Source organism: Sinohyriopsis cumingii, chromosome 15 (assembly GCF_028554795.1).
Source record: "Sinohyriopsis cumingii isolate HCF-2022 chromosome 15, ASM2855479v2, whole genome shotgun sequence".
In the NCBI taxonomy this organism is placed as follows: Eukaryota; Metazoa; Mollusca; class Bivalvia; order Unionida; family Unionidae; genus Sinohyriopsis; species Sinohyriopsis cumingii.
The window spans coordinates 103316224-103444861 of NC_142975.1; the positions used below are offsets into that span (position 1 = coordinate 103316224).

The 128638-nt window shown below is 36.4% G+C and overlaps 1 protein-coding gene and 1 long non-coding RNA gene across 2 annotated transcripts; both read right to left on the reverse strand.

Moving 5' to 3' along the window:
- Positions 1 to 54777: 54777 nt before the first annotated feature.
- On the reverse strand, positions 54778 to 69398 carry LOC149782400 (uncharacterized). The gene is made up of 6 exons (XR_016414588.1): positions 69269 to 69398; positions 61711 to 61741; positions 59844 to 59950; positions 58327 to 58363; positions 57885 to 57979; positions 54778 to 55455 (listed from the first exon to the last, which is right to left on the reverse strand). It is a non-coding gene; the product is annotated as an uncharacterized LOC149782400 (long non-coding RNA).
- Positions 69399 to 73678: 4280 nt separating this feature from the next.
- LOC149782401 (protein turtle homolog B-like) lies at positions 73679 to 115931 on the reverse strand. The gene is made up of 10 exons (XM_089935130.1): positions 115650 to 115931; positions 110369 to 110518; positions 109912 to 109982; positions 103180 to 103485; positions 94699 to 95073; positions 90948 to 91223; positions 89323 to 89598; positions 80443 to 80742; positions 78781 to 79071; positions 73679 to 73872 (listed from the first exon to the last, which is right to left on the reverse strand). Exons 3-10 carry the CDS (start codon positions 109961 to 109963, stop codon positions 73679 to 73681), a joined length of 2070 nt encoding a protein of 689 aa, XP_089791256.1. The 5' UTR covers positions 109964 to 109982; positions 110369 to 110518; positions 115650 to 115931.
- Positions 115932 to 128638: the final 12707 nt, after the last annotated feature.

The following is a 128638-nucleotide window of genomic DNA, read 5'->3' on the forward strand; positions in this document are numbered from 1 at the left end:
TCCTGCCGCGAATTCAAATGATACTATGCGAGCGAATCCGGTTAAATCAAAATCAGGCAGTGGTCCATTAATAGCAACACGAGTCATTTCATGTCTGGGGTGTCCAAATCGTTTGAAATACTCAGCGGCGGATCCATACCCGAGAAAACTCGCTGGATAACAGGCAACCATATCAACCGAGATCATAGCGTCGCGGTTGTATTCAGTGTTCCATAGTCCACCGTGATAGTATTCCAAACAACTGGATTGTACATCTGGTAAAAATTCCTTGCGCGTTGGTCTCCACGCATTTTTCCTTGCTGCAACATGAGCTACAACCGATGGAATCGTAAAACAATTTGTTAGCAGTTGTTCATCATGCTCCTCAAATTCTATGGCAGTTTTTTTCATCTTGTCGTGAAACGCTTCAGTGCGGTATAATTCACCGTTTGGTCTTACAAACTGATCAAAGGTATCCGCATCGTTTTCAGCGCTGCGAAGTAACCACACTGATACAGGGTCGTTTTTACACAAGTAGGCAATAGCATCAAATAGTTTCCTCTCCGCGAGAAAACCATCCCTGGAGAATTGTTCTCCCAGGAATTCTTCGGGTATATACTTTACTGTTCTATCCCGTGGAAACATTGTGATCGCGGGCGTCCATGCGTGTTCGTTATGATCAATAATTTTGATTGGGGCTCCCTTCGATTTATACTTCGATTCGTATAATACTTCACCGGTTATCGTTGTAACGGTTATTGGAAATCTCAGCGACGTTTCTAATCTCGCTATGTCGCTGATGGTTGCTCCACGCTCTTTTACGGTTAGTTCCCACTGGTTGATTTTGCTACGTCGTAAATCAGTCAATTTGTTTCCTCGACACGCATTTGTAAAATGCTCTATTATTCGTTCTGCTACACAATTTATCCCGGTTGACTGTTTCATCGGTTTCAGTTTTCCGATATCAGGTTTCTTATTTAACGGGTATATTCCATAAACAACTGCTGTTTCAGGATACGCTCGTTCATAGTATGGTCTGTCAATTCCGGTTAACAACCCCGGCTTGGAGTCGCGGCTGACAATGACTGTTTTCTTGTCGCTGAGAACTGGTTCAAATTTATCACGTATGATCCAATCGCCTGATTCCACCCGGACAATGAATTTTACTCTGAAGAAATACCTTTTACCGTCAAGTTGTGATATTATCGTTGCTGCGCGGTTGTCGTTCATGGTAGCATCAACAATGCCATCAATTCGAAATGTTGACCAACTGTGAGATGCGCCATCACGCTTGAATTCATTGATACAATCGCGTATTTTATTCAACAGGGTTTTATCGTTTATTAACGCTTTTGGTGTGTCCTTGAGGACTCTATCGAGATTGAACTTAATATTTTTCCAGGGCTTAATTACTGCTAATCTCTCAAACTCATCCATATAATTAAAACAAGTATTTAAATGAAAGAATATAGTATAATGAATCACTGCAAATGGTTGATGATTGGGTCGACAACCCCGTGCAATAAATCATGTAGAGGTGAATTCTGCGGGTATCATTTACAAAGCGTTCGTAATGGTTCTCTTGGCCCCCTACCGTGCTTGGTTTGCCACGTCGGTGTAAGAGGAAAATCGCAGTTGTGTATCAATTGTGGCGGAAAGCGATACAGGGAACTAAAACGCTATTATGACAAGCGAATTAAAAACGCCGTCATTGACCCTACCGCAGACTTCGTCATCAAAACTCCTCAGGACTACATTGCAAGGTTTATAATTAAACCAAATAATAAATTAGACAAGTAGTATTATTATACAAATGGACCAAGAGTTCAGACCTCACCCTGTGCTCGTTAATTACGAGGCATCTCGCGACGGTATTGTTAGAAACCGCAGACTGAAGAAGCCGGTTGGATGGAAAAATAATCAGGGGTATTTGATGTTTGGTGCCGGAAAGAAGAAGTATCATGTTCATAGGGCGGTATTTGAAGCATTTAACGGATTAATCGAGAATGGGCTTGTGATTGATCATATTAATAATAATAAGACTGATAATTCTCTTATAAACTTGCAAGCTATCTCGCAAAGTCAGAATACCAAAAAAGGCGAAACTGGTAAATACTCAAAGAAAGCAAAACCCGTAAAGTCATTTGATACAACAACTCACGAAGAAAAAACTTTTCAGTCGATGAATGAAGCCAGTAGATATTTTGATATTTGTATGCCCGCAGTACGATTTGTTGCAGAAAATATAACTAAAACAGCGATCTCAAAAAAGACGGGTCACAGAATTCGATTTTCATATATAACAGAAATCAGCGAGTGATGAAGTCACCGGCGCCTATGGCGCTGACGAGGTCACGTCTAACGAATTATTAAACACCTTCGGAATTGATACACGGGGTTTTCATTTTTTTTTATTAATATTTTTGATATTAGAAACAAGATGTTTTATAAGAATAATGAATATCGAAGACATCAATAATATATTAACTGAGATTTCAAAATTAAAAAATCAAGGAATTGAATTATCTGATGGTCTCGACAGTGAAAAAATATTATCCGATTATGAGATTATTAACGAACAGTCGAAACGGGGGCGTTTTACCCTGGCCCGCGAGTACTTTTTTATAAAACGATTACAACATACGATTAATGAAAACTTGTACCACAATGACGCAAATGCATTCATTGGACTATTTACTGCCGTTGAAATAATACGAAAAAAACTCGGACGTGTTTATGAACGACGCCGGGAGATTTCTAGTAAGATCAAAAACATTAGAAGGATTATAGACGAAAACTCCGGCGAGAAATTAGAAATTGCTTCGCAATTGCAATAATGGTAGGCGAATCACTTACTACTCGGCTAGCCAGAGAGCGGCTAGCAGCGCTTAAAAAGTTTATACCGTTACGAGACAGGGTCCGAGAACAACTTCAAACGCGGCAGCAACTACAAACCGATTTTACTGTTGGAAGCGAACAACTCTTTGCCCCGGTAACTAAAGCGACCAAAGATGTTACGGCGGCAACTGTACCCGTTCTTGGTGCGCTTGAAAAGATAGCGGCTCAGACCGAACAAACAAAAAGGTCTTTAGAAACACTTCCTGCAAAAATAGCGGCTGCTACAACACGGAGGCTGCCACCACTCGCTATAACCGAACCACAAGAACCCTATGTTACAATGGCCGATGAAGAAGAACTAGGTGCTACTGCGAAAGAACCGGAAGAAGAAATACCAGAAGAAACACCAGAAGAAGAAATACCGGAAGAAAAAGAGGGGAATATACCCCGTATTGTACTCAAGAAGAGCACAATAGATGAAATTAGAGGCTTCAGCAACAGGGAAGAATTAATTAATTTTGCTGCCAACAATTTTGCTAAGAGCATACGAGATAAGAAGCATATCAATAGCGGTTACGAGAAAAATATAAAGTCGTTAAAGGACTGGGCAAGAATAGTGTATTTAGCGAGTAAACATAAAGATGCATTACCACATCGTAGTAAATCCGATTACGACGCATTCCACAAGGAAGTTAAGAGTATAACACCAAAAAAAGGAAAAGGATACTCTGTTGGTAAAGAATCCTACGGCGTTACCTGTCCTAATAGTGTTCTCAGTGATATATCACGGCTGGAAGTACTAATCGGAGGAAAACGAGCCGGAAATAACTCTACGGAAATAATCAATGAGGCCGCTGATATCTGCAAGCGGTTATTTGCAGGCGGTATTATGGACATTAATGCATATCGAACGCTCATAGACGAGCTCGTGGATGATTAATTGGAAAACTGGTGTTTTTAATAAGGATGATCATACACTACAACCATGATAAACCAGTACTCGTCTACGTGGTAAACTCGCGATTGCCTATTTACCGCGCGTACTATGGAGATGGTCTCGGTAGCACCATTGCGGGGTTATTTACAAGAATGGCTCCAAAAGTAGCGCCGTTAGCCAAACAATTAGGAATGAAGGCTATTGATGTTATTCGTGATAAGGGAATTAGTGCTATTGGAGATGTTGCCGGAAAGGCGCTTTCAGCCGCGCGGGACAAACTAATGTCGTTGGTGAAATCCAAGAGAAAAAAACAGAAACCACCGGTAATGCCATCAACGACAGTGATGCCTGCAAATGTCAGTAAAGTAATAAATAACGCCGTGGAAGAAAAACTAGAGTCGTTGGCGGCGACTCAGTCGTTGGCGACGACTCCGTCGTTGGCGACTTCGCCATCCGCCGATGCGGCAACCAACGCACTCATGAACGCGATAGCGGGGAGTGGTTTAAATTCAAAGAATTTACGACAAAAAAATCGCAATTGAAAACATCAACATGATAAATAATAAAATGTTTGCGCGTACCGCTGATCCCGCGTTTGATATGGACGCCCCAGTGCACAGGGATGATTCTGTTCGTGATTATCAATATTATTCTTATTATGCAGCGCAACCTGACCTACGATCGCGAATTGAACTTCAAGTCCAAGATACCAGTAAATATTTTTTGCCGTGTGAAGCGTTTATCGAAATCGAGGGAGAACTCGTGACAAATGCCGCCGATAATGCACCATACGCAGATGACCATCGTGTTCGAGTTGGCTTCGTCAACAACGGTATCATGGCGTTATTTGAGAGCGCCAGATATCTTATTGACGGGCGAGAAATTGAATCAATAGAACGCGAGGTTGATGTTGCAACGACGATAATTGGGTTGGCGAGATACTCGGATGATTATACAAGATCGGCGGGGCCATCTATGATGTTTTCGAAGGACACCACCAATAACGCTGACCATATTCAGTACGTTAACGTGCTGGCGGAAAGAGATACCGCAGTTGACCCACAGGCTGAAGCAGCCAATCCAGACCGCAGAGCAAGACCAGGCGCTAATTTCAATATTATAAAAAGCACCAACAATGATTACAATCTAGGATTCGCAGCACGAGTAGGAATGTTGCAAGGACCACGCCGACAGTTTTCATGCGCGATTCCACTCCATCACATATTTGGATTCTGCAGAAATGTCAGAAAAGTTGTCTATGGGGCTAAGCATACAATCGCGCTGACGCGAAGGGGCGATGATAACAATGCAATATGGCGTGCTGCTGGCGTCACTGCCGGTAAAGTCGTTTTAACTAAAATGGCATTGTGGATGCCGGTGCTGACTCCATCAGTTACCACGGAAGCACGATTGTTAGCATTTATGGAACAGGGAGGGAAATCGTTGTTGAGTTGGCTAGCGGTAACAACTGATGCTAAAGAGGATAACGTCGCCGATACGTTTACATGGCACCTGGCGTCAAAACAGGGTGTTTCAGCCCCGCGTCATATATTCATAGCGCTGCAGAATAGGGAACGATTGGGTAGTCAAGAACGCAGCCATATGATATTTGATCAATTAGGAGTCAGGGATGTTTCGCTGAGAATAAACGGACAACAGGAACCATCCGAGGATATACAGCTTAATTACGGCGACAACCATATCGCACGTGTGTATCATCGATTGCTGTCGTATATGGGTCGTGATCAAAACGTCGACACTGGTTTGCAAATATCACAACTTGATTTTAAAAACCTGTATCCGATTTATTACTTTTCGTTGGAACATCTTGATTTAACGAGACAATCCGTCGTTGATATACACTTCAGAGCTCGTATAGCCCCGGGTGGTGTTAATTATAGAGCGGTTGCTGTCATTCTCAGCGATAAATCAATGCTGTTGGAAGGTGTTGGTGGACGAATGAGAATCGTTGATGCACCAGTGGAAAACATGTAATTGAAAGCACAAAACGCGTTTACAATAAAATGTCGTATAGTGTCGTCAGTGTAGAGTTGACTGATGGTCAAGTCAAGAAATTACGATCAAAGTCGGCTAAGCAATGCGGAACCACAATAACGCTGAAGCCGTCACAGATGGCGGGTGGTAATCATAAGATATCGTTGACGGCGCGTCAAATAAAACATTTCAATAATGCGATGAAGAATAAAAAGGGTGTTCAAATAGATTTTTCAGCCGCAGCGATTAAAAACATGGAAAAGACCGGTGGGATATTTCCGCTGTTAGCTGCGATTCCGGCATTGATTGCCGCGGCCGCACCAGCAGTGGCTAAGGCGGCGGCGTTAGGAGCCGTTGGTACCGCGGCGGGGATGGCATTAAAGAAGGCAACCGGGAAAGGCTACAAAAAAAAACGACCCGTGGCCGGAAAGGGTCTAAGACTACCGGGAACCCCGTATTCATGGTACTCGGGAAAGGGTCTAAGACTACCGGGAACCGTTTATTGACTCGGGAGTCAATGACTCCTGAGTCAATGACTCCAATGTCTAATTTTGATTTAATAGACGCCGCAAACGCGTTAGCGATAAAAAACTTCAGAGGTGTTTTTATGAGGGATCAATTACCGGCGGCACCAAGGAATATTGAAACCGGTATAATTAACCTCGATGGGTCCTCCGGAGCGGGAACTCATTGGGTTGCGTACGCGATTGATCCGCGTGCGATCGTCTATTTTGATTCATACGGGTTAGCCCCGCCGAAAGAGTTCATGCGGTATATCCGGGCGTGTTCAGCCCGGGCGTGTTCAGCCCGGGTTTTTTATTCCACGCTGCCAACACAGCGATTAAGTGACCCACCGATATGTGGCCGCGAGGTATTGAACGTACTTGCGGCGATTTCATCATCGCGGAAACCACCTCATATGGTTGTAAACGAATATACTAGTGGGGTCGTAGAAGCTCAACGGATTTTAGAGAATAACATTTACAATAACGATGATTGATATCTGGGGGCGACCGGTTTCGGCGCTAAAAGAATCCACGGAAACGGCCGCCGCCGACATAAAAAAACTAATTGAGGATGAAATCGCTGATATGTTGAATCTAACAAGTGTTGACCCGGGCGAAATAGTTGTATTTCAAGACCGCCAGGGTAAATTGAAATCCAGTAATGTGTCGCTGAATGACGTTTTAATACGACAGCGTGATGCCGCCGATGGCACCATAGCGTTGTATACCGGCGACGGACTACTCAAACCGGGTAGACATATATTTCAGATAGAGAATACGATAGAATTAATCCAAGACGGTGTTATAAGGTTGAATAGATCAATAATCGAACTCGAAGGGCATGTGAAAACAACTATCGATAGATTTTTTGGGTACCCGATAGTATTCGAACCAAATCTTGCAACAATAAAAAATACTATTTTGGAGTTTACGACGCTGTCGGGCCAATTTTACACGTTACGAAAAAATGTTAACAGGATCGATGACAACTTTGATAAATTCCTTGGTAAAAAAAATACCAAGCCGGATGAAATCACAATAACTATAAATGATATCACTGCGTATGGACAGGAAATAGAAACAATCAAAACTGATGTTGCAACAAACAAAAAGGGTGTAGACGCGCATGAACGGGAAATAGAAATAATCGGCGCTAATGTTGCAACGATCATAAATAATGTAGACTCGCATGGACGGAAAATAGAAACAATCAAAACTGATGTTACAACGATCATAAATAATATGGACACGCATACACAGGAAATAGGAACAATCAAAACTGATGTTGAAGCGAACAAAAAAAATGTAGACGCGTATTGGCGGGGAATAGGATTAATCAAAACTGATGTTGCAGCGAACAAAAAAGGTATAGACGTGCATACATATGAAATAGGAACAATCAAACTTGATGTTGCAGCGAACAAAAAAAGTATAACCGAGAATACACGGGAAATAGAAACAATCAAAACTAATGTTGCAGCGAACAAAAAAGATGTGGACACGCATATACAGGAAATAGGAACGATTAAAGACGGACTACCGAGAGTAGCAGAGCAATTCGAAAAAATAAAAATCCCTCATGAGAACATCATCAACACAGTATACACAATTCGGCATGGATCATTCGATTGGACTCCTACACAGAATACAGTAAATATCACCGCAACTGTTAAGGGTATTTATCGACTGACACTGGTTTCAATGATGCAGTTTAATATATTATCGTCGAGTTCATCCGGGTTTAACAATACAATATCAACAATTATAGACAAGAACGCAACTGAACAGTTTACAATTTATGCCGTTGATAGAAATCTAGCCCGGGCAAACATTACATGGTATGTGGAATTTGCAGCGAATCTAAGTAATTAAAAACACTAGCTCTTTTAAAATAAAAATGACCACCAAGGAAGTTGAATCAGAGGTATCACCGACGTCACATCAATATCGATTCGATACCGCAAAAGAATTTTCCGCGAACTTGAAAACGCTTTCCGAACAATACCGTGTAAAAATAAAAAAATACCGTCGTAAAATAACCGCCATCGACGCGGTCGTGTACTCGGTGTCGGGTATAGTAGCTGGCGCCGGTGTTATTTTATCCACGGTGACCACGATAACCCCGATCGCTGTTCCAATCGCTGTCTCCGCAATGACAACAGTTGCTGGAGTTGCCAACGCAATCACTAGGAAGATATCATCGTGTTTTCAGAAAAAACTCAACGAGTATACAGTAAAACATCAAATAGTATCCGACGCATACTCGAAATTATCCGGGTTGATCTCGTTATCGATTGATAATTTGTTCGTATCCGATGTTGAATTCTCCACGATGGTCCAGTTGTATAGCTCCGCGATGTCAAAAATCGAGGATTTTCAACTGGAAGCCGGAACCACCTGGTTGCTGAAATTAGACACTAAAAACAACGAATAATAATAATGTCGCTGAACCCCGAAGGGTTTCAATTACTTCAGCGGATCGCGGAGAACACCACTCCGGTACAAACAAGTATGATATCGATAACGTCAACGAAACCCGAATTCAGTGTGAACTTCCCATCGCCGGTTCCAGTGAAGGAAATAGCGCTGGCAAAATTGCGAATATATCACAGTTGGCCTAATATCCGAGCGGACGCATTTAACGGACAACAACCTAATAACTCGCTGGTTTTTGCACGGACAAATAAACCCGATGGGACCCCAAACTGGGAGGAGGTTACAATACCAACTGGGTCATACCAAATAGAGCAAATCAATAAAGAATTTCAACGCAGGATAAAATCGATCACAGGAAAGGAATCAAAAATCGCTATTACGGTTCATGAACCGACGTTATCGTCGACGATTGAAATAAGCACACCGGGGTATATGGTTGATATTTATAACAGTTCAATAAGAACCATACTAGGATGGCCTGAGAATCCACCCGCGGACACCCCCCCATCAACTATCCTCAGACACGATAACGGAGATGGTGGTAGGCATATTGCTCCATACAACGTAAATATTGCATCGGTGATAGCAATCAATCTAGTGTGTGATGCTATCGAAGGGAGTTATCAGGTGGATACCAAGCAATCAAATCAAGCTCAACAGGGGTATATCCTTTATTCGTTTTCACCAACAGCCCCTCCGGGATTTTTGATCATTGAGAGTCCGATTAATCCGGTCTATATGCGATGCCATGATCGGTTTTTAACGAGAATTAATTTTAGAATTACCGATCAGTCAAATAACCTAATTGATCTGCAAGAGGAGGAGTTAGTGATCACTCTGTTTGTAAGATCATAGCAGCAGAGGGGGCGATGACATCGACGCGGTCGTCGATGTGCTTACCGGACGCTGACGACACTGGGGATCGACGCGCAGAAGGTGTTAATTAAACCAAATGACGTCACCATCGTGTAGGATGGACCGACGTCGTCGTTTTTTTTTTACCAGGCGCTGACGACACTAGATCGTTGAGTGCAGAAAGTAATAATTAAGCAAAATAACGATTGGACAAAATGTCCGATTCGCCCCCTCTGCTGCTATTCCAGCCTTATATGCTAGTATGGACACGAAACGTCCATAGGATATTTCACTTTTGAGATTTTTCAAGCATGAGCCAGATGGTATAAGGGAAAATTGTGATGGTTCTTGCAGGATGGATGACATTGGGTGATATTTAGAAACGACTGTTTTGTGTTGAAATGGTTCGTCGTTATAACGTAATAAGTTTCTGGAGAAATAGTCACTAATGCTATTGAAACTGTGTGTTGGTACATGCGGTGCACAAAGATAAAGATATTATCCGCAGACGGATTGGGGGGGGGGGGGTGCGTAATATCTTTATTATTTAGTATGATGTTATAATGTTTTAACAACAATTTTCAATGTACATGGCACATACGTATGGATGATGTATGATTGATTGGTTATATTTAAACGACATATTTAACATGCCAATAGCTAATCACTATATTATGCTAATGATACCTGGATGCAGCCTTCTCAATATTGCACTGGCTGTTATCCAACCTGCAACTTTTGAAAGGCGAATACGATTATATACTAAACGAGCTAATGCTGATCACTTGGAAATCAGGCGTAGAAAGGGAAAGTCTGTTAGTTACTTGAGTGAAAATTGTTAAGAGATGTAGCAAGGGCATATGTAGTCTGTTTCAATGTATTCATTATTATTAGACTTTTCATATATTTTCAGAGTAATAGATTAATTAAAGAAAGGCATTGGCGAAAGATATTGCTTATTAATCATGTGACACGAGTAATGCAGCAGCATCGCATATGAGACTATAAATATGCAAATTCTGTATATCACTTTCTGGTTGGCTTTAGAACAATGGAAATGTTTTCTAAAGGCTTTTTATTATATGTTATCACTCTCTGATCCCCACTACCTCATTGTTTTCAAGCACTGTATTTCGTACAATTCAAATGTATTCTTGTCATTGACATTCCATATTTACATTGCCCACGTTTGTTTTTTCTTTCCTATTTAAAACGTAAGTGAAGGTTGTTAGTTATGTTGGCAAGCATAATTTAGCTTATTTTTCTTCAATTCAGATTCCATTGCCAGAAATCTTTTTCTAGTCTCGTGTTTTCGTTGCTTTTCTTGTAAAGATATAAATTGTATCATGTTTTCTTCCATTTATGGTCAAAGTGTGTTTATCAGGTTATTACTTTACATCAATCTTTCAAAATAAAGTTATATGTCTTCTTTACCATATTTTCCTATGCAGTCGACTTTATAAATATTGTTCATAATTGTGTCAATACCTTTTCTATTATACTGTTTTCCATTTTGTACCCCTTAATATAACCTGTATTTGTTTGTAAATTATACGACCTTTATCAGTAGCATAGTCTTTAAAATGTGCGACCTGGTCCAAAACACTTGGCCGTTGATCTGTAGAGAACTTCAGCCCTAGCCGGTGACTTCCCTGTATAAGTTCATACGCATAGTGATGCAGTGCTAACATCACCCCCACAACGTCGTTTGGCCCGCCAGCTGAAGTGGTGTACCGGGGCATGCCAGGAATAATTCCTTCTTGGGAGCAGACGTGAGAGATTTGGGAGGTGGATGAGGACCAGTGCGTCCGACCACTCAGAGAATGCAGCTGCCGCACAACACAAGGTACTACCTCTATCTAGAGCCCCCTATACCCAAGAGCCCCCATACCGCTATATGTATTAGTGATTGCGACTGTGGCCGACCAGCTATGGTTCGAAATAGCAGGGAAGGCAGATCTCTTCAGTCATGGATGGCCAGCTGCCTAGGAGAGCGAAACTCCGATATGAAATCTACGGCCTGCGGACCGCGCTGTCACCGTCCTGGCTTGCTGGGCCATGGCATCGGAACCCAAGGTTTACAGGGTGGGGCCACTTTGCGCAGACTGCACTCCACCATAAAGCCCCATTGCGCAGGCATGAAAGAACTGTCTACTGTTTACGTTCGACTCTATCAAGCCCTGAAGCGATGCGAAAGGGGCAAAAACGTCAGGTGAAAGAAGCCACTGAAAGCCGCAGTCCAAATCCTGCACGCAAGCAAATCAGGCCTTTGGCCGTCTGGTGTTGACCCGGAGACGACACCATCACCTGAGTGACCAAGCAGCATTTTCTAGGGACAGCACTGCTTGATCCGCATGGAGAGGGGCTTATAAAAGGTGGCCTAACCAAAGCTCGTCTCCTTACCCACCTCCCAGTTGGCCTTCCGCAGCCAACGGGCTTGTTTCAACGCGGTCGAAACTTAACAGAAAAAAACAATGCATGCCCCACCTGATTCTCATCGTCGCAAAAGATTAAAACTGGCTTGTTGGAACATCAGAACAATGCTAGACTTAACAGACAGCAACCGACTAGAACGACGCTCTGTCTTAATCGCACACGAACTCTCTCGCCTTGCTGTTGCCATTGCTCCATTTAGCGAAGTCCGTCTTTCAGAAGATTGAAGTTTGAAAGAACACAGCGCTTGATACACCCTGTACTGGTCAGGAAAACCAAAAACTGAAAAACGACTTTCAGGAGTTGGCTTCATGGTCAAGGACTCAATCGCCACCAAGTTAACAAACCTTCCCACTGGTCACAACGGCTGCATCATGTCCATACGTCTCCCGTTAGGGAACCAACAACAAGCCACACTCTTCAGTGTATATGCTCCAACACGCCAAGCAGATCCTTCTGAAAAAGACAAATGCTACGCTAACCTGTGCAGACATATCAAGAGCGTTCCAGAGAGGGACAAAAAATAATAATCCTCGGAGATTTCAATGCCAGAGTGGGCTGAGACTCAGAAGCCTGGAAAGTCGTCCTTGGGAAACATGTCCTGGGTGGCTGCAATGAAAATGGGTGCCTGCTTCTTGCATTTTGCGCAGAATTACAGATCACAATCACAAACACCTATTTCAGCAGAAAGACAGCCTGAAAACTACCTGGATGCATCCAAGATCAAAACACTGGCACCTAATCATTACATCATAGTACGCCAGAGGGACTTAAAATAAGTCCTCCACACCAGAGTGATGCCCAGTGCAGAGTGCCACACAGACCATCGTATTGTAAGATGCAAACCCGACTTCCACTTTAAGCCCAGGCCCAGACATCAAGGAAAGGAAATTCCAGATCAAAAAAAGTTTGTCTGAAGACGTCAATGCAGATTTTCAAGACAGCCTGCAGTCTAGGCTTGAAGAACTTAATTTTCCGCCAGATCTACCTCCGGAAGAGATGTGGAATCACGTCAAGGCTGCCATTTTGCAAACCTCAGAAGAAATCCTTGGATTCACCACTAAGAAAAACACAAAGACTGGTTTGATTAAAACAACCAAGAAATCCAAGATCTGCTTGCCAAAAAGAGATCAGCTTACCAAGCCCATCTTGTACAGGCATCCTGTCCACAGAAGAAAGTAACCTTCCACCTTATCTGCAGCTCCCTCCAGCGCAGTCTCCGAGACATACAAAATCAATGGTGGACAAAACTTGCAGAAAGAACCCATCCGTACGCTGACACTGGTGACTACAAGGGGTTCTATGAAGCGCTGAAATCAATGTATGGTCCTTCCTTCCAAATACAGAGCCCCTTATGGAGTGCAGATGGCCGAGAGCTACTCACTGACAGGGTATATATCCTGAACACTTCAGAGCAATTCCACACCCTCTGCAGCACTAGCCGTACAGTACAGGAGGCAGCTATTGTTCGCATCCCACAACAGCCATCAAAGATGGAACTTGATGAGGCACCCCCACTGCAATAGACTGTAAAAGCCATATAACAGCTGAATACAGGAAAGGCTGCAGGAAAATATGGTATCCCACCAGATATATGGAAGAGAGGAGGCCTAGAATTGCACACCAAACTCCATGAGTTCTTCGTTTGCTGCTGGGAGCGAGGGAAACTTACAAGACCTCCAAGATACAGTCATCATCACCTTGTACAAAACAAGGGGGAATGTCTGACTGCTCAAACTACCGTGGGATAACTCTGCTCTCCATTGTAGGCAAATTCCTTGCTAGAGTGTTCTAAACAGACTGGTGCCCACCATTGCAGAAGAACATGCTCCAGAGAGTCAATGTGGCCTTAGTGCCAATATGGGCACAACTGACATGGTGTTTGTCCTGAGACAGATCCAGAAAAAATTCCGAGAACAAAACAAAGGATTGTGCATCACATTGTAGATCTAGCGAAGACATTTGATACGGTGAGCAGAGCTGGACTGTGGAAAATCCTTGAAATGCTCGGCTGTCCTCCTAAATTCCTTGCCATATTCAACCAACTACATGAAGACCAGCTTGGTCAGGTCAGAAACAATAACGACCTGTCACAGACCTTCCCCATTGCAAATGGTGTGAAACAGGGCTGCATTTTAGACCCCCACACAGTTCTCAATCTTCTTCAGCATGATGCATCAAAATGCAACAGAAGACCTTGATGACGAAGATGGCATCTATATCCGATTTCGGACTGATGGCAACCACTTCAACTTAAGGCGACTTCATGTCCACGCCAAGACATTGGAAAAAGTGATTAGAAAACTTCTTTTTTCAGACGAAGCCCTTGCTGCCCACACATAATCTGCCTTACAGCGGGTAACATCCTGCTTTGCAGAAGCTTGCCAGCTCTTTGGTCTTGAGATCAACTTAAAGAAAACTGAGGTACTTCACCAGCCTGTTCCCAAGGAAGAATACAGACTACCAATCATCTTCACTGACCAGACAGAGCTGAAGGTATTCCACCAGTTCACCTACCTGGGCTGTGTGATATCCTCTGATGCCAAGATCGACACAGAAATATACAACAGACTGGCCAAGGCATAAAGCGCCTTCGGCAGACTCTATAAACGAGTCTGGCACAACACCAGTCTCAAGAGGGATACAAAGATTAGCTTTCATAGAACTGTTGTACTGACCACCGTTCTATATGGCGCCGAAACCTGGGTCACCTACAGCCGCCACCTCCGCCTCCTTGAGCACTTCCATCAGCACTGCCTCAGCACCATACTCAACATCTACTGGAGTGACTTCGTCACCAACACTGAAGTCCTCAAACAAGCATCGATCGCCAGTGTTGATGCCACGCTCATGAAGATACAGCTTTGCTGGGCATGGCACGTGTCAAGGATGTGGGATCATCGCGTGCCAAAGATCGCATTCTATGGTGAGCTGTCAACTGTCCACCGTGATAGAGGGGCATTTCGAAAGAGATATAAAGACACCTTGAAAAGACCCTCACCACCTAGGGCATCGATCACCGCAAATGGACATCAGAAGCTGCTGACCGTGAATGCTGGCGTCGTATAGTTCACCGGGCTGCTAACACTTTTGAACAAAACAGACGGGCCATCTTGGAGGAAAGACAATGGCGGAGAAAAAAACCGAAAACCATCGGCAGCACCCACCACAACCCAGACATCCTCTGCAGCCTCTGTGGACGGATGTGCCTGTAACGTATAGGGCTCCTCAACCACCAGTGCGCGTGTAATAGACATGGACATACCCCTTCCTAATCTTCGCAAGCGAAGTCAAGCCAAAAGCCTTTTAAAAAATAATTGTGCAAATTATTCATTCTAAAATGAAGTTGTTTTCCTTTGAAATATGTCGCTGGTTATAGTAATCTAGTTCATTGTTTCATTATTCTTATTAGCGAGCACATATTAGCTTACTGTCGATACCTCGGTAATTACCAGGTAGAACGTGGATTGAATTGAAAAGTAATTTCAAACCCCATTTTTCCATGTTCAATTATTTTAGTACAACTATATAGATACATGTATTTGTTGATGTGTGTCCATTCTATTTTGAAGAGCTGGAAGGTCTATGTGGTTGTTGGGATAGTTCAGCTGTGGCCCAGTAAGGCGGTATACCACATAGTAATTTTATTTTTATTTTAGTGAATTAGCTAACTGTTGCATTTGTGGAAAGATATTCTAGTAATTAAAGTGTTTGTTATGAAAAGAATATAATTTAATCAAACATTCAGGCAAAGCATAATATTGCAAGGAATAGGGCAGATTAAGTCCAAAATTATTGCTAAGAAAAATGACCAGATTTCCAAAAAGTAGCCTAATGTTGATGCAACTTCCGTTGTGCACTTTCATCAACAATCACTTGTTCACATAGCCGATACAGGTAACCGTGCTCCACGGTAATCATATATTATATGTCCTATGTATGCAACATCCTTTAGTGCGACTCGAACTTTGAAAATGCACGTAGTCGTGAACTTTGAGTATTTGATTTTTATAACAGATCCGGGCTATATACTAATATCCCCATGACTTTGACCTAGCATTATATACAAGTGCAACTCAGATGTTTGCGGACCACACTCATATACACGTGGTTTTGAAAACATTAACCCGCACGTGACAAAGCCAAAGCCAAATGCAACCAGCAACGATAATGGTATGCGCGTTCTATTTCAGTAGCCAACAAAGCATTTTATATGAATAAGATTAGCGGATCCCAATTTGTGGATGTTCAACTATGTCGCCAAGTGTTGTTTTTTATATATTCTGTCTGTAGCTTTAAATTTTAGAACAGCATTGTGTTGTGTGATAATCATCTCAACTAAATACCAATCCCAACGGAAATTGGTTACTATTATTAGCGGATACATTTTCAATAATGAAAACACTTCCGTTGGATGTTGTGTAAAAATTTGAGCCTATGGCTGATGCATAAAAGAAATTGCAGTGATGTGCATTTAAAAGATAATGTAAAATCGATGCTTAACCTTAAGACATCATATCGGTTTATCGATGGGGCTTGAAAAGAGATTTATATTCTTGCAAAATCTTATCTGAAGCATATTGTATAATTAGCCAAATTAGGAATTGCGTTAGAACTTGCACGTTAAAAAGTCAGTGAAGACAAGAAAGTGTCAAAAGTTATTTTATGATAGCGTGCAAGGAGAAAGTCCTTGACGTTGACCAAATCACCGGGAACCTATCATACTCAAAATTATTTTGCAGATATCTATGACAACAAAGATAAAACAGAAGACAATGATGATAGCAATGATAGTAACAACATAAATATTACACAAGCAGATGAATTAGCAACATGTCTTGAACATAATAATGCAACAATGACATCAACACAAGAGTTTTATAAGGCATAGGGCATAGGAATTGATGTGAAAAGCCACAGAAGACGAGTAGCACTGACAATGGGAGAACATTTTCAATGCCATGTCAACGTTCTATGAAGCGAAAGCTATAACTGAGACACAACTGTACTCCTAGATGTTTCATATTGCTGGGTCCTTTATGAGCATATGCTCATGTGGGACATGGCTGCCTCGAGCACAATTGTATCCAGGTTTGTAAATCAGTTTTATGATGAATCAGGCAATAACAAACCTGCTTATTTACAAAATTCTGATCTACAATTTCAGAGTTTTACAACGCAAAGTTTATCAAAATAAATTTAGGAGAATCCTCATATACATAGAAACTTCAATGGCACAGTAAGGTAACAAAACGCAAAGGTGTAAGTATTGGAAAAATTGAACTTTGTGGTAGACCATGCCCCTTTGAATATTGTAAATCGTAATCGCTCTCATTACGCGCTGATACCGGTACTCAACCATATCTCAAATGCGCTATTGTAGATTAGTCGCATAATCATCTGAGCCGACCATGTGAATTTGCACGGAAGCATTTTCGCGAGCGCAGCAAAGACTTGCCAAACCGAATGTGGAAACATTGTCGCAGTCAAGGAAAAAGCTAATAGTACTGTCGAGGAAAACGTCATTGATACAGTCGAAAAGTACAGAGAAATCGTTGAAATAGTATCATGATTGAGGTGATTGCTGTTTCCAATCTTTGGAAAGTAAACATATTAATATTGCATTAACGTACAGACCGAATAAACAATAAAGGTTTTATTAGTAGAATATACATATTGTGAATGAACTCCAAAACGTACGCGAGACCCGGAGTAAATTTGCCGAGAGGAGAAGCGAAAACACATATACTTCCATTATTAGGTCTTTACCAGGACGAGCCGGGTCCGACGGTAAAACAGCTTCGTACAAGGGTAACGCAAATTCCTTCACGAACCAGGCGAAGTGAAATTGCTCATGCGGTCACACGAAGGAGTACAAGTCCCAGAGTTTTAGTTGTACAAAACTTCGGAGATTTCGAAGATTGCCGGACAATCATACAACATGCATACAAACCAGATAATAACGCTAAGAAACTCCTCCTGAAGATACGTCGTGGAATCATATCAACGTTGTAGCGTGCGGAGATAACCCCACACACGTCCGGGGAACAAGTTTAATATTGGTTTTATTGTTGACATTTGCATGCCGATTTTCATCGCGAAAGGACACAGAGGGACTGACTCTCACTTTGGTTTTTTTCAGTAAGGAGCTCGAGTGATCTTGAATCCTAAAGACAATGAGGAAATTGATCATGATATTGAAGAAGGTTTAAAATACTCCTTGAAAGGATTGGTTATTACACACGAGTGAGTTCAGGATGGGCTATTTCCAGATGCTTGAAAGCTCAAAGTTTTCGCGTACGAGCGTTTATGCGATCCTAGTTATTTTCCGGCTCCGGTGTACAATACGCGGAGAGCATTGATAACATGTGAAAAACGAGAATAAACGGCATTTTGAACAGGCGATTTTGTCAGCGTTACATCCCAAACGCAGTAATATAGATCAGGCTCAAAAATGATAACAACAGCTGGTTGAACTCGAGTTTGGTAACATATAATTCAATGTACGTATTACAGACATCTGTAAATTTGAACGACTTAACAATGACATCTCTGCTAATGCATTTGCATGGGACAGCTGCCTTTAATCGAGTAGGCCAACTACACACACACACACACACACACACACACACACACACACACACACACAAAACAAAGCAAAGCAAAGATTCCAACACGCAGTTCAGTGTTGATATAGTATTGTTATATGGAGCAGAGCCCTTGTGGGCAAGGCTTTACTTGTCAACGTGTCTGGCACCAGTGATTATCCGAGGGATCATCTGCTGTACAGAAACGGCAACAATTAAGTCGTAGGGATATTCAAAGCTGAATTAGCTGGCGATTTAATTGAGGAATTCGTGGGACGTCAGATCCCAGTTAGATCTTGGTGGCATTTCTGTATTCGCAGGAATTAATCGTACTTCTTCTGGTCCAAATGCCCTTCTAGTTAGATCTGTCTCCCGTAGATTAGGTGATCGTTGGCACCAAATTATGGAGCATCGATTGTCCCGGAGTATCAATCAGGTCCGAGATCGTGAATGCATTAATGGACATAACAGTGGTAGTAGCAATAGTGTATCCATCTTCTAAATACACCAATGCATAACGACAATGATATAAGTTCTACTTGTCAAGTCTAACGCGAGTGCCGGTGGCGACAAGCCACCTCATATACGATGTGATTAGAGAAGCAGAATTATCAACATTTGATATACCAGGATTTGACATGAAATAACCTCCAAGGATGAGTACTACTCCAAAATCGTCGAGACGTGGAAAAACATATCACCTCTTCCAAATATTTTTAAACATAACAACCATCCAGACGTTGGTAGTCTTCACGTATCACCAGGTATGATCAATATCACATCAAGGATATCGGTAAACTTCTTATGTGGTGATGTTAATGGCAGATATCAAGTAGATCTTGAAAGATCCTGGCAGGCACAGCATCTACCCTTGAAGCCCCTTTGGACATTTGATTGTGTCAGTACCTGCGGTTTTAGTCGTCAGTGCTTGATTTCACCAGCACACGAAGCCTCCTAATTATCAAACATGGGATGCATTTCAAATGTATCGACGTTATTTCCTTGCTCCATTTGTATGGTATAACTCTTTTGTCTCAGTTATGTGTGGATCAAACCGACTGCTCAGACAATCTAGCGAGATAGTTCTTGGCGTCTTTTAATGGAGATTCATGGCCATCCTATTTTTGTATCACAATAACGTTTTAAAGCTCTGTATTTTCTACCTCCACAGTCAACGCACAACTGTTTTTCCCACCTAACCCAAATGTTGCATTTCAAACGGGGTTTGCTCATAGTTTATCTCGTCCAGCACGCCCATCAATCTCTGCCGCGAGTGTTGGAATTGATTCCTCCGAGTTTTAATTTTCCTGTTTTTAGCAAACACCACTAAGTTATCTTCTGTCGCACCTGGAACCCACATAATAATATCTGTCAAAAGGATATTGCTCGTCTTTAACGGTCCTTGCTGATTCTAAACAACACTTCATTTTGGTCTACATCCACGAGACACAAAATACTAACGGGCTCATCCTTGACCTTTTCATGGGTTGCATATTTGGATAAGTCACCTTGGGGCTTGTCACGAGGAAGATTCCGAGCAGATCTTCCATAAATATCTACCAGTGTATATTCATTAAGACCTGTTTAAAACGATGGATGACGTCGTTTACTCGTGTATGATTTTACGAGGCGGTGACAGCGACGTGGACACAGCGTCGAGCACAGCGAGTATTTCACGGCCACATATTGGTGGATCAGTTATTGTCTGTGTTGGTAATGTTGAATACCAGATGGGAGTGTTTTAAAGTCCACCGACATATTTTAATTTTTTTTGGATGGCGCCGAAACAAATGAAATCAAAATAAGCAACTCTACATGGGTGAACCTCCTATGCAACAGAGTGAATTACTTGACCAGAATTTCTATCGAGATTAATGATACCAGTTTCAACACAATTTGGTTGTTTTTTGGTAATTGATTACGCAAAAAAGGTTTTAATATTTACTACTTTATCAGCATCAAGTAAAACAAAATTAGACATGGAAGCATGTTTAGCGAAGTGTCCCAGGCAGTCTCAAACCCGATCTGTGAGCGGATCGACCGTACGACGAATATGAGGTTCATGGTAGTCTTAGACCAAGTTCTTTCTGAAAGATTTAGTCTGTGCTTTATTTAATGGCTTCCTAGCAATAGTCTCAACAGCATCAACTGCAGCTGCTTTTGCTGCAGATGGAACTTCAGCGGCTATCAACGCTGATATAGCTAAAAGAAATGGAAATACACCACCTGTCTTGGCAATGTCTTTAATGGCACAAGCAGAAAGATCAAGTCTAGCACCAGTCGCTGATCGTTTGGCGTCACTAAAGTGCCTGAGTTGACGTTATGTCAGTGACAATTTATTAGAACCATCTGCGATATGTGCTGATTTCAGTAATATCTTTATTTTAAAATTCTTTTTTTTTAATACTTTTAGCTTTTTGATCCGACCGAGAGTTAGACTAACATTAACATGATGATATGACCTTATAATATCATGAGCTATTTAATTACTGATCAAGAGTGATCCAGTTACATGTCTTCTACTGGTACATTAATAACTCATTTGTCCACCAACACCTTCTATTGGACTAGATATGGCAGCAGGAGATTGGGCTACACCAGCTCGGAAAGTATAGGTCAATGACTGACTATCCAAACAAATTTAGGTGCTCTAGCGAGAAATAATATAATCGATATAATGTTATGAAATCCCGCTGAGACATCTGCACACCTGAATTTACATTCTGATTACACCCCATGAAAGTCAACCGATTATAAAGTACGCGCAACATGATTGCGTTCAAAATTCAGTAATATAATTTCAGAAGCTTCTTGATGTCGATTTATCCTCAAAGAAACCTCACTAATCCCGAGCGTGTCGAACACCATTGGATTTTGTTCCTGTGAACCTACTCGGGAATTTTCCTGAAACGCGATGATTATATGTCGTGGTGCTGACACCCCTGTTGTGATGCTATATGCCATAAGAAAACCCCAACAACAATGATTTGAATACTGTCTCTGTTCATCGTCAACCATGACAACATTAATTGACTACCTTGATCCACGAAGGAGAGTAACCGTTGCTCTTCATTCAGTGATGGAGTCATTGTTGACATCCACAATGAAAGTTTTGTTAGTATTACTTTACCTGTATTAATGGTATCAGCACGCCATATTGTATCATTGTCGGTGGCTTTTCGTACAATTATAACTGTATGCTTAGCACCAAAATATAACTTTTCTAACATGTCTGTGCAGAATCCAAATATATGTGATAGTGGAATCACACATGAAAATTCTTCATTACCAATTAACATTGATCGACGTGATGCGAATCCCAAGCTGAAAATTTTAATTTATCTATGTGACTAGTTCCAGCTGCATTCATTGTTACATATCTGCTTTCTCGCTGATCAGTGGTATCCTTCGCAAGCATCATTCATGGACCAGACCAGCTGTGCTGGGTAATCATCGCTGTATCAGGCAAAACCAAGTATATTCATGGTAGCGTCGTCGTTTTCTAGGCATGATTCAATATTTCTTCCGTCGATGCTATTTGTGATACTGTTAAATAACGACATAACTCCGTTGTTGACAAAACCGACTTGATCACCAATTTCGTACACTGTATCGTCTACTTCGATCTCAATGAATGCCTCAGCGGGTAGGAAATGTCAACTTGTATCCTGAACTTGGAGTTGAATTCTTCCCCGTCCATTGGGTAAACGTGAGTCATAAGAATAATATTGATAATCATGCACCGATTCATGCTTCAGAACTGTTGCGTACATGCCAAATGCTGGATCAGACACACTTTTAAACATTATTTATATTTGTTATCGTCTAACACGAAGTCCGATTCCTGTTATCAAACATGCGGTTATGCTTTTTCTTTTCTCTGACAGGGGTACACGAGCCAACTCTATTTGTTTTTGGGGTTTGTTTTTAATTTTTTTTTGCAGCTTGACTTATTATTTTGCTAACAATTACATGCATAACTTCGGTGCTAGGTAATTTTACAGGCTGAGGTCGGACCGCTGGCGGTCTGCGTATTAATCGTGCTAGTATATCCTTGATTGCCGAAAATGCTTTACTAGCAACATCACCAACAACACCAATACCTTTATCACGAACGTCAATAACTTTGATTAATAATTGTTTTGCAATCGGTATTGCTTTTGGGGCTTTCCTCCTGAATAGACCATGGACAGCATAGTAATAAAGGAAGCAAAAACTAATTCATGGTGAGCATATTGCTCCACACTCAACCATCATGCCAACTCTAAAGAAGTCTGGGCAAAAGTCAAAGCCATGAAAAGGAAGGTCCTGGCAACATCACCATAAATATTAGGAACCGACACCAACCAGAACAAAGCAGAACAGCTGGCATGACATTTCGCTAATTTCAGCAGTAATAACAATCATACCCAAAAATGTATGGAGCAAAGACGGGCAATCGAAGAAGAATTCCCTCACATATTCATGGACCAAACCAACAATAACTAACCATTACATGACCCATTGAACCTCGATGAATGGAGAAAAGCACTACTTAACAAACAAAAAAAAAACAAAAAAAAAACACATACCCAGGTGAAGAGAACCTCTGCTACAACATATATTAACATCTCTAGATAAATATGCAAACAATTATACTTCACAAGATAAACCTAACATGGCACACTGGAAACATACCCACATTAAGGAAACAAGCAGTGGTTATAGCCATACCTAAACCAGGAAAAGACCCCAAAAACATAACATCATATAGACCCATCTCCTTGACTAACGCCTCTGCAAAGTCATGGAAACAACCGGCTAAGGCACCGCCTGGAACAAAACCACCTACTTACTGAAAATCAAAGTGGATTTAGAATCAAACGCTCCACCATTGGTCAGCTAATTCGATAAGAAGCCGGCATTAAACTTGCATTCAATGCCAAATGGAAAAAAGATAGGCACTTAATTGCCTAGACCTCGATAAAGCGTTTGATATGGTCTGGCCTCATTTCCAAACTCAATCAATTTGGCATAACAGGAAGAATGCACCGTTGGATCTCAAACTTCCTAACGTGGAGGCAAATCAAAACCAGAGTAGGCGATGCACTATCCGCTACTTACACTCTGGACAATGGAACTCCCCAGGGAAGCGTAATAAGCCCAACACTGTTCAACCTCATGATCAACAACCTCTGCAACAATATTACCAACAAACTAGTCGAACTGTCCCAATGATGATAGTGGAATATGGAAGGCAGGTAACCCCAACAGCAAAAACAACATCAAGCAACTACAGCAAAGCCTAGATGCCATCGGCAAATGGGCAGGCAACTATGGATTCAAAATATCTGATGCTAAAACAGTAGGAATGCCTTTCTCCCCAACAAAGAGGAAACCTACTACATACCCAAAACTCTACATCCAAAATACACCAATCCCATTCGTAAACGAAACATACTTTTGGGGAATGCTACTTAACAAAACACTTAATTGGAAAACGCACATAACAACCCTAATAAAACAAATGCCAACAAGACATCAACCTCCTAAAAACATTCAAGGGAATAACGTGGGGAGCTGACCAACAAACTATGCTCAAGCTCTACAAATCATTAATCAGGGCTAAACTGGACTACAGTTACCAGGTGTACCTCTCAGCAAACAAGGACCTGCTTAAGAAACTGGACAGCATACAATATAAAGCACTTAGACTATGTACGGGGACTCTACCTAACATCACACTCGAGGAGTTACAAATACTGATACGAGATTTACCAATGCACCTCAGACGAGAAGAGCACATACTGAGACATGCTAACAGAAACTCAATATATCAAGACCCCAACCCAACCAAAATGATGATTAAAATGTGCAACATCCCGTTCAGGCAAAAACGACCTCTAAACCACCAAGCAGGTAAGAAAATACACACACTGTGATGAAATTCAACTATCCAGAATTCAAGCAGAACAATACAAAAACAAAGATCCTACCCCTTGGAAAAACTGCACGCCCAAAATAAACCTGTCTGCCCAGAACTTAGGATCCAAAGTACAAAACCCACCAAAAATACTAACAGAAATCTAGAAAATCATCGAAGAAAAATCATCGAACAAACTTACTCTGGATTTCTTAAAATCTACACAGATGGATCTAAATCAAAAGAAATAATCAGAACTGCTGATGCAACAGTGGTGCCACAACAACAAATTGAATTTGGTGCAATACTCCTGGGTGGCTGCTCCATCTACACAGCAGAATTCTGGGCAATAAATGAAGCTCTCAAATGGATTAAGACCCAAAACCGCAGCCTGCATGTCATTATAACAGACTCTCTAAGCATACTCAAATCCTTGGAGACTGGCACGTCAAAAAGTAGACCAAATATGCTAGAATACACTATATTATCCATCAAGGAGATCGAAGATAAACAACAAACCATCGAATTCCTATGGGTACCTTCTCACATCAATCTGATTGGCAACGATAAAGCTGACCGAAGATAAGAAGCAAAATGAACAAGAAATGGCAGCAGCTCTGGGACAACACCAACAAGGGCAGACATTTATACCAACTGCAAAAGAGGCCACAAGGGTAATCAAGAGACCTAAAATCCTGGAAATCGTGGACATCCGAATTATCAATAGGATCAAAACAGGAAAAACTTTACTCCGAAACAGCTTTGGGAAACATCTCAGGAAGGAATTGAACCAAACTACTAACTGTGCACATTGCCCTGCTGCAGAAACACTGGACCACGTATTCAACACCTGTCCCAGATACCATAATCAATGAGTCGGTTTCCAAGATTACCAAAAGAAAATTAATTCCCCTACAACATACCCTGAATTTTTGGGCAAGGTACAGAACAAAAACATCGATACCACATACATGAACATAATAAGATACCCCAAACAAGTTAACAAACATGGCAGCATATAAAAACAACCACAAGTAATTATAATAACAATGAATAGAAGGGCTAAAGCAGTAGGGTAAGACTGCTAGCTGAAGCACACGCCCATGGTTGTTGTTGATGTTGTGTGTTGAGTTTTTTTTTATATGTAGACATACAGCTAAGACAATACTAATCATCATGGTCTAAGAAAAACAATACATATAATTCCCATAACTATGTATACATATTATAAAGGTGGCAACAGGCCCAGATACACACAATAAGAGTGGTAAGATATAAATAAACACAAAAAAATTCTTAGGCCCCAAACATCTTAAGACTATAAAAAGACCTAAGCCCAGTCATCAGGCCCTCCACACAAGGCAGAACTATATAAACAACAACAACACAATCCCCAATTATTAACACGACATGTAAATCCAACACTGATACTCAGACCAAACATACTAATTTATACAACAAAAAGGGGCACAATATACCTTACAAATTCAATATAGCTATTAAACAAATAATCATGCCGATAAAAGACCAGTCGCAAACATCAAGATCTAAGGCAATGGAAGTTGAGTCAAAGCAGAACAGCAAACTCTATCAAAACAGCCAAAATGCTACAACAGCACGAAGAAGAAAGAGGGTAACACATAATGAAGAAGGAATAAATAAGAAAACGGACATCTACTTTCAAACTGCCAATTTATATGAGGTTCTTCCTTTGGCTATTGAAGACCTCTTTTGATAAAAGCTCTATCCCCACAACCCTAACTCGATCCTTTGTATATCACCATCAAAAGTGAAAACTGAAAGTAAACACAGCGTGACCCAAACATGTATAGGGTGCCTGACACCCAGCTGATTAACAGCATTTTGGAAAATCAAAAGTACACAATGTACACCAAATTCCAACTTTAATTAAAAATAGTAATGAAATTACACAACTCAAAGGATTAGGAAAATTGCACGAGTGGCTTACACACCACTGGAATAGATTTATGTCCACTAGTACAACTGGACTTGATTTGATCTTACGCTCTTTGTCGTTTCTGGGCGTACAGCTTTCCTGTGGCATTTCAAGTCCTGATGGCCCCTTGCTTCCCTTCCTCAGCCGGACATGTTCATCAATTAAAAAGTGCGACATTCACACATAAAAGCGGGACTATAGTGGCTCCATTCCTACAGTCCCGATCAATTGAAAATCTCAAACTTCGAGACTTAACCAGTCGCGAAAACACTAGTTGCATAGGCGACTTAAACCCTTTCATTGATTGAGCATCAGAGTCCATCTCCTTAGATCCCTTTATATACAGGTAATCGTGAATTTATCACCCTGACCATTATAGGTCTACGCCGAGAATTATGTACAATCATATTGTTTTCTTGTCACTGATCTAACTGTATCAGCCACTGTGGTAATTTTCAACGATTACATCAATGAGGGACCGATAAACATTAATGTCCATGATACCGCCTGTAAATAATCTCTGACAAATAGCAGCTGCTTCATTAATGATTTATGGGGAATTTTTGCAGGCTCGTCTTCCACCAATAAGAATTTCTAGTTGTTCAACATCGGCAAGGATATTATTGGGACAAGGAACAATATGACTACGTCCCCTGGTCCCTGTACTAGGAGTGGCAATACCACATCCAGTGGCACTGGGAGGGGGAAGAACTTGCATCCTGCCATTCTTTTTCCTCTCATGTTGTTTTGTCTGCTTTTCTTCCTGGTTGTTGTTGATTTTGTTGTTTTGCGATTGCTGTTGTTGTAATTGTTGTGTTTGTTGTAACTGTGCAAAATATTGATATATTCCATTGATAAAATAATGGAATATATCTTGTATCTATATTTTGAGCCTGATAAGCTTTTTTGTATATTCAAAATATATGCGTACTCAGATTTCTAAACGTTTTCTCTATAATCGAAACTACGTGCGGCAAACACAGATAATTTGTCCACGCTGTCTAATTTTTTGTGAAGGAAATATTCTCTCTCTGTAAATTTCTCATTCACTTCAGTTTTGACTCTTGCTTTTTCTGTTTCTGTTTCTGGTATAAGATTCTTTATATCGCCTATTTCAGCCTGAGCTTGGTCAATACCTTTATTTTTTGCATAGTTGAGAAGCAGCTATTTCAACTGGAAATTATCTTAGAACCTTTTTTGTTTTTTAGTTCTTTTTGCTATTTTTCCAGTTGCATTAGAAGTTTGCTTCAACGTGGGAAGAAGAACGTCGGTAGCCTTTTTATCCGGTTTAAATAACTGTTCTGTACCTTCAGTAAATTCCACCTGAGACTCCAGACGATCTTTTAACGTTTTAATTTCCCCTAGTCGCTGTCGAGCTAGTTTGGTTGTGCAAGATTCAAGTTAGCTTTTGATATCATAATGATTGAATTACACCACCATCAACAGGGAGGGGATGACCAGCAACCCCGTAGAAGGCTCTGTCGGTTAGATGTCATGGTATAGAATTATTTACGTATTTTCATTTTTGCATGAAGCTTTATTTTTAAAAAGGTAAACTTGGTCTATTCCATAGAAAGCTTTATTTGCAGGAATAAACCTGGTCTGTTCACCCCATCTGCTGCTGCTTTGTGTGCGTGTGTGTGTGTGTGTGTGTGTGTCTAATTTTTAACGTAGCTTTAAAAATATTTCAGACATTCATATATCTACGATGTCTGCAGTGTGATCATTTATAGTGATGTTTAGTACTGGGGCATCATGCCACAGACATGCAGCATTATGTCCAAACCCAGCCACATTATCCTTAACAACAGACTGACCGTTCCTAATACTAATCTCTTAATGATGAGCACCAAGCGAGACAGCTGCTAGTACCATTTTTTAATAAGTCTGTGGTATGACTTGGCCATGGTTCAAACCCACAGCCTTCCGCATCCGATGCGGACTCTCGAAAAAGTCAGGTCACTGGAGCAGTCATAAAAAAAGAATTAAATAAAATTCCCTTCTTGTTTTTACTATTTTAATTATTCAAACGAATTGAACAAAATTCACTCCTAATCGTATTAATTCCTAACTACCAATTCATTGGCATTAACATAATACAAACCTAATAATAATCAATTCTCAGCATACATGATTCATATGGCATTTTAAAAAAATAAACATAAATTCAAACAATTGTCTTAAATTAAATTTGATAACCGTACCTTGCTCTTTCTAGATTCGCTTGCTTTCAGCTTTAGCAGTGCAGTCTCTTTTTTCCTTTGGTTCTGTGTCTCTCAAAAACTTAAAACTACCCGCCCCTTGGACAACAGTTGCGAGGATTTTACACCCACTACACTAGGAACTAAGAACTTTACACATTCCGCAGGAAACACTGGCTAGTTTTGCATTGCATTTATAAAAAACAAGACTTGGCCTGAAAAACCCTCTGCGATTTAATGTATCCAATCGGAATTTAAAGTTTATCCAACAGCCGTTATCAAGACACGCCCATCAAGATTTTGGAAAGTTTCACAATTTGCCCACTTCCTGTATTAAACATATCTCTGCAAACTTTCAACTTATGACATATACATGTACGAACAAAACCTTTCCTACATATCAACCCCCTTTTTACCCATTGGCACGTTTTGCTTGGCACAACATGAAACGGAATTATATTAAGCATGTATACTGTCCTTAACAGATGCATTCCAATCTTTACCTCCTTAAACATGTCACGGATTTAACCACTTCAAATTCACATACATCAACTTAAAATGGCTATATGCAAAAATTACACAATGTGAAATTCACACCGTTGCGTGATCCTAGGGCATATTCAAAATTCAAAATTAAGACTGTTATAACAACATATCTTAAATATGTTATGTTTATTTAATTAGCATTGTTTGTTAGTGTTTCTTATGCACAGTCAAGTTCCCTGTGTACCTGAGTAAGGTCATTCATTTGAAAATAAGATAATACATAGATAATATCACAATCTACTATCCACTGGTACATTAGAATATTCATGACAAAAGTCTCATCAATGCAAGTTATCTGGAATATCACTGGAATTAAGTCTCAAATTTAACCATTTGGACTTGTGACAAAACTTGTGAGACAACATGGGATTCAATTCGCATCATTGTAAATTCATTTTAAATTTTCGCTTTTTGTTCTAGGGAGATAAATTATTTGTTGAATTTTACAAAAAGTATCAGTTATCGCTCTTTACTGCTGCTCAGTTTAAGACCACATACTCGTAATAAATTACTGTTTAATCGAACAAGATGCATTGATAAAGGAACGTAGCTGAAGACACTTCAAACTAGTTATGGACAGTGTGCCATTAGTTACATAAATGGAACAAGAAGGAATAAGATTAGCAAACAACAGAGAATGTGTAGAAAAGCACTGTGTAACCTGCTGTATTTAATATAGTCTCTTGGACAGTTCTGTTCGAAAAAGGTGCCGTTGAAAAAAGTCTTAACATAAATCTGTATTCGTTCTGATTTTTGGCTGTTGTTCTTGTTGTAGGGTTTAACGCCATTTTTCAGCACACGATAGGATATACATGGCAGCCAGTATAATGGTGGAAGAATAACCTGGGGAAACCCCTGGAAGAACCACCGTCCCACAAGACGCTACTGGCAAGCCTTCTCACATACCCACATTGGCCAAATCAGAGACTCGAACCCACGCAGACAGAGGTGAGATGGCAGCGATCCATCATGGTGAGCACTTTTGACCACTCGATCAGTCGGGACCCCTTTATATTTGGTACAAGTTCGTTCTTATTATGAACAAACGACACACCTTAATATCATTTAAGAATTCAATTTTTTCTACCTAAATATTCAGATAATCTAAAATATCTAATTTTCCCACAATGCCTATAATCACCTTTCCAATACCAACTGAGACATAGTCATAGGCTATTCCAGCTGCACCCATTATGACCTTTCTAACAAGACCACATTTGCTTTCCTCCAGTTTACTTTCATTATCAAACTTTATTTTCTGTTTTTCACTTCGCTCATTTTCCAATTTTTGTTTTAATTACTTTTTCTCCTGCAACTTATTCTTCAATTTTTTAACTTAAGCTTCACTAAATTTTTCTCTCGTTGCTCTTTTCCTCGAAGTTGTTTCTCCTGCTCGAATTTCTTTGTAATTAGGCAACGATTTGTTTAAAAATCCTTATCCCTTTCCTCGAACTGTTTTACTTTTTCTTGATATTCCTCCTTTCTTGTCTTCAAACATCTTTATATTTTCTTGTTGTTTATTCCTGTTCCAGTCTGGAAAAGTTCAATGTATATTGTAAGAAACAATAGTTTGATACATTTAGATGAATAAAAAACTGTTCTAATTCCTTCGCAATACAAAATAAAGACCTTTATCTAACCCATCTAAACAAACAGTGCAATTACCATTACCACTCACAACATGAAGAAAAAATCCCAAAGAAATACAAGTATTTGCTATTTTAGTATTAATGAATAGCTACCCGATACGCTATCTTTTTACCCAACTGTACGTGTTTTGGATAATTCCCTTATAAAGTATAAGCATTGAATACTTTACAGTGTCTGCAGATTCATGAGGTCACTAACTCTCAGTCCTCACACAAAGGTCTCAGACCTACGCATCCTCTGTAACACAAATAGAAAGCTTCTCTCATTTGTGTTGTGAATACAATTGATGCAGTAAGCCAATCAGTCACCAAATATAGTAGATCACAGCTTCTAAGTGCTTACGTTGGATTGAGGGTGAAATTAGGGGAATAAAAACAGAAAAATGCCAAATATAAACAATAAGTATAGCACGTCAAATGGAGTTAAAAACAAGAGGAAAGTGTGTATCTAAAAGGGAGTGGTAGCTTATGATAAAGGAACTAAAGAAGACAAAAACAGCAATGATAAAAATGAAAAGTGAAAGTTTACCTAGGACAAATATATTGGGCAGGTCCCCATAGGTCTAAGGACAGTCCAAAGGCAACATCTCTTACAGGTACCTAAATTTCTGGTTCATTCCCATCTAATTTAAAATGGTGAATAATTTTGAATAATATAGGTACATATAATGTATATTTCTTCTACATAAGAAATTAACAATAATGGGATTAAGGTAGGCAGAAAAATACCTAGACTAAACAAAACATACTTTATCAGTTTTTAAACTTGTAAACTTTACCATGACAATTATATTGCTTCTACTTACATTTGCATCAAGGTTGAGGGCTTTTATTTCTTGAAATGTTATGTCTGGTGTAAGGGAGAAAACTGAGTGATATGCATAAGGTGTGGTATTTTTATTTCCTTCAATAAATTATCCATGTAATATAGATGAGTTTATGAACAAATGTAATAACTTCAATGCAATTAAATTATCCAAAAGTGAAACCTAGAATTCAGATTTCTATATGTAGTGGAGACCTCAAGAGTGATGTAATTTTGTTTTCTGAGATTAGGTGGTTATTTTATATTACACAGATCATGCTCTCTACAATGCCGGCATGTGGAGTGCAGCCTACCATAAACATGCAGATATGATCCCATGCCAATTTGGATTCTTGCGATGGGATGCAAAGTTTGAAGAACAGTGTGGACTTAAATGGAATGAATGGGCACTGTGTTACTAAAATGGTTATCATTCAATAATGTTGGACCTAATATGGAAATTCCACAAGAACAGCTGGATAGAAATAAACAGAATTAATCAAAAGTCAATAGTAGATTATAATTGGGTTTTCACAAGTGTCAATGGGAAATGCTGACTTAAAGAAACTGCTCTAGTCTGTAGGTATTCCTGCTACTTCAGCAAATAAAAGGAATGCAAAAGAACTTAACTAAATAAACTGCATGAACAATTTCAATGCAGGAAAGTGTACAGAAATGGAAAATTAGAGCAGGACAGTTAAAATCAATGTGGGAAGGAATACCAGATCTTTTACAAATTACCTAACATGACTCATACCAGAACATCCTACATGGTACAAGTGATCTATCTACAAGTGTACTTAGTGTGTTTTCTATCCTGGCTTATGACATCCCTTACACGAACAAGATAATTGCTTCTTTATAGAATATTCAATATTTGGTCAAAATCAAATAAATTATGTTTACATAACTTATTTTGTTGCATGCATGCTAATCTTGGAGCTGACTACATAGACATAAATACATCAGTCTATGTCTGTCATAGCTATAGTTACAAAAGCCCCCATTCAAAGCTAACTTGTGCTATTTTCATAAGTGTTATTCTTAAAAGACTGTCAATTTTTGACCAAATATGTTCAGCATTCATTCGTTTTCCTACATCAAACTAGAAAATTCATACATGCTGCCTTCATGTATGTGAGGCTGTTCTTCCCTATAGATAGCATGGCACCAACTGTTTTTTCATAGACCTCAATTCTAATGTTTTGTGTAAAAAGTATACTTTCTATCCTACCTCAGCATGCATGTCACACATTGTCATAGAGAACAATGTTAGATTGACAATTTGATAAAGACAAAACCAGGTACTCCACTGCATTTAAGAAAGATAACTCTGCTGGAACTAGCCATGAGTTAGAGTTATCTAGTCACAACATACACATTTTCAGCCAGGTGTACCAGATTTTAAAAATATCATAAAAATACATAATACAAGTACATGAGCAGCAGTAGAGAGGGTGAACAGACCATAGAATTCCGACAAAACAAATAAAACAAACAAATAAATCATCTCGTAGAAAGGTCAAGATTTTACAAATGAACTTTTCCTTGAGATGTTTATTTTTGCAATGACCGATTGTACTAATAAAACCTCAGTTTGAAATAGTAGCTGAAAAAATAAAGTACTCTACGTGTTTATTTATTTCTTGTTTATTTTTTTGACGACCAACGTTGGTAGGTACCCTCTCTGCTGCTATTAATTTACCACCATACCAAGTTTGATGAATATTTTTCAACGCGTTCTCGCTGTCCTTTCTCCTCATCTGTTTCATCTTCATCTGAATCTTCGGAATTTGTTCTATGTTTCAAGTAATATTCAAGTTCTGATGGTGGTTTTTCTATTTTTGGATTTATGTTCTTTCTTTTTCTGTAATAGTTCATCAAACTTCGATATCGATCTCCACCGCAATTTTTGCAAATCTGATATAATCCTCTAACGCCGTTGTTACATCCAACACAACCTCGTGGACCAGCATGAAGGTTTTTCTTTATAAAATAATTATGTTTCTTGCAATATTCTCCACGGCACCTTTTGTTGCATTTATCTGTTGTTCCTTGACGCAGCCACGCACAGTTGTTCATTATATTAATGATATCTGTTTAATTAAATTTAATTTTATCATCACCCCTGTTACCCAAATATTTTATCAATACCCACACGATATCTTGTTCTTGGATCATGTAAATTTATTGTTATAAATCCATGCGGGGTAGCTTGCGCTCGTGAGAAGAAATTTTTGAATTTAATTATATCCATGTCACCACCACACCAGGTTTGATGAATATTTCGCAACGTGTGTGTGTCTACGCCATTAAACACAACTAAAATGTTGCAGTTGTCTCTGATCACCTTCGGAATTTGTGTATATCGTTGAGTAACATAGATCACGTCTGTATTTTTGTGTCTACCTCGGGAAAATATTCTGGCTGGATTTGATTGTTTATCTAGCATCACATCGTCGTATACAACTAAATTATTAATAAATCCGTCTATGGAATCTACGGATGGTGCTTCATCAATATCGGTTATAAACTCTATAACATCATTATCCTCATCCAGTAATCGCGCGTTTTCATTGAAATCTTTAAGTACATCATAACATCGTTGATCATCAACGGATGGTGCTACTAAATACAACTTATCCCATTTCAACCATCTCATTATCAGATTAAGTAATAATTGCGTCTTACCCTATCCAGATGGTCCTATGATAATCATTCTGATGGAGTTCGGTAGCGCAGGATCATGCTTAACTGGCTCTCGCTGCCGAGTTGCTGAGAAATCAATTATATCCATATATATTATAACATGAATCTATATTGTTTACGCTGTTAAGTTAAAACTCCAACCACTGATTTAGCCACAGTTATAACAAAAAATAAAAAAATAGCGTACGGTGGAAAATGTTCTATATGCGGTAGAAAGAAATTTTCGTTTTTACCTAATAAGCGCGGTGGTGATATTGCTAATTTGATGTCAAAGTTTCCAGGTGCTCCATGGGCTAAATATAGTGGAGAAAAACATTTACCAGGATATAATTATTGCGGTCCTGGTACCAGACTTGATATCAGGCTCGATGATCAATATCAACCAAAACCAGGCGAGGAACCAATAAACGCTATTGATCGAGCTTGTCATGCTCATGATGTAGCTTATAAAAGTCAAAATCTACAAGATAGGCATATTGCAGATGTAAAATTAATTCATTCATTAAATTCTATAAAAAATAAAAATATTAGGGAATCATTAGCTAATTGGTTAGTAAGATCCTCGATGAAAGGTAAATTAGCGATTGGGGCTGGTAATTAATAATGGAATCAATTTATTATTCACCGAGAGGATACTGGAGAGGCAAAGCAGCAGTTGGTAAACTCGCTGATGCAGCGGCGGTTAAACATTCTACTGCTAAAACGTGGTTATCTAAACAAGCAATATGGCAAATTTATCTACCACGTCCTAAACAAATTCAGTACTCGTATTTCGATGTCAGTGTTCCTAATGAAGTTCATCAAGCTGATATTCTGTTTTTACCGCATGATACTGTGCGTGGAAAAACGTACAAGTACGCGCTAACCGTAGTTGATGTTGCAAGTAGATATAAAGAAGCAGAGCCGCTATCAGCGAAAACATCATCTGAAGTAGCCGATGCGTTTGAACGAATTTATCAGCGAGGACTCGGACCACAAGGTGGTCTACGATGGCCACAGCTACTACAGGTTGATCCTGGTAAGGAATTTCTTGGTCCAGTATCATCGCTGATGAAACAACATAATACCAAAATACGACGAGGTCATACTGCAATTCATCGTGATCAAGCAATTGTTGAGCGATTTAATCGAACACTTGCTGAACGGTTATTTGGATATCAATACGCGAGGGAATTTATTCAGGATAAAAGATCTCGCGAATGGGTGGCAAGATTACCAATCGAGATAGCTGCATTAAATAATGAGATTACACGAACAACCAACATGAAACCCATTAGCGCCGTCACAAAAAAAAATATACCAACACAACGAAAAGATGCTGGAAAACAAAAAATATTAGGTGATGTCACAGTCAGATATTTATATGAGCCTGGTGAACTTGAAGGTGGTAAAGCGAGAGCAACTGATCCTATTTGGAGTGTTACCACACACAAAATATCTACCGTGACAAGATCCACTGGAAGAAATGTAGGCGTTTCCAGACCTGCAATCTACAGATTAGATTCGGCCGCTCCTCAACGTGGATTTACACGTGAACAACTACAAATAATTCCCGCGGATACACAACTACCACCGCGATCACTCCGGTGATTTCGATCACTTAACTAGCACCCAAGGTGCCAGCACCCAAGGCGCTAGCGCCTCTACGTCGATAACACTCAAGACAGGTTAACATGGTATTTTCTCGTGTATGACCGCGACTATTATCTTTTCTATCTACGGTAAATTGTCTTGAATCATTACTCGAATATCGCCATAACATTATACAATTACAACTGGTGCAATGATTGTTCTGCTGCTGTTTTAACTCAATAATAAATTCAACATCAAGATCAAAGTCACGTTTATTTTTTTTGTCAGATTGTTTGTATCCGATTAATTTTTTTCTTATTATATCATCATCGATGATGTTAAATTTATCAACGATTTCAGGAATTATGATTCTACGTAATTGAGATATATTTCTGACCCTCGATACCGCCAAATAAACTAAATTTGACCACTCGATGCGATCGTCTACAATCCAGACTCGTGTATCAGAAATAGTTAATCCCTGCGACGAGTGGATTGTCATAGCGTATCCCAACACCCATGGAGATTTGTCAGCGCGTAATGCATCTTCGACCACACTGATATCAACGGCGACAATATCATTTAATACGAGATTCTGTTTCCTTGACTCTGTCAAGGGTCCTGGAATATCAACATTAATATTCTGTTTTCGTGTATCTGATGGTCTATAACACAACGGAACGGGTAGTTCTGAATATTGTTCTTTATGTAGTTGAAATAACTGTTGTTGTAAAGCGTCTCTGATTATTTTTCTACTTGCTACGATCAAATCGTTGGGTCTCCATGAGTTCAAAAAATCACTCATTGATGTCTCTGAGATCACTCCACGTATTATTTCACACTGAATTTTGTTTGATTGTAATCTGATTAATTTGTTAAACTCCCTCAAATTTGCATCAAGAGCTCTATGATCATCATCTATTTCTTCGTAATAATCAACGAAATTTTTTAACCAATCATGTGGAGATGGTCCAACAAAAGGCGGAGGTTGACCATGATCGCCACACATTATTATGGCGGTATTTTTCGTCAACAACCAATCAAGAAACATTTTTAATGTATCCAATGACACCGTGCATATCTCATCCCAAATAATTATTTTAGGTATATATTTTTCTCCCATCCGTTCAGGAGTCCATGTATCTCCGCGCCACCGAAAGAAACTATGATACGTACACGATTGTACTTGCCGCTGTTTCGTCTCACGTGCAAGTCTATGTGTGGGTGTCAGCACGATTATATCTGAATTTCTAAAAACATTAATCGTTCGAGTTGTTTTGCCGCATCCACCAGGTCCATTGAGATAAACTGTCTTATATCTGGTTATTGGATCACTCAACGATGGTGCTTTCGACATTTCTGATATTTTATTACCCTCACGATAAAAATCTCTCATTGGAACATCTGCTGATTCTACATAATTGTGTAATAGTTCCTTTTTTATTCTCCACGAACCCCATCGTGCATCATTACTTGTAAATTTCATAACAGGTTCTAAATATTTACTTGAAATATAAAACGAATCCGTTGCGACTCTGACTGCGGTCTCAGGAAATCTATTAATCATCGATAATAAATTTATAGAAACATAAGCCAACATGGAAGATCTTAGATGAGTATATTGCGGGGATACGTCATTTATGTAACTAACGATCGTACCCAATTTTGTTCCGTCGGATAAATAAACACTCTCTCGATTTACAAACGTATTTTTCGCTGTTGTGTCAGCGATTATAAAATCGTACTCGGCATCATCTAAAATTAATCGTGCGTGATGTCTTTTATAATCATATGCACCACCTTGAGTAAATTTACCTATAATTTTTCTACGGAGATCTTTTGCGGTTTTGAGTTTATTAGGAATATCATCTTCGGAAACATCCTTAAACTCGCTGATAACTTCAGAATCTTTCATGGGCAACCAAACTTTGGTCTGTGCATGATATGATATAATTGCCTCACTGACCACCAACGATGTCAGTATCGCACAATCTAGCATATATCGCAACAAAACTATAGGTGCCCAACGTTTTTCACAAAAATGTCTGCCAAACCAAACATAACAAATCTTGTGAAGATTTTCGTTAAACTCGAACGATTCAATACAGGCGAATCCAGTCAGATCAAAATCAGGTAATGGTCCATTAATTGCCACTCGCGTCATCTCGTTTGTAGGGTGACCAAATCTTTCAAAGTACGTAGAACAATCTCCGTATCCCAGAAAACTTCCTGGATAACATGCAACCATATCAACCGAAATAACATCATTGTAATTGTATTTGGTATTCCATAATCCGCCATGTCCATATTCGACGCAACTTGCGCGTACGTCCTCGAGTAAATCAAATCGTGTTGGTTTCCATGAATTTCGTTCTCTGGCGAAATGAGCCGCAACAGATGGAACGGTAAAACAATTAGTTAGTAATTTGTCAGTATTTTCCGCGTGTTTGCACTGTAAAAACGTCGCAAGATTTTTCATCTCGTCATGGAGGGATTCTGTGCGATATATTTCACCGTTCGGTTTGACAAACTGATCAAATTCACCCTCCTCATTACTTTTAAATAACCATACCGATACAGGATCGGTTTTACTTATTTCGTTGATAAAATCAAACATACTATATGTGTGATAAAATCTAACAGTTCGATCACGTGGAAATATTGTTACCGCGTTAGTCCATGCGTGCGCGTTATGATCGATAATATTTATTGGAGCTCCTTTCGATTTATATTTCGACTGGTACAGTACTTCTCCCGTTATTGTCGCCACAGTTATTGGAAATTTTAATATTTTTCCTAACTCAGCAACATCTTTTATTGTAGCACCGGTATCCTTAACTGAATCAGCCCACGAGTTTATTTTTTCACGCCTTAAATCAGTTAATCCATTTCCACGCATCGCGTTTGTAAAGTGTTCTATTACTCGTTCAGCTACACAATTTAACCTTGAAAATTTCATCGGCGCTAGTTTATCAACGTTAGGTTTTTTATTTATCTCATAGATTCCATAAATAACCGCCGTTACAGGATATGCTCGCTCATAATACGGTTTGTCAATACCTGTCAGTAGACCCGGTCTGGAATTTTTACTTAATATGATAGTTTTATTATTACCAAGGACAGGATCATATTTGTCACGGATAATCCAACTACCTGTTTCTGTTAATACAATAAATTTTACTCTGAAGAAATATTTTTGATTGCCCTCGTATTCAGCGATGTAGTTAATGATAGTTGCCGCTCGCTTGTCGTTCATTGTGGCGTCCGTGACAGCTTCCGTGACAAAGTCAGTGTTGCGTATAATCTTGAACGTTGACCATGTATGAGATGCACCATCCGTGTAAAATTCTTTCTTGGCGTCGTGAATTTTCGAGATCAAACTTTTATTTTTCGGATCAACCAGATCTCGTACTGGCAAGTCAGAAGATAATCTGTCAAGGTTGAATTTATACTTAACAGGCCTAGTTTGGGATAATCTCTCAAACTCGTTCATATAATTAAAACAAATATTTAAATAAAGAAAATTATATATATATATACAATGTCTCAATGTAGATGGTTGATGATCGGCTCAGTAAATCGATGCAACAAATCCTGTAGAAAGGAATTTTGTTGGATGCACTCACAAAACATACGACGAGGAAGTCTAGGACCAATACCATGTCTACGGTGTGGTATTGGAGTGCGAGGAAAGACAGAATTATGTGGGAAGTGCGGCGGAAAACGGTTCAGAGAACTTAAAAGATATTATGACAAAAAAAATAATAGCGGTGAAAACGCTATAAAATCCGTGGAGGATTATATATCAAGATTTCAGACAAACAATGATTTAAACATATAATATTATTATAATGGAGCAAAATATATTTGTCCCACATCCTGTCATAACAAACTATGAATCAAATATTAATGGTATCATCAGACACTGCAAGTTGAAGAGACAAGTTGGTTATATTAGTAATCATGGTTATCTAATGTTCACATGCGGGGGGGAAAAGAAACATTATCTGTGTCATAGATTTACGTATGAATGTTTCTTCGGAGTGATCAATGATGGTCTTGTTATTGATCATATTGACGGGGACACTCAAAACAATAATTTATCCAATTTACAAGACATCTCTCACAGCGAGAATAATACACGCGGTAATACAGGAAGATGTAAGACAATCGGAAAGAGGGCGGTAATTTCCTCAAACATAGAAACTGGCAAAGAAATTATGTTTCGTTCAATATCTTCTGCTGCGAAATATTTTGATATTCACCCGCATTCAGTACAAAAAGTAGCAGAAAATATGTATAAAACCACCTTATCGAAAAAATATAAGCAGAAAATTATCTTTAAGTATCAATAACTATCATCACCACATTATTAACTATCATCACCACATTGAATTAATTTTTTTAATTTATGTCACAGTAGGTCCTCCATACACTACTGAATTTTTGATTATATAAGGGGAGATTACTTTGTAATGTATAGTTTTCTTCGTAGATGGTTGGTTTTTTATGATCGTAATTAGTCAGTTTAACTAATTACATCGTAATTAATTACATCGTAATTAATTACTCGTAGAAGTATTATTTATGTTTTTTAAATATTTCCCCATCATACAACACATGATAATGTTATTGATCCGTAGGAAGCTGTGTGTGAAACAGAAACCGTTTGTCATTGTAATCGACCTGCAGTTGTGTGTTCATGCCACTGTTATTATTGATTCTCAGTCTGCTTAGGAAACCCGCTACAAATACAGAAACTGTTGTTATTGATTCGCAGTCTACTTGGGAAACCCGCTACAAATACAGAAACTATTATTCAGAAACTGTTATAAATACAGAAACTGTTATTATTCAGAAACCGCTACAAATACAGAAACTGTTATTATTCAGAAACCGCTACAAATACAGAAACTGTTATTATTCAGAAACTGTTATAAATACAGAAACTGTTATTATTCAGAAACCGCTACAAATACAGAAACTGTTACTATTCAGAAACCGCTACAAATACAGAAACTGTTAAATACAGAAACTGTTATTATTCAGAAACCGCTGTTTAGTGTAAATATTGGTTCCTTAGCTATATAGCTAGCTATATATTAACTTTCGAAACATATGTTCGTAACAATGTTTGATAGCTCGATCAGTATGGTATTGGACTGTGACGCTCGCGGTCCAGGATCGAATCCCCATGGCTGACAATTTGTCGGTGGTGTACGCATAATTGCGATTTTTATAATAGTGGGGGGAACCGCAAAAACCCCCCCGCTCAGCAAAATTCCCAACCACAATATTGACTTGTGGTTGATACATATTTTCGTATCACCCACTGGATTAATTATTGTGGGTGGGATTTTGCTGAGCGTACATGTTTGTACTGTCCTTAGTTAGTGCCGTTTCATTCATAATCTGAGCTCGCTAATACACTCGATAGGGGCTCTTCATTCACTGTATATAACCATTTCATTGTATATATGTTATATGTATATCCTCTAAGCTTGGTAGATTGCGGTGGCAAGCTACGAGTTTAATGAGGACTGTGCTGTCCTTGTGCTGTCCTTAGTTAGTTATATGTTATGTGTATATCCTCTAAACTTGGTAGATTGCGGTGGGAAGCTACGAGTTTAATGAGGATTGTGCTGTCCTTGTGCCGTCCTTAGTTAGTTATATGTATATCCTCTAAACTTGGTAGATTGCGGTGGCAAGCTACGAGTTTATGCCGTCCTTAGTTAGTTATATGTATATCCTCTAAACTTGGTAGATTGCGGTGGCAAGCTACGAGTTTAATGAGGACTGTGCTGTCCTTAGTTAGTTATATGTTATGTGTATATCCTCTAAACTTGGTAGATTGCGGTGGCAAGCTACGAGTTTAATGAGGATTGTGCTGTCCTTGTGCCGTCCTTAGTTAGTTATATGTATATCCTCTAAACTTGGTAGATTGCGGTGGCAAGCTACGAGTTTAATGAGGATTGTGCTGTCCTCCCTCTTGGGCCTCTAGACCGTTGTTTGGCGGGTTAGGGGCTCTCGTAGAGGGAATATTTGCCTAATGAACTTGGTAGATTGCGGTGGCAAGCTACGAGTTCTTGGTTGTGCTGTCCCCGAAACATCCCGACGAACTCGCTAATACACTCGATAGGTGTTCTAGGGATATTTTTTTTTATTTTAAAGATTTGTATATTATATAATGAACCATGAAAATATCAATGATGTAATTGTCGCTATTAAAAAATTAAAAAAAGATGGAATTAATATATCTGATGAACTTAATCCTGAAAAAATAGTTTCTGACTTTGAGATTTTACAAGAACGTAAAACCATGGGGACACACACACTATCATCTGAATACAGGCTCATGAAACGGATTCAATCGGCAATGTTTCAGTCGCTAGCTACCGTAGAAGATGATCATGTGAAGGAGTTCGTTCCTCTTTCTACCGCCGTAGAAAGAATTAAGTCGTTATTATCTCACGAGTATGAGGCAAAGAAAACGATTAGTACTCGCATAAGACTATTAAGAAAAATAATGTCAGAAGGTAACTTCGTTACTGGTGAAACGATCCAAGGTAACTTCGTTACTGGTGAAACGATCCAAGCTAACTTCGTTACTGGTGAAACGATCCAAGGTAACCTCGTTACTGGTGATAATGAAAATGAAAGTTTTGGTAACTGGGGTCCATGTCAACGCTGACCACGTGTATTGGTAGTCAAAATCAAGAAAGTTCTAACCTTGTAAAATTGTTCCTAATAAATTTTATTTATTATAAATTTTATTTATTATAAATTTTATTTATTAATAATATTATTTTTACTGAGGATTTTTTTTTACTAAAATCAAGAAAAATGCACGAATTACTTGATTCTGACGGGGTATTTGGTAGTCAAAATCAAAGAAAAATGCACGAATTACTTGATTTCTGACGGGGTAGTTGGTAGTCAAAATCAGGAAAATTGAGCAATTTCGTTGTATTTTAGTAAAAAAAAATAAAAATCTCAGTAAAAATAATATTATTAATAAATAAAATTAATTTATAATAAATAAAATTTGTTAGGAACAATTTGACAAGGTTAGAACTTTCTTGATTTTGACGGGGTAGTTGGTAGTCAAAATCAAGTAATTTGTACAATTTTATGTTTCTGAAGGGGTAGTTGGTAGTCAAAATCAAGTAATTTGTACAATTTCAGTAAAAATCAGGAAAATTAATAAATATTATTTTTTTGTGATAGAAATTTTAATTTTACTTTCATCGACTAGCTTTTTTAGTTGCCTGGGCCGATTAATTTGTACCAAACACAAATTTGTGCCAGTAATAATAAAATATTTTTTTAAGTTGATCGAATTTGATTCTGAAGATCTACGACAAAAGTCTTAGGACAGAAATCCTTACGACGGAAGTCTTTACGACAGAAATCCTTAAGACGGAAGTCTTTACGACTTTACATACAGATTTATTACAAGCTCTTCTTCACGTATGTCAATTAAGCGATTAAGGTGGTCTGTGAGTTTAAAATTGATTCGTGTTAACATATTATTGTGACACCGCAGATACACGGGATTAGTTGGTTCTTGCACGATTAAACTTCCAGGGGGAACTTGTGGTGTGAACGTGTACAGGATGTATCCTTGTTGAGCTTGATTTGATCTTCCGAGATCTATTTGATAGCTGCCATCGATTACGTCACAAACCAGATTGACCGCGACCGTCGGTGTTATATTAACGATCCCCGGGGATATGTGTCTTCCGCCGCCGTGTGGATCATTATCATGTCTAAGAACAGCTGCTGGTGGAATTAATTTTCTCCATGCATCGAGTAGTTTAGGAAAAAACTTATCAATGACATCATTGATAGATTTTCTTAACTCGGTTACACTATACCCGGGAAATTTATAATTCGGTACATCGGCTTCTGTTAATTTATATTTTTCTAACCATTTATATGCATCAGGATTTTTAGGTGATTCTAAAAGACTAAGCATCGCCTGAACTATTCGGTTATTAAAATATTCCATGTCTGATATAAGCTGATTTAATATTTCCACACGCGTGATGATTTTTTCACGCGATGACGCTGATATGTCAAAAATATGTTCGTTAAAATATTGATTTAGTTGATCTAGTTGTTTTTTACATTCTTGATTGATTTCCTGAAAATATTTAATAATCGTATCTCGATAAAAACCCCTAAAATGTCCTGTTTCTCCCGGATTTTTAAAAAAACATGCCTCAATTTCACCGAAGAAGGCAAAATTGTGAAGCATTGATTTATTTTTTATAATACGTAGTGTTTCCCCGTATGATGGATTAATTTCATGATATGATTGTCTATCCGTGACATAATCAGACTTTTTCGGTTCTGGTGGTATCGGTGTTATCGGTGGTGATATTTCAGGAAAACCTAGTACGGATCTGATTGAAGATTAATAAATATTAACGCATAATCAGGCGAGTTTATTTCAACCGTCGAGGACAGGGTGGGTTCATGAACATTAATTGATATTTTTGATTCTTTTCCTATTATTGATTTTATTCTACGCGCAAATTCCTCACTGATCTCTTCAATCTCATAACTGCCGGTTGGTATTCCAACAACAACCTAGTCAGGTGTTCCATCGGGTTTGTTCTTGTTAGTAAATACAAGCGAATTATTTGCTGGTGTACCATTAAATGATTTTGATCTGATATTTGGCCAGCTGTAATATACTCGTAATTGTGCTAGTGCTATTTCTTTTACTGGAATTGCAGTGGGAAAATTAACACTAAATTCAGGATTAGTTGAACTTACCGAGATCATCGTTATCTTTGGCGGAGTTGTGTTGGTCACGATCTGCTGGAGTAATTCTGTCATTATTGATACTTGTATCTTTAATACCTTCATCGTATATTTTGGTTATCATTGAAAATTAGAAATCAGATATAATTCCATCACTGAGACTTGCTGATAACAACGAGGATAATTTCGAGTATGCTACCGTCGCTGTATGTAATTTTATTTTGTAATCGGATAATTTTTCGTTCGTACAAGTACATATTTTTTTTGTGATGATACCAAGCACACCTGCAATAGTTGTTGCTGCTGAAATACAGATAGTTACAGCTACTGGTGCCATCGTTGTCAACGCTGATAATATTACACCGGTTTCAGCAACAACAGCGGATACTGAATAAACAATCACATCAACGATAACCAATCGTCGTCGATATTTTTTTACTTTTACTGTATATTGATCGACTTGATCTTTTAGCGCAGCCTGCCATTCACGCGCTTGATTGTATCTGTATTGTGCACGGTCCATATATATTTTATGCAGTAACCAATTGAGGTGTTTCAGCTACAAATTCCAAACACCACCAGAAGGATGTTGCGGTTAATTTCTTATCAGCTGCTTCCAGAATAAATATTTCCTCGGCTCCGATATTTAATATAACAGATACAACCCCGGAAAACCTGTCGGTGGAATGACGCCATGGAAACGTTGTAAATATTTCAAATTTTGCAGCACTAAACACAGATAGCCTGTACACGCCAGTGCTTGTTGCGGTATATTTGATGGTATTATTTTGTTTTGACCATGTTGCAAATCCCGATGATACCGTGCATACGATGTTTGTGATATGCCCGGGAGTTATTTCAGCTGGAATTTTAATCAGATTGGTTTTATTGATAATCTCAGGAATTCCCGCTACGATGTCTAGCTGTGTTCGTTTGATCGTGTCTAGGTTACTTTTGATATCAGAAAGTTTTATATCGATGACGGAAGGAGTTCCAAAGAACTTATTTATGGCATCATCGGTTTTTTGAAAATTTCTTCGAAGCCTTGTAAAACCGGTTACGTGAACGTCATATTCGGCCCGCAGCGTGGATAGTTTTCCATCCACGTCGTCGACGTATAGTTTGTTTGCGACGTCGTTGTCAGATTTTGGAGCTGTTACAGCTACTATTTTGTTCCCGTTCATGCTAAGTTCACCTGTCATTGTGTCACCGGTGTTTCTCACGCGATTAGCAACACTTTTTGCAATTTCATCTCTGATGGTTTTAAGTGACATACTTGAATCTCTGATTCTACCACCGTCAGTAAACACGGGAATATTATCCGTAACTGCACCAAGTACTCGCCGGACTATATCATTCCATCTGATATTGCTAGTTTTTAGTTTACCATATCGATCCTGAAAAATAACAACTTCATCTGGGTCAACTCCAGCCAGGTTCATGATATCAGCGAGGTCATCCTTGGTCGCATACTTTGACAGATCAACGTCGGATTTTATTTTCTTACTAGTAGAAGATCTTCCGTAGATGTCAACCATTATAATAAGATCCGTTGTTTAAAATGCTTTACGCGCAACAAATCGGTTGCTTGTATAATCGTGCACGACTTTATGTGGCGGCTTGGATGATTTTGATATAGCGTCGAGTACATTAATTACTTCACGGCCGCATATTGGCGGATCTGTCATTGTTTGTGTGGGTAGCGTTGAATACCAAACTTTGGAACCTCTAGTTGTTGCGTGGAGTGGTGCGACATACTTGATAAATTCAACAGGTGGAGCTAACCAGGACGAATCAAAATAAACAATTCCACGCGGGTCAACCGCGTATGATACCCAATGAGTACCAGGTCCAGAACGTTTGTCAAGATTAATAATACCTGTTTCAAGTTTGTTTGGTTGTTTCGGTAATTGATCTCGCATAAAAACACCTCTAAAGGCGGATATTTTTAATTTTTTAGCAGCATCAAGTAAATCAAAATTTGATGCTGGAACGTCTAACGAAATGACCCTGGAAGCCTTAGGCCTCTCCCCCAACGAGATCCCGGTAATCTTAGACCGCGTCCCTTTTTTTGTTATATCGTCCACCAGTAACTTTTTCGAAAATTTTTTTACCCGCCGCTCCAGCAACACCTCCAGCAGCACCTAACGCAACTGCTTTTGCTACGGCTGGAGCAGCCGCAGCTAGTAATGCCGGAATGGCCGCAAGAAATGGGAATATACCACCCGTTTTAACCATGTCTTTGATGGCGCTCGGGGAGAGATGGAATTGAACTCCAGTATTTGATTCTAGGGCTTTATTGAAATGTTTAATCTGATTATTTGTCAACGATAATTTGTTTGGACCACCACCAATCTGATCTCGTTTTAGTGATATTTTAGTTCCGCATTTGTTGGCGGTTTTTGATTGAAGCTTTTTTACCTGACCCGGGGTCAGAGTAACATTAACATGACCATACGACATTTTTATATAAAATATATTTTTCTAAATAACACGATTAAAGATTTTCCACCGGTGCATCAACAACTCTCATTCGACCACTACCACCTTCAAGTAACATGGCCTTGTCGCTAAGTATGACCGCGATCGCTCTGTAAAAGGCACCACCAGCTGGTGGGTTAGTAACATGAGCTCGAAAGTGTATATCAACAACAGATTGTTTGGATAAATCAAGATGTTCTAGTGAAAAATAATAAATCGGATATAGACCTGTAAAATCTAGTTGTGATATTTGCAAACCGGTATCTATATTTTGATCACGTCCCATGAATGACATTAAACGATGATATGCGCGCGCTACATGATTTTGTGCATAATTTAGTTGTATATCCTCGGATGGTTCTTGATGTCCATTTATCCGTAAGGATACTTCACTAACTCCAAGGTTATCAAATATCATATGTGATTGTTCTTGATCATTTATCCGGTTAATATTTTGCAATGCAATAAAATTATGTCGTGGTGGAGAAACACCCTGTTGTGATGCTATATGCCATGTAAATAAACCATTGATATTGCTTTGAGCAGCATCTGTGGTTACTGTTAACCATGATAGCAATGATTTACCGCCTTGATCCATAAAAGATAGTAATTTTTGTTCCTCAGTAATAGATGGAGTCATTACTGGCATCCACAATGAAAGTTTTGTTATATCTACTTTACCAGCATCAGCAACACCAGCACCTCGCCAGATTGCATCATTATCATCACCTTTTCTTACGAGCACAATTGTGTGTTTAGCTCCAAAGATGACCTTTCTAACATTTCTGCAAAATCCAAAGATGTGAGATAATGGAATTGCACACGAAAAATTTCTATTATTTCCCGACAGCGCTGATCGGCGTGCTGCAAACCCTAAGTTGTAAGTCGGGGCAATATCTTTTATGATGTCAAAATCACCTGCTGGTCTAGTTTCACGATCGGGGTTGGCAGCTTCTGCCTGATTAGCAACAGAAATATTTTGTGGTGAAAGTAACTTGATATACTGATTATGGTTGGCGTTGTCGGTGATATCCTTGGCAAACATCATTGTTGGACCAGCTGATCTTGTAAAGTCGTCAGAATATCTCGCCAGACCAATTATTGTTGTAGCAACATCAACATCTTTCTGAATTGATTCAATATTTTTTCCATCAATCATGTATGTGGCGCTATCAAACAGTGCCATAATTCCGTTGTTGACAAAACCAACACGCAGATTGGCACCATATGCCGTATTATCCCCCTTTACAAGTATACCTTCTACTTCAATAAACGCTTCAGCGGGCAAGAAATATCTACTTGTATCATGAACCTGTAATTCGATTCTCCCCCGCTGATTTGGTAGTCTTGCGTCATAAGAATAAAATTGATAATCACGTACTGACTCGTACTTAAGGACAGGTGCCTCCATATCAAATGCTGGGTCTGATTCGCGCCTGAACATTTTTATTATAGTTACCATTTTTCCAAATGATGATCATCGTCGACGAAGACCACTTCCTGCTATTAAATTTGCTGTTATATTTTTTTCTGCTTCTTCAGATATCGCCGCTAGTTTTTGATTTGCAGCCTGATTTATTATTTTACTTACGTCTGCGGGCATCACCTCAGTACTTGCCAGTTTCACCGGTGGTTGTTGTTTTCGTCGCAATAATCGTGATAATCTTTCTTTGATCGCCGAGAACGCCTTACCAGCAACATTGACAATTGCACCAGGAGCTTTATCACGAACAATATCAATAGCCTTCATCGATAATTGTTTTGCAACAGGTGCTACTTTTGGAGCTATCCTCGTGAATAATCCCCGAATGACATCACCAAGTCCATTTCTGTAAATAACACTATAGATTGGTAATCGTGAGTTTACCGCTCTGACCTGTGTGGGTTTACGATGATTATCATGCACAATCATCTTATTTTATTTACCATTTATCTAACAACTAATCATCAACGAGCTCATCAATAAGTTCTCGGTAAACGCCAATATCCATGATGCCACCTTGAAATAGTCGCCGACAAATATCAGCTGCTTCATTGGTTATTTCTGGTGAATTATTTCCAGCTCGTTTTCCTCCTATGAGAACTTCTAACCGTGATACATCATTGATGATATTATCAGGACAAATAAAATTATTTCCCAGACCACTGCCAGTAGCTCCTTCTTCTTCTGATTTCTTAAATAGTCTTAAGGGTGATCTTTTCTTAAATAGTCTTGAGGGTGATACTTCTTCTTCTTCCTCACTTATTGTTCTGAGAGATTTTGGTTCTTTTTGTGCAAGATACATCTCTATTTTTCTGCGATAATCATTATATACCTCATCACTAGAGTAAACTCTATCTTTATTGTAATATATACGATATATCCATTTATACCAGATTTCAGGATCACTAATACGAGTGGAACTATGTTCAGGTCTTAAAAGTTCTTCTTTTTTATTAAAACTTGCAACTGCAAGTTTTGATAACGTATTAATATCCTCAATTTCTTTTATGAACTTGATACCCGCACTAGTAAATTTATTGCTCAGCATAATCATTCTTCCTTCTTCTGATTTTGTTGATTCACGATCTTTCATATCACCTATCTCAGCACGAAGTTGTCCAATTTCTTCAAGTATTTCCTCACCAACAGGTGGAGGCTGAGCCGCAGCTATTTCCCCGGCTATGCCAGTTGGAAGATCTCGTAAAATCTTCTTTGCCTGTTTAGTTCTTCTTGCTATTTTTTCGGCCTGCGCCGCAGTTTGTTTTGATACCGGAAGAAGATCTTCTTTGATGACAGTTGCAACTTGTTCAGTAGCTGCAGTGACGGGTTTAAATAGTTTTTTAGTGTCTTCTTCGTACTCAACTTTTGCTTCTTGCTGCGCTTGCAGATTTTTTCTAAATGAGTCTTTGACAGGAAGAAATTTTTTAATTGCTTCTAATCGTTCTCGAGCTGTTCTTGCAGCATGAGATTCTGGATGTATCATTTATTATAACATAATAATTTAATTAATATCAGCAAATGAGGAGCAGCAGAGAGGGGTGATGATAAAATTAAATTTAATTAAACAGATATCATTAATATAATGAACAACTGTGCGTGGCTGCGTCAAGGAACAACAGATAAATGCAACAAAAGGTGCCGTGGAGAATATTGCAAGAAACATAATTATCTTATAAAGAAAACCTTCATGCTGGTCCACGAGGTTGTGTTGGATGTAACAACGGCGTTAGAGGATTATATCAGATTTGCAAAAATTGTGGTGGAGATCGATATCGAAGTTTGATGAACTATTACAGAAAAAGAAAGAACATAAATCCAAAAATAGAAAAACCACCATCAGAACTTGAATATTACTTGAAACATAGAACAAATTCCGAAGATTCAGATGAAGATGAAACAGATGAGGAGAAAGGACAGCGAGAACGCGTTGAAAAATATTCATCAAACTTGGTATGGTGGTAAATTAATAGCAGCAGAGAGGGTACCTACCAACGTTGGTCGTCAAAAAAATAAACAAGAAATAAATAAACACGTAGAGTACTTTATTTTTTCAGCTACTATTTCAAACTGAGGTTTTATTAGTACAATCGGTCATTGCAAAAATAAACATCTCAAGGAAAAGTTCATTTGTAAAATCTTGACCTTTCTACGAGATGATTTATTTGTTTGTTTTATTTGTTTTGTCGGAATTCTATGGTCTGTTCACCCTCTCTGCTGCTTGAGCAATGCCAAGAAAAATGGCACTGTGATGCATTGCAAACCACATTATAGTTTTGCAATATTAGTAGAATAGAAACAATATCCTATCCACTCACACTAAAATGGAATATATATATATATATATATATATATATATATATATATATATATATATATATATATATATCATAAGAAAATGTATAAATATTGTATTATTACAACATTATAAAATATCTCTTTCTTTTTTCTTTAAAAGAAAATATAAAAATAAAATACAAAAACTTAACATTTTTAGATATAATACAACAACAGCAATTTTTATCCTGCAAACTGTTTCAATTTATATTCACTAGGTAACACAGCTATGATTGAGTATGATATTAGTATTGAAGATCGACTGTTTAATAAATTAACTGTACTGGATTTTGTATCAGTCAGTAATACATGTAGTTTTGATAAATGATTAAAAACTGTTTAATTGTTTTATAGTTCTTTGTATTATGATTTTATCTCTAACTAAGATAGAAAGTGTATGTCAGGAGTATTTTTACATCCTTATTAGGCATTAAAGTTTGACTTAATGCATGTCCTTCCTTGATGTCCTTCCTTGATATCAGACCATGCGTGTCCTTCCTTGATGTCCTTCCTTGATACTAGACCATGCATGCCTTTTCTTGATGTCCTTCCTTGATATTTGACCATGCATGTCTTTCCTTGATGTCCTTCCTTGATATTAGACAATGCATGTCCTTCCTTGATGTCCTTCCTTGATTTTAGACCATGCATGTCTTTCCTTGATGTCCTTCCTTGATTTTAGACCATGCATGTCCTTCCTTGATATTAGATCATGCATGTCCTTTCTTGATGTCCTTCCTTGATATTAGACAATGCATGTCCTTCCTTGATGTCCTTCCTTGATATTAGACCATGCATGTCTTTCCTTGATGTTCTTCCTTGATATCAGACCATGCATGTCCTTCCTTGATGTCCTTCCTTGATATTAGACAATGCATGTCCTTCCTTGATGTCCTTCCTTGATATTAGACAATGCATGCCCTTCCTTGATGTCCTTCCTTGATATTAGACAATGCATGTCCTTCCTTGATGTCCTTCCTTGATATTAGGCAATGCATGTCCTTCCTTGATGTCCTTCCTTGATATTAGACAATGCATGTCCTTCCTTGATGTCCTTCCTTCATATTAGACAATTCATGTCCTTCCTTGATGTCCTTCCTTGATTTTAGACCATGCATGTCCTTCCTTGATATTAGATCATGCATGTCCTTCCTTGATGTCCTTCCTTGATATTAGACAATGCATGTCCATCCTTGATGTCCTTCCTTGATATTAGACAATGCATGTCCTTCCTTGATGTCCTTCCTTGATATTAGACAATGCATGTCCTTCCTTGATATTAGACCATGCATGTCCTTCCTTGATATTAGACCATGCATGTCTTTCCTTGATGTCCTTCCTTGATATCAGACCATGTATGTCCTTCCTTGATATTAGACCATGCATGTCTTTCCTTGATGTCTTCCTTGATATTGGACCCTGCATGTCTTTCCTTGATGTCCTTCCTTGATATTAGACCATGCATCTCTTTCCTTGATGTCCTTCCTTGATATCAGACCATGTATGTCCTTCCTTGATATTAGACCATGCATGTCCTTCCTTGATGTCCTTCCTTGATATTAGACCATGTATGTCCTTCCTTGATGTCTCTCCTTGATATTAGACCATGCAATCCATGTCTTTCCTTGATGTCCTTCCTTGATATTAGACCAAGCATGTCTTTCCTTGATGTCCTTCTTTGATATTAGACCAAGCATGTCTTTCCTTTATGTCCTTCCTTGATGTCATTCCTTGATACTAAACCAAGCATGTCTTTCACTGATATTAGACCATGCATGTCCTTCCTTGATATTGGACCATGCATGTCTCTCCTTGATGTTCTTCCTTGACATTGGACCATGCATGCTTTCTTGATGTCCTTCCTTGATATTGGACCATGCTTTTCTTTCCTTGATGTTCTTCCTTGATATTGGACCATGCATTTCTTTCCTTGATATCCTTCCTAAATACTGGACAAGCATTTCTTTCCTGATGTTCATCCTTGATATTGGACCATGCATTTCTTTCCTTGATGTTCTTCCTTGACATTGGACCATGCATTTCTTTCCTTGATGTTCTTCCTTCATATTTGACCATACATTTATTTCCTTGATGTCCTTCCTTGATATTAGATCATGCATTTCTTTCCTTGATGTTCTTCCTTGATATTAGACCATGCATTTCTTTCCTTGATGTTCTTCCTTGACATTGGACCATGCATTTCTTTCCTTGATGTTCTTCCTTGATATTTGACCATACATTTATTTCCTTGATGTCCTTCCTTGATATTAGACCATGCATGTCTTTCCTTGATGTTCTTCCTTGACATTGGACCATGCATTTCTTTCCTTGATGTTCTTCCTTGATATTTGACCATACATTTATTTCCTTGATGTTCTTCCTTGATATTTGATCATGCATGTCTTTCCTTGATGTTCTTCCTTGATATTGGACCATGCATTTATTTCATTGATGTTCTTCCTTGATATTGGACCATGCATTTACCAACTTGTTTGTACCTCAATGGTGTTTTATTTTGCTGCAGTAGAAAATGCATACAACTACTGATATACCCATAGAGCCATTCCTCAAAATCAATGTTGAGGCAAATAACTGCTGCTAGAAATAAATGTCTTCCTCAAAGAAGAAAAAAAAAATGATCTTGGATTTTTAAAGAATAAAAATGTAGAAACTATTTTAGATAACCATTCATGGTTGCCGTGTGCACAAATATTTGATGCTTAATATGAAATTTGTATACATAATTCTGTTCATGAATACTAAATTGGTATGAATAAAAATAATACATACTATATCTGTAAAATGAATCCTTAAACAGCAAGCCTCTATTGTAGTGTATATCTTATATGCGTAACATTTGTCCATTATTTTTTCAGTTGTATTTTAAATAATGCAAACTGTATGTTTATATAGTTCACTTTTGTCCATTATTTTTTCAGTTGTATTTTAAATAATGCAAACAGTATGTTCACTTTGTCCACGAGTGTAAGTTGTAGATCAGTCTCTTGGAATCTGTTTGTGACTAGAATTTATAGTTGTACCGTTAAAATAAAAAATAATTGGAGTGAAATTATTTATTTATTTAATTTATTCACTGAATTACTAAAGTGCTCATTGACTTTTGGATCAAAGTATTACTTTGGATTTGTTTTAGCTCAAAGACATTTTGGACTGGAAACTATTGGAATTCATTATAACATTCTATAATTAGGACTTGAGTCAGGACATCTAAGATTATTTTGGAAATTTAGTTCACAAAATTGTGTATCTTTAATTTTCTACTAGTATTTTACGGAAATATATAGCACACTGACTTTTAATTATATTGTTGGTTTTACTTCATTTCTGGTTCTAGTTATTATGTCAATGACCTGGTTATTATAACAGTGATCTGTTTATTAGGCCGATGATTTTTTCTTTGTTAGGAATGTATTGATGTGTCAGAACTATAATCAATAAATATAAGCAATCTTAATGCTACTATTTGTGAAAAATAGATTTTTAAAAAATAACAAAATTTAAAATATTTGCCTTCTGCAATAATCCATGCGAGAAAAGTTTTAACAATATATGAGCAATATGGCAAAAGCAAAACATTTAAAAGATTTCAAATATTGCAATAGCTTTGTCAATGAAAATCCATTATGTTTTTGTTTCAACATTATCTGTATACATGCAACAACAACTACATATTTTTATACAAATATATATTCCAATGATGCTGATTAGGGTATAAACTTGAGACAATAGCTTCTGAAGCTCTCCAGTGAATTTTAATGGTACTCATTAGTTGTGTCATTTCTTGAGACAATAGCTTCTGAAACTCTCCATTGAATTTTACTGGTTCTCATTAGTTGCGTCATTTCTTGAGATAATAGCTTCTGAAGCTCTCCTTTGAATTTTACTGGTACTCATTAGTTGTGTCATTTCTTGCGACAATAGCTTCTGAAGCTCTCCAGTGAATTTTACTGGTACTCATTAGTTGCATCATTTCTTGAGACAATAGCTTCTGAAACTCTCCATTGAATTTTAATGGTACTCATTAGTTGTGTCATTTCTTGAGATAATAGCTTCTGAAACTCTCCATTGAATTTTAATGGTACTCATTAGTTGTGTCATTTCTTGAGACAATAGCTTCTGAAGCTCTCCATTGAATTTTACTGGTACTCATTAGTTGTGTCATTTCTTGCGACAATAGCTTCTGAAGCTCTCCAGTGAATTTTACTGGTACTCATTAGTTGCATCATTTCTTGAGACAATAGCTTCTGAAACTCTCCATTGAATTTTAATGGTACTCATTAGTTGTGTCATTTCTTGAGATAATTGCTTCTGAAACTCTCCACTGAATTTTAATGGTACTCATTAGTTGTGTCATTTCTTGAGACAATAGCTTCTGAAGCTCTCCGTTGAATTGTAATGGTACTCATTAGTTGTGTCATTTCATTTTATCCATGTATTTTCATATTTTTCATCGGAATCTGTAAGTAATAGAAACAGTATATTAATAAATGATTATAAATGTCTTTGTATGCATCTGAATAAAAGATTTATGAAAAGATAAAATTTATATGAAACAAAAATGAATAAATACAAGGTGATACACATGAATGAAATATGCTTTGATAATATATATCATTAAGCAAAAGCAACTAGTGCTAAACATCACTATAAACTGTCACACTGCCAACATCGTAGCGATAAGACTGAAAAACCATTAAAGCTACGTTAAAAATCCAAATCACACACACACAGACACGGACTCTAAGTAAATTAATGTAATAATTTCTGTCTAGTGCTTGACCAAATCTAAATATTTATTTGATTAATGAACTTAATATGAATTTGAAGTTCATGAATACAACATAAGCTTCAGAAATATAGTTTTTGATGAATACAAAAGGTTTGAATTGTCAATTTCAGTCATCTATGCTGATATGGAATATAAGCAAATATCTCTTTGAACTCAGTAACCATGTACAACTCTACACTTACATGACTGAATACACATTAATAATAGGTATTGGAAGTATATATTCATCAGACCAATGTGGACTGTGTTGGAGTGACATCCACTGTTTACTGATATTCCAATTAAAATCATATCTACTTTAAACAGTTGCCATGCACACACTCAGTGAAAAAGATGTGTATAAATTTAGACACAGCCATGTAAGTTGATATATCAACCCAAAAACTAATGCATCGAGATCAAGTTTAGTAAACTGTTTAAGTTTTAAGGGAACAGAAAGCGTAGAGCAATGACAACTCTGCAGATTGACAAAGCATGACAAAAGTACCTCCTGCACGTGATAACTGAATACTGTAAATGAGCAAAATGATGTCGAATGCAATCAAACACTATGTATTCCAAGCCATCTGGAGACAACTATATAGGATTCCATGATCTCACCCATGTGACAGAGAAATCAATCTCGCTGTTTTGCTAACCTTACATTTCTTATCTCTGTCTGGTTGTCTCAGACAGGTCATCTCAGTCATGGTCTCCATGAGCTAGGAACTACTTTTAAAAAGAAAAAGCACTGTTCTTCTCTGTTGTCTCTGACAGAGTTATTATAAAATCAAACAACAAACAAGAGCAGATATATAACAAAAAGAAATGTAATCATAAAGCAACTTAAGGTCTCTCGACCTCTGATAACACACCGTACAAAATATTTAAAGTTTAATTAGTGGGTATTCTGCTGGAAATCACACACATCATGTTGAATTTTATTATATCTGCAACTTAGTTAATGTGCAGGTAAGCATCATTAAATGTAGCTAAAAGTATCTAATTCTTCAAACTTTGTCAAACACTCCCAACCAGTCCCAGATCAATCAAACATTGTAAACAAATGAAAATTCCTGCACTTACCAATCAGAGTGACTTATTCATCAGTCTACACACTATTCCACGTGCAGATTTCCATGTTGCGAATCACTGTACCAGTAAGAAAAACACATGCCACGTTTCCAGGACAAAATATATCCTAGAATATCATGCATTTAACTCCCCTCACAGTCGTTACAACTTCGTTAGGCTTAGGTGTGTATTTTACATTACCATTACCTACAAAATAACTTTTTTGCAAATTTGAACTGAAGAAATTAAAAAGTTATCTGTATAAAAGATAATAATTTTTTATTGTTATTTTCACATGACATTCATGAATTATATGTGATAATGCAGTATTATCAAGTGATTTTATGTTTCTATTTCCTCATGCATAAACCTTTTGTACTTAGAGTCAATGCGGCACTCCTTTGCCCGTATTAACATAATCATATTAGTGCTTGTTTACAAAATAAACACACATGGCTTGAGATGATCATGATGCTATACTTGTAACATGTAACCAGTATAAGTTGGGTTTTTTTCTTGCATCTTTTCTAAAAGCAGTATATATAGCTAGATTCTACTTGATTACTGGCATCTTTTCTAAGAGCAGTATATATAGCTAGATTCTTATTCAGACTTTGATAAGAGTGCAAAACCGGATGATCATTATACAGAGTGAGTGGCAAAAACAGTTCCTGATGAATACTGTGATTTAAACTATGTCGAAAATGTGCATGGCTGCTTTAATTTAAAAAGATAAAAAAAATGGGTATGAAATATAATCTATGTTGATGTTTGTACTGAGTCGAGAATCCCAGTCACAGGGTTATATTCCCCCCTTAGCAGAGCCTTGTGTGGAGACAAATAGTATAACCCCTTGACAGGGATTTCCTTGACTTGGTCAAAAAGCCTATAAATAATATAACCCCTCGACAGGGATTTCCTTGTCTTGGTCAAAACGTCAAGAAATAATATTAATTATCTTACTCACATGATTTGGATCTACTCATTTTAATTTCTGAGTAAGTACAGTTCAAGAAAATGAAAATAAATTTCTGATGAAGTTACCTTTGGATGTTTTGGGAATCTTCAGCGAGCTATACATCTGGATGTCATTATTTGCATAGGGTTCCAACTTTTCATAGGAATCATTATCTGGAGGCCTTAAATTAGAAATTGGAATAATTACTAGATATATTAACACTGCTGAAAATGAATGGTTAAAAAGAATTTCTCAAATGTCTATTTGTATGTAAAGTTCACTACATTTTGTTAAAAAAATGGTTTAGCAACTGATTACTTCCTAATGTCAATGATTATATTCCAGTGGCTTATGCATATGTACTGGCTTCAGGACAATATTAAATGAAATGAAACAAAACTGATTTGTTGATTTCGAATTTGAATATTTGATTTATATTGTCAGTAATACACTTAGTGGATTAAAATTAAATAATTGTAAATATCACTCTATTACATTTTATTCAATATTCTTATCTAGCACCTGTACCTTAAATTGGCATTTCTGTTCTCTTTCAATGCGATATCTGGTGAAAAATGAAAAGTGCAGGATACAGAATCATAAAATAATTTAAACACTATAAAAATCAGAATATTGATTTCTTGATTGGAAATTTGATATATTTCATTTGTAAATAATACAGGCAGAAGAAAATAAATATATACATGTAAATATCAATTAATGATGATTTATTTCATATTCGTGTGTTTCTGTACATTATATTGGGGTTTCTATTCCCTTCCAACATGATATATGGGGTTTCTATTCCATTCCAACATGATATAAGGCGTCTCTATTCCCCTCCAACATGATATACGGGGTTTATATTCCCTTATATTCCCATCCAACATGCTATCTGGGGTTTCTATTCCCTTCCAACATGATATCTGGGGTTTCTATTCCCTTAAATTCCCTTCCAATATGCTATCTGGGTTTTCTATTCCCTTGCAACATTATATCTGGGTTTTCTATTCCCTTCCAACATGATATCTGGGGTTTCTATTCCCTTCCAACATTATATCTGGGGTTTCTATTCCCTTCCAACATGATATAAGGGGTTTCTGTTCCCTTCCAACATGATATCTGGGGTTTCTATTCCCTCAAATTCCCTTCCAACATGCTATCTGGGGTTTCTATTCCCTTCCAACATGATATCTGGGGTTTCTATTCCCTTATATTCCCTTCCAACATGCTGTCTGGGGTTTCTATTCCCTTCCAACATGCTATCTGGGGTTTCTATTCCCTTCCAACATAATATATGGGGTTTCTATTCCCTTCTAAAGTGATATCTGGGGTTTCTATTGTTTTATATTCCCTTCCAACATGACATCTGGGTTTTCTATTCCCTTCCAACATGATATCTGGGGTTTCTATTCAATTCCAACATAATATATTGGGTTTCTATTCCCTTCCAACATGATATCAGGTTTGTTTTCCACCTCAAATTCCCTTCAACATGCTGCCTGGTGTTTATATTCCCTTCCAACATGCTGCCTGGGGTTTCTATTCCCTTCCAACATGCTCTCTGGGGTTTCTATTCCCTTCCAACATAATATATGTGGTTTATATTCTCTTCGAAGTGATATCTGGGGTTTCTATTCCTTTCTAAAGTGATACCTGGGGTTTCTATTCACTTCTAGATAGATAAGATGCTCCATTTTATACCTACTAATAAATTGTTAATGATCCCAAACATTACTACCAATGAAAGATTAATTTGGTCCCTGAATATTTCCTAAAATTAAAATTCTTACTGTCACAGCCTAGGCATTGGTCATGTGACATAAGAGGTGAAGAACTAGAATTCTTTGGCACAGGTTAATTTCTAGTATCTATGAGAATGAAAGCATACACACTAACATAAATTTGGTATGTACTCATTATATGGACATAACATAATCATTAACTTTATATAGCCATCTTATTAAAATATCATTCAAAACATACAAGTTAAAATGACACTGTAGACTTACAAAATATATTGCAAGAAATAAAAGTTAATTTACCATTAAGTTCTAGGTAATGGCTTGCTTCAGTTTCTCTGAAATGGAGTCCTTCATACATCTTTCCACTTGCTGCAGCTTGTTTGAGAGAACTGGCTTTTATTTGACTTCTGCTCATGATTGATATGGAATAAAAGAGTGTCTTGAGAAATAAAATGTATTTTGATGTATAAAATTAAACAGATGTTTTTAGCTTTGACTAATAACATTTCATGACACTAAGCAGTTTTTGGCGCAAGTGCATTAATACACAAGCCATCCACAAGTTATATATTTATATCAGAATTGTATGGATATGCTTTATGATGGATTTCAGATAAATAAATAAATATATCCCTTTACAGACTGTAATGTTATCACTTTCTTACTGTATTGATATTATGTCATTTCTACAACTGGTGTGTCCTGTCCCCTGTGTGGCCTAAATTTAACCATCTACATCAGAATTGTGTCTTGTCCCCTGTGTGGCCTAAATTTAACCATTTACATTAGATATTATCTTTATTTAAGATTTGAATATGTTTGTTTCACTGCAACATGTAAATATTTGTTGTGTACATGGGTAAATCCTTGTTTGTGTGCTTTATGCATGTGATATAGAGAACCCCAATGTGATTTTGAGTATCCTCTTAGTATCACTGCACAGGGAAACTATGAATTTTATCCCTTAACTTTTAAAACATTTTTGTATACTATTAATGCTGTTTTTGCATTTCTATTTATGTTGAAGTCCGGTGACTATTCAAGCTAATACAACTAAACATGCAGGTATCTTTATTCTTCCATTCCCTAATGGCAAAGGCTTAATGTTTTCATTTAAGTATACCACTAAAAAGTAGCAAAATATATATGCTCCCTAGAATTGGCTACCCATGACAAATTAACAAGGGGACTGAACCATCATTAATCATTATAATTAGTTACTAATAGCTAATCAAAAGCATTATATTTGGGTCTATGAATAACTCTTTGTATTAGGTATTTGGTCTATGAATAACTCTTTTTATTAGGTATTTTGTTGCACTTTGCATTACGTGTCACAAAGTGCTAATATCTGGCCCATGAAGTCTCAATAACATGCAATACAAATGTGAAACAAAAACCTTGTGGAAGAGTGAGAATTAATACTTTGGTGATGTGTAGTCATTAGGTGAGTTTTAAAAATTATTTAGTAAAAGTAATGCATTGAAGATCCTTTAAACTGTCAATTAGCTGCTGTCCTTGGATATGTGTTAGAATCATTCACAAAGACTACTTTTGGCTTAGGATTCTGCTTTCTGAAATTACCTGTAAGAGTGAATTGTGACATTTTAAGTTCTGATTATTTAAATACTAGTGAATGATTTTCTGTCAATGCAGCAATTTTTGTATTTTATTAGTGATGCAGATGTGATGATGCAGTGACATCTAGAATGGTCGGTCTGTGACAATATAATCTGCACCATTTAATATGGCTGTTGAGGTCTGAGTACCTTATGGTTTTGCTAGAGATGAATTGTCCAGTAGAAAGCACAATGTTTGTATACAATATTAAATGTTTAATTTGCTTACTAGGAGATCCCCTGTGAATATATAAGGCATAAATACTTACATGTGTACTTAAGATATTCAACTTTAAAGAACCAATTTTAGAGCTTTTGATTTTGGTTCAATTAGAGAAAATTATATCTGACCAGAAAATACATTTTCAGATTGTATCCACAACATTGTACCAAAAGTAATTTATATAGTTTATTGCATAAATTATAATGTAAAGGTAAAATAAAAAGTACTTATAGTAGCAGTATCTCTAAAGAAAGACAATCAGCCAATACTCTACTGCATTTGTATTTGAGGAATAAAATATTAGTAAAATTAACACCAGTCTAACCTTTCACCATGTTCCCTCTTTATGCCATTGTCTGTAATTGAAATGAATAAAACATTTAGGTATAATCGAACTAAATTAAATTATTATATCCTTTTTCTTATCTATGATAAAGTTGCAAGGTGATCCTATGTAATGAGTGAATATCTTTAGATATAGAGATCCAAGGACATAATGCTAAACTCTTTATTCTGTTGTGTATCTTATGTGTGTATTAGAATCAATGTACATTAGTTTATGAGTTGAGCTTTCACCACTCAAAAGTTAAATTAATGGTTAATATCAATTTTCTTTACAGTATTAAAATCAAACTCACTTAAATTTGACAATGGAGACTATTTTATGTAAAAAATGTTAATTTCATAGCTCCAAACACTATTACATGCAAGTTGTTACTGAAAGACAAAACAAAGAGGAGATGGACACAGTGAAATATAAACATATATACATATGAACATGTGTACCACTGGACCATTTCAAAATCAAATATAAACATATTTACACTGGAACATGTGTACCACTGGACCATTACAAAATCAAATATAAACATATTTACATAGGAACATGTGTAACACTGGACCATTACAAAATCCAATATAAACATATTTACATAGGAACATGTATACCACTGACCATTACAAAATCAAATATAAACATATTTACATAGGAACATGTGTACCACTGGACCATTACAAAATCAAATATAAACATATTTACATAGGAACATGTGTACCACTGGACCATTACAAAATCAAATATAAACATATATACACATGAACATGTGTAACACTGGACCATTACAAAATCTAATATAAACATATTTACATAGGAACATGTGTACCACTGGACCATTACAAAATCTAATATAAACATATTTACATAGGAACATGTGTACCACTGGACCATTACAAAATCAAATATAAACATATTTACATAGGAACATGTGTACAACTGGACCATTACAAAATCTAATATAAACATATTTACATAGGAACATGTGTACCACTGGACCATTACAAAATCAAATATAAACATATATACACATGAACATGTGTAACACTGGACCATTACAAAATCAAATATAAACATATTTACATAGGAACATGTGTACCACTGGACCATTACAAAATCAAATATAAACATATATACACATGAACATGTGTAACACTGGACCATTACAAAATCTAATATAAACATATTTACATAGGAACATGTGTGCCACTGGACCATTACAAAATCAAATATAAACATATTTACATAGGAACATGTGTACCACTGGACCATTACAAAATCAAATATAAACATATATGCACATGAACATGTGTAACACTGGACCATTACAAAATCTAATATAAACATATTTACATAGGAACATGTGTGCCACTGGACCATTACAAAATCAAATATAAACATATTTACATAGGAACATGTGTACCACTGGACCATTACAAAATCAAATATAAACATATATGCACATGAACATGTGTAACACTGGACCATTACAAAATCAAATATAAACATATTTACATAGGAACATGTGTAACACTGGACCATTACAAAATCTAACATAAACATATTTACATAGGAACACGTGTACCACTGGACCATAACAAAATCAAATAAAAACATATTCACATAGGAACATGTGTACCACTGGACCATTATAAAATCAAATATAAACATATTTACATAGGAACATGTGTACCACTGGACCATTTCAAAATCAAATATAAACATATTTACACTAGAACATGTGTACCACTGGACCATTACAAAATCAAATATAAACATATTTACATAGGAACATGTGTAACACTGGACCATTACAAAATCCAATATAAACATATTTACATAGGAACATGTATACCACTGACCATTACAAAATCAAATATAAACATATTTACATAGGAACATGTGTACCACTGGACCATTACAAAATCAAATATAAACATATTTACATAGGAACATGTGTACCACTGGACCATTACAAAATCAAATATAAACATATTTACATAGGAACATGTGTACCACTGGACCATTACAAAATCAAATATAAACATATATACACATGAACATGTGTAACACTGGACCATTACAAAATCAAATATAAACATATTTACATAGGAACATGTGTACAACTGGACCATTACAAAATCTAATATAAACATATTTACATAGGAACATGTGTACCACTGGACCATTACAAAATCAAATATAAACATATTTACATAGGAACATGTGTACAACTGGACCATTACAAAATCTAATATAAACATATTTACATAGGAACATGTGTACCACTGGACCATTACAAAATCAAATATAAACATATATACACATAAACATGTGTAACACTGGACCATTACAAAATCAAATATAAACATATTTACATAGGAACATGTGTACCACTGGACCATTACAAAATCAAATATAAACATATATACACATGAACATGTGTAGCACTGGACCATTACAAAATCTAATATAAACATATTTACATAGGAACACGTGTACCACTGGACCATTACAAAATCAAATATAAACATATTCACATAGGAACATGTGTACCACTGGACCATTTCAAAATCAAATATAAACATATTTACACTGGAACATGTGTACCACTGGACCATTACAAAATCAAATATAAACATATTTACACAGGAACATGTGTAACACTGGACCATTACAAAATCCAATATAAACATATTTACATAGGAACATGTCTACCACTGACCATTACAAAATCAAATATAAACATATTTACATAGGAACATGTGTACCACTGGACCATTACAAAATCAAATATAAACATATTTACATAGGAACATGTGTACCACTGGACCATTACAAAATCAAATATAAACATATATACACATGAACATGTGTAACACTGGACCATTACAAAATCTAATATAAACATATTTACATAGGAACATGTGTACCACTGGACCATTACAAAATCTAATATAAACATATTTACATAGGAACATGTGTACCACTGGACCATTACAAAATCAAATATAAACATATTTACATAGGAACATGTGTACAACTGGACCATTACAAAATCTAATATAAACATATTTACATAGGAACATGTGTACCACTGGACCATTACAAAATCAAATATAAACATATATACACATGAACATGTGTAACACTGGACCATTACAAAATCAAATATAAACATATTTACATAGGAACATGTGTACCACTGGACCATTACAAAATCAAATATAAACATATATACACATGAACATGTGTAACACTGGACCATTACAAAATCTAATATAAACATATTTACATAGGAACATGTGTGCCACTGGACCATTACAAAATCAAATATAAACATATTTACATAGGAACATGTGTACCACTGGACCATTACAAAATCAAATATAAACATATATGCACATGAACATGTGTAACACTGGACCATTACAAAATCAAATATAAACATATTTACATAGGAACATGTGTAACACTGGACCATTACAAAATCTAATATAAACATATTTACATAGGAACACGTGTACCACTGGACCATAACAAAATCAAATAAAAACATATTCACATAGGAACATGTGTACCACTGGACCATTATAAAATCAAATATAAACATATTTACATAGGAACATGTGTACCACTGGACCATTTCAAAATCAAATATAAACATATTTACACTAGAACATGTGTACCACTGGACCATTACAAAATCAAATATAAACATATTTACATAGGAACATGTGTAACACTGGACCATTACAAAATCCAATATAAACATATTTACATAGGAACATGTATACCACTGACCATTACAAAATCAAATATAAACATATTTACATAGGAACATGTGTACCACTGGACCATTACAAAATCAAATATAAACATATTTACATAGGAACATGTGTACCACTGGACCATTACAAAATCAAATATAAACATATTTACATAGGAACATGTGTACCACTGGACCATTACAAAATCAAATATAAACATATATACACATGAACATGTGTAACACTGGACCATTACAAAATCTAATATAAACATATTTACATAGGAACATGTGTACAACTGGACCATTACAAAATCTAATATAAACATATTTACATAGGAACATGTGTACCACTGGACCATTACAAAATCAAATATAAACATATTTACATAGGAACATGTGTACAACTGGACCATTACAAAATCTAATATAAACATATTTACATAGGAACATGTGTACCACTGGACCATTACAAAATCAAATATAAACATATATACACATGAACATGTGTAACACTGGACCATTACAAAATCAAATATAAACATATTTACATAGGAACATGTGTACCACTGGACCATTACAAAATCAAATATAAACATATATACACATGAACATGTGTAACACTGGACCATTACAAAATCTAATATAAACATATTTACATAGGAACATGTGTGCCACTGGACCATTACAAAATCAAATATAAACATATTTACATAGGAACATGTGTACCACTGGACCATTACAAAATCAAATATAAACATATATGCACATGAACATGTGTAACACTGGACCATTACAAAATCAAATATAAACATATTTACATAGGAACATGTGTAACACTGGACCATTACAAAATCTAATATAAACATATTTACATAGGAACACGTGTACCACTGGACCATAACAAAATCAAATAAAAACATATTCACATAGGAACATGTGTACCACTGGACCATTATAAAATCAAATATAAACATATTTACATAGGAACATGTGTACCACTGGACCATTTCAAAATCAAATATAAACATATTTACACTGGAACATGTGTACAACTGGACCATTACAAAATCAAATAAAAACATATTCACATAGGAACATGTGTACCACTGGACCATTATAAAATCAAATATAAACATATTTACATAGGAACATGTGTACCACTGGACCATTACAAATACACTAGGCCTCTTTTTGTCTGGATTTGGGACCAAACATGTTATATTTTCTAAACGTTATGAAAGGCTTGGCATTTTGTAATAGACCCTATATGCACATATTTTTGAGTGTTATGTACATTTGACTGTTATATGCATTGTATAATATGTATTTGTATTGTGTACATGACCTTTGTCCATGGCTGAGGAAAGTGCTCTAGTGTGTACACGATATTTATCAATGACTGAGTATAGAGCACTAGTGTGTACACGATATTTATCAATGACTGAGTATAGAGCACTAGTGTGTACACGATATTTATCAATGACTGAGTATAGTGCACTAGTGTGTACGTGGCGTTTGTCCATGACTGAGGATAGAGCACTAGTGTGTACATGGTATTTGTCCATGACTGAGGATAGAGCTGTAGTGTGTACATGACATTTATCCATGACTGGAGATAGAGTACTAGTGTGTACGTGGTATTTGTCCATGACTGAGGGTAGAGCACTAGTGTGTACATGGGATTTGTCCATGACCGAGGATAGAGCACTAGTGTGTACATGGCATTTGTCCATGACTGAGGATAGAGCACTAGTGTGTATGAGGTATTTGTCCATGACTGAGTATAGAGCACTAGTGTGTAGGTGGTGTTTGTCCATGACTGAGGATAGAGCACTAGTGTGCACATGGTATTTGTCCATGACTGAGGACAGAGCTCTAGTGTGTACATGGCATTTGTCCATGACTGAAGATAGAGCTCTAATGTGTACATGGCATTTGTCCATGGCTGAGGATAGAGCACTAGTGTGTATATATTTTTCCATGACTGAGGATAGAGCTCTAGTGTGTACATGATACTTGTCCATGACTGAGGATAGAGCTCTAGTGTGTACATGATATTTGTCCATGACTGAGGATAGAGCTCTAGTGTGTACATGACCTTTGTCTATGACTGAGGATAGAGCTCTAGTGTGTACATATTTGTCCATGGCTGAGGATAGAGCACTAGTGTGTACATGGCAATGGCATTTGTCCATGACTGAGGATAGAGCACTAGTGTGTACATGGCATTTGTCCATGACTGAGGATAGAGCACTAGTGTGTATGTGGTATTTGTCCATGACTGAGGATAGAGCACTAGTGTGTACGTGGTATTTGTCCATGACTGAGTATAGAGCACTAGTGTGTACGTGGCATTTGTCCATGACTGAGGATAGGGCATGTGTACATGGTATTTGTCCATGACTGAGGATAGAGCACTAGTGTGTACATGATTTTTATCAATGACTGAGGATAGAGCTCTAGTGTGTACATAATATTTGTCCATGACTGAGGATACAGCTCTAGTGTGTACATGATATTTATCCATGACTGAGGATAGAGTACTAGTGTGTACACGATATTTATCCATGACTGAGGACAGAGCTCTAGTGTGTACATGGCATTTGTCCATGGCTGCGGATAGAGCTTTATTGTGTACATGATATTTGTCCATGACTGAGGATAGAGCACTAGTGTGTACATATTTGTCCATGACTGAGGATAGAGCTCTAGTGTGTACATGATATTTGTCCATGACTGAGGATAGAACACTAGTGTGTACATGATATTTGTCCAAGGCTGAGGATAGAGCTCTAGTGTGTACATGCTATCTGTCTTGCTTGTAAGTTATCAGTAAGTTGTTAACTGATATTTGAGTTCTATGACAAGCTTTGTTTATGATGTTACATGTTCTGGAAGTAAACTTGGTTGCAGTTTAGTGTAATTTTACATTAAGACAATTGAGTTTTTTTTTTCAGAAAATGCAACTGCAACACAAGTCAAGTTGAGATATATGTAAAACAGGCTTTTGTCAAGAAAGCATTCATTCCTATTTTAATATCATTCTAGAATTATCTACTTTTGTGTTCAATTATAATTTGAAAGGAATTATTTCAATTGTTCATTGGAATTAAATGGTCACTGATATTTTGGACTAGGACACTACTTTAGCATTAATGTGAATTCATTCAAAGATATTCTGTATTATATAATTGGGATACATCAAGACTGTTATTACCTCAACACATTCAAGACTACTGGCATATAAGCACCTTCAAGACTTGGATTTCATTTAGAATATTTTATATGTTTGGTCCTGTGATAGAACTTCTAGGAATTTTTGGGATTTAATTCACAATAATGTAAGCCACATTTAAATTTTCACTTTACAATCAAGGGAAATAAAGCATTTGCTGAATTTTACAAACCTTGTTTGCACTTTTTTTTCTATTATTTAGTTATGAACATAGACTTGTAATATAGATAATGCTATGAACAGATGAAATATAATAATATAAATGAGATGTCACTCAACAAAATAATATAGGTCACCTAACATAATAATATAGGTCAAATAACATAATAATATAGGTCACCTAACATAATAATATAAGTCAATAAAAAATAAAATGCTGAACATACCCCTCAGCTAAAAAAAACTGCTAAATGTTAACAGGAATGACGATAAAAAAATGACATAACTTGTCCATGCTTATTTTCTTCCAATACTTTACATTTGAATTTAAAGTGGAGTTTAAATTTACTTTTTCTGTTGCTGACGATAACAATCCTTCTTACCATGTTCATTTTGCTTTGCATGTAGATATTTTCTCCAAAGGAATATGCCTATTACCACACAGAATATGACAACAAATCCAGCAACAATGCCTCCAGTTATTCCAGCAACTGGTATTCCAAGACGTTCACGTGTACTTGCCTCTGCGAAATATGAACAATAATCCTTTTAATAATATTTATTTATGGTGTACACTTCGTCAAACAGATGTTTTTTTACTGTAACTCAAAGTATACAAACATTCACATGTATGTATATGAAGCTGGGAGTTAGCCATGTCATATTTGTGGAGAACCAGCAGTCAGCCCTGTTGGAGTCTTTGTTTGTCTCTCTTCAGAGCCTCCCTGTCAAGGCTGGTTCAAAACAGTGGTATTACTCCATGTTGTGGATTTGCAGGAGGCAGGATTTTACAAAGCAAAACTAGTATGTGATTGTATTGGTGTTAGCAGGTGCTGCCACTGACCTTTGACACATTCAGGTACATACTGTCTTTGTAATTATTTACTTTGTTTGGAGATGGAGCTGTAAGTAGACACACTGCAAAACTAGTATGAACTGCATTTGTGTCAGCAGGTGCTGTCATACACTTATGACACATTAAGGTAATTATTTGTAGCATATGTGAACTTTATTTGGAGATGGTACTGTAAGCAACATATTGCAATTATTAACAATGCTCCAAATATGAAAGTAATCAAAGCTATTTTTATTATCAGGCTTTATGGTACTAAGGCAGTTGAGAAGTTTAGTTTAAATTTATTTAGTTTACCATGTTAGTGCTGTTTGTGATAATGTTCATACTCACTTTTATAATGAAGTGAGAGTTATGTCTCGATTCAACTGTCAAACTTCACTGTCTCATTTATGCCTATAGATTTTTGTATTTCATTCTCATGCAATTTACTTTCTCCATGACTTATAAGCTGATGTTCTAGGCATTAAGCTTATTTATAATAATATTCTAATTAAGTACAAGACATTTTATGGCATAATGTGGTCTGTGCCCTTGCAATAGCTTCAACCTCAAGGTCCCAATTCATGCATACAAAAAATTAGTACGTACCTCTGACTTGTCAAGCCCCCTTATACCTCAGGAAACAAAAATGGACATGTTGTGCAAAACAAACCTATTGATATGCTTTACAATCAACAAGTGTTTTACCAATTTACTAGTTAGCCCCAGTACAGATCCATTTAATCACACACAAATTGATCAACTATGTAACTGAATAATAAAGTGTCAAACAAAACATTAAAGTAAAGATGAACAGAAAACTCTCGTACAGTAGACCATTTGGTTACCAGTCACACTTTCCTTTAATACTAAATCTTACAAACTTCAAACCATTTGGTTACCAGTCACACTTTCCTTTAATACTAAATGTTACATACGTACTTCAGACCATTTGGTTACCAGTCACACTTTCCTTTCGTAATAAATCTTACATCAAAGTTACTGCAGACCATTTGGTTACCAGTCACACTTTCCCTTAATACTAAATCTTACATCAAAGTTACTGCAGACCATTTGGTTACCAGTCACACTTTCCTTTAATACTAAATCTTATATACGTACTTCAGACCATTTGGTTACCAGTCACACTTTCCTTTAATACTAAATCTTACATCAAAGTTACTGCAGACCATTTGGTTACCAGTCACACTTTCCTTTAATATTAATCTTACATTAAAGTTACTGAAATATATTTGGCAAAAATTGCATCATGAGGATGCTATATTCGACACAATACTAACCAAAATATTAAGCAAAAGTAATGATATGGGTTGTTAAACATGAATGTTAGCAGAAACATACTACCAAACTGAGACAAAAATAGAAACAACATAAACAACACATGCAAAAAATGGACAATGATCATGCCTTTTAATTATTAAATAGCAATGTTGTTTTTTTAAACTGACTTGCTAATTTTAAAAAAAAAAACACTTCTTACAATGCACAATTTTTCTTATGCTAGTATTCATCATTGTTGATCATAACACTTAGGAGATGATGTACTTTTAATGGATCATGGTTTCTCTAATGTCAGCCTGAAGTTTTCTCAGAATAAAAATTGTTCTTTTTAGTGCCTGCACCAGAAGCTGGCAAAATAAGTACAACTCTCCTGATTCTAGCAAGATTGTACATAGTTTTCAGCATGTAGGTATATTCAGATTGTTGGCTGCATCCCAGAAATGCTCCAAATTGGTATTGTCTAATATTGTTTTAATGTCTGTAAGATTTCTCAACATGAAACATAAATACATAAGATTATACCAGCACAACCTTGTGACTTTAAGCCTCATTTACAAACTCTGTTATTATTACTATCACCACAGACATCACTGTTTAATAATGACCGCAAATCCAGAAAAAGATTATAAAATTCATGCTGATTGTTGTGTTTTCCAGATGGTCACTCAATGCAGATAATTTTCAGCTTTCAGTTGGCAAATAGTTTGCACATTTATTTTTATCCACTTCTATGAAGATTGCACAAATTTGAAATTTAACAGTGGCATATTTGTTGTTAATTCCATAACAAGCTTTCATTAGATCAGAATTATGCATGATGTGTTAAGACATTCTTGCAGCCATAATACACTTTGATTAGATCAGAATTCTGCATGATGTGTTGAGACATTCTTGCAGCCATATTATGCTTTTAGTAGATCAGAATTCTGCATGATGTGTTAAGCGAACTTAGAAGTTTTCAGAAAGAGCAGAATGCATTTTCATTTAACACTGAACTTGACCTCAAACACTGAAACACCCATTTCCAACCTTCGGTGGATTTAGTAATATTTCAGTTGCATAGATTTTGGTGTTTTGACACTGGCATGCTTTAACATCTTGGCATACTGTAAAGACCAAAGTCAAACTAACCCAGCATTAGTCCACTTGTACTCTTGAGTAATCCATCCATAATTAACTACCATCTTTAATCTTGTCCAAATTTCTTTTCAATACATTTTAAACAGACTCTAATCCATCTCGACAATTTTAAGTGCAAAAACGGAATATTCATTTCAGAGAGATTCAAGGTATTGTTTTATGTTGATTAGGCTCTTTAGTAACTTAATCAGAATCAATTAATGTCTTTAGTCCTCTGCATTACTTTGGTCCATACACAGTGTAGTCCACATCAACAAACTTCAAGTAATTAAGCCAGCTGACTACATCAACATGGATCAAAGGGTGAAATTAGCAACTACATGGTCTTGCCCCACTTATGCCATCAAGTCACATGATCACAGATGTTATTACCGTAAATGTACAGTTACAGTGAATCAGAATAGAAATTTGAATACATGGACAATGCCATTGGGGAAGAGAGGAGACACTCTAAACTCAGGATAAACACACTTCTGTGCAGAAGGTTCACATGTATGGATGATGCCAACACTAAGTTCATTCTCACAGAAAGGATATACCATTATAAAATCTATGCAGGGTTTCAACCATGACCTAGAGCTTTTATAAGGGTCTAAATATTACTAACAGGGTGAGTAACTCCATGGCAAAGCAGTTCTGGTTGAACTGTATGCATTCTGCAGACCATATATAATGTTTCAAGGTTGCATATTTGCCAACTTCTTTTAGCATACTGGTTAGATCAAACTCTTTTTTGGTGAGAGTGCTATCATATAGTACCTTAGATGTGGTCCGTGACTATGCTTAGTTTTATTTCCCAGCTAAAGTTTAAGGCTGTGATCATAAGAGAAATCACACTGGGAGTGGCAGTGACTGCTGACCATCGTCCTGCCACACCAATGCCCAAATATACATTCATCTAGTGTTGTGTCAACACCAACACCATGTTTACTGAATCCTTTGTGTTTGAAGATCACCATCACTGATTTTGTTTTTGTGAATACATGAATGGCCAGTTTGTGGTCTAAACTACCTGTGGTACACTGGACTGGAGATGCCACTTGTGGTTATTATTGTTGTAGGGTTTAACACCATTTTCAGCACAAGATAGGCTATATATGGCAGCCAGTATAACTGGTGGAGGAAGAACCCTGGAAAGCCCTGGGTAGAACCACCGACCACTGAGAAGATACTAGCAGGTTTTTTCACATACCCACATTAGCCATACATGAGACTCAAACCCACACTGACAGAGGTGAGAGGGCAGCGATCCAGAATGGTGAGTGCTTTAGTGCTTTATGAACCTGAATACATGGGCACTCAGCCGATTGGGGCCCCGCCACTTGCGGTACCATGATCAGTAGATGATAAACTATAGTTCTGAAATCCATGCTGCTCATGCTTCTTTTACCTCTCCTATTCTCAGTTCAAAGTCTGCAGCTCAAGTATAGATGTGACTGCACTCAGTAGAGGAATTCTAAGCAACATTTTCTCAAAACTCAGTGTCAATACAGTAATAGTATATATTTTTTGGTAGTTACTCTTTTGATATCCTGATGAAATGATCTGCCCATCCCATCTGTGATTTGATCTCCAGAGTGTGGATGCTTGGAATGCCTCCCACTTTTGACAGCCTCCGTGTCTGCATGGGATTCTGTCCTGATATACAATCCTCATCAGTTTCCTCAGCCAGCCCATGTGATAATGGTTCAGTGTCTTGGAATGGTGTTGCTACATCATCCATGTTTAACATTAGAATTAAGCAGAGTCGGAAATGCAATGGCTTTATTGGCCTTTAGTTTTCTTTGCAGACTAGACTGATCCTCTCAGCTCCATATGTGCATGCAGTCTAGTTTGGCAAATCTGGCATTCATTTCTTCTTCATCACTCTGCACTGAGTCTGAATATGACTGAATAATGCTGAGGACTTGTCCACTGCTATGATAGATAAGCCAACATTTCTATAGTCTTGACTCTGATTGCAAGATCAACATGGTCACAACCTGAATAAAATTAGTTTATACTTCTATTGCACATCAGACCAGGATTTTGTCATTTAGCTGTTTAAAGAACACTTGTTAGCAAACAGGAGATCAAAAACTGTCAATTCAGATGGAAGTGCTTGCCATAAGTCTGATATTTATTATTATGTCAATCCCAATGTCATTGTCCAAGAATGCATCAGCAAAGATACTGAAGAGGGTTTGGGTAAATGCACAGCCTTCCTTGATTCCACTAGTGACCTGGAATGGTACAGATGACTTACCATTATTTACAACATCAGCAAGTAATTTCCACTATGGAATTCATCATTATGATGAATTTTTCTTGGCAACAAAACTGTGTTATGATCTTTGAGAGGCCCCAATGACTAACTAAGTAAAAGGCTTTGTTTAGGCCAATGAATCATTATGTACAGGTTTTGAGTTATGTTCCTGGCATATCTCAATGAGATGATGAATTTCAAGCACTTCATGCCTTCCTGAATCCACACTATTAGGCAAGAACCCTTGAACAATGTTATGCACAAGGAGATTCAGAATTATCTCAGCAAGAAGATCATAACCCCAGTATTTTAATAGGCTGTTGCCTTTGCACTCATGCTAGTACTCCTAGTGTACAGTCCCCTAGTCAATGTGGACTCAAGAAACTATACTGCAGGATTATACTACTCTGGCAGCAAGGTGTGCAAACAATGAAAAAGGGTCATAGGTTTCAACAATAATTTTGCATACACAGGTTTCAGGAAACAATGGGAGAGAGGCTGGAGAAACTCCTCATCTTGGGAGAAAACCCCTCTTGCCCATGAGGTTTACACATATGTAGAATAGGTGTTAGTTTCTGCGCCACATGCAATCCTGTAATTTTGTTGACTTCTGCCTGCATGGCACCTGTTCCAGGGTTTTTGCTGTTGGACAGAAAGTCACTTGCTTTCTCAGTTTCATTGAGCATTTGAAGATCAGCAAGTATGTTAATTTCCACTTAGGATAGTATGACCAATTGCATCCTTGCTGATAGATGACTATTGCTTGAGAATGTTGTTGAAGTGCTCTTTGTAGTTTCTTTCCTTTGTCAAGAAGTGGTGTGGGGCTAATATTTTTCCGTATTGGGGATGTTTGTGATAACTGTGACACAGTTCCTCAACAACTGCCTGTTTTACATTTTCTTGCATCAATTTACAGACATTGAGATTTTGGAGCACAAATTTGTCTTGTGGTTGTCTGCTAGGCTGAATATGGATACAAACTGAGCCTAGAGATTATGAGCCAGTGGTCAGTCTAGCATTCTGCACTTCTCATGGTCTTCATCACATGGACAGCCTTCGTGTCACTTATTCAGATGGTGATGTGCTCTAAACAATGCCAGTGGATGCAGCAAGGGAGCATCCAAGACACCTTGTTTTGCTCTGGCTGTTGGAAAACTGTGGTGGTGATTAGTAGGTTGTCTTCAGCACATTTTTTAGTAGGAGTATGTTGTTGCATTGACCAAAGTCATGTTGAGGAATTACACCTGGTATTGTCTGTTGATCTGTGCCAAAACTGTAGTTACCAAGGATCATATGCTTGTCTGCTATCATTACTTTTGCAGTAAGATATTCCAGGTCTTCATACAATTTATTTTTGATCTTATCATGGTTGGACATGGTGGGTGCATCGATGGTGATGATAGTTGCATGTCTTTTCCTGCACAGTGGGAGTCTATTTGCATTTAATGTGATTCATGCCCTTTGGGAGATTTGTGACCTTATCAACCTAGCCTGCTTTTGGTAACTTTGAAGCATGAGATTCCAGGCTTCATAAAATTTGTTTTTTTTATCCAATAATGGTTGGACATGGTGGGTGCATAAATGCTAAAGGTAATTACATGTCTGTCCACACAGTGGGAGTCTATTTGCATTAATCTGCGATTCACACCTTTTGGGAGATTTGTGACCTTACCAAGTGACTCTTCTTTACATTAGTCACTCTATTATGTTTTACTGCTCCTACTTTATTATATGGCCCTTCCTCATACAGGCAAGTTTCATTCAGGGCTGCTATATGAATGCTGAATCTGGCCAGATGTCTGCCAATTCAAGTTGTTCTCTCTGGTTTATATGTACCTTTTAGGTGCCACTGGTGAGTTGACCAACACCTTTTTCTTGTTAGATTTGTGACTACCATCTTAGGACCCCTTTCAAATGCAGTTTACTGACCAGGATAATAGTGTATTTCTTTAACCATGCTTACTAACATAGGTCTGATAACAGGTCACTGCTTTGTGTCCATATGACTTTTGCTCATACTGGTATAAAGTCAATGCAAACCCATATAATGTGTAATCAGTGAAAATGACCAATATGTGATCACACATAACAGTCATGGGGTATATAATGCAGTGACCTATATCAGTAACCAATAAAGCCAAATTATACCACTACTATGGTACACATCTTTAAGATTATGAGGTGACAAATTATATTTGGTATTTATTTACCGTTTTATTTTTTGAAGAAAGTACTCAAATTGTGTTGTTTGTAAATCTGAGATACCATGGTTACTTATCAGAGTAGTCATTGATTTTCCATTGTTTTTTAAACAGTCAGGCTATGCAGTTTATCCTAAATAGCAACTGAATAAAACTGATTAATTATATTGAGTCATCTTTGAGCTGCCATGAGCAGTTCTGAACAGATATTTGTGAATGTAATTCCATCAAAATTATCTTGCTGTCAATAATAAAGACACTCAGCTACTACAGATGTAGTGCCAACTAAAATTCTGAATTATAATTAGAATAATTCTAATGCCCCTTTAAAGGTTGTCACATTCATGATTCCAGCTGCAACAAGGTCAACAGTTGTTGCATGGCAACCCCGCGAATAGCATCTACAATGAAACACACATTAGTATTTCATGATTAATGCAGTTATCTTGGTGATTTCATTTTGCAGTTTTTCTTCTACTTCTGATATTTTCCTCATTAATATCATCGAGGATACATCATTATAGTCCTTCTTTTAATCATGTGATCAGGTACTAAAACTGTTTGGCAGGCTGAGTTTAATCAGATATAACACGCATATGTGTTTCTAAACAATTACTGTCTTTTACTGGTAAATATTTCATACAATCATAGAAAATATATAATTGAGGAATATTTAAATTTCCAGTAATTGTGCATTATGTGGGTCTGGCATTACTCTCAAACAAAACCAACATTGATTACATGATTGAATAATGTTATAAAATGATTGTTATTGTTTTTGCCCAAACTTTGCCTTAAAATATGTAACAGAAAGTAAGATACTTTAAGTAATGGCAATAAATAGTTTATTTCCTGGGAATAAAAAGTGAAAATAAAAAAAAACACTGTAGTTTGAATTAAAATCCAAAAATCATAAATGTCCTATCCCATGTCCAATAGTATATATTATTCCAAAAGTATAGAATATCCCAAATGAATTCCAACAGACCTGAATGTCCTTCTGTGGAGTTTAACGCCATTTTTCAACACAAGATAGGCTATACATGGCAGTCAGTATAAATGATGGAGGAAGAACCCGGGAAAAAAATGGGAAAGAACCACCAACCCACGAGAAGCTAATGACATGTTGTCTCACAGTGACCCACATTGGCCAAACCTGAGACTGAAACCCATGCAGACAGAGGGCAGTGATCACATACCTTTACTTACAGGTAAACATGTATGATCCAAGACTCATGAACTTTTAAAATATAAGGATTAGGTCTTTATATCAAACCATTTTTGAGAGAAAAGAAACATGTTGGCCTAGTTGCTAATGTTGATGCTTCAGTGATTTCCAAGTGTAAATTGTGAGTTACAATTTACAATTTGCAGGGACTGGGATTGTATTACCTTAAACATTATTTGGACAGATTCACCACAGTGGACAAAACAGACTGTACAGATTCATCAGTGGAGTGTTCAAAACCTACTCATCATAAAAAAACACTGAGGAAAGTTTAAGTCTTGTAGCATGATCTGTCTCTTTCATGCATTCATTAAACAGCAGCGTTCCTAGATTTAACTCACTGAGTTCTGCTGAGTGTTTCAACATGATTAATATCTGGGCCATAAGCATCAGATACTTTGCAAAAGCGGTAGATGTGAAGAAGCACACTGCAGGGTTGGCAGCTATGGACATCATTTGTAAAGTCCATACTCTATGCAAAGCCTGACAAACCTGGTTGATGTCTGATGTTAAGTCCATACTCTATGTAAAGCCTGACAATCCTGGTTGACATGTTAAGTCCATACTCTATGTAAAGCCTGACAAACCTGGTTGACATACGATGTTAAGTCCATACTCTATGTAAAGCCTGACATACCTGGTTGACATATGATGTTAAATCCATACTCTATGTAAAGCCTGACAGACCTGGTTGACATATGATGTTAAGTCCATACTCTATGTAAAGCCTGACAGACCTGGCTGACATATGATGTTAAGTCCATACTCTATGTAAAGCCTGACAAACCTGGTTGACATATGATGTTGAGTCCATACTCTATGTAAAGCCTGACAGACCTGGTTGACATATGATGTTAAGTCCATACTCTATGTAAAGCCTGACAAACCTGGTTGACAAATTGAGTGGACTAACTAATGGTATTATCATTCCAAAATTGATATACCTTTTAGAGTGACAATGATAATGGTCTCTGTCTTGTTACTTGAACCAAGTGCATTAATGGCTGTCACGTAAATACTGTATCTTGTCCTTGGTAGAAGACTCTCTAGTACAGCAGTTCCTTTTTCCACATATCCAGGATCTGATGCAGTGACATTCTTTGTGAATTCACCTGCTGATGCCACAACGTGAAAAGTCTGCTGTAGCCCACCATTATATCCTGCTACCCACTGGATGGTCACACTGTTCTGTGTCAAGTCTATGACAGTTACATTGGATGGAACTTCAGGAACATCTAGGGAAAATTAAGCCTTACATGTATAGATTGTATATCTGTACATAAATGTAAATACTCAAAACCAACAAATACAACTATTTAAGAATGTGTATGATGAATTATGATAATTAGCTAAAAACAACATAATGACAGCACTATTAAGTAAATTTACTTATTCAGTTTTACATTATACAGAAAGAGAATAAACCATCTGGAAGACTGCCTTCTAATATATAATACTATGTTCTTCATGCTTTTAATAAACTAATTACTTTGCCTCATTATGATACTACTAATCTGTAGAATTGTATGAAATCCCAATGAATTTAGTCAAGTTATAAAGATATCTAATATTCTCATTACTGTGTTTTACATCCACTGTTTCATTCTCAACCTTAAACCCCAAAATGGCATATATGTCAGAATTATAACTTCTAAAAGCAAGAGGCCAATAAGGGTCTGATATTGTTCATAATAACTTACTAGTATATACAGGTGCTGATTGTGATTGAATTTGTTCAAACAATCTGGCCATAATATGTCCTATAGGAAGTTGTAGCAAGCTTGAACAATCAGATACAAGACCACCTCATTGTTATGCATGATAATCCATTCATGGAATATTATACTTTACATAATTTATCAAATTCTATTTTTTTAAAACAAAACCAAAATGTAGCCTCCAGAGTGGTAGCAAGATCAGACAATCAAGTTCCACATCAGGCAACATAATGTGTAAATTTGCTCATAATGTGTAAATTTGTTCATAATGTGTAAATTTGTTCATAGCCTCACTGGTGTAAAGATAGGATTATACAATGTCAAGTCTGAGCAAGCATCAGAGTGAGAAATCAACTGCTCCATTGTTATGAGTGCACTATAGAATACACTGGTTCCACCACTGACTCTACTTGTCCCATGATAACAAGTTGTAATGCCACTGTTTATTTATACTTTACAAAAGGAATAATGAAGAGTAAATTAAGCTGTGAGAAATGTTATCATAAGGATAAATGACAGAGCTTTGTGATATATACAATTAATAACTTTGTGCACTTTCTCTGTGAAATTGAGACTGACACTCAAGTCATAAAAATTCAAAGTTGTCTTGAGCATTGCTTAGGTAATAATAAATGTATCAAATATCAAGTTATCAAATTATTCTGACCCTTTAAATACAAGGGGCTGAACAACACAAAACAGAGATAAGAATTTTTCCTTTTCTTTTAACTTTTAAGTAATAAAAAACTTTTAAAATCTAAAAACGAAAGTTGCTTTGGAGATACACGGATATATTGACAACAGATATCACATGACTAAAGTACAGGTTGCAAAATCTTCCATGCTATTATAATGATACTATAATATTGGGAGAAATCAACATCTTACCTGCTGGTATAATCTCAAACACTTCTTTGGCAGAAGGATACAGTGAGTTGTTGGCTGTTACAGAATAATATCCAAAATCATTAATGTCCAGGCTGGTAAACCTTAGTTCAGACTGGAGTCCATCATCATACTGAATTACAGAAGCAGGCAGATCTCTACTCTCACTGCCATTCCCAATGAATGTCCATGTAAATGTAGGAAGTGGATATGATATTACTGTATATCTCAGTATTGCAGCTGTATGAAGTTTTCGATAAAGTCTGGTTTCCCAAGGAAATCGAAAATCCGTTCGTGGGTGACCTGCCAAATAAAGACTTTGTTAGTTCTCTTATAAAATTACTGAAGAATATTTTTACAGCTAAAGTTGACAAAAGAGCACCACATAAAAGATGTGCAGGTTTGTTGAAATAAAAAATAATTCACAATGGTACAATAACAGGTATTTTAAAATTGTCAACTTAACAACAAATATGTGTTTGTTCATGCCCATTGGGAGTCATATGTGAAATGACGGCAAATGGTCCATTGATGCTCAACACAAGTTGTGATAAGTGACACCAATACCCAATAAAAGGTGTGATAAGTGACACCAATGCCCAATACAAGGTGTGATAAGTGACACCAATGCCCTATACAAGGTGTGATAAGTGACACCAATGTCCAATACAAGCTGTGATAAGTGACACTGATGCCCAATACAAGGTGTCATAAGCAACAGCAATGCACAATACAAGGTGTGATAAGTGACACCAATCCCCAATACAAGGTGGGATAAGTGACACCAATGTCCAATATGAGGTGTGATAAGTGACACTGATGCCCAATACAAGGTGTGATAAGTGACAGAGTATCATAAGAGTGTTATGTTGCAATCGTCTCAAAGCCTAGCTATGATAACAGTTCTGATTTAAAAGTATAATTACACACCTAATTATGCATTGTATAATTTATCTTAAATTGTCTTTGTTGCTTAAGTGATGAATTACTTTATTTCAAAGCAAATATCCGGAATGTCATGAATGTTTCATGAAAATCATCCTGTTATACCACTACAATATCTTCCATTTAATTCTGCTGTAAAAAGTCCATACTGGTCTACACTTACTGATTACTGATGCAAATTATTATAAAAATTATTAATAATAAGTGCAATGCATAATTTGTAATCAAACAAACATGCATCAATATTTTGCAACCCTGACCATAATTTCCTTAAATTATATTAATTACATAATAGCAGTTTTTCCCTCAATTAATATGACATTGGTGTGACCCAGGTCTTTAGACAACAATAAAGACCGATGATATTAGCAAAGACTGGACTGGTGCTTACATCTATGGGTCAAACATAACTTTATGAACTCATTAAAACTCTAATCTTCCCCTCATTTATTAGTTTTTGTCATATATTTCTTGAAACCAAAATATATTCCTACAAGCCCTCATTAAAAAATATATTCCTTTACTCACCTGATGTTTCATGATATATTCAAAAACCACGTAATCTGTGTGAGGTGACTGATCTGGTGAGATGCCAGAGTACACCGAGCATAAAAACCATTTCAGCCACAAAGCAACGGCTTTCGGGTTGGTATGTGTGTGTGCAGTATGTCCGAGCTTTCACAATAAGGAATAGAATTTGCTCATGGCACAACTTATCTCAATGTGTTTCAATCAGTGCTTCAGACTGCAAACAGGATCTTGAATGGCTGCTGTTCTTGAACTATGGAATAGAGCAAGCGAGTGACAACTCTTTGGTGTAAGACGAACAGTAATCAATTTGGCTACAAAGAATGGTTGTGTCCAGAGAACCAATGAACCCTTCGATTTGGGCTGAAGAGAGTTTGGGCTGACATAAAGGGCATGCAACTCATTTACCCTGCATGCAGAAGCTCAAGTTATCTGGAAACATGTGTCATATGATAGCAAATTTAGCAAAGTGTGAGCTGTCTGTCATAGAGACACTCAAAGGGATGGTCTTATTGGTATGGCACGAGTACCTGAAAACTCATGAGTTTTCAGAGTGGACAGACTATGAGATGCTCTCCACAATTAAATTGTCTGTCTCTCAAGGCTGTCCTGATAAGAGCTAAGTACAGAGAAGATGATAGTCAAGACAGGAATGGAATAAATGTGACAGTGATTACTTGATACAATTCACACTGGACATAATCCTGGGCAGATCAATTGCTAGATTGAGTAGATTGGTGACTCAGGATGTGTCCCATCTCAGATGGGCTATCTGAATCATCTTGCAATTCTGACCCCATACATTCTGTATCATTTTTTGATATCACAACCACAGGAGTCTGGCAAATGCCCACAATTTACACAACTATCAAGTGGCATGAAGACTCAATTCCATCCCTATGAAAATGTCACTAGCTCTCCCTTGTGGACAAACAATGAACACAGAGAAGTCCAGCACTACCTGAAGTGTTGGCCTTTTTGCCTAGCGAATGGTCGGCCTTGAAGCTGGCAGTACAAAAGATGGTTAAACCATTACCAGCACCAGCTGCTCAAATGGCCTGGGTGGAGAGACAGATTATTCATTGAAATCTCCATCATAGTAAGGGTAACCCTTAAATTAACATAGTTTAAAGAAAATAGCAAAATATGTTTATCAAAAAGAAAAGATTACACTTGATGTAATTTCACTCTACACAAATATACCACAGAATGTTGGTACCAAGGCATGTAAATATTATCTTGAAAAAAAATGAAAATACATGTAAACTATCAAAACATCATATTAAGATTTGATACAAGTTCTGCTCGAAATGAACTTTTTTCAATTTGGTAATACAAACAATATCCAAAAGTTAGGAAAAGCAATGGGTAGTCCTACTGCATCTTGTTTTGCATCATTTTTCAAAGGGAAATTAGAAAATGACTTCTAACTAAATGCCTCTTAAAACCAGATGATTGGTTAAGATTTTTAGATGATAACTTTCTGATTTGGAGTTATTCATTAGAAGACCTTTATTACTGTATAGACAGTCTAAACAAATTAAATCCAAAAATAAAATTTACATTCAACGTGTCTAAGACTAAAGTATTATTTTTGGACGTAGAGGTTGTGCAAAAATGAAAATAATGACATCACTACCATGGTTCATGTTAAAAACACAAATATTCATCAATATGTTCAATATTCCTCATGCCATCCTAAATCATGTAAAAATGGGATACCTTAGAGTCAAGTAAAAAGACATAAAAGAATTATTTCAGATGACACTCTTTTTAAATCATCTTTGACAGAGTTAGGTCAACATTTTTTAAACAGAAATTATCCTATGGACATCAATAATTCTGCTTTCCTAAAAATATCGTCTCTTCCAAAATCTGAATCGCTACAATGTACAATCAAAACAAGAAATGAAGACATAATTCCTTTTGTTATTGAGTACAATCCAAGTTTGCCTAAATATAGGTAAAATTATAAATATATATTAGGATTTATTAAAATTATCATGTAATAAAAGTGTTAAATCACTACACCAAAGCAAACCAACACTTGCTTATAAAAGGACTGAAAATCTAAGATTTCCTAATTTATTCTAAACTAAAAAAAAAAATCATATAAAAAGGGATTGTCAACTAAATGTAACAGACCTAGATACTGGCACTGTTTTTCATTAATGAAAATATTTCTTTAGTAGTACTCAAGAAATATTTAACATGCATTGTGATACTAATTGTGCAAGATCAAATGTTATATATTTAATCACGTATAAAAATTGTGATATCCAATATATCAGATAAACCAGTCCATACATATCTAAATGCATTAACCAACATAGATCAGACATAAAAAATTATATCAGTCAGCCCACTTAATATCCTGTTGCCACACATTTTAATGACAGTTCCCATACTTGGCAAGATTTTTCATTTCAACCTATTGATATAGCTGATTCTGAGATAGAACGTCTGTTAAAGAAAACATATTGGATTCACCGTCTTAATATGGTATATCCAAAATGTCTAAATTCCAAAACTATACGACATTCATAAATCAATATGATGTGTTATGTTCTTTCAACTATGTTAATTTAAGGATAAGCATTTGAATTAGATACCTTTTTAACAATTATTTAAAAATAACTTTATATTATTCTAATTCATAGAATATCTTAAAACAGTGAAAGTGATGAAATAATATTTTAAAAATAATTTAACTAATTAATTTAAAAAGAAAAAGTATTACAGAATAAATTTTCAATCCATTATGATTAATTTATTTATAGTACATTTATTTATTATATTTATTGTAGGTATTATGCAGATCATAAATTCTATTATATAATTTGAGTTCTGATGCAATAATGAAGTCTTCATTACTATAACTAGGTATGATATATTGAAAATAATACCTTATAGATAACAACAAATATTAACAAACTGTTTATCTCAATTTATTCATAAAATTCTGATAAAGTTATAATTACTGACATATGTATCTTTAAGATCCAGTTTTATGTATTTTGATATATTAAAATGTCAGTTGTATCAATATTGTAAATGTATTTTTCAATGTGTTAATTGTTCAAGACAATTACACATGGTAAAAATTTAAGCTATGATGTCATCTTATTTATGTCATGTTGTTTATATCATTGATCATTTAGAAACAGAGTATTTTCAATGACAGAAACAATTTTAATTCAGTCTGATGAAGCAATATTGTAAAACCGGTCTATTACCCTGTTTATTGACTACATAAAACCTTGACTATCTATGACCCAGCTTATTGACTACATAAAAACTTGACCATATATGACCCTGCTTACCGATTACATAAAACCTTGACTATATATGTCCCTGCTTACTGACTATATAAAACCTTGACTATATATGTCCCTGCTTACTGACTACATAAAACCTTGACTATATATGTCCCTGCTTACTGACTACATAAAACCTTGACTATCTATGACCCCACTTATTGACTACATAAAACCTTGACCATATATGACCCTGCTTACTGACTACATAAAACCTTGACTATATATGTCCCTGCCTACTGACTACATAAAACCTTGACTATCTATGACCCAGCTTACTGACTACATAAAACCTTGACTATCTATGACCCTGCTTATTGACTACATAAAGCCATGACCATCTATGACCCTGTTTATTGACTACGTAAAACCTTGGCTATATATGCCCTTGCATATTGACTACATACAACCTTGACTATATATGATCCAGCTTATTGACTATATAGTCTTGACCATCTATTACCCTGTTTATTGACTACATAAAACCTTGGCTATATATGACCCAGCTTATTGACTACATAAAACCTTGGCTATATATGCCCTTGCTTGCTGACTACATACAACCTTGACTATCTATGCCCAGCTTATTGACTACATAAAACCTTGGCTATATATGACCCAGCTTACTGACTACATAAAACCTTGGCTATATATGCCCTTGCTTACTGACTACATACAACCTTGACTATCTATGCCCAGCTTATTGACTACATAAAACCTTGGCTATATATGCCCTTGCTTACTGACTACATACAACCTTGACTATCTATGTCCAGCTTATTGACTACATAAAGCCAGGACCATCTATGACCCTGCTTACCGACTACATAAAACCTTGACTTTATATGACCCTGCTTACTGACTACATACAACCTTGACTATCTACGCCCAGCTTATTGACTACATAAAGCCATGACAATCCATGCCCTTACTTATTGACTACATGTTGTTTAATTTGGTTGGTTTAGCACATCTTTGAGCACATAACAGGCTATATATGGTGGCAAGTATATTTGGCAGAAGAAGAACTTGGAAATCTCCGGGAATAACCACTGACCAGCATGAAGCCACTGGCAAGCACTCTCACAAAGACATACTGGGAAAGTTGAGACTCAATCCCAGATGGACAGATGAGAAAGATCTGTAAAGGCAAGGGCATTTAACCACCTGGTCACCGTATATAGGTTCCTTAATGATTACATATACCAGAGTATAAAAACATGTATAACCATATTTTCTATTTGGCAGCACTTCCTCTATAGGTAATTCATAAAGTGATTTCTTTGTCGTTTTCTTCATAACTTCCCTGTAATTTCCTTATTATTTCAAAGACCCTCTTTCAAGAAATCACGAAATCAAAAATATGTGTATATAATTAGCTATAACATTATCATTATACAATTATTTCCATTACATCATAATGTCCTTATATTGCATAAGACATGCAAATGTCTGTCTTTGTGCTCTAACTGTGGACACTGAAAGTTAGGATGCCTATGCTGCTGCCTTCATTACCACAAGTTTGTTTTCTGATCGTGGTTGTATTGGTGGTCAGCATGAAGAGATTAAAGCCTCTTAAGACAGATTCCATTAAATACTATCATTTTTGATTTATTATAATCCAAGTGAATTTCTGAAAAGAAATCATCAGCCTGTTGTGAAAAACTTACTGTCAAGCAGTATACATATAAGCATGCCACTACAAACTTTAATTAAATGTATTATTCTTTGTGGATCTGCACTATGCATTCAAAGCACATCAGAACAGTAAAGAACTAGACTCTCTAGCCATTTATGTGTCATAACAGTTGCACAAGTATGCTTGATCAGTTTTATGTTTGATATCATAGAGAAATATGTATAAATTGTATAACTCTGATACAAATACAGTTTGCAGAATTAACTGAGTGCATGCACCAGGCATTGATTCCTAAATGTCAAGTGCTGTTAATGCATGATGCATGTACATATCTTTATGAAATGAAGCACTGGAAAATGAAATGAAACACTGGAAAATGAAATGAAACACTGGAAAATGAAATGAAGCACTGGAAAATGAAATGAAACAATGGAAAATGAAATGAAACACTGGATAATGAAATGAAGCACTGGAAAATGAAATGAAACACTGGATAATAAAATGAAGCACTGGAAAATGAAATGAAACTGGAAAATGAAATGAAACACTGGATAATGAAATGAAGCACTGGAAAATGAAATGAAACACTGGATAATGAAATGAAGCACTGGAAAATGAAATAAAACACTGGAAAATGAAATGAAACACTGGAAAATGAAATGAAGCACTGGAAAATGAAATGAAACAATGGAAAATGAAATGAAACACTGGATAATGAAATGAAGCACTGGAAAATGAAATGAAACACTGGATAATGAAATGAAGCACTGGAAAATGAAATGAAACTGGAAAATGAAATGAAACACTGGATAATGAAATGAAGCACTGGAAAATGAAATGAAACACTGGATAATGAAATGAAGCACTGGAAAATGAAATGAAACACTGGAAAATGAAATGAAACACTGGAAAATGAAATGAAACACTGGATAATGAAATGAAGCACTGGAAAATGAAATGAAACTGGAAAATGAAATGAAACACTGGATAATGAAATGAAGCACTGGAAAATGAAATGAAACACTGGATAATGAAATGAAACACTGGAAAATGAAATGAAACACTGGAAAATGAAATGAAGCACTGGAAAATGAAATGAAACAATGGAAAATGAAACGAAACACTGGATAATGAAATGAAGCACTGGAAAATGAAATGAAACACTGGATAATAAAATGAAGCACTGGAAAATGAAATGAAACTGGAAAATGAAATGAAACACTGGATAATGAAATGAAGCACTGGAAAATGAAATGAAACACTGGATAATGAAATGAAGCACTGGAAAATGAAATGAAACACTGGAAAATGAAATGAAACACTGGAAAATGAAATGAAGCACTGGAAAATGAAATGAAACAATGGAAAATGAAATGAAACACTGGATAATGAAATGAAGCACTGGAAAATGAAATGAAACACTGGATAATGAAATGACGCACTGGAAAATGAAATGAAACTGGAAAATGAAATGAAACACTGGATAATGAAATGAAGCACTGGAAAATGAAATGAAACACTGGATAATGAAATGAAACACTGGAAAATGAAATGAAACACTGGAAAATGAAATGAAACAATGGAAAATGAAATGAAACACTGGATAATGAAATGAAGCACTGGAAAATGAAATGAAACTGGAAAATGAAATGAAACACTGGATAATGAAATGACGCACTGGAAAATGAAATGAAACACTGGATAATGAAATGAAACACTGGAAAATGAAATGAAACACTGGATAATGAAATGAAACACTGGAAAATGAAATGAAACACTGGAAAATGAAATGAAACACTGGAAAATGAAATTAAACACTGGAAAATGAAATGAAGCACTGGAAAATGAAATGAAACTGGAAAATGAAATGAAACACTGGAAAATGAAATGAAACACTGGAAAATGAATGAAACACTGGATAATGAAATGAAACACTGGAAAATGAAATGAAACACTGGAAAATAAATGAAACACTGGAAAATGAAATGAAACACTGGAAAATGAAATGAAACACTGGAAAATGAAACGAAACAATGGAAAATGAAATGAAACACTGGAAAATGAAATGAAACACTGGAAAATGAATGAAACACTGGAAAATGAAATGAAACACTGGAAAATGAAATGAAACACTGGAAAATGAAACGAAACAATGGAAAATGAAATGAAACACTGGAAAATGAAATGAAACAATGGAAAATGAAATGAAACACTGGAAAATGAAATGAAACACTGGAAAATGAAACAAAACACTGGAAAATGAAATGAAACATTGGAAAATGAAACAAAACAATGGAAAATGAAATGAAACACTGGAAAATGAAATGAAACAATGGAAAATGAAATGAAACTGGAAAATGAAATGAAACACTGGAAAATGAAATGAAAGGGAATATTGGTCACTATGTTAATTAAGGCAAAACATATCAACATTTACTGCATCATGTTACTTACATTTCACAAACAACTGTAATACTTGACTGACTGGAGTCCCGATTACATTATATGCAGTGCAGGAATAGTTGCCCATATCCAGGCATTGTGCAGACTCAATCCTGAACTGACTTTGTATAACTCCGGACTCGGTCATTAGTATTGTGTTGTTGTCCTCTTTTGTCCATGTAATAGTAGGAAGAGGGTTGCTATCAACATGGCAATGGAAGATGGCAGATGAGTTTTCACTGACTGCATTACTGTCCTGGGCTGTCAGGTTCACTATTTTGGCACCATCTGAAAATGGTTATATACATATATAGTATGTACATATAATAAGCATGATAACTCATTTGGTTAACTCAATATGCTGCCACCATACTGTTAAAAAGCATACTGCTTATGTACAAGTTTTACATCCAATGTTGTACTATTATAAACAAGCATTGTGCTATTACAGTTTTAGTAGAGCTGCTAGAAGACTTTTAAGGGAATTCATTTGCAGAAACAAAAGTAGGTGGCCCTGACAACAAAGGCCTATCACTCTGCTAAATGATGATGCTGAATGCTGACAACTGAACCCAGCCAAGGTCTCATCAATACCAAGTAGAATACCAAATCTGAATACATATAATAGTTAAGCACATAGCATGTAGAAAAGCAGATAATTCTGACAATGAGTGGCTATAACTCCAACAACCATAAAATGTTTGTATCATATGGATTTTTAACATAGCTTTAACCATTTTTCAGTCATATTGCTATGATGTCTGCAGTGTGACAGTTTATAGTGATGTCTAGCACTGGGGCATCATGCCACAGACATGTAGCATGATGTCCCACCCAGTCAAATTATCCTGACACCAGGCCGACCAGTCATAACACTAACCTCTTAATGCTGAATGCAAAGCAAGGCAGCTGTTAGTACCGTTTTTTAAAAGTCTTTGGTATGACTTGGCCGGAGTTCAAACCCGCAACCTCCCGCATCTGAGGCGGACACTCTTACCACAAAGCCACTGTAGCGGTCAACATGAAGTAGAACAGAGATAATTCAATTCAGTGAAAGTCACACCAGCATTAAGTTGTACACCACCTATACTTGAAATGCATATATAATTAAAGAATTTATTGTGTAGAGAATAAAGACTAGACCAATTTAATATTCCTTTGTTCTATACAAAGCATGGGACAAAGAGATCAGGAATTTCCAACTGAAAATCTAATCTAATGTCCTATAGTCATATACAAGTAAACATTTCAACTTCATTAATAATGAACTGAATATTTCATTTACTCACATATACATATTATCAATGCATTATGTTGTTTTATAATTGTCACTAGTGAGACAAACCCTTAACTTGATTACTGACCAACATCAATCACACCTGCGCACAATACAGACATACATACTATCTACTCATGGAGAAAAGGCAACAAACAATACAAATTAAATGTATATACTAATGTCTGTTGTTCATGTATTCCCATTCCAGCTTTGCCCTAACTCCAAAGATAATTTTGGCCATTCTTTCTGCTAATTAAAATATAAGTATCAAGGCTTAAATATACCAGGCACAATTTACCTTTTTAAACACAAAAACAAATTGAACTATACAATTTAGAATTTTACATAATATACTCACACTGTACATTAAGAGTCAAAGCATCTGATGTTCCACTGCCATAATCATTCCTAGCTGTACATTTGTACTCTCCACTGTGAGACTTCTGTACACTTGGAATAGTGTACGAGGATGAGACTTGTCCTTGTATAACTAATGAATTGTGGAGCCAACTATAACCCTTTGACTGTGGCAAAGGGTTGGCCTCAATAATATTGCAGGTTAAAACAAAATTAGGTGTGCCTTTTATCACAGTATATGCAGAGTAGTTTGGGGACATTTGGACAACAGGAGAATCTGAAAGATGAAATAACATATTGTAAAACAATGTTATGCAAACATAATTACTTACATGCAAAAATAGATGTGGTAAATTTGTACAAAGTTTTATTATGTACACAAGAAGCAAACAAACTGAATTTCATTTAGGCTGCCTCACATTATAAATCAGTATGTTTGTATGACAATTACACTCAATCTTTAAAAACAAGGGTCCACTAAGGGACTGACACTCCAAAAAGAATTTCCAGGAATCCAAGATAAGATTGGTGTTTCTTTTTAATTATTTACTGTTGCATTTATCGACAATATTCTTGAGCTATAACAAGATCTTTGGCTTGGCCATTCTTACAGCCATATCGAATGTTTTAAGCTAAGCACCATTTTCATTTAAGACCAGCTAGATATTACAAACTATTCGGTGCAAACCCCATGTCAACATGATATTCCTTTGAAAGTAGTGATGAGACATTAAAGCTGTCAGGGTATCAATGCTGGATATAAGACTGGCATTATATACTGGATATAAGACTGGCATTATATACTGGATATATGACTGGCATTATATACTGGATATAAGACTGGCATTATATACTGGATATAAGACCGGCATTATATACTGGATATAAGACTGGCATTATATAATGGATATAACACTGGCATTATATACTGGATATAAGATGGGCATTATATACTGGATACAATACTGGCATTATATACTGGATATATGACCAGCATTATATACTGGATATAAGACTGCCATTATATGCTGGATACAAGACCCAGGCATTGTATACTGGATATATGACTTGCATTAAATAATTCATACAAGACCCAGGCATTATATACTGGATATACGACTGGCATTATATAATGGATACAAGATCCAGGCATTATATAATGGATATAAGACTGCCATTATATTCTGGATACAAAACCCAGGCATTATATACTGGATATACGACTGGCATTATATACTGGATATATGACTGGCATTATATAATTCATACAAAACCCAGGCATTATATACTGGATATATGACTGGCATTATATAATGGATACAAAACCCAGGCATTATATACTGGATATAAGACTGGCATTATATACTGGATATATGACTTGCATTAAATAATTCATACAAGACCCAGGCATTATATACTGGATATATGACTGGCATTATATAATGGATACAAGACCCAGGCATTATATACTGGATATAAGATTGGCATTATATACTGGATATATGACTTGCATTAAATAATTCATACAAGACCCAGGCATTATATACTGGATATACAACTGGCATTATATAATGGATACAAGATCCAGGCATTATATAATGGATATAAGACTGCCATTATATGCTGGATACAAAACCCAAGCATTATATACTGGATAGATGACTGGCATTATATAATGGATACAAGACCCAGGCATTATATACTGGATATAAGACTGGCATTATATAATGGATACAAGACCCAGGCATTATATACTGGATATAAGATTGGCATTATATACTGGATATATGACTTGCATTAAATAATTCATACAAGACCCAGGCATTATATACTGGATATAAAATTGGCATTATATACCGGATATATGACTTGCATTATATAATGGATGCAAGACCCAGACATTATATACTGGATATCTGACTGGCATTATATACTGGATATATGACTGGCATTATATAATGGATACAAGACCCAGGCATTATATACTGGATATTTGACTGGCATTATATACTGGATATATGACTGGCATTATATAATGGATACAAGACCCAGGCATTATATACTGGATATAAGACTGGCATTATATACTGGATATATGACTGGCATTATATAATGGATACAAGACCCAGGCATTATATACTGGATATAAGACTGGCATTATATAATGGATATAAGACTGGCATTCTACACTAGAGATGACAATTTTATTAAGGACCAACTACATATCACAACAAGTCTCTTTGTGAAAACCCATTTCATTCAGAAGTGACATCAGTATTTAACATATTACTGCTGGCATGACCATACTGAAGGTCAGATCAGCACCATTTTAATTTAGGACAAGCTAGACATCATAAAAAACATTTAGCTGAATACCCTGTGTCAGCATGTTTTCCATTTAAAAGGAATTGCAACAGCAAGATTTTTAAGATGGCTGCCATGGAAGCCATCATGGCATTCAGATCAGCATCATTTTCATGAAGCATTATCTAGACTTCTTGACATGTCTTTGATGAAACCCTATGGCAATGTAACCATCCATCAAGGATGAGTAGCAATAACTAGATTTTTAAGTTAGTTGCCTACTGACTATATTTGTACCAAAATAAGTCTTAATAAGTCTGACTATATTTGTACCAAAATAAGTCTTAATAAGTGATGTGATGTGATGTGATTTGGATGTTTAACGTAGCTTTAACAATTTTTCAGTCATATCGCTACGATGTCTGCAATGTGGCAGTTTATAGTGATGTCTAGCACTGGGGCATCATGCTGCAAACATGTAGCATGATGTCCCACCCAGTCACATTATCCTGACACTGGACCGACCAGTCCTAACACTAACCTCTTATTGCTGAGTGCCAAGCGAGGCAGCTTTTAGTACCATTTTTGTAAGTCTTTGGTATGACTCGGCTGGGGATCGAACCCACGAACTCCCGCATCCATGGCGGACACTCTAACCACTAGGCCACTCTTAATAAGTATGACTATATTTGTACCAAAACAAGTCTTAATAAGTCTGATTATATTTGTACCAAAACAAGTCTTAACAAGTCTGACTATATTTGTACTAAAATAAGTCTTAATAAGTCTGACTATATTTGTACCAAAATAAGTCTTAATAAGTCTGACTATATTTGTACCAAAATAAGTCTTAATAAGTCTGACTATATTTGTACTAAAATCAGTCTTAATAAGTCTGACTATATTTGTACCAAAATGAGTCTTAATAAGTCTGACTATATTTGTACCAAAATAAGTCTTAATAAGTCTGACTATATTTGTACTAAAATAAGTCTTAATAAGTCTGACTATATTTGTACTAAAATAAGTCTTAATAATTCTGACTATATCTGTACCATGTACCTCCAGGATCAGCTTGACATCATAGAAAGTCTTTTAGGAAAACCCCGTGTCAGAAGTTGAGACAAGATTTTCAAGTTGACCACCATAGTGGCCATTTTGTTTATCAAATTGGCACCATTATCATTTAAGACCAATGGAACCTTGGGATGAATGTGTGTTTACAGTTTTTTGACAAGACAAGCCATCCTAGAAACCCTTCTGCTCTAAAATGGCAAAAAATTGATAGCAAGTTATTAGGTTGTATAGTGCTGCACATCTCAGACATTTTGCAGTCTTGGGTTAACTGATTTATGCAAATATGGATTTTTTTTCAAATCAACAGTTTTCATATCATCAATATCTAGACAATATCTTTTTATATTTGAAACAAACTGTACTGTACATACACACTATATTGACCTGAACCTCCCCAGACTGTGTAAAGTTCCCAGTACTGGTTTCATCTCGAACTTCACAGAATATATACACATTCTGATGCAATGAATCTCCAGTCAGTGTCAGTGTACTGTAGGATATCACCAGGTCTGACTCTGGCTGCCCTGGTACCATTATTGCATCTGGTGTGGAAGAAATAGACTGGTTGCCAATCAGTACTGGTGACTGGTTCACTGATCCATTGTACCAGTGAAATACTGCACGAGGTCTGCTACCACGAGGAGCAGTGCTACATCTGATAGAAGTACTTCCTCCTCTGACAACATTTATTGTTGAGGTTAATGTTTCATCTGATGTATTTGTCATCTGCACTGTGGTAACTGGAACTGTAAAGAAATAAATAACTGATTCAGAACTCATGAAATACTGGCAGGTAACTACTTATGAATTACAAAAGAAATATATTTGTCCTTAATTTAAAAAATTTGATATAATGAAGTTCCTTTCTAAACACAAAAACAATTAATTTATATACCATGCCTCCTGTTTTTACATTTTAAAAGGAGCCAGAATAAATAAATGTATAGATTTACAGTCAAAATGTCTGACTAAGATACAACTATATGATTGATTAGGCTACTAAATGCAAATTTTAATCTGCATTTTTCATCATCTTTGCCACAATAATTAAAATTTATTTTGTCACACTAAGATAAAATCCATGAATTAGATTTGTGACAGTGATAATGATGTGAAACCACCAAATATTGTGGTAAAGGATAAATGAAACTTCTGAATCTGAGATTTTATTTTAGGGCTGAGAATTTACATGGTGAATCATACATATCTGACCCCAACAATTTGAGTCAGGTTTTTATCTATTAAGCAAACAACAAAAGTTAGAACAGATACAATGTCAATGCCCAAGTTCCTCGCTGTAATCTTCCTGCCCATCCCAAGCTACCACTAGCTTTCGCCTTTCCACAACATGTTTTAGACAACAGCCAATGACACCAATTCATCCAGACTGCTAAAATAACAAGCTCAACATCACAAACAAGCACTGGTCTCCTGTCACACCTGATAAAATTAAAGCTCTCCTCAGTTATATATCATAAGGGGTGTCTCACCATATACTGTTGCACATATGAACTATTGCTTCTGGTAGTCCAAGGAAAATATGCACCAGGTACATTATTTGGTATACTGTCAATTGTGTTCAGTTAAATGCAAGCATACCAGTATTAACTGAATAGAATGACCAAACGGCTACACAAGGAAGGTGATCAAATACCACACTTTACAATACTTACCACTATACAGCAAGAAAGAAACTGCATTAGTGAGTAGACATAGCATACTACATGTAATGATAAACATAGTTTTCTTTTCATGGGAACAACCTACCAACAGTCTACTAAAATATCTAAGAAATAACGGATATTCAATATCAGCTGCTCATAACTGAAGCCATCCAAGGTTTTGAAAATACATGTGTAAGCTTATTTTCCAAATCTAAACAAATCCCAAAAGAAATAAATCTTCTAGGGTGTTCACAAGCAAGTTTTACTGGATGGATGGATGGAGGCTGGATGATTCACAAGAGACAAAAGCTTATATTGTAAGTTCTTCATGATCTTGACCCAGGTGAGATAAAAATGGAATTACTATTTTCATTTCCTATATTCAGTGTTGCAGAAATATTACAAAAGTCAATCTGTCCATGGACAATAAATTAAAAAGTTTATTTGTCCATATGAAAGATCCACTTGTCCATATTTTCATAGTTACAGAAAATAGTTTAAGAAAGGTCTGTTAAAATGTTCACTTTTGCAAAGCTACACCATTAAAATGCATGCAATATGGATCTGCTGTGACATGTACAATATACTGGACATTTACACTTGTCTGAGCTTTGGACATTTATGATCATGGTCTACAAATTTAACAGACCACTCCGGTGGTTTATGGGTTAGAGCATCTGCCGTGGAAGCGAGAGGTCATAAGTTTGAACACCGGCCGAGTAATACCAAAGACTGACAAAAATGATATTAACCACTGCCTCGCTAGGTGTTCAGCTTTAAGAAGTTAGTGTTAGGACTGGTCAACCTGGCGTCAGGATAATGTGACTGGGTGAGACATCATGCTACATGTCTCCAGCATCATGCCCCTGTGCTAGACATCACTATAAAAACTGCTACAATTGCAGACACCATAGCAATATGACTAAAAAATTGTTAAAGTTACGTTCAAAATCCTAATCACACATACACACACATACAAATTTTTAACAAGAATGCATTCTTGGTCTCAAACTGCAGAATCAGTACCAACATCTGAAATGATGGATATGAATTTAGCTCTGTTTGTTTTATCCTTGGTATTTTTTGGTAGGACACCAAATTTATTGGTGATCATAATCTATACATGCCACATACATGTCATAACAAGTCTTCTCACACAAAAGCACATTACAAATAATACAATTCTTCCTAAATTTAACCCCATTTTTTTCAACAACAAAAAACGTCCTTATATTTCTTGACCAGCATACTGTATACCTGTAATCTCCAGAAAGTGATGTATGAACAGTAAACAGTCCTGCTCAAAGTTCAGGTAAACATATCATCAGGGTATATAAGTGATATAGAGGCATTTAAATGGTTAGGCAGTCAGAAATAAATAACTACTTTTGAAAGATTACTTAATTGGCTAACAACAGTTAGGGTGATGTGTCAAATTCTGCTGTGGGAGAACCCATTTAGTTAGTTTGCAAAGGTAAATGACATATAGTAGAATAACCTAAATTTGTCTGAAGCACATCAAAGACTAAAGAACAGACCTTATTATATATTACTGAATCAAATGAGAATGTTGAAGACAACTTTATTTAAGTTTGTGATCTGAGGCAATGGTTCTTTGATGTCAGATTTTTACTCCATAAATAAAACAGAAAATGTGATTATTTCAGTAGATGCAATTGTGTTCAAGTGTTATTTGTTACTGAAGGCAAAATGTCAAATTAGTTGTGCTGAAGGAAATGAGCCATCTCTGAATCGAGCCAAGTCATGCAAAATTTTCAGAATTCCTGGTTGACAGAATTTAACTCTGTGCAGCAGAGCAGCAAGGGGTAACATTTCATTCTTTGCATACAGCAATACCACCCTGGAGCATTGTGACTAAGCATAAATGCACAGCTCTATCCCCAAAGCTTCTAGCTTGTTTAAACAGTCATTGACAAATGATGTCACTAGAGCTGAAGTGCTTTTCCACCATTTTGTTGCTGAGCACAATTTTTAGCAGACCATTTTTCTGAGTTGTGCAAGGAAATTTCCCTGACAGTGATACCACTAAAACATTTTGTTGCAAAAGTATAAAAACAGAAAATATCATTAATAATGCAATTGTACCAATGTTGGACAAACAAGAAACCATCAAAAGATATTACCTAAACCAATAGTCTGCTTCCATTGGTTGTATTTATAGAAGCTGTAGCTGGTTTTAATCCTAATCAAAAAATTTCACTGGAAAGTATAAATAGCGCTTGTGTAACATGGTTCAGACAAAACTACTGCCCAATTAAGTTACAGGCCACAATTTACTTGTCCATGAACTTAGATGGAATGCAATGGAAATATGGAATGCATGGAAATATGGAATGCATGGAAATATGGAATGCAACAGAAATATGGAATGCAACAGAAATATGGAATGCAATGAAGATATGGAATGCATGGAAATATGGAATGAATGGAAATATGGAATGCAATGGAAATATGGAAATATGGAATGCATGGAAATATGGAATGCAATGGAAATATGGAATGCAATTGAAATTAAAAACATAATTTTGGTAATAAATAGACATCATAGCATGAAAAGCTATGGTTATTTTAAATAATAGCACATATTTAATCAAATAATTTTTCATGTGATTGGGATCAACCTGCTGTAAAATGCAAATAATCACACGCAACAGTGATTCCAATGGTTTCTAAATTTTACTTAGCGGTATTTGTCTCAAACTATATGATAAATATTTTATTGGTTACCTTTACATTATTAACTTGATTGAAAACTGACAATTAGGTAATAAAAAATAATGCAACCTAATTTATAGGAAAGTTACTGGACTGCCGCACAACATAAATCAGCATGCACTATAGGGTTTTCAAACTTAGTAAATTATTAATGTATAAACTTTATTTTTAAATATTATTTCTGATTATTTCTTAATTTTATATCTTTCAAACTGCAAACTTGCTTTAAATAATGACATAATTTTTTGTATTTTGTTTCATATGACAGTGGCTAACTTGATGCATGACGGAAATTGGCAAACACAATGGAACTATCAAATCTTATGATCCAGCTGCAAAGTATACAGCTCTCTGTGAAGGTGCAAATTTCTGGCGATCTATGAAGAACACTTTAGTTTGAGACCAGAGAACAATTAATTAGATTTATGGAGACAGGCGGCTTGTTAAATCACTATACTACAAGAATTTCTAAATATCTGGTCAGGGACGGTAGTGAGCCTAATTACACTTTTGTTTATATAGCAGCCAGACAGACTATTAGGGACACAGTAAACTTTGATTTCATAGTGGAACTGTCAAAAAGTGAAAATTTCCATGAACCAGTAATTGCAACATAGTGGGTCAAACTGCCTCCAGATTTGGCAGATAGTTATAAAACGGTGGCAAATACATTTAATCCTGATTGGTTACGCTAAATAAGAGATGTGTTTCCCACACTAAATTTCCTTGTTTTAATATCACCACATCGAAAATTGAATTAGTTAAAGCTTTTCTGCAAGAGAGAACAAGTGTAAGAAGAACTGAGAGTAAATTTGGGTGAAATTCTCTAGTAAAACTGTTGTCAGACAGAACTGTTGTCGAGGAAAACTGACAAACAAATTTAGCGGTAGAAGTGAGGAAAGCTGAAAGCTCAAAGGGAGAAAATAGCTCTTGTGACATATTATCTCTGAGACGTATCCTATGACGTATGACCTCTGAGACATATCCTGTGACATATTATCTCTAAAATGTATTCTGAGATGTATTATCCTGAGATCCAGGTATCTGTGAATCTACGTGCTATGCACAGAGTTGAGGGCCGAAAGAGGCAATACAGAGGGGAGTCAAAGGAACAGCCACAGTGGAAGTGCAGTCAACTGGAGAAGCAGGTTATACAATTGTACAAGGCATTGACTTCGATTGTTCACTTGATCCTATGATGAACTAATTCTATCAGTAAAACAGATCTGCTACTTTATTTAAATATATTTGTGTTTTGTAATTCAGTGAAAGTTTTATTTCTAGAAGCAAAGTATATTCCTGATGTAATGAATTCTCACAGCTGTTTAATGTAATTGATTAAACTGTTTGTTTACATGTACAGGTGCTCATTTTGGTCTGTTCTATATATCTGCTCAGATCTCTATCTATTCCACCTATAAGTTTCACCACTTATATTTATATTTACTCGAACCGTGCAAATACATCGAGGGCGGTCAACCTCTAGGTAACGAAGACCAAATTAAGTGGACACCTTGAAAGAAGGTATAATCCACCAACCCACAAACCTCTTGCAAGAAGATAAGACATTGTGTAAGGTTTCTACAAAGTGGACTATGGGTCACTTACACTCTCCCCATCATAAACATACTTTGCTATAATGCAATTTAGGATATCAGACAGAATCGATGTGGACCCCAAAATAAAATTATAATTAAAACAAAAATTTTTAAAATAATTTTTGACATCAGCTGAAACCTTTAAATGAAAGAACTACTGTACTTGATTTGGATATGACCAGAATGTCTAGTGGTAATTTGCCTTTAGCACTAAAGCCTAAAGTACACATGCCTGTCTATTGACTATTTACCATTAGCACTAAACCCTAAACTACATACGACTGTCTACTGGTAATTTACCATCAGCACTGAACCCTGAAGTACCCATGACTGCCTACCAGTAATCTGCCAATAGCACTAAACCCTAAAGTACACATGACTGTCTACTGGTAATTTGCCATTGGCACTAAACCATGAAGTACACATTACTGTCTACTGGTAATTTGCCTTTAGCACTAAACCCTAAAGTACACATGACTGTCTACTGGTAATTTGTCTTTAGTACTAAAGTCACCCCAGCAGATCATTGACTTGATCGCTGTAAATACAGCTCACTGATTAAACAGAAGACCAATGTCAACCATTGCTTACTGACACCTGGCTAGCAACAGATCACACAAAGGATCAGTGGCAGCATGTCCTTAGAACTTGCCACTGCTTGCAGTAATCTATTTCACTGCAGCCCAGAAGAGATAGACGTTCATTTGCATAATGTAACTACAGTACAAATAAAATCTACTAAAATAATTAAGAATCACTTTCCAATGAAATCAGACTTAAAAGTGAGTTTAGTCTTATCTATATTTACAAGTGAATTCAGACATTTAATCGCACGATGGACACATCCAGGAAAAAAAAGCTTATTTTGTCAACAGGATTGTGCATTCAAGGAATTCATGGAGGAGGATGTGGATGAGGCAAAAACTGTGCCTTGGGTAGGTTTGCCAGAGTTTTTTTAAAGACATCTGAAATGCCAATGTGGGACAAAAATGTTTTGTGAAGCTTTTTATGCTTTTTAATAAGGTTATTGAACGCCAAATGTGGGAAGTCTCCACTCAATTGACTATGTTCAGCAATGGATCAAAATTGATGAGGACAGCCCCACTGCTGAATGCAAGACTGATCTGGATATCATCCAGTTCTTTCTAAGCATCAAAAGAGAAAATGTAGTTCCTGAACAATGGGAAGTGGGATATTCTATTGATGGTAACCAGGAAGAAACACCACATGTTGTTCCCAAAACCATATTTACATTCAAGAAATGACTGATTTGGATAGAAAGCCAGGACATTGAGCCCTTGAAAAAATTATGTAGCTTGGAAAAATTATAGACTTTGCCAACAAAAACAGTAACAATAAAAAAAACAAGAATAATCTGGTTTCAAACAACTTAAAATCATGAAATATTTCCAGTAGGTAACTCATCATGTGAGTGAATAGTGTTTATTCTATATGGATTAGTAGCTTTTGTGGACAAATGTGTTTGTTTTGGACATCATTGGATTTTAAATGGATTATATACTTGTAAGTTTGTTATTTGTTTCTTTTATTCTATGTTTTGGAATTACTCAAATGCATGCTGCATAAAATGTAATGTCACTCAGTCACTAATCATCATAATTATGTAACTATATTCTGAACCGAAAACAAAATATTTTCTTGATTAAATAATAACTTTACAGTATTCAGTGCACTTATAACAAACACAGATAGATGTTAATTTATTTTATTGCAAAATGGCCATAAAAGTGGCAAATAATGAGCTCTTAATTACAAAAGATCAGGCTGCATTGACCTCAAGAGCAACCTAAGTTTAATAATTTTTTGGGCAAGAGATTACAAAATTTTCAATCACTTTAAACTTGATGTTGATGTAAATAAAAATTATTTATTGCAAGTATATTTATTAAAATGAAGTTTTGTTATCATTGTTTTTGAATGTTACTCAAGATCTGATCTATATGTACAAAAATATGGGTTGAAAGAAAGAAATCTGAAGCCTGGCATATTTTTATTTACTTTTTAAAATGATATTGTCAGACATAATTAAATGCATCAATTCCATGCAGTGAAAGAAAAACATACTTAAAAAATCTAATAGTTTTACTTTATTTTTGACTGGAATTTTGTTTACCCTACTCCCACAAAACACAAGTAAACTCAAGATTTCTTACCATTTTCGCTGTTCTGTTGTTTAACACATCATACAGCCAATAGCTATGGAACCTAACTACCACATTAAAATGGATGGAGAGCTGTATTAAGAAATACATTTTTAAGTTAAGAATCAGTTTTAATATATATTTATTTTGTGGTTTCTTGTGGAGACAATCGTATCAAATGATTTAAACCATACATGATGACTGCTATGCAATGGAGATTTCAGAAGTTAGTAAATTTGATTGAGTGGTCTTCAAAAAATCGCTTAAAAACAAAATAAATAATACCCATTACATACTTTGTTTCCATTACGCTAAAGCTTTATACTATCAAAAATTCAGTAAGGATCATTATTTCATGAGTGATCATTTCCATTTGGATACACTGATTGCATACTTTCTCAAATGCACATGTTTCATACAATTATTAGCATCATATTTGAAAATTAATTACGTTGTCTATTTTGCAATACAAACATAGGTATAAATCTGATGATTAGCACTTCTTTTGATTTTTTCATTTAAAAATTAAAAACAAAAACTAATTTCCATTGCATTCCATTTCTTCACTGCGTATTTTATTTAAACTGCAATCCATTTTTCTTTGCATATTTAAGTCATATAGAAAACAAATTTTGGAAATCAGACAATACAGGCAATGGATTTCTATATCCCTATGTTCTATGTGTACTTACTTGCAGGTTTTATGACATAGACAGCAGAGTTTGTACCATACTGACACCTCCAGCCAAAGGTATCTTGCATAGAATTAAATGATGTAATTGTAACACCAATTGATGATGCTGTGGCACTGTAAGTGTATCTTGCTGCATCATTAGGAGGCTGACATGGACCTGATGGAAGACAATTGGTAAGACTCACACCAGTGTTACTGACACTCCAAGTTGCCGGCACTTGAAAGGATGGAATAAAGCATATTAACTTCACTGTCTCTCCATTCCTGGGTAAAGATTTATCTGCTGATATTGTGACCTGAGCATCTGCAAAGAAAAAACAAACAAATTGTTTGTGGTCACTGAGAGAAAAAGTCAACCATGTCTTTGCTTTTTTCAAAACTCAGTTTTTTCTTAAGTAGGAACAGAGTCAATTATTTGATGGTGGATTGGCATGACTGATGGTCTTTAGAACATTCATGCCAAAAGCATACTGACAAACTGAGTGAAAATTGTATAGGAGCATTTAAAAAGTTAATGTTTTGATTTTTTGTATTTTTAGTAATGGAGTCAATATCTGACATTATATCAGCATTATTTTAACAAAAAGGGGTTATTGTGTGCTTTCTATTGGACTTATGATAGGGTCATGGTGTGCTTTCTATTGGACTTAGTCCAATTTTGTTAAGCAGTTTTTGAGAATTTCTTTAAAGTGATTGCTATTTTTAGTAAAAGCCATCATACTGATGACACATTATCATTATGTGCGTGAGAAATTGCCACAAGCATAGACAATTTCCCCAACCATTTCCCATTAAAATGCATAAAGATGAGAAGCTGTGTCTAATACTTTGTAAGTCCTAGGCAGTGAATCAGAATCTTTCTGAAAATAATATTAACCATGATCTTCATAAAAATGTGGCTTTGTAGCAAATATGGCTAATTGTTGTTGTTGTTGTTGTAGGGTTTAATGCCATTTTTCAGCACATGATAGGCCATATATGGTGGCCAGTATTGATGTTGGAGGAAGAACCCGGGAAAACCATGGAAAGAACCACCGACCCAGAAGAAGCTACTGGCAAACATTCTCACATACCCACATTAGCCGATTCTGAGACTCAAACCCATGCAGATAGAGGTGAGATGGCAGTGATCCATAACGGACAGCACTTTAGACCACTTGGGGACCCTATGTGGCTAATAACAAAATGGAAAGAAGAAATTGAAAACAATAAAGGGTTGTTTTCACAAACAACTGTTATGTGGAAACCAATTTTTTCCAGTCTGTGTCTCTGACTATGGTCATTTTGATGGGCTTATTCCATGTCCAATGTGCAAGCCTACAACTGACTATGGCCATTTTGATGGGATTATTCCATGTCCAATGTGCAAGCCTAGAACTACTATGGCCATTTTGATGGGCTTATTCCATGTCCAATGTGCAAGCCTACAACTGACAATGGCCATTTTGATCGGATTATTCCTTGTCCAATGTGCAAGCCTATGTAACAACTGACTATGGCCATTTTGATGGGCTTATTCCTTATCCAATGTGCAAACCTACAACTGACTATGGCCATTTTGATGGGCTTATTCCATGTCCAATGTGCAAGACTACAACTGACTATGGTCATTTTGATGGGCTTATTCCATGTCCAAATGTGCAAGCCTACAACTGACTATGGTCATTTTGATGGGCTTATTCCATGTCCAATGTGCAAGCCTACAACTGACTATGGCCATTTTGATGGGCTTATTCCTTGTCCAATGTGCAAGCCTACAACTGACTATGGCCATTTTGATGGGCTTATTCCTTGTCCAATGTGCAAGCCTACAACTGACTATGGCCATTTTGATGGGCTTATTCCTTGTCCAATGTGCAAGCCTACAACTGACTATGGCCATTTTGATGGGCTTATTCCTTGTCCAATGTGCAAGCCTACAACTGACTATAGCCATTTTGATGGGCTTATTTCTTGTCCAAATGTGCAAGCCTACAACTGACTATGGCTATTTTGATGGGCTTATTCCTTGTCCAATGTGCAAGCCTACAACTGACTATGGCCATTTTGATGGGCTTAGTCCTTGTCCAATGTGCAAGACTACAACTGACTATGGCCATTTTGATGGGCTTATTTCTTGTCGAAATGTGCAAGCCTACAACTGACTATAGCCATTTTGATGGGCTTATTTCTTGTCCAATGTGCAAGCCTACAACTGACTATGGCCATTTTGATGGGCTTATTTCTTGTCCAATGTGCAAGCCTACAACTGACTATGGCCATTTTGATGGGCCTATTTCTTGTCCAATGTGCAAGCCTACAACTGACTATGGCCATTTTGATGGGCTTATTTCTTGTCCAATGTGCAAGCCTACAACTGACTATGGCCATTTTGATGGGTTTATTTCTTGTCCAATGTGCAAGCCTACAACTGACTATGGCCATTTTGATGGACTTATTTCTTGTCCAAATGTGCAAGCCTACAACTGACTATAGCCATTTTGATGGGCTTATTTCTTGTCCAATGTGCAAGCCTACAACTGACTATAGCCATTTTGATGGGCTTATTTCTTGTCCAAATGTGCAAGCCTACAACTGACTATGGCCATTTTGATGGACTTATTCCTTGTCCAATGTGCAAGCCTACAACTGACTATGGCCATTTTGATGGGCTTATTCCTTGTCCAATGTGCAAGCCTACAACTGACTATAGCCATTTTGATGGGCTTATTTCTTGTCCAAATGTGCAAGCCTACAACTGACTATGGCTATTTTGATGGGCTTATTCCTTGTCCAATGTGCAAGCCTACAACTGACTATGGCCATTCTGATGGGCTTATTCCTTGTCCAATGTGCAAGCCTACAACTGACTATGGCCATTTTGATGGGCTTATTCCTTGTCCAATGTGCAAACCTACAACTGACTATGGCCATTTTGATGGGCTTATTCCTTGTCCAATGTGCAAGCCTACAACTGACTATGGCCATTTTGATGGGCTTATTCCTTGTCCAATGTGCAAGCCTACAACTGACTATGGCCATTTTGATGGGCTTATTCCTTGTCCAATGTGCAAGCCTACAACTGACTATGGCCATTTTGATGGGCTTATTCCTTGTCCAATGTGCAAGCCTACAACTGACTATGGCCATTTTGATGGGCTTATTCCTTGTCCAATGTGCAAGCCTACAACTGACTATGGCCATTTTGATGGGTTTATTCCTTGTCCAATGTGCAAGCCTACAACTGACTATGGCCATTTTGATGGGCTTATTCCTTGTCCAATGTGCAAGCCTACAACTGACTATGGCCATTTTGATGGGCTTATTTCTTGTCGAAATGTGCAAGCCTACAACTGACTATGGCCAATTTGATGGGCTTATTCCTTGTCCAATGTGCAAGCCTACAACTGACTATGGCCATTTTGATGGACTTATTCCTTGTCCAATGTGCAAGCCTACAACACAGTTTGATCCAGATATGTTGCAGTCAACTTTTAATTCATCTAAATCAATAACTTTACCCTGGAATGGTAAAGACTATACACTGCAACTAATACCCACAACCACCAACTCTCCAGCTATGATGACAGCAACAAATATCTGTAATATTGTACTGTCAAGTGCCCTACCATTGACAGCAACAAATATCTGTAATATTTTACTGTCAAGTGCCCTACCATTGACAGCATCAAATATCTGTAATATTTTACTGTCAAGTGCCCTACCATTGACAGCATCAAATATCTGTAATATTATACTGTCAAGTGCCCTACCATTGACAGCAACAAATATCTGTAATATTTTACTGTCAAGTGCCCTACCATTGACAGCATCAAATATCTGTAATATTTTACTGTCAAGTGCCCTACCATTGACAGCAACAAATATCTGTAATATTTTACTGTCAAGTTCCCTACCATTGACAGCAACAAATATCTGTAATATTTTACTGTCAAGTGCCCTACCACTGACAGCATCAAATATATGTAATATTTTACTGTCAAGTGCCCTACCATTGACAGCAACAAATATCTGTAATATTTTACTGTCAAGTGCCCTACCATTAGCTTTTTTCAATTAAAGAAGGGAATAATCTGCAAAACAATATGCCATTTGTCTTTAATTGGTGTATTTGCTTTTATGTAAATTCAAGTTTTCGACTTTAGCCTATACATTTAAGTTATCTAACTTTTTGCTGGTATCCTTCAGATCATCCTAACCTGTAGTTTTATTTTCTTCTTCAACTAATTATTAAATTCACTTGTAATTACTGCCATTTTTAAAAATGCATTTCTTAGTTATATTCTGACTTGTACTGTGTTTTCTTCTACTGTATATATGCATTATGCTGTATGTCTTTCAAACAATGTCGATTTAATGTCTTCATTGTTGATACGTCTTGTCATTAAAGAACTCATTTGAGATTATTGTATATACTCACGTATAAGCCAAACAAATTAGGAAAAAATAAGGCCTGGAAGAAAGGGGATCAGATTATCTGCGAGCCAAGGTCCAAGTCTGAAATTGTTAACGCTTTTTTCCCTCGATTTCCAGTATTCATTGTTTCTGTCGATCGCCGAAGATGAGATCACATGCCTAATGATGCCACTTGGCTCATAAGATTTGTGCTGTTGTGAAGTGAAACAAATATTTTTTTCTAACTTAAGTGGTAGGATAATGAATGAAACACATGTTTTACCGTACTTGACGTCTATTTGACAGATGTCCATCCACCAGAAAATGCAGCCATACATGTTATTTGAGCCACGGTGGTATGTGTATTTTCCAAAAGAACCGCCATATTAGTAATCTCCAGTCTTTAACCCTCAGCTAATCAGTAATCATTAAACTCTACGGTATCGTAAAAATTCACGCTAGCTTATTTCAGTGTAAATATGAAAAGAATCTAAGTAAAAAAATAAAAGAATTACGATACTGAATGTATATACGACAAACATTTTGATAGAGAGTAGAAATACATGTACGATAGTCTTAAAGGAACAATAGCGAGAGGCTCCATAGCGGTTTGTTGCGAGCACGCTTAGGAAGGGTAAATAAAGGGCAATATACGGGTCAGTGTGAATAACTGTAAAACAATAAAATTTGTGGGATTTCTTTGACAGGTGTTTTAGAAGTAATCGGCAGCCACAGTTTATATACTACTGTTGTTTAGTTGCTTGTAAAGCAAAGTGGTTTGTTAGCGGTAGAGTGTTGTACAATAGCTACCATTTGCTTAATCTGTGGTAAATGCCTCGGGGATAATAGGTTTGTTTTGTTGCACAATGCCAATGACTTTACTAATACATGCCGACTCTCAGATGTATTGTTTAATGAGATATGGTAGTGGACATGGTTACTGCTCAAAGTTATAAACTGTCACAATACTTGAATAATGTCCACGCTGAAACCAACCATATTTTGATCAACTGAATCACACTACCCGTAGTTTTAAAAAAACCCACACAAATAAACAACAATGATAAACATCATGCCAACATTAAAATAAATCTTATCTTATATATATATATATATATACATCTTGTATCCTATCCTATGTTATTTTATGGTTGTATGAGTATATATATATATATATATATATATGTATATATATATATATATATATATATATATATACTGGATCCTACTATAGCTTATTGTATAGTTGTGTGAGAATATATTTGTATCCTATCCTATCTTATCTTATGGCTGTTTGAGAATATTTTTGCATTTAAAATGATCTGAAGAGTTACAAGTAGAATACACTGAGTAGTTCAAATTATCATTAAGAATAAAATAATCCTTCTTTTGTTTAATATACCAAATATGTGGTCATATATAATTAGAAATATAAATACTTGAACAAAACATAGGTAATGACTATGGTAGTCTGTATTTTTGTCTGTCTCTTACAAAATACTGTATAAGTGTGTCTCCTTATTCCACATGAGACAAGACATCTCAAGCATCAGTTTGTTCTGTGTATACCTTACAATCCCAGCTATAAGTTCATTCAAACACTAATGACTACTGAGATTTCAGTTTTTACTCTCATGATTTTCATTCTGTCTCTTGGTATAATGGAGTCATGGGAGAAATGACAAAGAAAATGACCTAAATACAAATCCTAACCTTAGTGCCGACACCAGATGGACAGACAGACAGACAGACATAATTAGTCCATAAGAAGTAGATATTTTGTAATCCAACAAATAACATGTAGTTAGTTTTAGATGTTAAGTGAAAAAAGGATGGAGGGATATGTACCCCAACAAGAATGAGCACTGATAACAGTGAACATATTTTCCATTCTACTGCATATTTAATTTTCATCTTGCCATATATATATATATATATATATATATATATATATATACCTACATACACACACATATATATATATACCTATATACACACACACACATATATATATATATACCTACATACATATATATATATCTATACATGTATATATCTATATACACACACACATATATATATATCTACATACACACATATATATATACCTATACACACACACACATATATATATATATATACCTACATACACACACACACACACACACATATATATATACCTACATACACACACACATATATATATATCTACATACACACACACATATATATATACACCTACATACACACATATATATAATTATATACCTACACACACACACACACACACACATATATATATACCTACATACATACACGCTGTTTTACTACTCACCAACTATGATCAGCAGAAGACAGAAAATGAGGATGCATACAAGAAAGTTCATCACTGGACAGAATCTTTTTCTGCCAACAGAAACAAAAAAAAGCATATTAACTTTTTATTACTGAAATAGTACACATAGTCTTCAGTTTGGAACATAATACCGACATGATACATTTCAAAATTGTATAACAGTAAGTTGTACAAAGTGGCATCTCATCTTAAGAAGTGTTCCCTTGTGATATAACAAACAATGTCTGAATTATGTGTAATTTCACACTAGAAGAGTTAGCATTCTTGTATGTGCCATTAGATTTCAATATCGAAAGTTCATCCTCTCTCTCAACATACCCGCCCAAAATAACCACTGATGTAACACACAAAATTAAGTGGTAATAAAACAATAATCTTCCATACTATCAAAGAAATTCATTTATGTTCCATACAGTTAAAGCAATAAATTCCTTGCCATGTGGAATGTTGCAATTATAGGCTGCATTATCATGTCATTGACCCCTTTTTTCATTTTTGGTGCAAGAGAGCTTCTGCTATGGACCCTGCAGGATGTCACTGAACCACATTTTTCAACTTTGTTGCAAGAGAGTTTCGTCTAAGCTCCCTGTAGGAAAAAGATCACAGAAAATAAAAATGAGCAATAACTAGGGTGGATATTAGAATGACAGACTTGAATGCATCCAAAGCATGCTTAATAAACTGAGTGCATTCACTCTCAAAGAAATACAAAACAATGTGCTGCAGAAACATATCTTAGGTGGCGCTCTACAGTTTCATATTTTGCATTGGGTTAGGATTTTAAAGAAAAAGAATTTCCCTGGCTTTCCTCACTTGTTATACTGGCTATTTAAAAAAGACCTTGTATATCTTAGGTATAATTCAAAGAACCTTCAATTCCCTTTATTTTGGTGTATGATTTATGGGTGTACTATGGGTTATAGAGTATACAGCTTGGCCTTACTTCAGATGTGTACCTTTCAAAAAAGTGCTTGCTCTACTTGGTCATTTTCACTTCCTGAACTTCAGAGGTAAATTGTATAAAAAGAGCCGATAACTATTTTACATTTTATATGTTTGGTAATTCATTCATTGCACTTTCAGAAGCTGGCATTGTCTAGTCTGGCAAAATTCATTTTCCCTATTTTAATATCTGCTATGTATAGTGTACTTTAGACTATTTCAGGCTGCTTTTTAACACAAGGGAGCAGTCGTTTTAGTTAGCAGTGTGCTTAAATCATGTAAAATTTCCAAAAGTACAATATGCAAAGAATGAATTAAAAATATAATGAATTGATGACGAAATCTTCACAAAAATCACTGCTGCATTTGTTTTCATACTAGCATACAGGGACAAAGAACTATAAACTCAAATTTCAATCAGAAACAAACAAACGAGGGAGATCATTACTCAAGACAAATCAACTGAATGTGTATGCAGGCATGCAGTTGGAAAGGCTCCTGATAATGTGTTTCAATTTTCTTGAATAAACAAACAACAGGCAACCAATATGAGGGTTTCTTGACTTTTGAAAGCCCATCCCACCCTCTTTCACCAAGAAGAGACCATCTGGTCAGATTGTTTTAATATCTGGAATGAAATCTGTGCAAGTACAACAATATCCTCACATTTTTCTCTTAGCTGCCCCAACAAGGAGACTCATCCAAACCTGTGGACCAATATACATATAAATTTGTGTTCAATATACATTGAAAACATAAATTACAAACACATACTAGCTTTATAGTGGGTACTATCTTTAATGACATATATATATAACATACTAAATGGGTACTATCTTTAATGATATCCATAGTACATGCTAGATGGATACTATCTTTAATGATATCCATAGTACATACTAAATGGGTACTACTTTTAATGATATCCATATTACATACTAGTTAGGTAACATCTTTAATGATATCCATACTACATACTAGATGGGTACTATCTTGAATGATATCCAAAGTATACATACTAGATGGGTAATATCTTTAATGATATCCATATTACATACTAGATGGGTACTATCTTTAATGGGTACTATCTTTAATTACATCCATATTACATACTAGATGGGTACTATCTTTAATTATATCCATATTACATACTAGATGGGTACTATCTTTAATGATATCCAAAGTATACATACTGGGTGAGTTCTGTCTTTAATGAGACTAGATGGGTACTATCTTTAATGATATCCAAAGTATGCATACTGGATGGGTACTATCTTTAATGATATATAATGTATGTATACTGGATGGGTACTGTCTTTAATGAGACTAGATGGGTACTATCTTTAATAATACTCAAAGCCATTAATGAACACAAATACAAATAACTCTTTTAATCTAATGCACATGCATCATTAATGACACATACATATATCATTAATGACACACAAGTATATCAGTAATGACATAAACATATGACACATATACACATGTGTGTGTGTGTGTGTATATATGTATATATATATATATATATATATATATATATATATATATATATATATATATATATATATATATATATATATATAATTAATGACACAAATATATCATTAACCACATATACATGTATAATTAGTGATACAGACATATATCGTTAATAACACATGCATATATCCTTAAAAATAAATAAAGCATTAATGACACAAATATATATCATTAACATACATGCATGCATATATCATTAATGAGACACTTATATATCATTAATAACACATATCATTAATGACCTGCATACATCATTAATGAGACACATATATATCATTGATGACCTGTATACATCATTAATGAGACACATATATATCATTAATAACACACACATATCATTAATGACCTGCATACATCATTAATGAGACACATATATATCATTAATAACACACACATATCATTAATGACCTGCATACATCATTAATGAGACAAATATATATCATTAATAACACACAAATATCATTAATGACCTGCATACATCATTAATGAGACACATATATATCATTAATAACACACACATATCATTAATGACATGCATACATCATTAATGAGACACATATATATCATTAATAACACATATATCATTAATGACATGCATACATCATTAATGAGACACATATATATCATTAATGACCTGCATACATCATTAATGAGACACATATATATCATTAATGACCTGCATACATCATTAATGAGACACATATATATCATTAATAACACATATATCATTAATGACATGTATACATCATTAATGAGACACATATATCTCATTAATAACACACACATATATCATTACTTATACACATATATATCACTAATGACACATAAATATATTATTATTGACACAAATATATATTATTAATGACACACATATATCAATAATGACACACACATATTATTAATGTCACATACTTTTATCAATATAATATTCACATATAGATTGTTTACAATGCATGATCATTAAAGTCCCATAATTCATGTTTTGATGACTGCACACACTTTAATGCCCTCCCTTTGACCCTATTTCTTATTAAAACACTAAAAATGGAAAACACACTTTATACTTATTAAGCCAAATACAAACTCACTCACAAATAATCAAAATTTGTGCTGATATGAAACATATTTGATTTTTTAAGGGCAGAAGAAGAGATTGCCATTACCGGTATTTATTTATTTTTTATACACTGACTAAGTGCTTACATACCTGCCATGTATCTATCACATAATGTCGATACTATAGCAAGGTATCTTCACTGACTTTGTAAATAGTTCCCAAAGCTAACCTGTTACGGGATAGAGGTCACACAAGGTCAGTGTGTTTGTCTAATGGTGTCATAAATGGAGAGACGATCTGATAAGGACAGAGGCTGGCTGGTGCGTGTTCTTTAGGCAGAGATATTGTTGTAGGCTTCAGATGTAAGGTTAATGACCTTGTGATCTTGGAAAAGATTGTAATATGCCACTGTCAGGAAAAGTTATAGGGAGGATAGAAAAATCTGAGAAAATCTAGAAGTTAGATTAATATAAGAAAGTCCATTGTAAGATCTAGACCGGGTTGCATGCTACAGTAAGTACATTTAGGTACATAGATAACACTGCTTTCACAATAATAAATTGTATAATCATTATGTCAGAGGACTTGGGTTATTATTGTTACATGTACTTATAATTTAACTTTATAAAAAAATACAAGACTACATGTGTACAGATTCACACTCTATAAGCAACCATCCTGGCGTTTGTCTGTGGACATAAGGATGACACAGACCATGGACAGTACATCCTTGTACACATGTGCACATGGCTTTTGTGAATCAAAAGAAGAAGATGCTGACACAAAGCATGCCATGACTGATCAAAGGAATGAACTGCTGATATAAAGGTACCAAAAGAACAACCACACTGACTGGGGGGTGGAGCTTGATCATGTGTAGGGAACAATGTATTCAGAAATAAACAAAAAACTGGTGCATTAAGTAAGAATTATTATTGCTATTAGTTTTTTTTTAAAGTTGAGTATCTTGGCAACATGTAAGATTATGTTAATTCATATCAAAATCATATTTTGCATATTTTATGATTTTTTTTCTTCAACTGTAAATGTCTGCTGCAACTGGATAACTCTTACCTTTGTCAGCTTTAAAGAGTTATCACTCTTAGGCAATATAAGACGGGTTTCTGCCCATGTCAAACTGACAATCTAACAATACTCTAGGACATTCATGCTGAAGAATGCAGGAAAGCATGTGTACTTCACCAAACGTTAGCAAGAAGTTCTATTGCAAAACGGTACAATGATAACTGCTAAAATATTAATCAGATACATGAACCAATTGCACTGAACATAGTCCTACCTGTAAGACCCGACGCTGATATTTATGTTGTGGGCGTCAGGGTCTTACAGCCTAACTAATGGCGCTGTGTAGTGTGTTTTTGATGTCAACTAACATCGTTACGAAAGTAAAATTTTCAGGAATATTTCACACAACTGACAACTAAAATAATGACGCTTTTCTACAAAGTAAAGTTATATTGTTTTAGTCAGACTTTACTTACTATGATGCCTTTTCTCTAATAAATTCAAATTCTCACAAAAGAAATGGGCCCGTTTTCAAGTTTCTTTGGCCTACTTTTCATTGGGCTGGAAAGCAATGAAAGCCGAGAATGCCGAAATCGGATCAAGTTGAAACTTTATATTTTAACGAAACGAATAAAAAATATTTTATGTCTATTTGAACTGTAAGCAACGTTTCGTTTCGTTCAAGAAGCGTATCCTAAACATCAACCTACTTAAACTTACTTCGGCATACCTAGACTACCGTCGCATTGCAACAAATTCAAATGTATGTCAACGGAACGTGAAAATGCATCCATTTGCTAGTGTCATATTTTCATTCCACCAGGATAAAGACAGCACAGTAAGTATATTAATTACACATAAATTAGTGGAAAAATGTTGATATAGGCTGCCAAATATGTGAGATGTTCCTGAAACTTTGATTACTCATTCCGATGTCAACGACGTCGGAACACACTATAAAGGCCGTTATTTGGACAGTAAGACATAGCACCTCAACAAAATCAAAATGTGCTGTCTTACATGTAGGACTACACTGAACAGAGAACTGCTTGGGAGAAAAAGGCATTAAAACGCTCCCTTTTAATTCTAATAAATCAAATCAGACAGAAGTATACATTTTAGTACAATTAACGAATCTATCATCTCTTACCATGGTAATTATCATAAGGTTATGTTAAACTCCGTGTCAACATGTTAGTATCAAACTTTGCTTTACTGCCCAACAACTTACAACTGTTACAGCGGAAGTAAAATTCTCTCAATGTCGTATACCGAATAAATTCTCTCAAGATAAGTTCCCACGGATATTTCAACATTGGTGGTATTCTTTAGACTTGTTACTTTTGCCCCAGGTGCATGAATTGTAAAGGGCGTTCTAAATTATAGGAAGAAAAATTAGTCATCGCAAACCAAGGTAAGTAGTGTACATTGTCGATTCTATTCTATACTTGTACGTTGAATTTAGTCTCAACCATTGGCCTTTACCCTCTCACCTTTTACATTCATCTCCTCGCTTTTAGGCCTCCGACATTCAAAAATTGATTACACTGGTCAACAGTGAAATCATTACTGACTTGAAAAGGCCCTAATCTGTAGTATTTTGGTGTGCTGAACACGAATATAACCGTGAAAAATTTGTATTGGCTCTCGTTTTGAAGATATTCATATACCTCATTTTCTATGTTTCACTGTGTAAATTTCTCCAGTAGGACTGCAGCAACATCCGGAATAATGATGTAACATTGCATAATACCATCATGCTCACATCATCCACAGTTGATTGCATCATTTTCTGATGCAATGCAATACTAATGCCATGCGGCTGCTGAAGTAAGTTGACGTCAGCAGTGTACTATACATGTGTAGGCCTATTATACTAATGCCAGGCGGCTGCTGAAGCTGACGTAAGCAGTGTACTATATAAAGCCCAATCAGATAGGTTCAGCATTTAAAATATTTTAGACGTTGTGCGAGACAGTTCAAGCTACTGTTACATAAAGCTTATTATTTTATCCATTTACGTACAATAAAGAACAGTAATGCCTCGAAAGTGTGTTAATACCACGGACAATTTTTGCTATATTTGTGGGGAAGTGACATTTGCCAACCAGAAGAAAAGTATCAATTCTCAAGTGAAGAAGGCATATCATCTTTACTTCGGATGCAAGGTTGGTGACCAAGACAAGCCTTGGGCTCCGCATATATGCTGTGCTACATGTACAACACAGCTTTCACAGTGGTTGAATTGCAAAAGGTCATCAATGCCGTTTGCAGTCCCAATGGTGTGGAGAGAGCCAAGCAACCACCTAAATGACTGTTACTTCTGCTTGGTTCCTCCTCTTTCCGGCAGAATAACGAAGCGAAAGAAGTCGAGAATAGTCTACCCAAACATTCCGTCTGCATTGAGACCAGTTCCACATGGTGAGGGACTTCCTATTCCAGAACCTCCAGCAGAATATTCTCTTGATTCATCTGACGAAGACAAAGGTGAGTCGACCTGTTCTTCTCCTGGTCCATCAGCATGCAGTGATCCAGATTTTCACTGTGGTGCATCATCAACCCCACACAGAATAACACAGGAAGAACTAAATGACCTGATTCATGATTTGGACTTATCAAAGAACAAGGCAGAATTGCTAGGATCAAGACTCCAACAATGGAATCTTCTAGAAGAAGATGTCACAATTACTGCATATCGAAAGCGCCACCAGCAATTGGAGCCTTTCTTCAGAAAGGAAAGTAATCTGATATTCTGTTCCGATATTGAGGGCCTCATGAATGCTTTAAAAATCACTCATGACCCACAAGAATGGAGACTATTTGTGGACTCTTCGAAACTGAGTCTCAAGGCTGTGCTTTTGCACAATGGAAACATTCTTCCATCTATTCCAGTAGCGTATGCTGTCCACATGAAAGAGACATACGATAACTTAAGGCAGCTACTGAATTCCATTGAGTATAACAAGTACAGCTGGCACCTCTGTGGTGATTTGAAGGTAGTTGCCCTTTTAATGGGACTGCAGCAAGGATATACAAAATACATGTGTTTCTTATGCGAGTGGGATAGCCGAGCAAGGGAAATGCACTACATGAGGAAGGAATGGACTCACAGGCAGAATGTAGCCATTGGAGAGAAGAATATCCAACACCCAGCTCTGGTTGAGGCTAAGAAAATCTTGCTACCACCCCTTCACATCAAACTAGGTTTGATGAAGAACTTCGTGAAAGCCATTGACCGGACTTTGCCAGCATTCCGATACCTGCATGAAAAATTCCCTCGACTCAGCGAAGCAAAGATTAAAGAGGGAGTTTTTGTGGGTCCTCAGATTCGAGAGCTTTTCAAAGATGACCGGTTCAACAACTTGCTGGAAGGTGACGCGAAACAAGCATGGAATGCTTTTCGCCTAGTTTCTACAAACTTCCTCGGAAATGTTAGGGCAGAAAACTATAAGGAACTAGTAGAAGACATGTTGATGAAGTATAAGAAACTTGGCTGCAATATGTCTCTAAAGATTCACTTCCTTCATTCCCATTTGGATTTCTTTCCTAGCGACTGTGGTATTGTTAGTGATGAACACGGCGAACGTTTTCATCAAGATATCGCAACAATGGAACAAAGATACCAGGGAAAATGGTCCACTACAATGCTGGCTGACTACTGCTGGACACTCCTCAGAGACGCTCCCGAACAGCTGTACAAGAGACAGGCGAAGAAATCTAAGATGTAGTCAATGACTTGATTTTTTATAGGTAGGCTATTACAGTTGACCTTTTACTATTGGAATGCATTTCGTTATGTAAACATTAATTTCTTGCAGATTACAAAAAAACTAGAGCCAATTTTGCAATTTGACTGTCATATTCGTGTTCAGCACATAAAAATTGATAAGAATTGACTAATTTTATTTCAGTAACATGACTTTTGTAAAAATTTGTTGTCCAGTGTTATTTTCTTGACAAAACATGGACGCTGGCCGTTAAATTTGCTTTTGCTATTATTCTTTTTAATAAACAATAGGGTCATTGGTGTTGAAAATGTCACGACTCCTGGGCCACTTGACAACTGGTATGTTCTAGGCCATTGGCTATAAAACTGGACGACTTCTGTGCCAGTTAACTACCCGTAAGATTTTATTAAGAAAATCATGAGTTTACTACGCTTTCTGCCCTCGGATTGTTGTGTGAAAAACAAAGGCCCATAGTGTTATTAAGAGTAGTGACAACAACATGATTTCTGGATCAAATGATTATTCACAACCCATTTCTTTTTCTTTCATTGTCATTTTTACGAGAAAAAAAATAAACGATTTCAAAGCACTAAAAAATATATCCTGATCTCTCCCCCCTCCCCAGGGCCACTGGCCATCATAAGTTTATAAGCGTAACCTTTGGCTCTGTTTGCCGTCAAATTTGTATCAGCATTATATATTGTTCATCAAATATGTATGAGTGTAACTCTTGACTTATTAATTGCAAGTGAAGCGAGCAACATAATTAACAAAATTTGCCACGCATCATTAAATTTAACTCTTACAGTAGGCTTTGTGTGTTTATATAAAGACCACTTCATTTTAATATTGATTCCTCAACCAGCACGCGCATGGAAAAAGTACCAAATGACTTATTAAAAAATTTCTATGAGTTAGTGTACAATATATAATATCACTAAGGGATTCTACCACCAACAAATTAAATATTTTTGTGGTATATAAATTACCTATTGAACATTTAATTCATTTTATACTGATAACAATTAATGAAATTTAAGAATTATTTAATTAAAGAGATGGGACATTATTGAGATGTAAGAAAAGGGTATTACACTGTATGTAGGTTTGTAAAATTAATAGAAGTTGGTATGAAAAGTATCTCTAGTGAAGTCAGTGTTATGCCTGCTAGTTTAGGAGTTACTGTTGCCATTGCTATGTTATCTGTTATTCCTTTATCTTTATGGTGTATGTTGCCAAAGCTTGAAAGGACAAGCTGGTATACAATACAGTTACAGAGCATGATCTACAAATGTTTCCAATACCGCTACGGTTGGACGTTTCACAAATGATTATCGTTACTTTTATTAGTGAAGTTACCTTACCTCACGACAAAGTATAGTTACTGAGGACTGTTGCTCAGATCATGAAGTATATTTGTTCAAACTCAACGGACAACATATATACAATAAATTCTACTGTATTGCCGATAAAAATGATGTTAATATAATTTGAAAAATTTCAAGCAAACTTTAAAAATTAAAAAATAACCCAAAGACGGAATGACTGCTAATAGCGATAACGAATGAATACCAAATATTTAATATCAGGAAGATAAGTCTTATGCCTTGAAATATCCGAGTAATATTGTCACAGTAAGTATAACCAACTATAACTGATTTACTGGGATTAAATAATGTGAGAATAATAAATTCATCTACCGAATCAGATGCAGTGTGTGGATTTTTTAATCCAGAAAAGTTATACATTTTATTTCATAACTAAATAGTATAAATAATTAGTGTGATCTCTTGTTATTACAACAGTTTTTGTTTTGTTTTATCTTTGTTGTTTTTTTATTTATTTATTTATTTGTTTTTTTTAATGTGGTGACTTCCTTTTGGTTTTATTTGTTTGTTTTTTTTTAATTATTTGTTTGTGGGGTTTTTTGTTGTTTTTTTGCTTTGTTTTGTATTTAATTTTTTGTTTTTGTTTTGATTTGGGTTTGTGTGGATTTTTTTTTTTTGGTTTGTTTTTTGTTTTTTTTGGGGGTGGGTGGGTGGTGTATTCAGAACTTGTAGATTACCGTGAATGACAGTAAATGGAACCTGCTACACGTCTATTCATCAACAGCTCAAAAGCTTTACTAACACAGCAGAGAGAAAAACAAAACCAGATGTACATAATATCACCTCTTTAAAACATTTTGTCTGATGACATTTATAAGTTCATGTTATGAATTAAATATCACTCCATAAAATATTCTTTCAATTATTTACGTTTCCTTTGAGACAGACAGTTAAGGTTTTTACATTCCAGTCTGCATATCTGAAACAGTACGTTTTATTATTCACTTCTGTTGGAGTTATTATGTAATGTATAATAGACTCTCGATTATCCTAAATCTGGGGGACTGCAGGAAAACCTCGGATACAATCTGATTAAAATCAGATCTCCACTGTCTTACGTGAAGGTCTGACAGCGGCTGCTTAGGAATCATATTATGGATACCTGTATTATTACCATACTCGCTAATTTTATCAGCCAATCACACAAAGTCTGATATTTTCGCTTGTATGGGTCTGAGAAGCATAACTGAAGCATATCAATGTGTGTTGAACGATTTGATTCACTTTCAGACGTCTGAAAGTTATATTTCCATTGGCTAATTCGAAGGTCTCCAGAACATGACCCCTGAGTGGTCGCTGTCAGAATTTAACATAAGACATTATAGATAAGAATTTAACTGGATTGACTTTGGATAATACCTGGGTTCGAATAACCTATAGCAATGAAGGTGCAAGTGTACATCAAGTTGAATACGTGAGTAGTAAATGGGGCACCCTAGCGACAATGGGAATTAGCATTACAAGACCCCTTGGACAACTCTAGCGACAATGGAAAATTAACATGGAGAAAAATCGTGGGTCAGATTAGCGTCAAGGGAAATTAACATGGAGAAAAATCGTGGGTCACTCTAGCGACAAGGGGAATTTAACATGGAACTATAGTGTGGGTCTGTCTAGCGACAAGGGGAAATTAACATGGGAATAGAGTTTGGGTTTGTCTAGGGACAAGGGGAATTGAATATGGGATTTTTTTTAAAATTTAAATTTAAATTTAAATAAAGGGGTAGGCAATGGAAAGGCTATCTCTTTTCGAGAAATATGGCTGGCCCTGAAAAGGGCCTTTGGGTTTTCTTCTTCTTCTGCTTCTAATTTCTTCTTTTTCTCCACCAAGTTCTTATTTTATCTCCAACACTCTTTCTCTTCTTCTCTTTCTTTTTCTCCTGCTCTTCTTTCTTCTTCTTCTCTTCCTCATCTTCTTTCTTCCTCTTCTCATTTTCTTCTTCTTTTTCAATCTTTTCGTTCCATTTGCTTATTCTTATTCTTTCCTCTTCATCCTCCTTCTCCTCCTTTATCTCTTTCATGACACCACTAATCTTGTCCTTTACCTTTTTTAAGTTATTAATTTCCATCTTTACACGATGGGGACTATAGGAATAATGGTCTTCAACCAGTCTTATTAACATCTGCTCCATCATTCCTAAGTTGTCTAAAACGTCTTGTAATGTTTGTATTTTGTCCATTTGGTTAGAAGCCATCTTCTTTTCTTACCTAGATCATGACCAAACAACGCGCGAACGTGAAGGAAAACATCCCCCTACTTTTTCATTTCATATAATAAAACCCAAACTATACTTTCTCATTTCATATAATAAAAACCCAAACTATACTCTCCACATACGCTAAGAAACAATAAACAAAATCCATAATCTACTATCCACACAATCTTACGTGAGCGCTTACAAAACCCAAACTATACTCTTCACATACGCTAAGAACAATAAACAAATCCATAATCTACTATTCACACAATCGTACGTGAGCGGGTACAAACACAAACACAAACACACAAACACAAACACACAAACACATACGCTAAGAACAATAAACTAATCCATAATCTACTATCCACACAATCTTACGTGAGCGCTTACAAAACCAAAACTATACTCTTCACATACGCTAAGAACAATAAACAAATCCATAATCTACTATTCACACAATCGTACGTGAGCGCTTACAGAACCCTAACTATACTCTTCACCTACGCTAAGAAACAATAAAGAAACCCATAATCTACTATTCCCACAAACATACCTGAGCTCTTACAAGCACCAACACACAAACACATACCCTCACACTATCTTAAAAAAGAGTTAGTGTTTATAATCACACTACTCTACCTACACACATTGGCAAATCGATCGTTATTTCCTTTCTAGAGTATTGGGTAGCCCTGAAAAGGGCTGTTTTTTTCTTAACTTCATGGACACCTGGTTAATGGTGGCACCTTCCAGGCCTGGCGCCACATACACATGTTGTCCCCCAGTTACTTTTTACCTTTTTGGGGGAGAGAGCAGAGGCAGGATATGTCGCTTCAGAATCCCAATTTTCGCTCTCTGGGATTCTGAAATTTCTTCTTCTTCTCTCCTTTTCCTCCTCCTCCTCTTCTTTGTATCTTCTCTCCTCCTCTTTGTATCTTCTTTCCTCTTCTTCTTTATATCTTCTCTCCTCCTCTTCTTTGTTTCTTCTTTCCTCCTCCTCTCTTATCCTTCCCTCCTCCACAATGGCTTCCGCGGCCAGTTCATTTAATATGCGCCTGGCATATTCCAGATGCACATGAAGTTCCAACAGTTTCTCCAGTCTCGTGTTCATTTTTGGTGTTGATCAATCAACAAGGGTAGCTGGACTGCCGAACGAGTTTCAATTTATAGTGAAAGCGCGGACGTGAAGGAAAACATCCCCTAAAAACATAAAATTGATCTTACCTACATCATGACCAAAAAACAACAACGCGCGGACCTAAAAGAAACACTCACTCACTTTTTATGCTACCCATCACTATTTTAAATTTTTTTATAAATCACTTCAATAGACTATCCACATACGCAAAGCAATCCAATCTAACCCCAAATTTACACCTCAAACACCAAAAAAAAAAAAAAGACATCATTTTAATCTACTATCCATACCAACTTACTTAACCACTTACAAACACAAACACACAAACACATACCCTCACATTTTTTTTAAAAAAGAGTTAGTGTTTATTTTCACACTACTCTACCTACACACATTGGCAAATCGATTGTTATTTCTTTTCTAGAGTATTGGATAGCCCTGAAAAGGGCTGTTTTTTTTTTTTGCTATGGCATTCTTTTTAGTTTCTAAGAATGCGATGTCCTCTGAGGATAAACTTTCTGGCGATAGGTCTGCTTCTTCGAAAAGAGAAGAATAACTCTTTGGTGTCGATGCGACAATCGACAAAGCCTCTGTCAGCTTCAGGCTGCTGCTGCTGCTCTTGTTGTTGTTGTTGCTGCTGTCTCTGAAGTCTGTACTTCTCTGTCCATTCTTCTTTTTCCCTGTTCATTTCTTCTCTGAAGAACTCTTCTATCAGGTCTTCAGTGATTTTTAACATTCTCACATTCTCTATTTCTTCTGGCTTCGGTATCAGACTGTGTCTGACCCTATGCAAATTCACGTAGGCTTCGTTGAGTTTAGCTAGTTTGGAGCACATCTTCTTAGGAGGATGAGTCGACAATGGATGGTTAGACTGGAAACAACCCGGTTCTTAAAGTCAAAGCGCGGACGTGAAGGAAAACATCCCCCACACGGTTTTTGAGTCGCAACGTTCAGTGAGTGTCATGAGAAGGATAGTAAGAAATGAAAGAGCATCAATCCAACATTCTTATAGCTAAACAAAAGACAAAGGCATTTTTTTCAAAACACAACATTTTTTATTCAAAAATCACTTAACACTAAACAACAACTCTAACATTTTTAACAATAATCCAACAATATAACATCAAACAATTTTTTCAAAACACAACATTTTTTATTCAAAAATCACTTAACACTAATCAACAACAACTCTAACATTTTTTAACAACAATGCAACACTAAAAGTTTCTCCACTAGGTAAAGAGGGATAACAGTCTTCCATGGTTTCTAGTAATCTAGGATGACTTCTCTCAAACTGTTGATTTCTATGGTATTATCGAATTCTGCATACAGGATGACGTTCACCGTTTCATCAGGGTCTCGGTCTTTAAACTGAATTTCCACACGAATCTGGCCGGATTTTATAGGGTGGAAATGTCCCTCGTCGCTGCCTTGGTCTGGAGTGAAATCGAAAGCCCACAAAGCGTAGCCTCCTGCATAATCCTCGTACGTAATACCGTGACTGGTATTGGTTTCTAACTGTCCGGTGGCTTCGTACAAGGACAAGTACGATCTCAAGTAATTCTTCTTTTTAAAGTCAGGTTCGAAAGGTCGGGTACACAAGGTCTTGCCATCGCGACTGACTTCGATTTTGGACACGCCAAAGTGTTGAAAGTAGAAAGGATTTTTTTCGGCAGCTCCGTTGAAGGCTGTATTTTCGACGATACCAACGATCAAACGTTTGGGTAACTGTCCTTGGAACAGATGATCTTCGATCATGGATCGCTGTCCCTTGGGAATGGTGAAGGTTTTCACTTCCACGCGTCGTATGGGATACTTGGCGATCGTTCTGCTCAACGTCTGACTGATGTTGTTTCCCACTTTAGGTAACACTTCCACACGGCGTACGTAGAGTCTGGCTTCTAGGATTTTGGTTTTGTAACCGTCACTATCAGCCATCAAATGGAAAGCGGCACTGCTACGATTCAGTCTCAGGCGGACATCCACCCCGTTCAGCAAATACTTTTCTTGCAACCACATGTCCAAATGCAAACGATCCATCAGTTCTAAACTTGTGTCGGCTCCCGTGATTCTCTTTCTTCGTTCTACAAATCCATCATTGTTGTCTTTCTTTTCATCAGTTTCCAATATTTCAAACTTGGTAGGTTCGTCAGCTTCCCATACCACACAGGCATTGAGATGAGTGTTCTTGGCATCTATTCCGTACGTCAAGAGATTTTCCAGGTAGGCACGATAAGGGTAAGTATCCATGCTGCCACTGACCAGTTTGTTATTCAAATACAAGTCCACTCCACTGAACAAGGAATGCATGAAATTGTTGACGGGAGCTACTGCTTCATCGTCTATAGCACCTCCAGTCTTATCTAGAATTTTGACTTTCAGGTACAAGTAACTGCTATTCAGATCGATGTAATCTTCGGGCTGTCCTTTGATTTCAAACTCGATGGGAGCGGAATCGGTCAGTGAGGAGACGGGGTGAAATTCCACCCACTGGGATTCTTGCATCGTCATCATCGTGGGGGGCATGGCAAACAGATCCAGTTCCGTCTTGGAACAAGCGCAAGATTCTCGGTGCATCATTTTTTTGTCTCTTTTCTCAATAATCGAAAACGTCTAAGTCTCGAACGGTTCTTCTTTTCTTGGCCTTTCTCGCTTGAAGTCTGGTGAAAGTGTGTTTTCTTCGTCGTCTCTTTCTGCCTTGTCCTTGCTGAATGCCTGACTCGGTAGCGTGCAGGGCATTTATAGGTGTTTCTCGTTGGCCTAAAATGTCTTTGCCCGTTTGCAGCAAGACATTTTTGCCTGCCCTCATGAAGGCTTCTTTAGGGTTTTGTTTGTCGATGATGACATTTTGGAGAAATTCTTTGCCTTGCGTCAGTGCCGCATCTTTCAAGGCTGCACATCCGCGTGTCACCATCGGTTTCAACACCGGGGCCACCGAACGAAAGGCCGATTTTAACATATCTCCTAAGCCGTGTCCTCGCTGTTGAGCAACCCCTCGGTACACTGGATACATGACTTAAGAGTCGTGAGAGAACCGTTTTCGAAAATGGAGTTTCACCGTGACTTTTCCTTTGGTGAATGGAATATTTTGTCCCAGATCTCCTTTTATAGCAATGTTGACCGTGTCCAAATACGACTTGCTGACAGGCAAATAGTGAGGATGGACAAATTCGCGGTGGACGTGGTAAGTGTTTCCACCTTCCTCGTCAGTGTTCGTGGCAGAATCCACTTTGAAAGGAATGACACGCAGTAACGGTACGGAGGTGTGTCCCACCACGTTGTACTCCACCACATCGGAATACACGAACATCAAATTCAGTCCTTGGTTCAGTTCTACCGGGGCACGAAATAACTTGCTAAAAGACTCGTTGTCGTAAACGATGGGCAATTCGTTTTTCTTGATCATGGTCTTTCTCATGTCCATGTCTCCGCCCAACATGTCATACAATTCAGGACAAAATAAAATGGACAGGATTTTACTCCGTTCAAATTTCATCAAGAAGCGACGAGCTGCTTTGTGGTACTCCATGGTGACATTTTTGTTGACATGCTATAAAGCTTTCAGAAACACGACATTAAACCTGGAGGTTATGGTGCTGACCAAATGTTGGCCACTAGAATAATAGCCTGGGGGAATGAACAAGTGATAGGTAGTGTACTTTTGTGTACGGGTTTTCTTGTCATATTTGACATTGCTATCCATCCACTGTTGCATTTGCTCGTCATGAACTTCCACATCAAAAAAATTTTGATTGGGAAGGACATTGAGGACTTGGGTCGGGTGAATCATTTCTACTAAAGCCACTTCCCAATGGGCTTCGTGATCTAATGGGATGGCCTGAGGTAATTTGGCCGTGTAACAGCACAACGTGTTCTTGGGAAACACCTCCATGGAACTGTCACTGGGTAAAGTTAAGTAAAATTGGTTTTGGTGACTCATAATTCCAGAGTTCTGTGGCTGTCCGAGGGGTTACTGGACGTCAGAGGCGTGTCTCCGTCTAAAATGGGGTTCTGGTTGTGATTGAAGTGGTGACTGGCACTGGCACTGGACACAAGGTTCCCGGGGTTCCCGTTCGAGGTGAATTTCAGGGAGGGATTAGGAAGCAGGTAACCGATGCAACTGCTCAATAAAATGGTCCACAATTGTTTGTCTCCTTGTTGCAAACTCAGATTGGCGATGGCTGCCCCGATGACACAATACACCACGAAGATTTGGCAGAAAAAAACGATTTGCGTTTTAGGCACACGTTCTCCACACCACACCCACAAGGGTTGTTTTTGTAAATCTTGCACAGAAGAACTAGGTGAAGGAGGAGTGGTCGACGTAGCTGCGTCTGCTGTGTGAAAGGGCATGATGGTCACTTCTTTTTATAGTCGATGACTTGCGAAGCGTCGATCCAAGAATCAAAACTGGGTGGATATCCTTTCCAACGTACTTTGACTTCTTTGACACGTCGTTTGCCCACTTTACGGGTTCTGCGTTCGAGAATGCTTTCGATGTCGTACACGTCGTCTTCTTTTTTGGTGAGACGTTGTAACTCGGGCAAATAAAACGTTCCTTTGAGCACTTCTCCGTTCATGTCTTCCAATTTATAGACGGCAGGATGACGGCCATGCACTCGTCCAGTGACGCGAAACAATTCGGTCGTCCAGTTAGGTAAGTAACCTTTGTCGAAAGTGCGTTTGGTTTTGCCAATGCGCACCCAATCTCCTACGGCCAACTCTCCACTTTTCTTGGGGACAGCCCACTTCATCCTTGTTTTAAAATATGCCATTGAATAACAATTAAGACAGAATTATCATTAATGTGTGTGTGTGTGTGTGTGTGTGTGTGTGTGTATGTGTGTGTTGAACTGAAATGTAGCAGAATGAGATGATTTATGTCTTATATCAGATTAAGGCCGATATTAAGAAAATACTATATCAAGATACGTAAGTAGTTGCTATATTGCTCGTTCTGAATGTTTAAGTGATTATTATCTAAGTCGTTGTATGTGATTCCATTCACACATGAATATCGTAAGTCGTTGCATGTGATTCCATTCACACGTGAACATCTTAAGTCGTTGTATGTAATTGCATTCACACAGGAATATCTTAAGTAGTTGTTTGTGATTCCATTCACACAGGAATATCTTAAGTCGTTGTATGTGATTACATTCACACAGGAGTATCTTAAGTCGTTGTATGTGATTGCATTCACACAGGAATATCTTAAGTAGTTGTTTGTGATTCCATTCACACAGGAGTATCTTAAGTCGTTGTATGTGATTCCATTCATACAGGAATATCTTAAGTCGTTGTATGTGATTCCATTTCACACAGGAATATCCTAAGTCCTTGTATGTGATTACATTCACACAGAAATATTGTTACACGCACACGGGTATTTACTTGAGCGAGCGGTTGTCAAACCCTGGCGCGATTCTCGCTAGAAGTCATAAGTTTCCCCGACTTTCCAAAGACTTCCATACAACCTCAGTTGTAAATCAGAAAGCCCGACGAGTCCATTCTATACCTAAATTTTCCTCTAATTAATGCAAGACCACAGATAAACCAAACTGCCAACTATCTATCAACCGTACATCTGCGTGTTTTGGCTTCATTATGTTTCCGTACCACCAACCGTTCACGCCTTAGAACATATATGAGTACTCCCTGACAATGGGAACTATTTTAACTCC

What these genes read in the sequence shown, in the direction of transcription:
- LOC149782401 (XM_089935130.1), bottom strand. Translation starts at nt 109,963, where the DNA reads ATGAACTTTCTTGTATGCATCCTCATTTTCTGTCTTCTGCTGATCATA. An exon ending in CTATGTCATAAAACCTGCAA is followed by an intron (nt 95,074 to 103,179) that starts GTAAGTACACAT and finishes ATTTCTTTACAG; the next exon opens with TTCCAGTTACCACAGTGCAG. An exon ending in GGTTCAGGTCAATATAGTGT is followed by an intron (nt 91,224 to 94,698) that starts GTATGTACAGTA and finishes TTCATCTTTCAG; the next exon opens with ATTCTCCTGTTGTCCAAATG.